The following is a 144179-nucleotide window of genomic DNA, read 5'->3' as shown; positions in this document are numbered from 1 at the left end:
CCCTGGAAAGGGGGAAACTGAAGCGGGGGAGCATTTGGCAGCGCACTGCTCCTCCCCCCCCCGGAAGCCATGAGGGAGGCGGTGTTTGGGAGGTGGCCACTGTCTGACTGTGCTAAATAACAGTTGTGTGCTCACCTTTAAACTGCCAGTGCAAACAATAAGGAAGCCACGGGAAAAAAAATTCTGCCTTTGTTTAATCTTTGTCTCTTTCCTGGGGAAGAAGATGCCTACACAATCTTACACCCTCTAGAGAAAGGATCTGAAGCACTTGGTCTTGGCAGAATTTGTGCTGCCAACTGAGTAAAATCACAGGTTCTTGAGGCAAAGGCACCACCAAACCAGTGAAGGCAGAAGAATTGACACCTGGCTGCTGAGCTGGCGCATTATCAGCATCCACGTTCTGCAAAATGAGTAGCACTGGGAAAGTGCTCCACTGAGGGAGAGCACAAGCAAAACTACCTTGGATCTCTAAAGGGATGCTTGCATGAGGAAACCCAATGAAGAGAAATAGAGAACCGAAGCCAGGGACATGGTGCAACAAGTTGTAAGCAGCACATGGGTCAAACTCATTCTTTGTTTAAATCCTTTAATGTTTTGGGCTCTACAAATTTAAAACCAGATAAATAATTTGCCTTTTCCATTCCCCCAGAGAAGATGATGGCCCATATTTTGCTCTCAATTACAGTTATGTAAATCCAAAACAACTCAACTGAAGTCAATTAAATTACTCCAGACTTACACCATAACTGAGAGCAGAATTTGGTCAATAAGGACTTAATTCATTGCACCCTGGATCTTTCCACTGACTTCAGTGTACCTGGTTCAAGCCTTAAGTCTTTGCCCGCAACAATCTTGCCACTAGTTAAAGACAAGGGATTTCTTAGCATGACCTAACTTTTGCTTTTGTCCAGTAGGCTGGCATAACTTGTCAGCTGCTCAACAGGGCTCTCCTTTATACAGGATTGGGTTCCCCTGCCCTGTCTTGTTCGTCACTTTTTACTTTGCCCTTACACATTTCTAAACTGCAGGATGAAGTCCTGATTAGAAGTAAATCTCAAACTCTCTGCATACCACCTCCCTTCCTTGCAAGTTGATAGATTTTAAAAAGGGGGTGGAGAATGGGACTGAATAAATAGAGATGATCTTAAGCATAATCCTCCTCATGCTAACGAGTTGCATGGTTGTGTTCCCCTCTTTAGTCTTGACTGATCCTACTGTACAGGAGTAACTTGGCAGCCACTCAGCAGCATTCTCGTTTAATGCAGGACCAGGTGCTCTGGTGCTATTCCACTTTATGCTTGTGCAAATCCCTTGGTTTCAGTGAGTTACAACTATGTAATCTGGACTAATGCAATGGCACAGCAGGGCCCCTGTTTTTAATCATTATGCTTTTAAGGGCAGCACTGAACACTTGTTATCTCATGATCAAGCCCCAAAAGGGTCTGAATAGAATAACTTCTACCAATTTGGCATTCAGTGAGTGTGCAGATGAAAGCTACTTACATGTCAAGTGCAGAAGGTGAAGGTGAAAAGCAACTATCAGAGTGTAAAATAAAACATAGACTTTAATTTATGACTCTACCGTTTTTAACCTTCCTGTGCATATATTTAGCTGTGGTGTAATGAGTGTAACTCCATTGTCTGGAGGAGATCTTACACCAGGGCTTTGTTCCCCACAGAATATTAAAGCAGGGATCTACTTTGCTGCTTATTCCAGTTTTATGACCATAGAAAAGACCTCGGGAGGTCATCTAGTCCACCCACTGCTCAAACCAGGACCTACACCAACTAAATCACCAGTTGGCACGTGACATTTAGTTTACAGAAAATGACCAGATTTTCTACAATCGAAACCAGGGACACAGTTGTGGTGGTATTTTTCAGGGTTGCAAAAGACTCCTCTCCACACAAAACAGCACTTAAAAGTGTGCTGTGATGGCTTCTAAAGCTGGCAGTCTTCCGGGCATATTTCTCAAAGTGGAGGGTGTCCCAGTAACTTAATGTTGTAAATGACTTTATCCTCAAACATTAAACGAGTGTCATTAACGTTCACTTAGATTAAAAGAAGAGCTTTGCTTGTGTCTACATTCACTTGACTTTTCTTCTCCCTCTAGTCACTCTTCATCACACCAAAGGCTTATTCCATGGGACTGTTTGTTTCTGCTCAAAACAGAGCAAACTCCGCTTGGTGCAGCAATGTTTCTTGAACAAACCCTTTTTTAAAATTATATAAAACTCTTCAACCTTGTGATTGATGAAATGAAAAAGTAGGACACTTCAGGCAGCCCAAAAGAAGTTCTAAGGACACTGGGACATTATATGAAGAACTAGGACTGCCCTGTTTTTTTTTTATATATAAAGTCAAGTGTACGTAGACACTATATATAATTTTAAAGTGCATAGTCTCTTTAAATTTACATTTATGAAGAATTCAGCCTAAAGAATGCAATTCTGATATCCACTTCCGTCCACATGCGTCTACTCCCAATTCTCATTTACACTAAGGCCCCTTTGTACTTCCCTGGTTGGCAGTGAAAAGTGGCCTTATAAGTGTAAACATAATTGTAATTTACACCCCCATTCAAGCCCCTTTAAACTGCTGGAGTGATGCAAGGAGACCTTAATATAAATAAGAATCAGAATTTCCATGTACCAATGGGCTGAAGTTGTCAAGATGCAGGATTCCTCTATTCTTGCCAATATTCCAGCAACATTTCTGGAGAATGTATTCTAATGCATGTATAGCTATAAGAGTTAGTGTGCCAAATATCGTAAAAAGAGACCCTTCCAAGACAAAAGTCTTTCCTTTCTTGTCTTACTGACAACACCTTTAGATTGCAACCTTCTTTCACTATGAACAAACCTAACTTACTTTTCATCCAATGGGAACTGAGGGCCCCCAGTACTTTGCACAATCAGATTCCATATTACAGGTGAGGCTTGGGACTTAGATGCTGAGGAATCATTTCAGTACTTCAGTCTAATCCTCCCTGTTGAGTAAAAGGGAGCTCCAAAGGGACCATGGGGGAGAGGCTGGAGAAAGAATCTGGCTTTTCTCTAAAGTTTCCACACAACCTGTTTTTTAATGATTTTGAACTTGGCACTGCAGCTTAGTGAACCTGAACACCATGGCATTGTGCTAGTATATAAAATGCTGGAGACTGAAACTGACTGGAGGCTACATGGGCTAATATTACTATTGTAAACTGAAGTCAGGAGGAGTGTTCAGGATAATGCCCGTGAACTTTACTGAAGTTCTCATGCTACAAGTAATATCTTTGTATAATGTCGTAAGCCTGTGTTCACCACAAACATGCTTGTCCTGGCATTCAAAGATGCCCTGTGTTCAGTTTTATATCTGCTGAACAAAATTAAGTAGATGTAAAATAACTCTGACACCTACCTTTCCTAAGCAGCTCAGCCAATATCAAAATACACTGCTGTATTTATTTTCTATTGAAGCCGATTTGCCACTAGCCATAGCATGTAAGTGTAAATTTGTAAAAAGGCTGCAGTTTAAACCAAATGTATTATCCCAGATTTATGGATTGTTTCTGATGCATTTGTATAGTGCCTAGCATATTGAGGCCCCTTCTGAACTAAGGCCTTAGGGCACCTCCAAAATATAAATTAAGAATAATAGAAAACTTGTCTTGACCATCTTCTGTAGAAGCTAAGAGACAGGCAAAGAAAATAAAACGCTTGCTAGCAGGAGACACTAATTCTATATGGACAGCAGATCTAGAAAACTTGTCTAGAGAATGAATCATAAATTGCCTAATATTTGCCTTTCATCTCAAGTGCTAAATCATCTGTATTGTATTTCCAAGTTATCTCATGCTGACCAAGTTAAATCGGTGGGAGTATTCACATGAGTATGGAGTGGAGAATAGGGCCCATAATAAAAGAGAAGAAATTTCTCTCTTTTGTGACCAATGTTCACTTTAGAACTGGTATTGTCTGAAAGCCTCAGACGAGATGCTGTCATAGTGCTTATATCTGCATGTCCCTCATGTGGATGGAAGTCTGTCCACCTGAAGGACCACTGAGTCTTCATCTTTCACACTTTAAGTTCCTCAGTGATCTAAATTAAGTACCATAAAATTACTATTGTGTTTATCTTCATTGTAAGGAAGTCAAAGAGCAGATTTTTCTTTCTGGAGCTTCGTAATGTGGTATGTGCAGTTCTGGACAACTTGTCATTTAATTATTGCAAGTGTCTGACAAATGCACAAAGAATGCTAGAAAATAACATCAAGACACATTTAAAAGTGTAATGACTGAGAAATATGTATAGGCTGGTGCTAGGAGTGTGTATTGATGAGATGTGGAATAACTTTCAATTTCCAGCTAAAATTTTTAATTTTCATGGGCTCAGTGGCAAATTTAATGATGCATAAGCTTTTCACATAAGAGGTATAGGTCAAGTGTGACATAGGTGGCTTAGTCTTTCAATAAAAATGCATTACTTACCTTAGTTCAGGTACAGTCATTGAAGAATATTTAGGTTTCTGGTAGGACTGTTAGTTATGCCTAAGTATCTGGCTGATCAGGATAGTGTGATTAGAAAATGTGGGAATTTTTTGGGGGGTAAATGTGTTCCCTTTCCTGACTGGCTTTATCTTTAGTACTTTGACTAGAACCACTGTTCGGAAGGTTGCATGTGGCACCCCTTACAAAGGATGCCCGCTTCCTTCTCCAAAGTGGTCAAAACAGTGTGGGTAGAAGTGTTGGTAGTAAACTTTCTTTTATAGACCAGGAAGAATAGATGAAAGAGACAGGAGCCTTCTGTAAAGGGGATAATCGTGGGAGCTTCCTGGTAGAGGGAAGGAAGGGGACTGATGCTGCTACCACATGGTCATCCTTGTACTTTTTCTACGGTCTTGCCTAAACGCACAAGTTGTACTACTTAACTATACCTGTTTAGCTGTACCCGTCCCATACAAGAATAAGCTCTATGGGTATAAATGTTATACAGGTATAACGGCATACATGCTCTGTTGTACCAGTATAACCACTTTTTTTTTAAACTAAAGTTAAATAGGTACAAAATTTGTGGCGACAAGGCCTAAGACTATGGGACTAGTTCTGATTACAGACTAGACCAATGTAAAAAGTGTTGTATAACATATACCTGATCAGCCAGATACTTAGGCATAACTAACAGTGCTACCAGAAACCTAAATATTCTTCAATCAATGACTGTACCTGAACTAAGGTAAGTAATGCATTTTTATTGAAAGACAAAGCCACCTATGTCACACTTGACCTATACCTCTTATGTGAAAAGTCCCTCATTCAAGAGCCTTTTCAGCTGTAACTATGGAGTAAATTCTTCTCTTTAAAAGCTTTTTTTTCCCTCCTTATCTTTCATGCATCTCCTGGCAGAAAAATAAGACCTTAAATTACAGTGAAGGCACAACTGACTTCTTCTGTTCACTGCCTTTAAAAGAGGATTGCCTAAGCATTCCACCTTTAACCACATGGTGGCAGAATTCAGGGCCTCTGACTTCCTATGCTTGTGCATCAGTGTCTCTCAGTGTAACAAGTAATGTAAGGGATCATAACACATTTGCCTCTCAGTGTAAAAAGAGAGGATAGGCATTTGTATGTTTTTTTTCCTTTGGTAAAAATCATAATTTTCCTCTTGTTCGTTTAAAAAAAAAATCCTTTCAAAAATCTGTCCTCTGATCCTTAAAGGACAATTTAATTTAACCTTGTTCGGGGAACCGGAAGCTCAGAAAGTTGGCAGCCTTAGTTGCCTTGGAGATTCTCGCCTATACCTTTATGCAGTGTTTCTTGTCACAAGAGCTAGTAGCTCTCTGTATATCTTGGTCGATCAGCATGTAGCTGGCTGCAGCATAAATCTAAATTCACCTGTCTGATGCTATACAAAAAGCATTACGGATATGTCAACACTGTTCCGTAGTGTGAATTAATGCTGACTAGCGTGGTTGTAGTTCAGGAGAGCTCAGATCAGCTAAAACATGAGAGTAGATTGTGCCCTATAAGCTGTAGGTATTGGAAACCCTCTGCGCGCACACTCCTCTTCTCCCATAAAAGAATATGGAGGAAAGGTCATCTGCCTGCTTAGCACTGTCCTCTCTCTTCCCCCTGGCCATATGGTCTTGCCTAGGGTGCTGCATGAGGGAAAGGGGCCGAGACTATGAAGAGTGAGTTGGTTGAGAGAGTCCAATTGTTTGGTTCACAGAGGGCTCAGATTGCAAGGTTATCCAAGGACTCTCTGCATTATTGTATAGAGTGTGGCGAGTGGAGTTGGGGAGTGAACTTACAGGCTCTTCTCCAGCTCAGGGGCCAGAGTAGTTGCTGCAGAACTTTTGATTCTATCCCCCCTCCTCCCAGATTTTGGCAGTGTAAGAGAATTTTCCTATCTGAGCTATTATGCAGTACCCCACAACAACATATTTGGGGGTTGTTGTTTTTTTTTTCATTTAAAACAGAGGAGATATTTACTGCTGTCCAAGAAACGATATTTTAAATCTGATTTGCAGTAACTGTCACAGCTTTAAAAAGTAGATCATGTCACCAAACCAAAGAGGAATGAACAATCTTAAGCTAAATTTGCTAAAAGATTGCCCAAGACTATACCTGTTGTTGAAAATCTGAGGCCCCATTTGAATCTGTTTTTTACATTAATTTAACTCCAATTACTTCACTTACAGCTCTGAATTATAACTGGTGGATACACTTTTTAAAATCCATCTCTGTTAGTGACTGATAAATGTGCATTTCTCTAATTATTTCTATCCTCTGACTACTTCTCACTTGGCTCAAGGAGTTCCTCACAGGTGTTGGCTGCAGGTAAAAGCTGTTTGTTCATTTTCATAAATGTCAGTCAGGACTCACCTTAGTTGCTACTGAGGTCTGGCCTACCCTACAGAGTTAGGTCCACTTAAGGCAGTTTACTACAGCCTTGCTCCTGCTGATGTAAGTGCCCTGCTACACTGACATCATAACTCCACCTCCGTGAAAGGTGTAGCACTTATGTCGGTGTAGCAGAGTCCATATATGCATTGCCTTACTTACTTCCACTGCTGGCTGTCATTCTTGTCAATTTCACAGCTCTGCTCTGCAAGAAGGGACACAGGTGGAGTTGTGAGATTGACAAGCAAGGCTGGTAGGCTCCCAACCATGAAATTGATCCTCCCACTGGGCTCACAGTGCCCCCCCGCACCCCCGCCACTATCAGTTGGGCACTGGGCTCACAGCTGGAGTCCCTGACCCCCACCCTGGGTGACCACCCTAGCTATGAGCCCAGTGCTGGGCTCAACTTCACAGCAGGGAGCCTAGCAGCCTTTTTTGTCAATTTCATAGCTTCAGCTGCTAGCCCCAGTGCCCCCAGGAGTCTGAGGCAGCAGTGAAATTGACAAGAAAAGCTGGTAGGCTCCCTGCTGTGAACCGTGCACTGGGAGCTGTGACCATGGGGAAGGTGCGGGGGCTCCAGCTGTGAGTCCGGCTACCACCCGGAGCGCTCAACTCCCTGCTCCCTGCAGAGCTAGCCAGCTGGAGCCAGGCTGGCACCAAGGCTCTTGTTTCCCCCTCAGCTAATCAGCTGGGAGCGAGACGCTGAGAGTCTAGGTGGCAGCCGGGCTCAGGGAGCTGAAAGCCCAGACTCTCAGCCTCCCCACTGCACCTCTTAAGTCAATGCAGGTGAGGACACGCACCACCAATAAAGAGTACTGCGGACATGAAAAACAACTGTATGTCAACTTAAATTAAGTCGACTTAAGTTTGTAGTGTAGACATTGTCAGACAATTACAGTTGTGTTGGATCATCTATACTGTATCATCTATATTCTGCCTTTATTATTGCTTCTGAATGTCACTCATTTATTACTAAGGATGCACTCCAAGTGCTAGGGAGCACCATAATACAATAAATTAGAGAATAACCCTTGTATTTTCAGATGATATTTTATTCCAAATTCCTTAGTGTTCTCCACCCATTTATGAACCAATATTTTTTGGTTTTCTCATTGTTACTTGAAGCTTTGCAGCAATCGGCTACCAGCTAAGACACTTACTTTCATTCATCAGGCAGGCTGTTTTCATCAGTAGTCTAATTCATTTATTGCTATATGTAACTCAAATTTATTCTTGCTTTTATTAACTGTAGATCAGCAAAGTCTCAAATATTCAAAGCTGTTGTCCTTTTAAAGATACAACTATGACAATTTCTATAAGGTAGCATAACACAAAGTACCAACTGGGGAGACTGAACAATACTGTATTTGGGACATTTTCCAGATTAAGATCCAATTTGACCTACCGCTATACCTTTTCTTCCTGTATCTGTCTGCAAAGTCCAGGTAACTTTTTCATTTGTAAGTTTTCTTTAAAATAAAAACCAAAATAGTTGAAATAGCCTTATAGTAACAAATCAGCGTGTGCAATGGAGCAATTCGTTATCTGTTGCATAGATGTTCTATGGTCTTCTGCTGGATGTAATGTCAGAAGTACTCAAGCATTATGTTGTCATTTAGTGGTTGGCCAACAAAGGGGATTTAAGCCTTAAAGGTAAACTTCAAATGTGAACTGATGATTTCCTGAGTCTGTGACTGAACAATGCCCCTGACTGTACAGAGCCAACAAGGGAGACCCATTTATAGTGTGTCAGTGGGAATTCTGCACATGGACTGAGGGCTGTGTGTGGACCTCAGCTATGGCCACAGTATAAGACCCATAGACTTTTTTCCCAAAGTTCCAGTCACTTCGAAACATTACATACTTAGAAAAAATATTAAAGGCTTCTAGTTTACTAGTCAGATTGTATTTTCCAAATAGTTGAATTAAATAGCTTTGAAAATGAATGTTTCACATTGCAAGCCTTTGACGAGGTAGGAATGAATTATTTTCAAAGTACTGAACAAGAGGAATGGGGATATTTCTTTAACAAGCATAATAAGGAAAATAGGAGTATTTAGATCCCGATCCTGCAAAGACACATGCATGTGCTTGGCTTTCAACAAGTGAGTCAACCCACTGAAGTACCTTCAGGTATGTGAGTAGTTTCATTAAAGTTAAGCATGCAAAATCTTTGATGGACTGGGGCCTTATTTAGCATGGAAGACCTTGTAAATAGCTGTTGATGAGAAGCCAGTGAGAATATACTTCTCTGCAGCTGCAATAGGGGCACAAATTATCAGCCTATGATACAAGAAAGGACAAATGTCAGATTTCATCCTAGTTACTGTTTACTGCACAATGACCATTTACTTCAGTATTACTGCAAAGATCAGTGTAGTATCTTGCAGCCCCTCACTGCGCTATATCCTCAAACAAGTCATGTATACTGTCAAAGATGTTTGTTTCAAAAAAAGAGTGGAGCATCATTTTTGTAGCAGATTCCATAAATGTCAGTGAAGATGTAAATATGTCAACCACATGTTCTTTGATTGTGACATGCCTTTGAAGCCACACTAGTCACTGCTAGTTTGACACAGCGTAAGTGGCATGCCACAAAAAGCAAATATGTACTATGCCATTATCTTCAATGACACGCACACAACATGCCAATTAATGCTGTAAACCTCACTCAGATTTAGATTCCAAAATGGAGAAGAACCCAAAAATATCAAGTAAAACTGGCAGGGTATAAAATTGGATTAGAAAAGCTAAAGATGATGATGAGAGGATTGCCTTAGAAATTAACAAACAATATGGGTATTTTTAAATGCGTTTTGGTGCTTATGATAAGTTCTGAACTGACATCTCTAGTGAATTGAAGTCTTCTGTTTAATTTCCAGGACAGCTATAGAAGAGGCAGTAGAAATTCAAGTTTCCTCACAATGCGCCACTAATGTACCTCCATTCTAACCTAGAATCAACATTTCTAATGATGATAGTATGTCTGACATAGGCAGGTCTCCATTTATAAATGGACAACTCCTGCAGACATAACCCATTCATGTCCACATACTTGCCACCTGATTGTGATATTATACGCACTGGGCTGTAACATCAATGGAAGAATCAGAGAGCACGTTGATTGCTAGAAACCTAATTCTGTAAAAATATCCATGTTTCCACATCACAAAATCTCATGGAAGAGAGGGGAACTGTATAGTCTGCTGTTTCTGCAGTCCTGCAAGGGTATTTGTAGAACGACCCAAACATTTAAATATAGAAATGGGGGTGAGTCCAAGATAAACTAGTGTTACCAAGAGCAGAATTTGGCCCAGTGTCTGTCATTGCCAGTGACATATGTACAAACATGCACAACTATTTTGATTTGATATGGGATGTGGTTGGTTGTTTTATAAGCACAGGGGTGTTTTGAATTTATTTTTGGAATCTGCTAGGAGCATTCGTGTTTCAGAGCGAGACAGTTACATTAAATCTTATTTGCATTAGACACACTACCAAGTTCCAAAATCCTGACTTAGCAACACATTGTCTGGCTTAAGAAAAAACACCTTGTCTCAGCTGTTTACCTTTCTGACAACAGTACTCAAGGGTCAAATCTCATCCATTCCTTGCCATGCTGCCATGAGGAGAAATCCAGATGATATATGAAACAGGCCAGAACATCTTTATGCCTGCTTCTGTGCTCTGAGTGTGTCCTAAGATCCTTGCAAGTCTTGGCATAGCTGATCTGCAGGCCCCACTGATTATGAATATAAAGGAGGATCTCCACTTTCAGTTTAAATAAGTTTCTACACCTTTTCCTTGCAAAGATAACGTTGAAGACATGCATTGTTATAAATCAATGTAAATGAATTGCAGTTGCCAAGAGGCTCTTGGGTGGGAATGAGGAAACAGATCAAATGCTCCTTCTTCCATGTTCCACTTACTGCTGATATTAAAAATGGATTCTTCCCCCCACCCTTCCCCATCTGATCCAGCAACAGCACTCTGGTAGATAATCTCAGCAGCTTCCTCTTTCCCAGCAGTTGGAGGTAGGGGTTGGCTTCTCACTGGGCTGGTGTTCCCCTCAATCTTGCACTACACTCCTTTGCCTGATGGATGTAATTCTCTAGCTACTAGTTGTCCATTAAAATTCCTAAGCCCTATGTGAGAGTAGATGAGGAGGAGAAGATGGGTGTGAATTGTTAGATGGAGAGAGGAGGAAAGTCATGGGGAAAGAAAAGAGAACCATGGTGTCATACAGAAATTCTGATGGGACAAGAGTGGAGAGACCTAAAATCTAGGGCAAGCGGTAGAGAACACAAGCAAGGGAGAGAGAGATGAACAAGTGTTTACGGGGAGAGAGAAGAATCAGATGCTGAGACAGCATAGGAAGACACATGCATTGATCTACTTTTTTCTTTTAAACACCATTCTCAAGCCACTCTTCATTCCTCTCTATCATTTGCTGTTGCTTCCATTTGCTCTGTGGTAGAGAGAAGAACTATTCTGCCCTCTGTGCTCAGGGTTCTTCTTAAGATTTCTTTTGGGCTCCCTCTTTTCTCACACCAGTTGGTTTCCACGTGATAGCTTCATGTGGGAGTCTATATGTTGCCATCGAGAGTACATGCCCCAAATATGTCTAGTGCTTCTTTTGAGTCAGGTGGAAATGAGCTGCTGATTGATGATTTCTCAGATCTCTTTGACATCTTTCCACCTAATTCCCAGAATCTTTCCTAGGCCCTTATTTTTGAAAGCATCTAGTTTACTAACACTAGTAGAATTCCAGCTCTCACAGCCATGTGTTAGCACTGAGATTATATTTGAATAAAAAAAGTGTTTTTGTTCTGGTGCTGTTTATCTTTGATTTCTATATGTTGTGTTCAGCGAATGCTGTGGATACTTTTCCTATCCTCGATGTTGCTTCTTTCTTGAGATCTCCCTTGGCAAATATAGAGCTGCCAAGGTAGGCAAACTGTTCTACTTCCTTGATATTTTTTCCTTCTAATGTGATGTTACTGCTTGACATCTGGGTTTCAAGGATATTTTAGCATAAATAATTGAGCCCTGCTTGGTCTGCTGTTTTTGCCAAGTTGTCAGTGTTTGTTTGTTTTTAACTTTTCTGGGGGGTGTTGCTCAGTAGCGCAATGTCACCAGCAAAGTCTGGGGATTTGCCACATATTAATGCAGTACCAGTATTTGCATTGCTAATACAATTCTTCATTATCCAGTCTGAAGCAAAGCCAAACAACAAGTGGAGTGAAACCAGAGAGGATAAGGAGGTCTAAGAAAAGCAACAGATGTCATAAGTCACATTTAAAATATCAACTTTTTTCAGAAAGTTGATTGACAATTAAATACTGTACACAATGGGAGGGGTATATGGCCTTGTGGGAGGTGACATATCCTTCTTGCCAGCATGAAAGATGCCTTAAATGGGCAGGTAGGTGAGAAGCAATTTTTCTAACCCTATAGTTTACTCTTCACAGAATCCTTAAGCTGATCATGTAAACAGTGGCTTAATAATGGTGGACATGAATGGGTTATGTCTGTAGAGGTGGGAGGAATGGAATTGTTTCACATACTAAGACTGATTCTTTATGTAAGGATTTCACAAGCCTGAAACAGAATCCTGCAGTCATTTCCATGGGGAATAAAGGCCAGCTTAGAAGTAACATGTCCTTCTGTCTTTATGCATGCCTGTGCAACTCCAGTGACTTCACCAAGGGGACAGAAGTGTAACTGAGGGTGAATTTGGCCCCATGACAGCAACGTTTTGCACTAAATGCCAATTTCTGTTTGTTCTTCTTGTATATGGATGAACATAACCATGAATACATGCACAACAGTGACCCGCTGTGGGCCCTAGGTTGCTTTAGGCAGGTTCAGGCGGGTCTAGAATTCAAAGATGGCAGAAAGACATCTTCGTCCTCACCTGGGCTAAGTCTTCTGCAAGGTGCAGCACCGAATATGGCCCATTATTCTGAATGATTGCAGATGGGGCCATTTATGAAGTCAAGGCTCACTTAGAAAACACATTCATACTAACAATATTCCTTTCAGAAACAAGAAATCAGGAGAGCATCAGTGTGAAAGTTTTAACTATTACATGTCTGTTGTGGTTCACCCTAATGACATCACAAAAAAATACTAACCTTTTCTGATTAGCCTTGCTTATACAACTCTTATTTTCATGTAAATAAACAAAGTGCATTCAACTAATATGGCAAAGCATATAAACATTCTGAGTTAGAGATTCTAATTATGGCATGCCAGCTGTGTACCTAAAAGCTACTATTTAGGGCCAAATCCTGCCTCCTGTTTCATGGTCATGCAGGGCCTCTGGCAGCAAAACTGCTGCACCTTTGTAGTACAAGAAGGAAGCAGGCTTTGGGGAAGGAGATCATGGTGCATGGACCCCTGAATGTGGTGTGGAACTCCACTTTATGGTGCTTTTCTGTGCAGTTCAGGCAAAGCAGGATGAGGCTAGAGGAACTGACCCTTTGCAGATCCTCCAGCCCTCCCCACATAATTAATTTTACCTAGTTCTTGTATAACACTTTTTTCATCCACAGGTCTGAAAGCACTTTACAAAGGAGGTCAGTATCATTATCCCCATATTACAGGTGATAAAACTGAGGCAGAGAGAAGTGATGACTTGCCCCAGGACACCCAGCAGGATAGTGATAGAGTTGGGCAACAGAATCATAGAATCATAGAATATCAGGGTTGGAAGGGACCCCAGAAGGTCATCTAGTCCAACCCCCTGCTCAAAGCAGGACCAATTCCCAGTTAAATCATCCCAGCCAGGGCTTTGTCAAGCCTGACCTTAAAAACCTCTAAGGAAGGAGATTCTACCACCTCCCTAGGTAACTCATTCCAGTGTTTCACCACCCTCTTAGTGAAAAAGTTTTTCCTAATATCCAATCTAAACCTCCCCCACTGCAACTTGAGACCATTACTCCTCGTTCTGTCATCTGCTACCATTGAGAACAGTCTAGAGCCATCCTCTTTGGAACCCCCTTTCAGGTAGTTGAAAGCAGCTATCAAATCCCCCCTCATTCTTCTCTTCTGCAGGCTAAACAATCCCAGCTCCCTCAGCCTCTCCTCATAAGTCATGTGTTCCAGTCCCCTAATCATTTTTGTTGCCCTTCGCTGGACTCTCTCCAATTTATCCACATCCTTCTTGAAATGTGGGGCCCAAAACTGGACACAGTACTCCAGATGAGGCCTCACCAATGTCGAAGAGAGGGGAACGATCACGTCCCTCGATCTGCTCGCTATGCCCCTACTTATACATCCCAAAATGCCATTGGCCTTCTTGGCAACAAGGGCACACTGCTGACTCATATCCAGCTTCTCGTCCACTGTCACCCCTAGGTCCTTTTCCGCAGAACTGCTGCCTAGCCATTCGGTCCCTAGTCTGTAGCTGTGCATTGGGTTCTTCCGTCCTAAGTGCAGGACCCTGCACTTATCCTTATTGAACCTCATCAGATTCCTTTTGGCCCAATCTTCCAATTGGTCTAGGTCCTTCTGTATCCTATCCCTCCCCTCCAGCGTATCTACCACTCCTCCCAGTTTAGTATCATCCGCAAATTTGCTGAGTGCAATCCACACCATCCTCCAGATCATTTATGAAGATATTGAATAAAACCGGCCCCAGGACTGACCCTTGGGGCACTCCACTTGATACCAGCTGCCAACTAGACATGGAGCCATTGATCACTACCCGTTGAGCCCGACAATCTAGCCAGCTTTCTACCCACCTTATAGTGCATTCATCCAGCCCATACTTCCTTAACTTGGTGACAAGAATACTATGGGAGACCGTGTCAAAAGCTTTGCTAAAGTCAAGAAATCCATGACCCCCGAGTCCTGATCCAGTGCTCTATCCAGTAGACCACACAGCTTAGAAGATAGGAGTTACATTTGGGTCATGCTGCACCCTTCAGCCTGCAAAAATGGTCATGGAGTGGCTCCCCTCAGTTGAGAGAGCCTAACATTTAGGCTCATGTGTTGAAGGGAAGTGTAATGGGTTGTGCTCACCACTGTGGCACCTCCTGCTGGTTGCTTGGGAATTAGCTCTGCCCCTCAGAAGGGCACCCTCCTCTTGTGGTGTCTCACTTTCCATCACTGCTTCTCCACCATCTCTGCTGTCTGTGGGGACCCGCATTGCTCCCGGACCTTGGTGTCATCTTCAGGGCATGGGTCCTCCGGCAGTGCCCCAACTCTGTTGTCTTCTCCAGCCTTCCGGGGCAACCGGCAATCCTTTGCCTGGCCTCTTGCCTCAGTGGCAAACTGAAGCCACTAGTCCAGCCCCTTGCTCAGGGGCAAACTGCAGTTCTTTGGCTGGCCACTTCCCTCAGCAGCCAGTAGGGCAAGAGGGGGGCCCAGGCCCCCCTGCTACTCTGGGCCCCGACCCAGGGATCCTATAGCTGTCAGCCGCTCACTGCCTCTCCTTCCCCTCTGCCACTACGTGCTTTCCCTGGGCCACTTCCCTGTAGCCCCAGCACCTACTCAGCCCCTGTATTAAGGCCACAGTCTGGGAGCCAGCCAGGCTGGAGCTCCGCTTGCTCCCCTGACTCTGCCCAATACTGCTCTGTGACAGGTACTTCTCTCTACAGGCAGCTAGTTCTTCTCCCTCACACTCTAGGAAGAGACTGCGCTCCTCTCTGCCCTACAGCTGTTCTGATAGGGCCCAGCCTGGCTGGGTTCTGCGCAGCTGCTCCAAGGGCTGCTAATAACCCTTTGCCAACCAGTGAGGGGCAGCTGCTCCATCACAGGAAGGATTTGCTTGTAAGCATACAGTAGATCTTCAAGATCCTACACAAGGATTTTGATGAACAAAGCATATTCAAATAGGGTGTGATTCTGCTTGGTGAGTATTGTGTGACTAATTGAGTATCTTGCAAAATGCAGGTGGGAAGTGGGTGGGAAGAGCAACCATCTAAGCATAGAAATTAAATTAAATTATTAACAAAAAATGTTGGGCAACTTTAAACAATACAAATCAATGACTGTAAGAACATAAAAGGAACAGGAGTACTTGTGGCACCTTAGAGACTAACAAATTTATTTGAATGGAAGCTTTCGTGAGCTACAGCTCACTTCATCGGATGCATTCAGTGGAAAAAATGCATCCAATGAAGTGAGCTGTAGCTCACGAAAGCTTATGCTCAAATAAATTTGTTAGTCTCTAAGGTGCCACAAGTACTCCTGTTCTTTTTGCGAATACAGATTAACACGGCTGCTACTCTGAAACCTGTAAGAACATATAGACTGTATAACTAAACAAACTTTGGCAGGAATGCCTCTAATTACCCATGTTCATTACCGTCTTAAAATACTTTGGGGTGGGAGTTTGGATTAGAGTAAGAGAGACGCCCTACAGAGTATTGTTTAGTAAGCAGCTGAACCATTTCAGACTGCAAGGAAGATCAAATTTTAGCTAAACCTATGACCAAAAGAAATACTTTGATTTGACAGTTTCTCAGGAGGAGCTGTATTTTAACTACAGTGGCAAAATGCGTGATCATTCAAACAAGTTAATAACACACAACCTCACAAATTGTGGGCCAAATGCTGAACTCAGTTACATGCATGTAACTTCCCTGAGGCTGCACTGGTGTAACTGGGGCAGATATTTGTCCAATTATTCAAAGTGAAGGCCTGATTCTCCATTTTCTTACACAAGTGACTACACCCAGGGCAAAATGCTACCATTCTGGTCCTGGGAGCATTACACACACTTTGATTTCACTCTGCACAGGTATAAATGATTACACAAGGTGCAAGACAATGGAAAATGAGGCCCTAAATACATACCATTTATTCTGCCCTCTTGTATAGGATCATATCTTCATCTGGTAAGTTCAGCATTACTCTGCATTGGCTTCAGTGGAGCTGTGCTGGTTTACATCAGTTGAGGATCTGGTCTAAGATCTTTCATTACCTGATCACAGAAATCTAGGCAATATGATGTACTGTTTGGCAAATAATATATTGCATTTGGGCCCAGCAAAATGTAATGAGCAAAAGAACCCCTGGGCCTGCATGGAGCCCCACAGAAGTTAACAGGGATTATACAGGTACAGCAGTTTGGGCTGTGTGGACCCAGTTGCAGGATTGGGACTTTTAATTGACACTTTAAAAAAAAAGAGCTAGAATAAAACATAATTCAGTCAAAAAGGAACATTTTGGAGAAAGTTATAAACGGATGAAAAGAAGGTTTTTAGACTAGAATGTCCATCTCAGTCTTAACTACAGGGCTCCTCATGCCAATATACTCTTAAACTGAGTGGACAAAAGCCCTTGTTTTAGTTAAGATTCCAGGATTCAGTCAAGATAGTAAAAGGAGAGTTCTTGGACTACTAGATACACAACATCAAATTTCAAATAACGTAGCCTCTAGTAACCTAGACCTAGAGAGCAACTCTGCTGTTTTGGTATGTTAACAAACTTTAATAAGTCTACAGGTCTTTTTAGACGCTGTTGTGGTCATTTGATTTCAGGGGTATTGGCCTCCTGAGAGTATCCTAGAGAAACGTGGATAAATCTCTCCGCCCACAATGACAGATGGTTCTGAGAGAGAGAACTGAAAACAAGTAAATGACACTTACAGGTATCTCTCATATCTAGGGAATGTGTCACTGGCAACTAAAAATTACACACAATCACAATATTCATGTTGTCATAATTCAAATGAGAGGGAGTTCACTTGAAAACTAAATAAAAAGGATTTTCTACAAAAACAAAAATGTGATTAGTAATATTTTGAATTCTCATTCATAGAATATTTCTTGCTTTTAATTCTTCTATCAGTGATTAAGGCCCAAACCCAGCATCCAACAAAGTCCATTTATGTCTGTGGTTAAATTTGTTGCAATAAATTTCTGGATTTTGAAATCCACAAAATAGAAAAACAAATTCCCCTGTGACTGGTTTCAGTTTTAAATATCTATACATTATAATCACTTTATACTGTTACCTTTATCTTTTTAAGTGTCCAAAACTGAGTATATACAACTATTGTCCTATAATCACCTCATTCTTAAATATAACCAGATGGTTGGAGAATCCAAGCATAAATTACAGTCCTTGTAAATCATGTTGACTTCAGAAGGAGTTCTGTGGGTCCTGCAGCTTCACTCAGACAGAATTTGGTATGTTTTATTTTTGTTTATGTAAATCCTGGCAAAGGCACCCATTGGTGGAAAGATTGCAATGGGGGAGGAATTTGAGAGGGTACAAACTAGTCTCAATCTCCTCCCTGCTGAAGGGTCCCAAGAGACTGGTGGTATCATCCAGGGAGGGGATGTGGCCAGGGCAGTGATTTACACCCCTTAGGAAGTTACCACTGACAGAGTTGCAGTGGTATCTGATTGCAATGTAAAGCGGCTTGCCCACCCTTTCACGTGAATTTCTTCTGGGTTGCAGGAGGAGTAACTTGTGCAATGAGGTGTAATTTATGCACCTGGTGCCAGCTTATGTGCAAGTGGCCCATGAGTTCAATGTGACCAGGATCTGGCCCAACGTGAGTGAGTCTGAAACGGTATTATTTAAACAAACTGATAAAAATGGACTATGGATTTTGTACTCGTATGTACTAGGTATACCAAAAAAGGCAATCCTATCAGTCTTGTATTGCCATGCTGTGTGTTCCAGCTCACAAGCCATCTCTCTGTCAAGGCTTCTTACTTTTAGAATTTTTTCTTTTCAAATTTAGAATGTGTAAATCCTGCAGTTTTTCTTAAATTTTTTACAGTAATCTGTTCAAGGATGAATAACATCACTTGATGTACTGGAGAGCTGGGGTTATTCTGTGGTTCTCAAACTGTGGGTTGGGACCCCAAAGTGGATCATGACCCCATTTTAATGGGGTCGCCAGGGCTAGTGTTAGACTTGCTGGGTCCCAGGGCCAAAGCCCAAGCCTGTGGGCTTCAGCCCTGGGTAGTAGGGATCAGGTTTCAGGCCACCTGCCTGGGGCTTTGGTCCCCCCCACCTGGGGGAAAGGGGCTCAGGCTTCGGTCCCCCCCCTTCCTGGGATCATGTAGTAGTTTTTGCTGTCAGAAGGGTGTCGCGGTGCAATGAAGTTTGAGACCCCGTGGCTTAGATTTTCAAAGGCTTCTAGGTGCCTGGTGCATGAGTGCCATTTAAACCCTTGAAAATCTACCCAGGTTAAAAAAAAAAAAAAAGTGTGTGCGGGGGAGGGGAGAGAAAGGTTGTGAACATTTTGTCAACTGTCCGTTTTTCATTGAAACTTGAAATTTCAATGATTTTTTTGTCAAAATTTAAAAATAAACCCTTGTCCAGCTCCAACTGTAGTTATTACAGGCTCCCCTCTGCTGAACAGTGCTGAGAAGAGGAAAGGGGCAGGAAAACTAGAGTGGACAGGAGACAGAAATAGCAGAAGGAAATTGAAGGCAGAAACTGTTGTATGTTCACTCCTCTGGCCAAGCATGTAGAAGTGCCTCCACAAAAAGAGTTTGTAGATAGGGCTCCACAGGAAGTCAAGTCACATGTGTATGGTCATCTTAGAGTCAGGGCCGCAGCTATGGAGGTAATAGCTGCTACTCATGGTATAGGTCATATATACATATCGACGTATTTGCAAGAGAAAAAGTCCAAGGATGTTGCATGTTGCTCAGAGTAACATGAAGTTTCGCTCTATGCATTTGGAGGGAATGGGTGTATGCAGGCAGAGGAAGGAGGATCAAGGGTGCACAGGTCTAGAATGAGACAGATTGTCATGGAAAGAGGTGACTCTAACCATCATAGTTTGGGGATAGAATTTTCTATGGATCATTAGCCTGTGACAATACAATCTAACCCTCAAGTTGGTGGCTTACTCCTGCCCACTAAAAGTGCTGATCCAGCCCCCACTTAAGCCAGTGGCAAAGCCCCCATTGATTTCAATGGGTGAAGGATTGGGCTTTTAGATAAGAATCTGTTGGGTCAATCATTAATACTCCTTCACCCATTGTGTGTTGCATTGTGAAAGGGACGCATTTGGGCATACGGTGGGGAACACCAATAAAAATAGTTACTTCATTTTATTTTTGCATCAAAAATGAAAGAAACAAGCTGGCTGCCCGAAAAGTGTTTCTTGCAGTGTTGCAGATGATTTCTCCCATTTGACTGTACACTACTTTCTCTGTTCAGAAATGAACAAGTGCCTCATTTTTACATTTGATTGAGTGGCTTGATGAAGAGAACATTTCCAGGAGTAGATGAGGAAAAGGCACCATGATTATTTTCATCTACAACAGCATTAATGACAAACAAAATGGTAAGCACAAATTAAACAGAGTGAGTGTTTTTATTCGACATGAGGGAGAATGTATCACCCTCCCTTTTTTCATCAGTGGAAAGCTGCATCTCAGGGTGAAAAACAATATTTACAAGATGCTATTTTCGTGCATTGTTTGTCAGCAATACTCCATATTCATTTTCTCTTCTCCCAATCACAATGCTACGGTTTTGAAACTGTTAGCTGGAAGAATACCACCTATCGCATTTGTGTTAGTGTTACTCAACAGCGCTCCTATCTCCTCTTCCTCCTTCATTGCCCCATTACTCATGAAAAAGCTGCCAGAAAGCTAATGAGAACATATTTCTGCACCCTGCTGACCTGCCTGTACCTGTACACTGCTTGGTTGTGATAGCATCGAGTAGCTTGATTTCTTTGGGTTTTATACTGCCACCCATAATCCTTGTATCTGAGCACCTTCTGTAACAAGAGATTTCACGCTGAATGTTCTGAGATACCTTGCAGCACCTTAAATAAAGGCTTGCAGAAAAACCTTGGAAAGGGGTTTAAATATCATAGCAATTTTTACCTTTCCCAACTGACATAATTAAGGTGGCGACAGTATCAGGGCACTTTGACTTGCATAAAACAGTAGTCAGTTTTTAAGATTAAGGCAGTAATTCAGTAGAAATTAATGATAGTTCAAAATTAGAAAATCCAACATGGAGGACCAAAATGGCAGAGACGGGAATGACAGTGGAAAGTTCTAGCAAACAAGGGTGTCAGGGGGAGGAGCTTAGAAAGATCTAGACTCTAAGATGGTGTCAGAAGGAAGAACTTAGAAAGATCTAGAATCCAAGATGGCATCAGGGAGCTTTTCCTAGCTAAAAATAGCTATGATGTCATGGGGAGACAGGAAGTACAAATATGTTAATAAAAAGGGGAGGATTTAGACAGGAAGAAGAATTATACTAATATCTAGAAGCTGTCTGACTAAAGTCAGGCTAGTACATTATGTTAATGAGCAGACCTTGAGAGAGCAACCAGTCTATAAGGCCAGCAGCCATGAGGCTTATGTGTGGGATTTTGGGGGTTTGTGAAGATCAGAAGCCTCGACAAGCAGCAAGAACAGCAGCCGGGACAACTGCAGCAGCATCCTAAGAAGAGTCTGGAAAAGCAGCAGCAGACCTCTGAGGTTGCCTTGGCAACGGCCTTCGGAACCGCTACCTGCAGCAGCAGCACTAGACTCTTCCAGAGGGCAGCAGCTTTAGAGCCCAGTAGCTACAGAAGCCTCTAAGGCAGCAGCCGCCAAGGCTTCTGAGACAAGCGTCACTGCAGCTTCCATAACAACCAAGCAACTACCTGCAGGCAGCAACCGCCATTACCACAGCGTCTGAGGTAGCAGCAGCAGCTGCAGTTGAAGATAAAGGTGGCACGTTCAGCTTGTGTAACATCTTATTGGCAGAACAGACGGCCCATCCGATGTAACAGGGAGAATTTTAGAAGAAAGAGTGTAAGTCAGATTTTCCTATGTATTACTAAGGAATGATTGAGTCTGTCTGTCAATAAAGCTGGATACCTGTGTTTTGAGTGAGATATACCCCACCCCATTCTGCGGCATACTGATCACTGCTCACAGACTGGTAATATTAAAATATAACATTTAAAAGTAATTATTGTATCCTCCAGATGTGATATGGAAATATTCCATATAATCTGTCTTTTATTTTGCTGTGCCGCTTTATTGTATAGTTCTTAAATATAATTCTATTATGTTTTGTTAAATCCTACATATCTTTGCTTGCTCTATTAAACTTTTTTTTAATTTCTGTTAAAGAAATAAGCCTTCTGTTTTCGAAGAATTTCTGCTTGTGTGTGTCAGTCCTGGAGCAGAAGGCTGTATCTGTGTCCCTCCAGGGGTTAGCAAGACTAGCTTGCTCTAGGGTTGGAGAAAAGCCCCCTGGCAATTCCTTTAGGGCGGGCCACAACCTTGTTAATCTTCTGTTAAATTAAAAGTGTTATCGTAGGCTAACACTTTCATGAAATAGCAAAGCCCCTAGTGGACTTCATGGAGTCTCTGGCCCTTCTCACTTTATGGGGACAAAATTCTGGTTGGGTTGGGGTTTTTTGTTTGTGTTTTTTGAAAGGGGTTGATAGGGGTTTGGAAACAGAAGGGATGTTTATACTATAAGCATCACTTAGGGTGGACAGGCTTTCTCACAGAGGCACACTTTGTAACATTTCCTAAAGATGGTAGAACTGGATTCTCCTGATCTCCTCTGGAAGATTGTGTCATAGCTCGATCCCCATGCCTCAGCAACTGAGAATGCTTTGTCCCTGCTCTCAAATGGTTCGTCTTGGGCTTTGTGATCTGCATTGTCTCAGCAGAGCAATGGTTCATAGATCAAAATTTAGTCTTTAATGTATCATAGAATATCAGGGTTGGCAGGGACCTCAGGAGGTCTAGTCCAACCCCCTGCTCAAAGCAGGAACAATCCCCAAATCATCCCAGCCATGGCTTTGTCAAGCCTGACCTTAAAAACTTCTAAGGAAGGAGATTCCACCACCTCCCTAGGTAACGCATTCCAGTGCTTCACCACCCTCCTAGTGAAAAAGTTTTTCCTAATATCCATCCTAAACCTCCCCCACTGTAACTTGAGACCATTACTCCTTCTGTCATCTGCTACCACTGAGAACAGTCTAGATCCATCCTCTTTGGAACCCCCTTTCAAGTAGTTTGAAAGCAGCTATCAAATTCCCCCCCCCATTCTTCTTTTCTGCAGACTAAACAACCCCAGTTCCCTCAACCTCTCCTCATAAGTCATGTGTTCCAGTCCCTTAATCATTTTTATTGCCCTCCGCTGGATGCTTTCCAATTTTTCCACATCCTTCTTGTAGTGTGGGGCCCAAAACTGGACACAGTACTCCAGGTGAGGCCTCACCAATGTCGAATAGAGGGGAACGATCACGTCCCTCGATCTGCTGGCAATGCCCCTACTTATACATCCCAAAATGCCATTGGCCTTCTTGGCAACAAGGGCACACTGTTGACTCACATCCAGCTTCTTGTCCACTGTAACCCCTAGGTCCTTTTCTGCAGAACTGCTGCCTAGCCATTCGGTCCCTAGTCTGTAGCAGTGCATGGGATTCTTCCGTCCTAAATGCAGGACTCTGCACTTGTCCTTGTTGAACCTCATCAGATTTCTTTTGGCTCAGTCCTCTAATTTGTCTAGGTCTCTCTGTATCCTATCCCTACCCTCCAGCGTATCTACCACTCCTCCCAGTTTAGTGTCATCTGCAAGCTTGCTGAGGGTGCAGTCCACACCATCCTCCAGATCATTAATGAAGATATTGATCAAAACCGGCCCCAGGACCGACCCTTGGGGCACTCTGCTTGATACCGGCTGCCAACTAGACATGGAGCCATTGATCACTTCCTGTTGAGCCCAACAATCTAGCCAGCTTTCTATCCACCTTATAGTGCTTATATAGCTCTGGCCTGATCCATTAATTGCTTTGAAAAATAAGAACCAAGCCCTTAAAATGGCATCAGAAGTGGAGAGACGGGCATGATGTGCTCACGGTGGCTCTATAGAAGATGGACAGCTTCTTCCTATACCAGCTAGAGCCTGTGCAGCATCTTAACATTCAGATACAGTGAGTTACAGTAATCCAGCCTGGAGCTGACAAATTCATATATTACTGTGGCCAGGTCTTTGCCAGGGGAAAGGGATGAAGTTTCCAGGTAAGCTAGACCTGAAAGGAGGCATTTTTGGAAACTAACCTTTCCTGCTCATCCCAGCTCTGTGAGAAGGCCTCACACAGGTTTGATGAATGGAGGTTGAAGCCTTCAGTGGCCAACGTCTTAGCTAGTTCTTTGATGTGTTTCTATTTTGTGACTACATCACTTTGGTTTTGCCTGGATTCAGCTTGAGCCAGCTTCCTTCATTCAAGAGCTGATTTCTTGGAGGCACTCTGACATGTTAGTCGAGATGGTGGCTGCATCAGTTGAGAATGAGATGTATAGTTAAGTATCAGCAGCATACTGGTGGTGGCTAAGCCTGTGGCTTCTCATGATCTCTCCCAGTGCTCTCTTGTAGATATTGAAGAGAAGTGGGGACTGTCTGGGTCCCTACAGGTGAGGGTTTTTGAAGAAAAGGAGTAGTTACCCATCACCACTATAAGTTCTGCTAGAGACGAATGAATAGAGCCACTATGTCCTCACCCATCTATTCCTGCAATGTCATATAGGTGTGTTAGTAATACCTTTTGGAATGTATTAAAGGCTGCAAAGAGGTCTGGCAGTATAAGATCTTAGTTCATGGCCATGAGGAGATTATCTTTTAGTGCCACTAGAGTTATATCTGTGTCCTGCTCTCTACCAATTGTAAGGCATCCAGGATGTTGGCTGACATTACATGTTGTGGTTACTGTTTTTTATCAATCATTGCCCAGGAAAAGGAAGTTGGAGATGGGATGGTAGAGATCTTCAGGATCAAGTTTTAGCTTATTATAGATTTAGTTTTAGCTTATTATATTGGGACTAATGCTGGTCTCCTGTGAAAAGGCTGAGTAAATGGCCCTTGCAAAGTGGCTTAGAACAAAATCTTCCATCTAAGTTAGCAAAATATATGGGGCATGCATGTAGCCACTCTGCAACCACTATTTCAGCCCATGTACTGTAACAGCACCTAAAGGCTCTGTACCTCTTCGGTGGATTTTTTTTTTTTGGCTGATTGAATCTGCATAGTCTCATGTCCCTCCAACAAACCACTCTTTGGGCCTTCCCCATTAGACTCTAATAGCAATGAAACCACTGGAGTTTGATAGAAATGACTAAAAAACACAACAGAATTGAATAGAATAGGAGGGTTTTTTTTCCCTTCTGAGCCATTGTATAGAATTCTACAGCAGGGTTAAAATTCTCAATTGAATTTGTATAGAACGGTTCAAAAATGTTTGCTGTTAAATTCTATAAGACTTTGCATAAGATTTACAACCCCTAACCTGAAGGTGTATCCTGTTCACAACCTAAGCACTCTGCTCCCAAACCTGCAGTAGACCCACACTGGTTGCACCATACTTTAGGCCCTGCATGCTTGCAGGATGTGTAGGGGAGGGAGAGAAACGATGAGAAACATTTGGTCCTTAGCCAAATAATGTTCCCCTTTATTTCTTGTGCAGCACCTTTCTACATGGCCTGAAAAGTTATTTCTTAAAAGTACTCCAGTTAAGACTAGATTTGTAATGGCATTTCACTTATACAGCTTGTGTGTTTCTGGCAGGTTTGGGTGTTTCTGTCTGAGATTTCTCTCCCCACCAAGCAGACATGATGCTACTGTATGTGATGTGTTGATCTGCTGGCTGCCTATTTTCATGCTCACATATTAAAATGGCATTGTGTCTATTCCTAAGCTGTCGAGCCAGTTTGACTAGGTTATAGATGGTAAGAGATTATTAGTTTAGACAGGCAGTCAGAACAACTCAGAAAATACGATCTCTTTCAAATGCCTAAACTTTCACATCTCATGAAAAATCTCGTGCGTGGAAAAAGCAGTGTCACCACGAGAACAACTCAGTCACAACTGAATCCCATTAAAGAAAAAGTAAAAATGATAGTCCGACACTGAATGGATTGCAATCCATCAAAGTCACCTACGATATGTGACTAAGAACAGGGCATGTGATGTTCTTTCATGATTTACAAATATATAATACCGCTCATCCATGAGGATTTCAAAAAGCTTTACCAATATATTTTACAAAATTACATATCCATCCATCTAGATATATCTGTTTAGTCATAAGTCATTTTGCCAGTCTGACTAGGTCACAGGTGGTGAGATGGATACACACACAACTCATTCCCCCCCCCCCCCCCCCACAGATGAAGTACCGCCACCTCTGAGGAAAGGTGGCACCTACTTTTATAGTGCACCATAATACCACACAACAGCATTAGAACAGGAACAGTAGAGTAACATCTCCAATTTAAATTATTGAAACTACAGGGAAAATTCAGAATCTCTTTACATGAGTTTGAAGGGCATTTGACCAGGACACCAAGGTTAATGAAAAGTGCAAAAGGGAAGTCTGTCAGTCATATCACACCAAAACCAAACGTAAGTCTCATGCAGGTTAAAGGCAAGCTCACCCTCCCCCCTCCCCCATAACAAATCCTCAAGCCCACACGTCCTTTTCCCATTGTTATTACAAATACCTGTGAGCCTGAGTATAAAAATGCACTGAGACATAAGCAAGAAGCATGTCTTTTTAGGTTTAGTGGCCCCTTTAAGAACATTGTGACTGCCAGTAGTTCAGACCTCTTCCATACTACCCACCCTGCTCATATAATCAGAAAATACTCTATAAGCCACCATGCTTCTTATTTTATAGATGTTTCATTGTCTTGATTCGTCAATGTTTCAAAACAAGGTAGTGCTGATGAATATGCCTGTAGCAAAATAGTGGCAATAATGCTAGTTAATATCAGTAAAATAAACATGCTGGAATAACTAAGATTTCAGTTTTTCATATGTTTTGGGGGGTATGTATTTGTTTGTAGAGGGGATATATTTCTATAATGCCTCCACCCTTCAACATGTAATGCTAAAAATGTATAAGGAAGCAAAACCTCAAAAACTATAGACATAACGAAAAAATGTAACCGAGAAAATGGGGCCTGGAGCTTTTACAGGCTCTGCATTTTTTTTTTCTTCTGAAACATGAATCAAAGCCCAATTAAAGGGGCATGCTGGCACCACCTCTGATGATCTTTGCAGTGTCTCTTTGATAATCTGTGTGAAAAGAATACCTTCAAAACCAGAGCATAGTGCTGTCAATGCTTATTGCCACTCTGGGAAAATTAGTTACAGAACTGAAGAATACCAAGGTGAATCTTTCCAGTATATATATGCTTGACATTGTATACTCCTTTGAGCTGAGGCACAACAGAGATATGGCAAAGATAATTAAGAGTGGTGAATAATCCCACTCATTTACTATGAAATGATATTATGTGTTATATTATGTATCCATCTGTAGGGCATATCATATCAAATGCCAGTTGCTTTTGACTTTCAGTATGATGGATGGAGAAGAATCCTGCAGAGGAACAAAACAAAAAAACTAGGTCCAGCGCAATCTTAAGAATCTCTTTCACTTTCTCACACTTTTCTTGGATCTCTCTACTTCTGTGTTGCTGCGTTTATTCTTCCATGATAGAACCCCTGTGATCTGCATTTTAAAAACAGAACCTCTTTAACCCATGATCACACCTAGACAAGAGAGAAGCTTTTTCTTCAGTCCCCTCAAAGTCACATGTGTTGACTGAAAGTTGAAATAGAAAAATAATTAAAAAGAAAAGGAGTACTTGTGGCACCTTAGAGACTAACCAATTTATTTGAGCATGAGCTTTCGTGAGCTACAGCTCACTTCATCAGATTAATAATTAAGGCATCTGTCTTGGCTGTAATGCTCTTACTTCAAAAGGGAAAGAGGGATATAAACAAAAGTTAAGATTTGACTAAGTCTTTTAGGGGATTTTACTCAAACTTATTGTCTGAACAGTCCCAAACACTGCCAGATATTAGTAACCAGAAAATATCAACCTCCCTGAGGAGGGATAGCTCAGTGGTTTGAGCATTGGCCTGCTAAACCCAGGGTTGTGAGTTCAATCCTTGAGGGGGCCATTTAGGGATCTGGGGCAAAAATTGGGGATTGGCCCTGCTTTGAGCAGGGGGTTGGACTAGATGATCTCCTGAGGTCCCCTCCAACCCTGATATTCTATGATTCCATTCCAGGTGTGGGCAGGCAGGCTCAGCAAGGCAGGATCCAAGTGTGGAGGGGCTTAGTGTGGGGGGATCCAGATGTGGGTTGAGAGGGTTCTGTATTGGGCAATCTGGGTGCGGGCAGCTCAGTGTGGGACTGGGTGTGTGGGGGATCTGGATGCACAGGGGCTTGTTGTGGACTTGTCATAAACATACAGCTAAGGGTTGCATAAAATCCCTCCTTTACCTGTAAGGGGTTAAGAAGCTCAAATAACCTGGTTGGCACCTGACCAAAAGGACCAATAAGAAAAAAAGATACTTTCAAATCTGTGCGCGGGGGGGGGGGGAGGTTTTGTTTGGGCTCTCTTTGTTGTGCTCTCTCGAGACAGAGAGAGGGACCAGGCAGGTAAAAAACCTCTCCTAAAACCCTACCTGAAATAAGCATCTAAGATTACAAAAATTGTAAGTAAAGCAAGGAAATGCGTTAGATTATCTTTTGTTTTAGCTTGTGAATTTTCACTATGACAGGAGGGAGGTTTATTCCTGTTTTTGGAACTTTGAAGTTGAGCCTAGAGGGGAATCCTCTGTGTTTTAAATCTTTTTATTACCCTGCAAAATTACCTTCCATCCTGATTTTACAGAGGTGCTTCTTTTACCTTTTTCTTTATAATAAAGTTCTTCTTTTAAGAACCTGATTGATTTTAGTGCCCTAAAGATAAATGGTCTGGTCTGTACTTTTATTAAAGGCAATTGGTTAGTATATTATTCTCAAGCCTCCCCAGGAAAGGGGGTGAAGGGTCTTAGGGGAATATTTTGGGGAAACAGGAACTCCAAGTGGCCCTTTTCCCAGGATGTTTGTCTAAATCACTTGGTGGTGGCAGCAATACCATCCAAGGACAAAGAAAGGATTTTTGCCTTGGGGAGGTTTTAACCTAAGCTGGTAGAAATAAACTTAGGGGGTCTTTCATGCGGGTCCCCACATCTGTACCCCAGAGTTGAGTGGGGAGGGAACCCTGACAGGGCTTGAGTGCAACGGTAATGGGACTCTGCAGGGGGGTCCAGGTGAAGGTAATAGAGGCTCAGCAGTGTGGGGTCTGGGTGTGGAGGGCTCAGTGGGGGGGTCCAGATGCTAGGGAGTGGGGCTCAGTGGGGTGGGGATCCAGGTGCAGCTGGTTGGGGCTCAGTGGGGTAGGGACCTGGGTGTGGGTGGCTCGTTGGATTGGTGTAGGGGGAGTGGGGCTCATCAGGAAGGGGGTTCTGAGTGCAGAGGGGTGAGGCTCGGCGGGAGAGTCTGGGTATGACGGCGTCTAGATGCATGGTGGTTCGGTGCATGGGGGAGCAGCTCCCTGTACAGGGATCCCTCCCCCTGTAGCGGAGGACCTATGGGCGCAAGAAGCAGGGGAGGGAGGGTGCGGAGTTTGCAGAGCTTCCTGCAGCTGCGGGAGAAATCTGGGAGTTGGTCTGACCTGGCTCCAGATGCTGTGCAGGGGAAGAGGAAGTCCTGTCCTCCCCGGCCCTGCCAGGACTATCAGTTGAACCTGGGGCAGGGTAGGAGCCACCAGCCGTGTCTTCCCCAGTTCCGCCCCTGCCCCACAGTGATTTACCTCTCTGCTAGCTGCCCTGGGCACCTGAAACATAGTGCTGGGAAGAGTCGCGTTACCATTCTTGTGGCTTCCCTTTGCTTCCTCATCAGAAAGTCATTTTTCTACAGGAAAGCAAAGAAATCTGTGGGGGACATAAATTCTGTGCATGTGCAATGGTGCAGATTTTCCCCAGGACTAAATACAGAAATCATTGAGAGAAAATAAAAATGGAATGGCATAATGTCATTTTTATCAACTAACCTTGCTGACTGTGATTCTAAGACATGAACATACATGAAATTGCTTTCTTCCAAAATAGGAAAATGGGTCTTTCAGACTGCTATTCAGTAAAAGGAAAGGGAAGCAGAACTAACTAGATTTTTGCTCTTCTTAAAAATGAGGGGAATATAGAATTTAAATCCCAACCTGAGGCCTTTCAAAGGCTGGTGATAATTACTGCCATAAGTAATAAACTCAAGGGTATTTTCATCTAGAAGGTTTGGTTTACTGTAACTAGATTGAACAGTGAATTCCATTCTACTTTACCATTCCATTCCATTCTAGTTACCTGTTTTAATAGTAAGTATTGATGCCTACTTTTTCAAAGTATATTTTACTTTTTAAAATATATACACACACAAACATATTTCAGACCATAGTTCAATGCACTAGCTCTTAAACAGCTGTTTGAAAAGAACTGGCTGATGACACAATACCAGCTTTCCTTGTTTCCAGCTGCTGAATCACATTAAAGAAGCTAAAATATATATTCAATGCTTTCCTAATATTACTTTTCCATGTAATCAATTGCTGTAGTTGCCACATGAATAGGAAAGGAAGTGGTCTGTGCGCTCTTGCATAGAAGAGGACGTGGATCAACAAGACAAACTTTCCTTTTAAGATGTGGTCCACACAGTGTGAACATGTCAAAACCCTTTGGCTAAGTGCCTGAGCAAGGCATGAACTCTTAATACCTAATCCTGGCTTTGCTGCTGATTCACTGTGGGACTAATTAACTTGCCTCAGTTTTAACAGGAACCTAAACCCCAGTGGCAGAAAATGTGAGGCACATGCCAGAGAAGCCAAAAGGATCAGTTCCTACCCCATAGGGCTCACAGTCTGACAAACAAGTGGTATGTATGGATCTATATCAAGAATAAGACAGCGTGGGCTGATGCCCTTTAGAAATTAAACCGTATCCTGTATTTCTCACACAATTGTTCTTTATGTCTTTGGGCCTAGGTGGCCACCACGCACCCTGCAATAGCAAGAACCTCATGATGACTCTTTGCCTATGCAAACCCTTTGGCCCCATTACAGCACACAACATAAGTAGGAGGACAAATATTATTACTGCAGCTAGAGCCCCATGTTTTCCACAAATGCAAAATAACACTAAATAAGAGATTGTATAAAATGACTTAAAACTCATCCTACAGCAGCAGTTTCTGCAGCTCCTGTGCTGTGGGACAGGGCCTGGCTTCCCATTCCGAGAATTGTGACTTGGCGCATGGGGTCACAGCATTGCTCAGGTTTGGCCCAGCCACCTCTCAGTCCCAGCTTGCTCTGCAACAACCCTGTCCCATGGCCTCCTACCCTTGGGGGCAGCACCTGCTTCCCTGCCTCTCCCAGGGTTGGATTCCCAAAAGACCTGTGTTGTAAGGGCCATCTGTAATTTTAATGAAAAATTGGCTGCCCAATACTAAATCAGTACAGGACTCCTTTTCTCCCGTATTTCAACCCGTGCACTAAGTTACAACACCATTTGTAGATGGACCGAGAGTGGACAGCCAAATTTGAGTGGCGCCAGCAGCTCTTCAGCTGGGAAGGGTAGAGGAAAGTCCCTTTCCTAAGCTCCACATATGCCGTGCCTGCCATTCTGGAGAATTTCAAGGTCTTTTACGACCTTGGTTTCAGTATCATTCTATAACTGCCACTCAGTGAAAACTCTCACCGGCCTCAGTGGAAGTTTCTCCTGAAAAGCGGGCATTGGGATTTGTCTCAGGAAGGATTTTGTTCACCTTCAAACAGCATCTGCTCTGGGGTGGAACATGTCAGCCGTTCAGCTACAATACCATATAGTGATTTAGGACAGGATGTGAACGGGAAGCTAATTATGCAATAGCAACTCCAGCAGAGGGGAGGAAGGAGCAGATTTAGGGATCCCGAATGTAATTCTGCATATTGGAATTTGGCCAGGACAGTGCGGTGAGCGTTCCAACTTGTCACGTCCAGGCTCAGTTCCTGCAGCTCTGTATCTATGGGAGGAGCCACCCACGAGAAGAAGGGTCCAGTGGGACCAGATGCAGCAGCTTGGCTGCCTTGCAATATTAGTGGGAACTTCAGACAGTCCTGGGCCTAAAGAGAAGAAAGTGAAGAGACTATATAAAAATGTCAATAGGAAGAAAAATACAGCTGGGTAAAACCTGTCAGTAGAAAGTCTGGTAAAACCTTTTGTACTTTGTGCTGCCATACATTCACTGATGAATTCATCAGGCATATAAGCAAAACTTATAGGAGAAAAACATACAAATTAAACGTCTGACAAATATTAGCAAATTCTTTGTCTCTTCAAACACTGAAAGAGACAGAATTGCAGTGTGAAATTGCAGCTGTTTACCACACAGTTAAACACAGCCTTAGCTGGAAGAGCATGGACTACGGCAATAAGCTAGCTAGCGAAATATTTTTGGGATGTCAATGTTAACAAATTGTCTTGTGGAAGAAACAAGGCAGAGCTATTAGTGACTAATGTTTCGGTCCCAAAGTCTGTGAGGGATTGTTTATGGGATTTATTACCCTCTCTACCAAAACAGCCTGTGTATTTTGCCATAGCAACTGACACCTCAAGTAAAGAGAACAGAAAGATGTTTCTGAGGAGCTTGCAATACTTTACTATATCACATGGTGTTCAGTCAAGTTGCTCAATTTTTATGAAGACTATGATGAATCTGCAAGAGGCATTCATTGTGTTATAAAGACCAGCCTAGATAAACACCAGCTTAACATTAATTGTATTACTGCATACTCTGATGATAATGCAAATATGAACTATGGTAAACTCAACTTGGTGTACCAGTTGTTATGTGCTGAAAACGATTGCATTCGGAGATGAACTTCCCCCTACACACAGCCCACAATACTTGCAAATGTGAGTGATTGGCTATCAGTTGAAACAAAAATGATTTTATTGAAAATTTACAACCATTTTTCTGTCCCCACAAAGCTCAAAGAAGAATTCAGGTTGTTTTCTTTGTTGAAATTGAATGGAAAGAAGTAGAGTGATATGTGAATAGAAGTTGGCTATCCCTTAACCCAGCAGTCAACTGACTTTTGAGAAACTGGCAAGCAATTGAAGCCAACCTCAAGTCACTAGGGGAGACTTGCCCAGTAGCCTAAAAGAAACTGTTCACCAACGATGGTGAGTATTCCTGCATTAGGGACATTTACATATGTTTTTTTCACAATTTGGCTTGTGTCTTCAACTCAGTTGAAGGAATCCAATCTATGCATTACTGATGTGTATATAGATGTGCCATGTTAAGATGAAGATGCCAAACCTACAGAGGACTGTTTTTTTTGTTTTTGTTTTTTTATTCAAAGCCAAACAACTGATGGAAAAAATACTACCACAACAAAAAGTGAAGGTAAAGCAAGACTTCGTTAAGTTTTATGACTTTGCATTTATACATTGATAATTGGTTCAGGGTCTCTTCTAACATCATAACGATGAAGGTATTGGCCTCTATAAGAAGCTTTGTTTGTCAAACCTTGAGTTGTAACAGAAGCACTCAGAACGAAGGAAATGATTACCATGGATCAGCTCTACAAGGAATTCTGCAACAATCAAGGTGCGACTGAAAGATCAGAAAATGACATTTCCAAATCTGTAAGTGAAAACTTAAAAGTGTGGGGGAAAAAATCTGAAAAACGTGTTCTAAATTGTGCCATCTGCACTTAGCACACCAGGCTAAAACACAGTTGTAGAGAGCCGATGCTCAAACCACTGAGCTATTTCTTCCTCTAATGAGGTATAAATGGTCCAACAAATGGAACAGATGCAGGATAGACTTAATTAAAAGCAAGCTCAAAATTTGCATCAAGGGCAAGTTGGCCTGCAAAGAGCTCCTTTCCAGATCCACACACCAGGGCCAGAAGGTGCTGCGCGCAGCAGCAAGTGATGGCCCTCGTCAACGTAGGCGAGTTCACCTTATAAACAGTGGGCTTGTCTCCCTCCACATTGCTACCGCGGCACAGCTGAAGTGCTTTCGTGAAGACGCTGCCACGGGCACGGGAGACCTCCTCCGCCAGCGGAGTTAATCCACCAGAGGTGGTGGCGGGATCAGCAGCAGCAGCTCTGCCATTGACGTAGCGCTCTCCACACACACGGTATAACGCTGCCCCCCAGAGGGGCGGGTTTTTCGCACCCCTGAGTGAGGTAGTTCCACCAGCCTGGGTCTGGAGTCTCGGCCTGGCCGCTATGCAAACCAGACCCCTCCCGTTCCATGGGTCACCATCCCGTCCCAACCCTTATCACCACAGCTCCGCTAACGTGGGCTGCTCGGCGGGGGCTGCGGCGCGCACCCAAGGGAAGAGAGCTGGCGACCCTTCCCCGCCAGCGCGACATGGGAAAAACCCGGCACCTCCCCCGGGCTCCGCAGGGGCCGGCTCAGCGCGGGAGCCCCACGTTCTGCCGAGCCGGGCCTGACAGCGGCTTCGCTCTCGCGTGGTGTGTTCTGAGCGGGCTGCAGCATCCCCCGGCGGGCCCCGCCCCCTGCAGCTGCTGTCACGCCGCGCGGGCAGGGCGCGTCTCCACCGTTCTTAGCCCGACGCTCCAATCGCGCGCGAGCCCGGCCAGCCCCTGACCCACCCCTCACATGTTTAATTATCCGCCGGCGCCAGCCCTTTTCTCGTCAGGTCTCGCGATATCTGGGCCGGCGGCCAGCCGGCCTGGGCGGCGCCATGTTGGCGCCTGGGTAGAGCGGGCCGGGCCCCTCCCCTTGTCGCCAGGCCCGCGGCCCGGATCCCGGAAGCGCTTTACGGCCGCGCCCAGGGCTCCTCAGCCCCCCCCCTCCCCCACCCCGCCCCCTGTTCTGAGCTCGCGCTGCCCGGAGACCAGTTTCCCACCCCCCGCCTCCGCGAGCGGACAGGGGGGACTCGCCCCCGCCGGACCCAGGAGGAGGGGGGCGTCCCGGCAGCCCCCGCCCCTCCCCCGCGGAGAGCGAGGGGGAGCCGGGCATGCTGCTGCCGCCGCCGCCCCCCCCCAGCGCACGGTAAGGGGCGGGGGTGTTCCGGGGGCGAAGGCGGGCGAGGACATCGGTGCCCCGGGGCTGGGGCTTCTGGGGGAATCGGGGGCTGGGCTGCGGTGACGGTTCCTTGTCGGCTCCCAGCCGGGGCACCCACCGCTCCTCTGACGGGCTGGGGAGGGGGGGGCGATGGGTGTGTGGTGCCTCCTCCACCCCCCCCCCCCCCCACACACACACTCTATGGACAGCAAAACTTTGGCTGTGTGTGTTTGGAGGCGGCGTGGGGGTTGCCTGGTGATGCCGCGCGGGTCTGGGACTGGGAGGTGGCGTCTTGCGTGGGGCCACAGCTATTGTCTGGCTGTTTCTGGTGTAAGTCTTTGCAGGTGGGAGAGTTGCCACCGCCTCTTTCCACTCCTCGGCATGCTGAGTCCGCAGCCTGCTGCTGTTGTGGTTTTGGCTCTGGGCATAGAAGAGGTAACAATGGCCTGGTTGTGCTCTGGCCGGACTCCTCTCTCCGGGCTAGACTTGAGCTCCTGTGTGTTGTGTTCTGTAATCAGTCACACACATCAGAGAGGCAGACAGACCCTAATTACGCCTAGTAGAGATGCTTTGCGGCTGTTTTGAAATTGCTGTTTGACAGTATGTTTATACCCCTTTAGACATGAATTATAATCCTACATCAACTTCCCCCCCGTCTCAGATTTTTTTCCCCTTTTTTGCTCTCGTTAAATATGCCCCAATAATCTTAAAGTTTTAGAATTTTAAAGTTTCAGAAACATTCTGTATGGTTTCTTTATCTCTGGAAAAGTGACATGGCCTTGATGGGTCAAGTTGAAAAGTTGTCCTTAATAAAGTAAAGCAAGACACTGTACTAATGTTTCTGTAAGTCTACGTAAAAACGTTTAGGAAGATTGTGTTCAATTATATTGTCAGTTAACATCGTTTGCTATTTATATCCTGTTTTAAACTGATGAATCATTTAAAAATGGTAGTTGCTTTTCTAATGATTACAGTAGGCTATGCAGTGAATGTTGGTTGCTGAAGCCTTGTCAGCATGATTTTCTACAATGACTTTTTTTCATTTTTCATTTTACATAAATATTAATAGGCCAAATCTCACTGCTTATTTATCAACTATCAGTAGAGAATCTTCATGTTTTTAGCTCTGGCATACAGTACTACCAAAAAAAAAAAAAAGTATGAATTGTCAGTTGGTAGACTGGTAGCCTAGAACTGGTATATATGAGCAGTTTAAGTTTTGAGTATTTTTTAAATTAAACACTCTTACAAGGCAAAACATGCCTTTTTTAAAAAGTTTCATTTTGATACTTACAGTAGAATAACATAAAAAGCTTTTTTTATTTAGTAAAATTCCTGAGATTTATGATGCTAAGCTTCTGCTCATTTTATAAAACAAGTTATAAATGTGGTAGAAAAATTGTGTTTATATTTCATGTTTTAAGTATCTATATTATAAAGTGGAACTATGGCTTTTAATTGTAAAATAAAAATTCTCCCTCTCTCCTGTTCATGTTATTTTATACTCTGCAGGTTAAGTTGTGAATTGAACTCATGATAATGAGGTTGCAGGCATGGCATACTACTATTCTGTCTGCTGTGTATTACCAAGGGATCCTTTCTGCCTTTTATAATAGTGGTGTGGCTTATAAGAAAAAATAACTATTGACTTGACTGAAGCTGTGTCGTGACTGCAGAGTGAGAATGGCCACAGTGAAATGTCACGCAGCCCCACTCAAGTGTTAGGTTATGTCTATGCTACCGTGGTAAGTCGACCTATTCTGTACAATTCCAGCTACGTGAATAAAGTAGCTGGAGTTGATGTACCTTAGGTCAAGTTACCGTGGGGTCTACACCTTGGGGAGGGGGGGGGGTTGGTGGAAGAAACACTCTTTGACTTACCTTACTCTTCTCATTCGGGGTAGAGTTCAAGGGTCGACTGGAGAGCGATCTGCTGTTAAACGGTTCTTCACTAGACCTGCTAAATCGACTGCCGGTGGATCGATCTGAGAGCGTCAGTTCCAGCTGTAGTGTAGATGTAGTCTTATTGTATTAACAGCTGAGAGTTGTTAACTGGAGCCTATGCCCCTATCAGGCCAGTCAGCTTGAGTTAATGTTTTTTTGCATGGCTGGGACTTGAGTTAGGGGAAACACTCAAGTTACAACTCAAGTTAACTCTGCAGTGAAGACAAGCCCTGAGACTATTGGTTTGCAAATAAGATGAAAAAGATGCTGAAGGAGCTCTTGAAGTAGGTGACATTGAAAAGTCTGGATAGCCTAAATTATATAGCTAAAAGTGATTTTATCAAACTGACACTTCGTCTTAGGTGTTGATAAACTTGTCCATGCTTATTGATCTAGAACAGTTTTTCCCAAACTTTGGATGCTGCTTGTTCAGGGAAAGCCCCTGGCAGGCAGGGCCGGTTTGTTTACCTGCCGTGTCGGCAGGTTCAGCCGATCGCGGCTCCCATTGGCCGCGGTTCGCCGCTCCAGGCCAATGGGGGGCCGCAGGAAGCAGCGGCTGGTACGTCCCACAGCCGACGCCGCTTCCCGCATCCCCCATTGGCCTGCAGCGGTGAACCGTGGCCAGTGGGAGCCACAATCGACGAACCTGCGCACGCGACAGGTAAACAAACCGGCCTGGCCCGCCAGGGGCTTTCCCTGAACAAGCAGTTTCCCAAGTTTGGGAAACACTGATCTAGAAAGTCTCCTAAAAAGCAGGTTTCTTAGTTTAGCTGAACTGTAACAAAACAACTTCATATTGGGATATTTTATCACAGGTGGTCTTGGCAAAGAATTTTCAGTATCCAAGAAAAGTAGCATGTTATAGTGGTAGAAGGTATTGAAGAAATTATTAATTATGACAGGTTCAGATATGTTTCGAATTCAGGCTGGTAATTTACTGGACATGATGCAGGATTTAAAGGGTGAAGTTCTGTAGCCTGTGTTATGCAGGAGGCCATATATAGGTAGTCATAATGGTCTCTTTTGGCCTAAAAATCTATCAATATTCAGTTTAAGTGTGCATAGAAAGTAATTTTATTGCCTCAGTTGTTTTTTTTTCAAGCTTAAAACACAGTTCTAATCTGAAAAGCAATTCTGTAAAAATAGCAAGTAGTGTTTTGTTTGTCTGTGATTTTATATCATATTTTCTCGGTTTACAAGTAACAGTTTTTCATAAGCAGAAACTTGTCTTGGAATCTGGCAAGATTCCTTTCTTGCTTTTGCATTATCATACTTAATAAAGATTCTGCAGGCCAAACGTTACTTTCAATATTGCCTCTGCTAACCCTGTAGCTTTAAGTGGACTTGCGTAGGATGTAACTGAGGGCCATGATTTCAAGACAGTTGCCCCAATCATGCAAAGATTTACACTAGTACTTAACTTGAAGTAGGTTGAGTAGCCCCATTATTGTCTGGCCTGCAGAAACTGTATTTCTGGTGGTGGGACACCATCCAGACACAAACCAGTCAAGGTTTTGAGTCCTGTAGTGTGGTGTTAGGGCTTGTCAATGTCACTTTATGACCCCTTTGATATGGAAACACAATAAATAATAAACATGAACTTCCTAAAGCCATTTTTACTGAGAAGTTCAGAATAAAATTGTACTTGTAACCTTTATATCTCTAAGTTGGGTAACATGTTTTAAAAAAAGTTTTTACTTTTAGAGCAACAGTTCCATAACAGCCAACAATCAAACACCAACTCAGTGTTTGCTATGATTAGATTTTTTTGAAATATAAAACTGAAAAGTTTTAGTGAATGTCCAAAACAAATGAGTGTAATACAGTTCCAAATTTAATAAAATTTGGGTATGTTAAATGTGTTGTGTACACTTTCTCATGCTGTACAGTAGTTGAGTCTAATGACCTTTTTACTTTTAGAAACATCTTTCCGACAATGTAAGATGAGCTTTAATTAATAATAAGAATCTGGAATAATTTCTTGTTGTAGTTGAACTAGGTAATGTGTCTAACTTTAATATATCAAGAAAGACATTGATTTTTGTCAAGTAATCCAATAAAACATACATACATCATGGAGAATAAAACCTGTGGAGAGGTTTCCTTTTTGTGTATCAGAGCCTCCATATTATTTTTTTCTTGAGCACCTTTTGACGTTTTCATTGGGGGTAATGACCCAAATGTAGAAAACAAAAATGTCTGCCAATTTTTGTGGTTTTGCAGTTATATTTTCTTCTCCCCCTTTGGTATGTGGAAGGCTCACAAAAACCAAATGGGCAAATTATACAGCGGAAGCAGTAAAGCTGCCTAGCACAGTGTAACCAAACTAATATTGGGTGTTTATTTTCAGCAACAAACAGTAGCAAAAAATTAGAGGTTAATAACTTTTTTTCAGTAGAGGGTGCCCTTTTAATGGCTGTGTAGTACATATCTTCTGCATGCTCCACATTTTAAAAACTATATATATTTTGTGCTATCTTGTCTGTATAAAGAATGTGGGAAATGAGGCTTTCTTGTGAAAGACTGATGATAACCATTTTGCTGAGATTGCATACAAATAGATGCAATTAATATGTGTGAGGGATTACAGCTAAATAAGGAGAGAGTTAGGCAAAATAAAAATTTCTCTTGGAGCCTGGGGCAGAAATTTATATGACTGTCAGAAGTGCTCTCTCAATTATTTTCAGAACAAGATCCTCAATAGATTCTACTGAACCTCAGATAATTTATTTAAAGCAGGTCTTGCAAAGGAGAGCAAATGCTGAAGATGCCAGCAACTGTCTGCAAATTTGTCACATACGTGTCCTAAATTGAACAAATTCTGGCCTGACATACATGCAGAAACCTCTGTGGTATTGAATGTCCTGTTCTGTCTGCTTATTCTTCATGAAATAGATATCTTGGCTGTAACCTCATTCTAGTATCAATCAATACTTAAAAGATGGGGCTCTGATGTTAACATTTTAATGCAGTGGCTCTCAATCTTTCTAGACTACTGTACCCCGTTCAGGAGTCTGATGTGTCTTGCTTACCCCCAAGTTACACCTCACTTAAAAACTACTTGCTTACAAAATCAGACATAAAAATACAAAAGTATCACAGAACACTGTTACTGAAAAATTGCTTACTTATTTTTACCATATAATTATAAAATAAATCAATTGGTATATAAATATTGTACTTGCATTTCCGTGTGTAGTATATAGAGCAGTATAAGCAAGTGATTATATGAAATTTTTAGTTTGTACTAGATTTGCTACATGTACTTCTGGTTGAGAACCACTGTTTTAATGTATGCCAGGCAATTTGATTTCAGAAGTTTGCCACTGATTCAGTTTTTTATCCCACTAAGATGAAAGCTGCAAGAAATATGCTAAAGTTGAAGAGTACGTAGATATGGTGGATAAAGAAGAACTGTATGATGCTGGTATAGGCATTATAATCTAATATTTTTGGAGCACTGAGTCTTTGATGTTTTACCTTTCTTTTTCTCTCAATCTTTTTCATTGATCCTGTCCCCTCTTGTACGTATAATCGGGGTAAAAGTAACTTAAAGGACTTACCGGTATGCCGGAGTCCTGAGTGGGGGCGTGGCCTCAACAGGAAGGGGCATGGCCTTAACCGGAAGAGGCAATTTAAAAGCCCCAGGGCTTTGGCTGGGAGCCCTGGGGCCTTTAAATCAACCTGCTGCATAGGCGGCTGGGAGCTCAGGGGTGAATTAAATGGCCCAGGGCTCCGGCCGCCGCAGAACTCCGGACATTTTAAATCCCTGCTGGAGCCCGGCTGCCAAGTTAAGGCGGGGATTTAAAGGGCCCGGTGCTCTGGCCACTGCAGGGAGCCCCTGCCCGAGCCCTGTTGCAAGAGTTCCGGTGGCGCTTTAAAGAGAGCTCCGGAGGTGATTTAAAGGGTTCGGGGCTCCCCACAGTGGCAGGAGCACTAGGACCTTTAAATCATCACCAGGGAAGCCCGTCCGGCACAACGTACTAGCTCTTGCCGGTACACTGGACTGGACCGGCTTACTTTCACCTCTGCATGTATTAGACCTGATAGATCCCACTATATATGTCTGCTCTTCAGTTTACTGAATGTTTTAATTGACTCAGATCCAATAGGTGTGCAGACTTTTTTTTTTCCAAAATTTAAAACAAGTTTTAAAAAAAGGTAGAATTAGTGCAGTAAAGTTCAATTGCTTGCAAATATAATTTGCAAAGTAAGTAGACTTTATAAAGTTGTGTCAAGTTTTACCAAATAAGTTGATCCAACAAGCTGGGATTTTTTTTATTTCCCCCTGTGAACTGTCTTACAATGACCAAGGTAACACAGTAATCATAGTTGAGTAGTTTGACAGTATAGTATAAAAATGGAAGATTGGTTGTGTGACTGAATGAGAAGATTCTTAGAGCACTTTATTAAAAACCTGAATAGTGATTGTTGTGGACTTCTTGAAGTCCACCCTAGAGATTGCTATCCATATTCTCAGTTGCTGTAGGGATTAGATGCCTGGAAAGTGGCAGTAGATCGTTGACAGGAAAGCACCAAAAAAAATCACAAACTTTTTTCTTTTTATGAATGCCGTCCAGGAAAAAACTCTTGCAGCAATTTTTTATATCCTTTCTATATTTTTTGCGCTTCCCCTCCTGTTAAAATAAACACAAGTGCTTTAATCTCCCTATCTTATTCTCCAAACGACTTTTAAGTTTTTATTCTTTCTTTGCTTTGAATATTTTGTTTCCTAGCCATTACATGTGTTTACAGGCATCTCCTAGAGGCAGAGCTTTTATCAGTCCAGATAAAATGCTGTAAAAAAACTGGCTCACTCCATTTGCTTTATTTTTTATTTACTTTTTTATAATATGTGATCTAGGAAAAAACATCAAAACTGTAAAATATGTGGATTTATGTTTTCATTATGCTAGGAAATATAAATTCCCAATAGTATGAGCATGTATTAAAAAGAACTTCTGGTCATTTCCCTTTTTTGTACAGTGGTTGTGATAAATGTGTTAGCTGAGTGGCAGACACTATTGAGTTGGTCGACTTAATGTATCCTCTCTACACACATGCACATCATACATCATTTGAAGGCTGATTGTGTCGTCTTCAAGATGAGGTGTGATGTGGAGCAGTCACATGGTGCCGTTATAGAAATAGGGATAACCAATGATACCATCAACACATTAAAATGACTACTTCGGAATATTTGCTTTCAAGACATAAAGTTGGTTTTTTGTGGCCTCAAAGCATCACAACAACTATCTGGTAAAACAAAATATGATACATTTCAGTGATACCTATACAAACTTAATAGGGCTGGTGATATTTCTAGTCCTCATCCTTATCATAACTAGGGCCCTACCAAATTTATGACCGTGAAATCTGATCTCTCCCTATTAAAATCTGTATAGTATAGGATAAAAGCACACAAAAGACCAGATTTCATGGGGACCAGTATTTCTCAAATTGGGGTTCCTGACCCGAAAGGAGTTGCAGGGGGGTCACAAAGTTATTTTAGGGGGCTTACGGTATTGCCACTCGTACTTCTGCGCCCCGCCAGCAGCAACGCAGAAGTAAGGGTGGCAATATTATACCATGCCACCCTTTACTTCTGCGCTGCTGCCTTTGGAGCTGGGCGACCAGAGGCTGCTGACTGAGGGCCCAGCTCTGTAGGCAGCAGCACAGAAGTAAGGATGTCAATACCATACTATTCCATCCTTACTTCTGCACTGGTGCTGGCAGTGGCTTCAGAGCTGGGCTCCCAGCAGGGTGGATTTGATTTAAGTCAAATTGATTTAAATCACTAGTCAGGAAGACGTGACTTAATCATGGATTTCTACATAAAAGTGCATTCTTGTTTGTTGTTATAACCTTAATACATATTCTTCATATGTATTAGATGTTGGTTTCATTTTTTAGAAGGTACACACTATATATTTTTAAGTGATTTAGTTTGAAAACTTTTCAGATTAGTTTTACAGCTATATCAGAAAATGAATGATTGTTTGGTTATTTCATTTACCAAAGGTAACTGAAGCAGATATTTGTGAAGTCATTATAAAGAAAAAAAAAAACGTAGAAGAAACACCTCTGTAAAATCAGGATGGAAGGTAATTTTACAGGGTAATAAGATTCAAAACACAGAGGATTCTTCTCTAGGCAAAACTTTAAAGTTAGAAAAAGCAGGGATAAACTTCCCTCTTAGCACAGGGAAAATTCACAAGCTAAAACAAAAGATACTCTAACACATTTCCTTGCTATTACTTACTCTTTCTGTAAGTTAAATGTATCATTCTGTAGGAGCTAGATTACTTGCTTGGTCTCTCTCTTTGTCTCAGAGAAAACACACACAAAGAGAGAAAGCAAAAACCTTCTCCCCACAGATTTGAAAGTATTTTCTTCCCTTATTGGTGCTTTTGGTCAGGTGCCAACCAGGTTATCTGAGCTTCTTAACCCTTTACAGGTAAAGGAGGGATTTTATGCTACCCTTAGCTGTAGGTTTATGACAAGGTTAATCATTAATATTTGGAGGATTTTCTTGCCATGCAGTATTAGGAGGAGAACATCACCAGACAAGCATTTAAATTGTTTTATTTAACTAAAACAACGTAATGTATTCTGGATTTTTTTTCTTCAACAGCAAACATACAAGATTTTAACAAAACAAGCATATGAATTTTTGAATTTAGTTAAACATTCAAGTTTTTTAAAATCAGGTTTGTTTTTGTTACAATAGTTACATGAAATATTTTTAAAAACCCACAAAAATTAAATCAACTACTTCAGCCAGGTCAACATGAGAAACATAAAATATTGCCTTCTGCAGCTAACTCAGTCGTTTTCACCTTCATTTTCCTGTTTGTTCATAATCTGGAAAAGAAAAACAAGCTTTCCTGCTTTTTTCAGGTCCCAAACGATTTCCCAATTTGGAATGAATTAGTCCAAAGGAAAAAAATATTCTTTCTACAGTGGCAGAAGAAGCTACTGCTGTTAAAAGTGAGATTATCACTTCAACAGTCTCTGAATCCAAGTGCTTAAGTGACTTCCACTTGTTCACTGGTGTGACTTTTTTTAAAATATCATCAGCAAACACCTATTTCTTGAATGGTTCACTCTTAGCTCTGAAGTTTATTATAGATGGCATTATGGAGGGATGATTGCTGGATGTCCATGTCATAGCCAACTCCTCTTCTTCAGCAGTTACATTTTGACCCTGGTACTGAGTATGGAAAATATTTTAAAGAAAATGAGCTAGAGATGGTGCTTGTCCCCTTCTTTTTTTTAATGCTTGTAATTTAACTCTGTCATTGCATATTTTTCTTTTTAAGATCTCACTCAGTTCCTTCCAAACTTCAACAGTGTCAGCAATAAAACAGCTATTTCCCTGCATTTTGTTCAAGGCTACAGAAGTATGCTTCAGGGTACTCAGCATGTGTTCAACATGTCTCTTAAGCCCAATGTTGAGAACTTTGGCTATAACAGTGCCATCTGTTTTTTCATGATTTTGTTCCCAAACTGTCATCAGATTAGGCCACCCCTTGATGTAGTGCTCAAAACAGTCCACTGCTGAGTTCCATCACACATCCAGTGGGAGAGTTAGCTTGTTTCCTCCCGCTTTTTTCAGAGCAGCTGCTGCAAAGTGGTTGTTACGGAAGTATTTTGCAATTTCAACAACATTAGCCTTTATTTCTGGAACACTGAAGTCTTTGGCTAGGAGGTGCATCAAATGAGCACCGCAACCGTATGTTATTAGCTTGGGACTCTTTTCACTCTCTTCTAAATAATTTCTTCTCATCTTGGATACATTTACAGCGTTGTCTGTGACCAAGATGCATACAAGACATTTGAATTTTTTTTCACAGTTTGTTATAGCTTTTACTGGTACTACTTGTAAGTATTTAGCTGTGTGCGCATTTCCTGATGTATCAATTGTTTCTGAAAGGAAGACCTTCCTTCTTCTGTTGTCACACAAGCACATATGACAGGATCATTGTGGACATTGCTCCACCCATCAAGACTCAGGTTAACAATTTCACCCTCTAGACCTTTTGCACACTGCTAAATTTCTCTTTCATACACTTTATCCAGCAATTTGCCTGCAACATCTGCTCTGTTGGGAGGATTAGTATCCTGGTCTTAATGACTGAACCATGTTAATGAAGTGTGGGTTCTCAATCATACGGAAAGTAGAGTTTATTACATAAACAAACTGAGCAATTTTTTCATCAATTACCTCTTTTTGTAATCTTCTGGTTCTTATCACAAACTTATCTCTGGTTGTTTCTGGATGATGGAGATATTTTTTTCTTTTTGCTACAAGTGATATACTATGGCCATGTGACATACATGGTATGACTGAAATGCTATCCTTGTCAGATAACTCTGAAACTATAGATCTTGAATGTGGATAGTCTTCAGAATCCTGTATGTTGATGATGGATTCTCCTGAACAAAATAAGTCAATGCAGTTATTTAATTATTATTACCTTACTGCTCATTTAGTATTACTCATTGCATTCACGGACACTCAGTACTACTTTAAAGGTGAAATTGTAAAAGGAAGATCTGCCTATTTCAGCTATTTATTTTTTATCCCAACTGCATCTAAAATGATAGTACCAAAGAGTAACAACTATATTTTTTGCTCAAACATGAGAATTCAAGAATAGTCCAGAAGGAAGATAGGCAGTCCTTAAGAAAGTAGTATGAAATAAAAAAAAAGTTTACCAACCTGAAGATCCTGCATGTTCAGACATGTCCCTTTCATCCTCTTCAACACAGCTTCCTCCTGAGAAGGAACACTTCTCATGATGTTGTTTCATTGAGGCAACCAGGCCTTGCATTTCGTTGTGGCACTGTTTGCATTTTGTATGCATGTTTGTCTTACCCACAGGTAGAGGAACTTAATTGAAATATTCCCAAACTGGGTCTCTTTTACAGCCTGCTGCCATACCTTTTCCCTTCTAGTGAGAGAATGATATAGTAGATCTCAAATCAATGAAGGCTTCACTCAGAAAGACTGCAAGACTTTGGGAATATGCTGCTCAAAACCCTTGTGACATTCCTTCCGGGCTTCTTCTCTTTGTCCAGATCTCTTCCATCCCCAACAATCTTCTATTCATTTTTGAAACTTTGTACTTTAGAGAGAGGTAAGAGATTGATTCTGTGTACACACATTTTCAGAGGGACAGTAGGGTTGAGGTCTGTTGTTTCTCACGTCTATATATTATTTATTTTAAAACATTTTTGCTGTTAACAAGCATGTTACCTCTGGAGACACAAATCCACAGTTTGAGTAAGAACTGCAAAACTAAGCATCTTGGATGGTATCTTCTAGACTGAGCACTGAGTCTCATTGGGTAGATAGAAAGATTAACCTAAATAATCTATACAGAAGCCCCTGGAACCCCATAAAATTGGGTCCCTAATCCATGAACTATTGGAACTCATTTACAAAACTTTTCTTAAACATTATATGAATATATTGTTTATACTATAGAATTAGAATTTATAATCTGTCTTCCATGATGATACATTATAACTCAGATATATCTTAATTAAAACTATCTTTAGTTAGGTTTTTTCCTCAAAAAGCGTTTTATCAAAAAAATCCAATTTAAATAAAAAAATCCAATTTACTTTAATTTTTTTTCAATATCATTGATTTTTATTCACCCTGCTCTGTTCAGAAAATGAGAACTCGTGTGGAAGGAGAATATTTGGACTTACTAAGGCTCTCCCTCCCCACTCCCCCAACTCCTGGGCTTTTTGTGTTATAGAAGTGACTTCATAACATTTTATGTCATATATCAGTACTTGGGACCCTTTGTCATATGCTGCATATGAGACCCAGCTTTTATGGCAACATCTCTCTGTGTGCATGGGAGCAGCACTGAATTATGTGGCATAGATAAGTAGTAATTCAATTTTCAGTTATACTGAAATATTAATAAAATACTTGAAGGTGGAAGTTAGTCTGGAAAGTGTATTTTACTAATCACTTGGCTATGGAAATTTGCAACTGAATATGTTAATTGTCTGATATCTTGGTGGTGGTTGCAGTATTAACAGTAAGCACGTACTGTACAAAATATTTGAGTTATAATATTTGCAGTAAGCGTGCTGAAGATAGTTTTATAGAGTATATTATTGAAAGATGTTACTGCAATTCATTACTGGTATTTAGCTAAGCTTTCTAGACATGTAATTTTAAATTTATTAACAAATGGGAAGTTGATGGAGTTATGAGAAGCATAATAGGGAAATGTTTAATTGTATACATCTTACTAAATGTTAAAATTGCAGAAAAATTAGGAAAACATTAAGCATATACTGGCTGCACACATTTGCTTCTCAGTTTTATGAAATAACTTACTGCCACGGAGCTGAATTTGATGTGGCATTCCGTGTTATAGGCAGTAGTGCTGATGGAATCCTAACCGCCTGTAGTGGATAACCTTCTGGTGGTATTTTTTTTCATCAATCAGGAAAGTAAACTTGCCTCTTCTTTGTGATGCTACTCAATAGTATTCTAAAGCTTTTCTGATGATGCTGGATTTAAGTTATTAGCTCTGTATATAACTTGTTAAAACACAAAATAAATCGGTGCTTATATGTTCAAAAGATTACCCACCTTTTGTAATCATTCCAGAATTATGCAGCATAATAATTCTTTCTTGCTTCAGTTATTTCCTCCCATTCTCTAAAATGGAAACATTTTCTGCTTCTGGCTGGAGCTCATGCAAATGACCTTGTCTCAAACAGATGCTGCAAGTGAATCAGCAGAGATGCACTCCTGGAAATATGACTTCCTAAGAAGATATTAAGGGGATTTATTCTTTATTTAAAGAGTAAGTATCTTAGATTCTTCTTCTTGTGCACTGTGTACCCCTAAAACACACTCTTATGAAGTATCCAGTAGAACACATGAACAGATTTTTGCATTTTCTGCAGTCAGGGCCTAGTGACCATAGCCACTTCCTAGAGTAGACGAGAGTAGCCTCCTTGTCCCTTGTTCCCATCTGATGTGGCAAAGATAAAGTGGGAATAGAGAAAGGAGGATCGGTGGAGCAGTGTAAAATTTTCGAAAGCAACTTATGGTATGTCTATATTGCAGTTAAACACCCGCAGCTGGCCCCTGTCAACTGACATGGCCTCACAGGGCTTGGGCTTCAGCCTGAGCCCAAATATCTACACAGCAATTTTTCAGCCCCAGAGTCTGAACCTCGTGAGTCTGAGTAGGTGACCCCGGCCAGCCATGGGTTTTTTATCCTTGCATAAACATACCCTAAGTGACTTGAGCATCTAAGTCCTATTGAAAGTCAATGGGACGTAGGCTACTAAATAATTCTCATTATTTTGAAAATGGGGCTCAGGAACTTTTGAAAAATTTACCCATGTGCTTCCCTGGCCTGGAACACTGACTGGGTGGCTTATCAAAACAAAGCCAAAACTGCACAAACCTGCTTTAGCAATCTGGGCCTACAGTACAGCTACTGTTGCCTATTCCCTATCCACAGTGGGAGAGCACCACCATATGGAGCCCCAAGGATGCATGAAATACTATTAAGGGACCTTCAGCAGACGCATGAAATACTATTAAGGGGCCTTCATCTCCACCTGTTGAAGTAGTGCACCCCAATGGCCTTCCTCCCCTTAGTGCAAGTGATAGGTCATCAGTCCATCAACTGGGATCTCTCCGTTAAGCCCTTAATTTCATATCCATGCATTTAGAAGTGGGAAATATTTCATAGCGTAAAGCTTCATTTTCTATGGGCAATCTCTCTCCAGTAGCTTGCATCCCTAAGTATGGGAACTATTTCCCCGAGCAAAAATCCTTTTTCCTCCGGTGCCTCAACAGGGGCACCTACAATCCAGACATTCTTCAAAAGGCTGGACAAGCAGGACCTAAGAAGGGAACCAAACCTTCAAGGAAAGCAAGTTCTGAGAAATCAAGGCACTTCCAGACCTCTGACTCTCAAAGGGATCTATTAGAATAGTCTCTGTTCAATCTCCCCATCTCTGTGACTCTGCATGGAAATGGGAAGTAAACTGAAGTCCTCACACAAGTGGAAACAATCTTGCAGCCCTCTGCCAAAGAATTCAGTAAGGAGCTGGATGTGTCTAGTTCAGGCACACTATCTGAGCAAGAAGCAATAAAGCACAAGAGGTATCCTGGATTTTGGTATAAAACAGGCCAAAAAAAAATCCTTCCTTCTCTTTCTTGAGTTACTCTGGTGTATAAGTGTCATAAATATAAAGGGAAGGATAACCACCTTTCTGTATACAGTGCTATAAAATCCATCCTGGCCAGAGGCAAAACCCTTTCACCTGTAAAAGGTTAAGAAGCTAAGGTAACCTAGCTGGCACCTGACCCAAATGACCAATGAGAGGACAAGATACTATCAAATCTGGAGGGGAGGTGGGGACAAAGGGTTTGTCTGTCTGTGTGATGCTTTTGCTGGGAACAGATCAGGAAGGCAGCCTCAGAACTTCTGTTAAGTTAGTAAGTAATCTAGCTAGAAATACGTTAGATTTCTTTTTGTTTAATGGCTGGTAAGGTAAGCTGTTCTGGATGGAATGTGTATATCTGTTTTAGTGTTTTTTTGTAACTTAAGGTTTTGCCTGGAGGGATTCTCTGTTTTGAATCTGATTACTCTGTAAGGTATTTAACATCCTGATTTTACAGAGCTGATTCTCTTACCTTTTCTTTAATTAAAATTCTTCTTTTAAGAACCTGATTGATTTTTTCATTGTTCTTAAGATCCAAGGGTTTTGGTCGGTGTTCACCTGTACAAATTGGTGAGGATTCTTATCAAGCCTTCCCCAGGAAAGGGGGTGTAGGGCTTGGGGGGATATTTTGGGGGAATCATAGAATATCAGGGTTGGAAGGGACCCCTGAAGGTCATCTAGTCCAACCCCCTGCTTGAAGCAGGACCAATTCCCAGTTAAATCATCCCAGCCAGGGCTTTGTCAAGCCTGACCTTAAAAACCTCTAAGGAAGGAGATTCTACCACCTCCCTAGGTAACGCATTCCAGTGTTTCACCACCCTCTTAGTGAAAAAGTTTTTCCTAATATCCAATCTAAACCTCCCCCACTGCAACTTGAGACCATTACTCCTCGTTCTGTCATCTGCTACCATTGAGAACAGTCTAGAGCCATCCTCTTTGGAACCCCCTTTTAGGTAGTTGAAAGCAGCTATCAAATCCCCCCTCATTCTTCTCTTCTGCAGGCTAAACAATCCCAGCTCCCTCAGCCTCTCCTCATAAGTCATGTGTTCTAGACCCCTAATCATTTTTGTTGCCCTTCGCTGGACTCTCTCCAATTTATCCACATCCTTCTTGTAGTGTGGGGCCCAAAACTGGACACAGTACTCCAGATGAGGCCTCACCAATGTCGAATAGAGGGGAACGATCACGTCCCTCGATCTGCTCGCTATGCCCCTACTTATACATCCCAAAATGCCATTGGCCTTCTTGGCAACAAGGGCACACTGCTGACTCATATCCAGCTTCTCGTCCACTGTCACCCCTAGGTCTTTTTCCGCAGAACTGCTGCCTAGCCATTCGGTCCCTAGTCTGTAGCGGTGCATTGGGTTCTTCCGTCCTAAGTGCAGGACCCTGCACTTATCCTTATTGAACCTCATCAGATTTCTTTTGGCCCAATCCTCCAATTTGTCTAGGTCCTTCTGTATCCTATCCCTCCCCTCCAGTGTATCTACCACTCCTCCCAGTTTAGTATCATCCGCAAATTTGCTGAGAGTGCAATCCACACCATCTTCCAGATCATTTATGAAGATATTGAACAAAACCGGCCCCAGGACCGACCCTTGGGGCACTCCACTTGATACCGGCTGCCAACTAGACATGGAGCCATTGATCACTACCCGTTGAGCCCGACAATCTAGCCAGCTTTCTACCCACCTTATAGTGCATTCATCCAGCCCATACTTCCTTAACTTGCTGACAAGAATACTGTGGGAGACCGTGTCAAAAGCTTTGCTAAAGTCAAGAAACAATACATCCACTGCTTTCCCTTCATCCACAGAACCAGTAATCTCATCAATCTAAATCTAGAGAGTCAATCTAAAGAGCCACAGTTATACCAACTCCGTCGTATGGAAGTGAAACGTGGAAGGCTGAAGAACACTTGATTGATGTTTCTGATTCTTGTCATCTTCATGAGCTATTCTGTATCAAGAACAAGCTCAGAAATGAGATAGTTGAAGTCAAATGCAGCAACCGCCTCCATCAACTGTTGTTTAGTTTCAGTGGCTTTCTTGATATGGATACATTAATAGAACAAAGGATCAACAAATTCTGAAGTGTGTATACCAATAAATGCTCCTACATGACCAGCAATTGCAAGGGTGTCAAAAGCTTTAGTGGCATGACAAGATTGCCAGTGATGGACATAAACTGAATATATAACCAGACCACCTCAAGCACCTTGCCAGAGAGTGATCCGGGTGGAGCTCAGTTTGTGAGACCATGTCCCTTTGGGATTTGTCATGATGATGGATTTCCTAATTTTTTAAAAAGTTTTATTAAAATTTACAGCATGTTGCATACAATTTAAGATATTTGCTGTAATTGTCTTTCACAGTGGAGTGTGCCAATTATTGCCAGGTTTGACGTGCACAATATAGTGCTTAACAAAAGATACAAATAAGAAAGATGGGCTTTGACAACACTGTAGTTCTGAATATGAAACTGTGACCTAAGCTAAATGACCACTTATTTACTTGTGGTCTCTCTTGGTTCTCATGCTCAGTTATTCTTAGAAGTTGTTATTGTAAACATCAGAAGGAAAAACTTTAATACATATTTGGAAAACTGCAGTCTTTTGGGCAATGACAGCACTTGGAATATAGTTACTGATTCTTGTGTTTTTGTTTTGAAAAATGTGTAGCAAATTGCTCTTCTAATCAGAGTAGATGCTTTAGAACCAGAGAAGAAATGAAGGCCCTGCTCCTGCAATCTAATTCTTCTAGGCAGATCCTGGCATCCATGCTGAGCACCACTAAAGTCAATATGGGCTCTGAGCGAGCAAGCAAGCATCTGCACACACAGGCTTTGATCCTGCAATCAAGATCCAACTGAATTTTTTTTTTCTTGTCACAGCATCCATGTGAAAAATGTTTTTACTAGGGCCGTCTAGCAATTAAAATAATGAATCCTGTTTAATTGCATGATTAAATAATAATAGAATACCATTTATTTAAATATTTTGGATGTTTTCTACATTTTCAAATATATCGATTTCAGTAACACAGAATACAAAATGTACAGTGCTCACTTTATAATTTTGATTACACATATTTGCACTGTAAAACATAAAAATAGTATTTTTCAATTCATCTAATACAAGTACTGTAGTGCAACTTTCATGATAGAGATTACACAACAGTACTTGTATTAGGTGAATTGAAAAATACTATTTCTTTTGTTTACAAATATTTGCACTCTAAAATGATCAAAATAATATAAAGTGAGCATTGTACACTTTGTACTGTGTTGTAATTGAAATCAATATATTTGAAAATATAGAAAAACATCCAAAATATTTAATACATTTCAATTGATATTTTGTTTCAGTGCAATTAATACTGTGATTAATCACGACTAATTTTTCTAATTGTGATTAATTTTTTTGAGTTTATCACGTGAGTTAACTGCAATTAGACAGCCCTAGATTTTAGATTAATTTTTCTGAGTTGAATCTTTAAAATACTTTTAAGGTTAACTTTTGCACATATCATATTGAAAAAGTAGGATATTTTCACAATAATGAAGAGCTCCCTTGATGGTGCAAGCTCCTGTACACGCGAGCTGACTTCATGGAGGCTCCATTTGATGCAGGTGGGTTTATAGGGTCAGAATTAAAATGTGTAAATGTGGGAAAACTTACAGATGATTTGGTTGTGACTTTGCATGTGGCTGTTATGAGCCTCATTTAACTCTCTTCTCACCTACCTCCTTACTTTGAGTTAGGAAAGCCTTTTCACTTTTCTAGTTAATGTTGGGAAGGCCAACAATGTTTACATTTGGTTAAATTCTGCAAGTGACTTTTTGGATTATAGTTGTTTAAAAATGACTGTGTGAACATAACACTTATTGGAAAGAAGACCGATACCTTATGGAACTCTCAAACAATACTTTGTTTCTCCAGCAGTCATTAATATTTAGATGAATTCAGTAGCTGCTTAACATACTGCTAATACTGAAGACCTATTAAAGTATTATTGCCCAGAGTGTGATACCTGCCCTCTTGTGTGGGGAAACAAAGTGCTAGCCAGGGATGAAAGGACAGTGCTTTCATGGTTCTCCAGAGTGTTTTCTTTCTGCTGTTTTAATGAAAGTCTGTAGTTGTTATGATGGCACAGAAAATCTTAAAATCGTGACATAAATTACAATGATGTCTGAGTTTGCAGAGAGTCTGAAGCAATGAACTCACCCTCTTCTATTATCACTTAACAGGGATAATACTTTAAATGCCAACATTAGTAAATATTTTGCTGCTCATCAAAACATGAAGAATGAGAGAGTCATAGTATGTGTATCTATACCAGTGTTGGCCAAAGTGAGAGTGGGTAGCGAAATGGGGGAGTAGTTATTAAAAATCAATGTTTTAACATGGTATCACTGCGGAAGATAAATATGGCTGTTTGTCAAGTGGTCAGGGACTGGGTGTTTTTTAACTGGGGGGAGAATTTTACCTGAAACAGTGGCCTTTCACAGGCAACCAAATCCAGACAGACAGCATCTCAGCCCCCTCATTTGGGCATGAAAGCTCATGAACCATGCCAACAAAAATAAACAAATCTAAACGGTCATGTGACACCCTGCGTGCCCCGGTATGTTTTCTCAAGCGAGGGGGTGGCCAGTGCTGCAAGGCTCAGTGCCACCTAAAGATCACATGGCCTCAAGGGCTTCCTTCTCCCTGGAGTGAAGAAAAAAAGTAGGATTCAGATCTGTTTCATGCAGACATTAGGAGGGTTTGGTCCTCCTTGGCATCAGCACTCGGAAAAATCAGTTACCTGTTACAATGAGAAACTTTAGGGAAAGCTGAGACTATTCAGAGTCATTGGAGTATTGCTTTACAATCCCAACTCCTGCCAGACATAGTAGAAAGAAATAAAGGTTATATGGCAAGTTGAAGCAGTTCATGAGGTACAGCAGGAGAAAATACCTCTTAGCAAGTGGTAGTTAGAACAAGTGCAGGTTCAGTATAGAATTTCTGTTGCCTCAGCGCTATCTGAGGGTTTCCTAACAAGCTCTATCTGGAGATAGACCCCCTGATTCGTGCCAGTTTGGGAAGAAAAAGGCTACCTTTGTTTTTGCTCAAATCAGGTAACTGGACATTGTCCGGAGGGGGTACCCAAAAGAGCCATGCAAGGATTTCAGGAACAGTTTTTTGTTCCGTTCCAAGTTTCAGCAACCCAGGGAAAGGCCACAATGTTAATGTTCTCATCCCTTGTGTACTTCAGATTGGAGCAATGCAATCCACTTCCCATCCTATTTCTACCCTCAGAGAATCAGGGAAAAGCTGAGCAAGGCCCTATGTGAAACCTCTAAAGTCCCTAGTAGCGGTTTGTCTTCAAAGCATTCCTATTTTAACACTTTCAGACCATTCTTATGTTTGCAAGTGAACAGGAGCCTTTTTCCATTCCTAGTTTCAATCCTTACCATTTGATCTTGGCTGTCATTCAAGGGGGTCTCTCCAGTATCATGGTAGCAATAATATTGGCTTTAGGAGAGAAGAAAATTCATTTCTCTCCCCAGACAATTTTTCAGTTCAAGGTTTCTGTACAGCGAGAAAGCTTGAAGCAAAGACACAATGATCTGGAATATCTTGAATTCACGACAAACACAGATATAGTACCAAGAAACCCAGGCATAGGCCTGGGCTGACGAAGAATACTATCAAATACAAGGTCTCCTGTCAGAAGAATGTTAACAAGAGATGTCACAAAAACAAAAATCAAATTCTTATTAGAGCCTATTTAAAATTTTGATCTTATACACAAGCATGCTTCAGTGATAGTTCATATGATACCTATCCAGTAAATCTGGGTATTTCCTCCCTATCTCATCCAGTGGCAGGGATCTAGCTGGGGTTCTGTATTCTCTACTCCCACAGCTAGTGAATGAAGAAAATCATTTTTCTTTTAAGGGGTCTTTCTAATTCAGTTCAGGTACCAGAAAGAGAGAACACAGTATCCACCTGCTGGGACACAGTGATTCATTGAGGTCTCAGGGCTCTCTGCTCCTTCTTCAGTCATAATAGACAATATTTCTGATGGCGTTTTCATAATACCTGGGAAGTCTGTGATAAGACCTCAACTTGAAATTTTGTCTAGTATAGAACAAAACTTCAACCTCTGTCAACATGCACTGCCCACTGAGGAAGAGATGAACACCAAGATTTAAATGGCGGAAGTCATATTAACAGAGTGGCTGCTGCACCCAGAAATGTCATCATAATCCAATTTGGTGGGCTGTTGACGGAACTCTTTGAATCTGGAAATCCTAAATCAAGTGCTCTGAGATCTCACTATGTGTAAGGAACTCGGATATGAGGTGGTGAACGACATCTTGCAAAACTGGGAGAGATCTCTGTCGTCTTTCCTTTTCCACCCCTCTGCAGAATAATACAAAGAGCAGCAGCGAGAGTGTTCATGTCTTTCTTGCTGAAGAGACTTTGGCTCTCAGGTATGATTAACCTAGCAAATTAACATATTGCAAGACCTGTCCTCCATCTGGGAGCAGACAGGTTTTAAAATGAATACTTGGAGGAAGAGATTTTTTTTGCTTTATGGACCCCAGTGGAGAAGTACAGATAAAATTTATTCTGTGGGCTGGTGCAAAGTCCATAGTATAACTTCCGTAGAGTTCTCCTAGGAAGGCTCTATTGTGGATTTATAAGTGTCCAAGCAAAAAGGTTAAGTCTGTGTAGCATAATGTTCTCAACATGTTCAAGAAGGGGAAGTTTTGTACATATCCCAACATTAAATTCTTCCTTAGTGCATAAACCTTGAAAAAGACATAGGGTATGACCTTGGAACCTCATTCTGTTCCTTACAGCACTACCGAGATAAAATGCATTATACTTCCTATCCATTAGAGAAGGCCTCCATATGGCTATTACCTTCTATCAGATTAGGTTTTTATTTGAAGTTGGGAACTTTATCTAATGAGACCCAAATATTGTACTTTTAATTCAGACAGATAATCTTTTCAACTGTCACCAACGTTCCTTCCCAAGAAGTATTCCTTCTTTGGTTAAGCATCAAAGTCTAGTCCTTGAGATCACTGAAAGTCTCAGGGCAGAGTAGTCATGTCTTCTGTATTGAGATTTGCTAGATAGTTCACCAGATTTTGCACATAGGATGACCAATGTCAGCCAATTCCCTTTTACTTCTGGAAGAAGTCTTCTCCACTCCTGAGCAGGAGTAGATAATTGTATGTACTATACCTTGTTTTGGATGTCCATATTTACATGATGATCCTGCCTTCTGCCCTGGAGGCACACTGCTATGCAAATCCTGTTGCAACAGATCTGTGGACTTTAGCATGAAGAATAGGAAAACTTATCCATGCTTATGTAGAAATTTCCTTTTTCAGGTAGCAAGGCTCAGAGATCTGGCCCACTCAGGAGACAAATGGATCATCCAGAATAGAAATAGAAATTGATATCCAAGGATTAAGGTTTATTGTCAATAGGTGGAATTTATCATGCTCTGCAGTAAGAGAAATTTTTGTATCCTTCCCCACCCCTGAGTATATTTAACACAATCTGTAATTTCGGAAAGTAGATTTGAATTATCCTGGCTATGGAAGTTGTCTCAAGTAGAAGGAACTTAAGGAGGTGGTGCAGTCTTCCGTTGCCAGTGCCTGACGGAGCTGGTTTTGCTCCAGGGCTGCAATCCTATTGTAGTGGATCTGTGGATCCTATTATTCTAAAAAAAAATATTTTTTTAGATAATTTTGGATACCTTTCCCTATTATATTAAGCTTACACTTGGGGCAAAATATTTTAAAATCCGGCCATCTATGCAGTTGCAGGTTCCGAATCTTTCTGCAATTGCATATCTAACTTGCACACATAAGTAACTAAAATTGACCATACAAATTCAAGGAATTAAATTCACATTTTAAGTATATAAAAGGGTGTAGGCACTCTTAAAATATTGATTGTACTATGATGGAGAAGAGGGAAAAAAGAATAAAGCTAAGGAGAAGACATTTAATTTTTAACTATCCATTAATAATGGAATGTTTAACGTATATTTTTTTAAATAAAGAATTAATATTGTATGGTGGAAATATACTTGTTTTAGGAAATGAAGTGTAACTGTTATTGACTGGTTCCTGTATTGAATCAGTCTACTTCGGTCTGTGTGTGTGTGTGTATATATATATAGTGTTCAAAAAGCATTTTATATGTCCTCCAAAAACTCAGAGGAATGAATGATGGTGAGCCATCAAAACTTTAGATGTCTTTAGCTCTCAAACATTCACTAAGTGTTTTATTTAAGTGACTGTGTTCTTTATTAATAAAACTAACATTTTACAAACTAGCCCCACTTGCACATCTAATTAGTCATTGATTCTTTTACTTAGGTGTTGGCAAAACTGTTGCATTTTCTGACAGATGCTTCAATACATCAAAACTAAAAAGTCAACCTTTCGTGAGATGACTCTATAATAACAATCACTGTAACTTTGTAAGTATATTCTAGTTTGTAAACCCAAGAGTTAAACAAATTACAAAAAATTGGAAGTATGTTATATAGAAAATGTGAAATTCAAAGTCTTGATTCTTTAAAATCCCCATTAGTCTCATTGTATGGAATTGAAGTGTGTACGACCACAAAAAATTGATATTTTCACAACACAGTGCAGAGTTGTTACCATTGTATCATGATAATTAACAAAGTGTATCCTTAATTGTTTAAATTCTGTTTGCTATCTATCTAATACAACATAGTGATGGCAACTGCAGATGTTAAAAGGCAAATCTGGTTTTCATATTGTATTCAAATCTACATTGAAAAAGTTAAAGTTGCAAAGTCAAGCACTTAGAAATTAAGACATGGCTTCAAGCACTTAGCCATTGACAGCCCAGGAAAAAACAATAAGAAACCATCAAAGCAAATGGGAAGAGCTTGAAAATGAAAAGAAAACCACAGTATTCAAAAACTAAGAAAGGAGGGATCATTTCACCCCTTTCCCCCCTCTCCCCCCACACCCTTTGAATATCTATAGTGACTAAAGGAAAGAAATATACAAACGTTACTCCTGGGGGAATTTTGTGCCAAAAAAATAAAAATTCTGTTCACAATATTTTAAAATTTTGCGAAATTCTGAAAATTTTATTTGTCAAAATAACAGTATATAACCATGCCATTTTTTCAATTATTTTGGTAATTTATTTAAAAATACCTGTCAGCAAATATGTCTAATGATAGACCCACACAAAAATCCCCCCAGGAGTAGAGGTAAACAACCCAGTTCCTGCTTCTCTGCCCCCTCCCCTCCACTCCCAGAGCCCAGCTGTGGGACCCCTCCCCCTGCCAAGACACTCTCACCCTCTATGCCCCAGAGGCCAGGGATTCAGAGGGAGAAGCACTCTGATGCTGGGTCCTGGGCTTGCATGGAGTTTACTGTATGCTGCCACTTCCTTCCTTCAGGGAATGCCAGGAACTGCAGCTGATGGGAACCCTCCAGTTCCCCCTCTCTCTCCTTCCCGCTGGCATTGTCTCCTATTTATGAGCTGTGCTCTGCCAGGTCCACCGGCCCCTAGTTGCGGCCAACATCTCTGCAGCCCATGTTGTGGGGGTGGGGGGGTAGAGGAAATTCTGTGTAAGGTGACCAGATGACAAGAACAAAATATTGGAGGGGGCAGCCACAGGCTCTTCCAGGGCCGGCTCTAGGTTTTTTGCCACCCCAAGCAAAAAAAAAAAGCCAGTGCTGCTGAAGCAAAATATCAGGACAAATGCCGTACATCGGTCAGGACGTGGGACAAACAACCAAATATCGTGACAGTCCCGATTTTATCGGGATGTCTGGTCACCCTATTCTGTGTACGCAACATTAATTTTTGCAAAATTCTGAATTGCTCAGTGGCACAGAATTCCCCCAGGAGTAAAATCTTTTAAAATGGAAAAGGTTTGAACTGAAGAACATCCAGAACTTGGGGTATAGTCTTGAGGCAGGATCGCTGCTACAGCCAAGGGGGTATGCTGAGAAACTGTTTTAAGTCAGTGGGGAACCCATATTAGATAAAATCCCTCTTCTAAAATGATCATGTAAAGTCTGAGGTTGCATTTTTGTTTGTTTTCTGTGTAAGCTTACGTTCCACTTACTATTTCATCTTTGAATATGTGATTTCTCTATTAAATAAGCTTTTTTGTTTGTTTTCATCCCAAGCAGATCTCTGGTGTGTAAACTTTGTGGATTTTATGTTCAAAAGTGATATGATAACTGGGGGGCTAGTTTCAGGACTTTGGGAGTGATGAACAAGAGGAGAATAGTCCAAGTGTCTGTTAATTAAGAACTTGGAGAGGATGAATTTGGGGAGACCTGGAACTTGAATCAGTGTTGATGTCAGCCTGCAAAGTTTGATGAGAACCAGGATGAGGCCTTATTCTTGTAGGCTGGTGATTGGTGTCAGGACCCAAAGTTACAGTAGGGCAGGCAGTGAGAGACTGCCTTCCTGGTCTGGGTGGACCCTAAAACTTCAAGTTCTATCCTATTTTTCTCATAGCACCTATGCCTTATTCAGCACAAAGGATGGACTGTACTCAGGGAATTAATGGAGGTTGCATATTGAAGGAAACTGTTGTCATGAAGACTGTGGCCTCATTTGTTGCAGTTAAATGCCATGCTAGAGAATTAGATTCTGTCCCTGCCTCTGCGACAGAGTTCTTGTGTGTGAAGCTAAGCAAGCCACTTAAACCAAAATGTTTTCAGTTTGCCACTAAGTCCATATTTCTCATTTTCTGGGTGCCCAACCTGAGACATCTGGTATCAGATCTGCAGAAATGCTGAGTGCTCGTGATTGCAACTGAAGCCAACTGAAACTGTGCTTTGAACATGTGTGCTTGTATCAGGGAATCCACTTCCCATGTGCCTGGGGTTACTCTACAGGCAGGCTGCCTCAGTTTCCTCAAGGGGCTGCTTATACTGTTACACACCCAGTCCAAAGGTAATTCAAAACATTCCCTTCCTGGTGTCCAGTTTATGTAGTCCTTACATAGTCTGGCTCTCCTGGCCTCACCCCCCATTTCAGTGTCTTTCCCCTTAGGTAGGGAGTCCTCAGCCCCCTTCCCAGAGCTGGGTTCCAATTTAGCTGCCGCTCCCAGGGTTTATCTGGCTGGAGCTCAGCCTTCTGGCTCTGACTTCCAAATTCCCCTGGAGGAGTCTTTCTCACTCCCTGCAGTTTCCTGTTCTCCCCACCCCTTCTCTGCAGCTTTCTGCTGCTCTTACAATGGAATCACTTGATCTTTCAGGTGTGCCTCTTCAGTAATCCGGGTTGCTAGCTGCAGGCCTTTCAGTTGTCAAGAGGAAAGCCATGCGGCTAGTGCTATACATATTCTAAGTACTCTGAAAATCAGTCCTGTGGTATGTGAAGTTAGGTACGCAAAATCAGTGGATGCTTTTTATCTTAATCTCTGTTCCTTAGTTTCCCAATATGTAAAATGGAGATCTCACCACCAGTTACAACTGGGTGTTGTGAAGCTAAATTCTTTAATGTTTCTTTAATGATACTGTGGTCAGAGTACCATAGAAACATAGAAATTAATATATTTGTATTCGGTGCAGGGTTTGAGGATATGTGTGTGTGGTAAATAAGGTATACGGCCACACAGTGAATAGAGGATAAAATTATACATTGAATAACTACCCATTCATTGAATAATGCAGGGGTCCTGGGGGGGAAAAGTATGTGATCAGGTGATAGTCTGTATCATAATGCATGTACAAGAGTCAAATAAAAATTGCATAGCCCTAATTTTGGCATTTGCTATCTTTTAAGTGCTTACTTTACAACCTTAATGTTCTTCTAACATGTTTTTATATAATTTCTGAATTAAAAAAACTTTAAAACCCTCCACAGAAATTCTGTGATGTGGAACCACATTGACCCCAGCTTAGGTCGTCTTCAGGGTTTGGGCCTTTACATCCACAGCATAGACCTCTACCACTTTGAGCTAATTGAATAACTGGTAACATTAATAGGCTGTTGTTCTATATGTGGACAAGCTGTTAGAGAGGGGTGTGACACATTTTGGGTTACACAGCTTTTCGTCATAGCAGACGAATGTAGAGACTCCGATTCAGTTCTAGGTTCTGGAAAGGAATGTGCTCTAGTGGTTAGATTCTTCTGTTCCTTGTGCTCCTCTCTAGTTCCCTTCTTCTCCACATCTTATGCCCTGATCCCTCCCCACTTTCCTCAGCACTCCATATTCCAGTGTGGTTGCTTCTTCCTTCTCTTCTGTGCTGCCTTGGTGCCAGCAAGCAGAGGCACTGAAAGGAGAGGAGATGGTCTCCCAGCTCTTAATGCCTGTGCCCGGTACTACAGAAACCAGAAGGAGCAATTGCAGGGAAACTCCTGCTCATCATTTGCATTGCTAGTATGGAGCATGCTCAGTCACTCTGTGGGAATGACATATGTGCAGTCCAGTTGGCACAAAGCAGCTCTAAGGGAATGGAGCATGCTGATTGCAAATGAGATCTTCAGAGAGTTTAGCTTCCAAACTCTGGTAAGCCTCTAATGAGTGTGTGCAAGCTGTGATTGATTGACTTATTTTAGAGACTCTTAATTTGGTGAAATTTAGGTGAACATTCATGGGGACTACAGAAGGTGCAGCTCTAACACCAGGGTGACACTCCCTCCCCACCCCAACCAAATTTCAAGCCCTTGATCCAAAGCCTGGAGGCAATAGTTTCTCAGTGAAACAATTGGTTTTTTAACACAAGCAAAACTTATTTTTTCCCTAATCTTGTTCCTGTATATGGCTGTTTTTTTTGTTTTTTGTTTTTTTTTTAAGGTGAAACTTACCCCCCAAAAAGTGAAGTTGACTAAGGCATACATCCAGCATGGAAAATTCTAGCATAATAATTTGGCAAAAGGATAAGTATCTGAAAATAGGGTCTTATAACAAAGTGTTGGGCAGCCTTACTATTGAGGATGCTGCCTGAACTGTGTTATAAATTTCCTTAGGGATATGTCCATTCTCCCACTTGTATTCATATTCTAAACTGAAATGCGTATCAATTAACAGCTCCTCTAGCACAGATCTGTTGATATCTTCAAGTATTTGATTGCCTCCTTAATAAAAATGTGCTGATTGATGTTTTACTTAGTAGTGTTGAGATCCCTTCATATTTAATGATTGTCATCTATACTATAGTGCTCCTTTGTACCTGCAATTTTAATTAAATAGAAATATATTAAGCTATATAGAAATACTCAGTGCAGTCAGAGTATTGACCTGCTAATTCTACTCTTGGTTTTTAGATTTCGTTTTTAATTGCTTCTGGACTGAAATATTGCCAAGTTTCAATCCAGAGTTGTTATATATGGCAGAGATTATATATAAACTTTTGATAAGTTATAATGGAAAGGCTTGATGTGTCTTTTGCTATAAGACGACTTCTAAGGATGCTATAAGTAACATTTGTTTATAAAATACAGAAAAATTGCCATTCTCTCAATGAAAGGATTTTCATAGTATCCATTTCAGAAGTAGGAGACTCTTAATCTGTCCACTTACTGCTGTTGCTTTTAGTGTTTTCTTTGTGATGAGCTACACAAATAACTCCAGAGGAAATAAGTTGGTCTCTGGGCTCTGAAATGCTATGCTTTGCTGGTGCCATGGAACAAGTAGAGTCTTCTGCATCTATAAGAGGGCAGGCAAAGCCAACACATTAATTTAGGTTAAACTTCCAGTAGTGGGGGGAAATGAAACTTTATAGGTTTTAAATAAAAACAATTATAATAAACCTATAAATAATAGGTTTTTACAAGTTCTCCTTCACCATAGTATCTGAGCATCTTAAGATAGTAAGCAGTTCTGCTAATAGAGGTAGTACTGACTGCATATATTATTTGTCAAAATAACACAATATAATCATGCCAGTTTTAATTATTTTGGTAATTTATTTCAAAATACCTGTCAAGAAGTATGTCTAATAATACAGACAACAAAAAAGATTCAGGAAATGTTGTATGACAAATAGATTCCTTATTAGGCATATTAATACAGAACTTTGAGTAGTAATTCATTAAAAGTACAATACAGAAATGTATTTCCCTAACCCCTCAGAAGCAGTGCAAAGCCTTGGGGGAGTCAGGGTAACTGAGGAGCTGAGGGAGACGGAAGTCATTGCTGGGAAGGAGCCTGGGAGTGAACCTGGAGGGTTGTTGTGTGTGGGTGGGAGAAGTATGGAACAATTTTTGGGGAGGGGAGGGATTGTTAGGGAGTTGGGAAGCCTACCCTTGCAGACCCTGGCAGATGACCCCTAGCATCTCCCAGTCAGTCAGGCACATCTGCCCCCGTCCCCACGTGCCCTAGCACCCCCACTCAGCCACTCCTCCTTTCCCTGTGTCCCAGCACCCCCACTCAGTCACCCCTCCTCTCCTTGTCCCCATGTGTCCCTGCACCCCCAGTCTGTGACACCCCACCCAGCAGCCCCATGTACCCCACTCTCTTTTCACTCCATCCCACATAACCCGTTGCCACAGCACTTGGCCCTGCAGGCTGGGTGTTGTGAGGAATGCAGCCTCTGCTCTCTCCCTATCGGCTGCTGGCTGACTGCAGCCAGTGAGTCGGCTGCCTGTGTTCTGGTGTCACAGTAGCCCCTGGTGGGTGGAAGGTGTAACTGTAGAGCATCTCTCGCAGAATATATTTTCTGTGGAGAATAAAAAAAATCCATGGGACACATGAATTCTGCGTGTGCACAATGGTGCAGAATTCCCTCAGGAGTAATACACCATCTCTGCTTGTGTAATTTGGGGGACTGAATCCCCAGAAGTAAAAGTAGGTGCCTCCACCACTTGACCTAAACAGCCAGGTATCTTAGCATGGAAGTAACAGCAGAGTCATGAACCTTATAGCTGTATGATCTACGCTGTGTTACTGTGGATTACAGAAGTACCCAATTTGAAACATTTCATCTGAAAGACTATAGGCAAAATGAAAGAGTTGCTTCTGTTCTATTATGGACTTAGGTTCTGTATTCTCTACTCCTAGCACCATCTGACGTGACATTGTGCAAGTTCCCTTACCTTACTGGAAAATTAGTGCATAGTCCCCTTCCCCATCGCTTCATGAAACCATTGTTCATTATCTGCCCCCTTCCCAAGGGATGAAACCATGGCTCATTTTAAGAGTCGTTAAGAACAAAAACAGTAACAGTTGCCTGTGGAAGAGCTGAGACTAGAACTCATGTTCTATGGGATTGCAGTTCAGTACATCTTCTGCTAAACTGCATAGCATTGTAAACTTTCCTGTTCTGTTCTCCAGTAATGTGACAGGTGAAATCTGCATCACGGTGAGATTGCATATAACGGGCCAAAATTGTGGTGTTCCTGAAAGCTGGCAAAGCTGACAGTGTGCCTGGTTAACTTCGGGGTTCTTTTTTCCAGCCACATCATATATTACATGAATTGCTTACTCAATAGCTATAGGTTGTGTGTACCAGCAAGTAAGCCAGTTCGCACCGGATTGCCATACAACTTTCTGGCTTCTGGCATTTGGTTTATATGGTAGTACGGGAATCGGCAACCTTTAGCATGCGGCCTGTTAGGGAAATCCTCTGGCAGGCTGGGCCAGTATACTTACCTGCGGCGTCCACAAGTTTAGCCGATCGCAGCTCCCCTGGCCGCGGTTTGCCATTCCAGGTCAATGGGGGCTGCGGGAAGTGGCGCGGGCCGAGGAATGTGTCTTCCCGCAGCCCCCATTGGCCTGGAACAGCAAACCACAGCCAGTGGGAGCTGCAATTGGCCGGACCTGCAGACGCTGCAGATAAATAAACCAGCCCGGCTTGCCACTGGGTTTCCATGACGGGCCACGTGCCAAAGGTTGCCAATCTCTGTGGTAGTATATTGTTGCTGGGGAGTCCTTTATTCCTTCGCTGTCTGGTTGATGTAGAAATTTATCCTAGCTTGCATCTTTTTTGAGGCCCTGCAGAAATCTTCTGACAGCAACAACACATGGTCTTTCTGAACCCAAATGGATTATCTGGGCTGTTAAATTGCAATGAAGCTTATTTTTTATTATAAATTTGGTCCCACAGCATAGAGGTGGGGATCGCTCTTTGCCTGGTGGGAGATCATAGGTGCTCAGAGAAACATTCATTAGTAACAAAGGGAAAATGTTGTTAGTATCTTACTTATTTAGTAGATTTGAAATGATTAACTTTAAAATGCCATTGTCTAAAGGCCTTGCTTGATGCAAGGCTAGTATTGGTGATTTTAAACCTCCTTCTGTTACTTCAAAAAAGTGAAATAAAAAAATACAGTTGACTTTTTAAAATGGCTATCTTTGAGGGGGACAGACATATGCCATGGTCATGATTCTTATCAGGGGATAAAAGGTCCATAGAAAGGAGTATCAGTTTTGAAGCTGATATTATATTGTTAGTGAAATGCTCCCAACTTTTTTCCCTTAACATCCCAGTATATTGGGCAACCTGAGTATGCATCTGTTCCTAGCACTTCTTAGGTCATGCTTGTCCAGGCACAATCTGTGTGTAGCAAATTCCCTTTGATAGCTTCAGAGGATTTTAATATTCTGTGGCAGAAGAGGAAGAACAATAAAAGAAGATATTTGTGGATCCCATTTAGATCTTGATGGATCATGAGGATGACATTGTCCGCTCTCCTGGTCTGGTGGCCATAAATGAAAGGAACAGAGAGGCCTGGGAAGAGATTGGAAAAAAAGGAAGATGCAGGAAAAGATGGATGCCTCTTAGAGGATGTGGAATCAATAGTTTAAGGCAATGACTCTTGTGGTGCGAATAAACAACTTGCTCCCAGGCCACAGATGGGGACCCCACACTGCTCCAGCCCCATCTCCCATCAATGTCATAATGAGTTCAGTGGCAGTGAGTCATTTCCTTCTTCTAAAATGAAGGACCCTACCTGTCTCAGAAGTGCAGCCCTGCTTTCTATGAGTATTGTGAGGACAACAAGAATTATCCCCGAACGTGATCTCAGCTGTAAGTAAACAACATGTTTGTGCTTTAAACATTCTTTTCCATTTCCAACATGGGCTCTGTTTTGAAAAACTTGTTTATCAGTGTTTCATGAAGAAAAACAACCTTATTTTGTAGTATGATTTGTCTGCATAGAATCCATGAAAACACTTTTCAGTCATCATCCTTTTATTACATACAGCAGTCATTAAATAACAGCCGATTAATCTATAAAAAGATAAAAGGAATAAAAGATCATGTAGCGTAAGCACAGAAACATGGAGATCTGTGTCCTCTTTGCACTCTACTACTGCAGTGTCGGTATGAAAAAAATAATGGCACGTGGCATCCCTCATCATGCATACCGTACAGTGTGTCCAACAATTGTAGTAATTTGCCTAGGATAATAGGCAATATCCCATTTTGTGGTGTTGGTTGTGCATTTTTCCATCTGCTCACAAATGTTATGGAGGATTTAGCTAAGACTAGAGACATATGTCAGGTCAATATAATTTTGCTTCAATAGGCATCTACATAGACCCTCAGGATGCACTCAAACACCTTTCTGACACTAGAGAGGTAGTAGTTTAATTGCTAATTGTTAGCATCTCATAATCGTAGTATTGCAAGGCAACAGAATGTAAGCTAAGGTCCCCAAGGCATTTAGCACAGAAATATCACATTTCTTGGTTTTACTGCATCAGTGGCACCCTTATCTACTCTTTCCTGCTCATTGTCTAATTATTTCATATTCTGGTATCCTGAATCATGACAGGTGAGCAAGTGAAGCACCTTCTGTGATCCACCACAGCATTATTTTATGGTTGTAGAGCTCTGCAGATTGAGAGGGGAAATGAACAAAGAATTGGGACATGAATTCCATTAGTAGCCCCAGCATACTTTAAGAAGTCTTCACATCATTCACGGCCCTCAATGACTTGATTGGCATTGCTAACTTTAATGATGAATCAGTAACATTTACTTTGTTGCAGTACTATTTCTCTCATTGTCTTTCCCATGCCAAAGCTTTCAAGTGGTAGTCTGCATTCTTGGCTAGTCTCCAAAGTGCTATGACAACTCATGTCCAGAAGGACAGTCTTCCTCATCTGAGTGAATTTCAATTGTAAGGTAGTTGCTAATGCCACACATACAGTCAAAAGTGATTAGTTGCGTTTTGGGGTCTCGACCAGTTGCACTTGGTTTAGATCATTACTGTATTTTCCCAGCAGTGGGCTGAGCTCTGTTTTGCCGGAAGTCTGCTTTCTTTGTGATTTAGTTTGGCATTTTAAATGGACACAATTCTGTGTGTTCCTCTACCTTGTTTTCAGGTTACAATTGAGACTGTTCTTTATAGTGTAACTCTCTGCCCAGTCTGCTTCCAAGCTGTTAAGCAGCAAACTCCAGAATCCGGAGGATGTAGCAACCTGCAGTGCTAGGAATGTCTCCACAACAACTGGTCACTGTGATCATTGAGGCAGGAGATGGAGTTGTGTAAGCCATCCTTTAATCCTAGATGGATAATTTAGGGCAGGTTGGGGACTCTTGGAAAAGAAATACTCATATGCCTTGACATATGGCATTGCTTCCCAGAATACACTTAATAACCATGGTTAGGTGGCGTGGTAGGTATGACAGAAAAGCTGCTACATGTGTACACATGAAACCACATTGTTTGTATCCAGTTGCTGGAGTCTCAAGATGTTCCAGTCGGCAAACACTTTTATAGATACATTTCCATAAGTTTGTCGTTGCCTTCACCTTTTGGTAGGGAGGGTAAAGAGACTTATCTGGCATGAGTTTTGGAGAAAACGAAATTTTGTTACGGTTACACTGAATGTAATCATTAAATAGAGTGGTTAAATAAATAAAAATGTCACATACAAAACTTCTTTATATTTTTCCCATTGTCAATGGAGCCAGATCACTTAAACTACTTAAATAGTCAACCTAATTAATAGTGGCACTCCAGGCAAGTTTGAAGTTGAGCCAGTCTTGGTTCCAGAGCCTGTTCAAAGGATTAGAGTGTGAGATTACATGATTGCATCTGCAGCCAGGTCACATGCCAGTCATGTTTACAAGGCTATAATTGGGTGCAGATGACTACTGAATAGATAGTAGACATGACTGGGATGAAATGTTAAAGACCCCCCCCCTTTTTTTTTTTGCCTAGTTAATCCTTGATGAAAGAGAATTTAACTTGAGCTATGTTCAGATTTCATGGAGTGGAATGAGGTTGTCACCTAGGTGTCGTACTTATTTATAAAAGCTTTAATGTCCTGGCAACCTTTCCTTCCCGGTCACTTATTTCTACAATCACTGTAAAATGTGTAGTAGTAACTGTCTTTACAAGGTTGCTGGAGTATTGAGGAGCGTGAGGGGAAATGATACATCTTGCCTAGGAGTATAGACTAGACATTTGACCAAGAACTTACTCATTTTTGGGCTCTGCTCTGTTAGGCAACAAACCAAAAATAGTAATATACTTGTATTTAAATTCATTGCTTTCTAATTCTGTCTTCTGAGCTAGTTTCCTTCTTGTCTTTTGATGTTTTGTTGTTGGCATACAGTTTATGGTGGGTAGTCTTTTTTTTTTTTTAGAAGTATGTAACCAAAGCAGCAAGGGAGCTGAGAGAGTTTTATGGGTATGCTATTACTTATGTGGAATCACCTACGGTGATCAGCCTAATCTTTTAAAGCAGAACTTTCCTGGAGCAGAGCATGATTTGGGCAGTGGCGAAACTTAGGGGAGGAGTTGAACAGCTTCTTTCCCTTCAACTCCCATCTCTTCCCAACAGCCACACCTCTGGCTCAGCTGTCAGGCAGTATTCCCTCATCTCCTCACCCCTAACACCTGGCTTCAAAACAGATCCCAGCCAGCAGAACCTTTCCTCCCCATTCACCAGCCTTCATATAAAAACAGCCAGCTTCAGCCCCGCGCCGCTCCTGGCTGCGGTAGGGGGGGGCCACCGACTTCAGCCCTATGCCGCTCCTGGCTTCGGTGCTGGAACTCGGGGCACTTGGTTTCAGTTACGGGGTCCCCCCCCGAAAGAGCTCGCGGACCCCCAGTTGGGAACTGCTGGTTTACACTGTAACAAGCAAACTTCCTAGTGCAATAGAATATTTTCCCATTTATTTACCCTAGTAAATCAAACCTCTGAACAACCCACTTCTTTGCCAGTAGGCAGTTTCTGGGAATCCTGTGTTTTGTAATGCCTAAATCAGTGGTTCTCAGACTTTTGTACCGGTGACCCCTTTCACATAGCAAGCCTCTGTGTGCAACCCCTCTTATAAATTAAAAACACTTTTTTACATATTTAACACTACTATAAATGCTGGAGGCAAAGCATGGTTTGGGGTGGAAGCTGACCACTCACGTCCCCCCTTGTAATAACCTTGTGACCCCGAGGGATTCCGACCCCCAGTTTGAGAACCCCTGGCTTAAATAGTAGTATCGTTTCAGATTGCTTGTTGAATCTGACCTCTTAACTGATCTGTAAAAGTGATTAGATATTGCTTGGAAAAAACTTACACTTAAAGCAGCCTTTTCTGAAGACTTCCTATGCTACATAGACTACAAGAAATATGCTTAGATTATGTGTGCTAAGATTAAATGTCTAGGCTTCATCTTTAAGATCACTGTTTTTACTCTTCAGCTTCACTGGAATACCAGAGAACTGATTATGTATGGTGTTTCTGAGAAAAGAATGTACAGTGTTCTACTGGGTGACTTGGTTGAGAATACATTATTTTAGGACTTTACCTGCATTCTTAGAGGATTCATAAATCAAAGCAATATCATATAACATATGAATTTCTTTATTGCTAATTTAAGTTAAGATCTGTAAGCTTAATGGGCATTACAGATGGCAAGGTGGTCATTGTCATATGTCAGTCAGAATTTGTTATCGGGATGAAATTATTGCTTTTTTTAGGGCTGTTGATTAATCACGATTAACTCAAAAAAAATTAATCGTGATTAATTGCACTGTTAAACAATAGAATGCCAGTTGAAATTTATTAAATATTTTTGGATATTTTTCTACATTTTCAAATATATTGATTTATTCTACAACACAGAATACAAAGTATACCATGTTCACTTTATATTATTATTTTTTATTACAAACATTTGCACTGTAAAAATGATAAACAAAAGAAATCGTATTTTTCAATTCACCGGCCGCCACTTCCTGCAGCTCCCATTGGCTGGGAACGGCAAACCGCGGCTACCAGGAGCTGCGGGCGGCTGTTCCTGTGAACAGTTGATGTAAACAAACTGTCTCGCGGCTCACTAGCGGATTACCCCGACAGGCCGTGTACGGCCTGCGGGCCACAGGTTGCCCACCATTGGGTTAAGTTCAGGTCTACACTACCACTTACTTTGGTATAACTTACATTGCTCAGGAGTATGAATAAGGCGATGTCTACACTAGCACTTTTGTCGGTATAAGTTACATTACTTAAGGGTGTGGAAAAAAACCTCTTCTCTGAGACACACAGGTTGCACTGAGGAAAGCACCGGTGTGGACAATGCTATGTTGGTGGAAGAGCTTCTCCTGTCGACATAGCTACTGCCTCTCATGGGGGTGGATTTATTATGCTGATGAGAGCTCTCTCCCGTCAGCATAGAGCATCTTCACCAGATGCGCTACAGCGGCACAGCTGCACCAAGGTAGCACTTCTAGTAGACTAGCTCTTACAAAATCAAGGGGGAACTCTCCCTGTGAAGAATTAAGTTGCAGAATGTGGAAACCCAGGGCATAGTAGATCAGTGAAAGGATTAACTTAATGTATTTGTTGCTGGTGGTTGGATTCTGTTTTGAGTCATGGGAGTGGGCTTGTAAATGGTGGTATTTATACAGTTTTCACAATGCAATCCGTTAGATGTCAGTGCTGCAGTTTCCTATTGAAATCGTATGGAAAGAGCTGATTAGCAAAAACCAGTAAAGTGCGGAGCTAAGGGACTAAAAAACTGGTCTCCAGCCCTGGGATCTTACTTCAGCCTGGTAGTTAAATTTAGCTCAGAAGCTTGCTCCAGTCTTGCTCCAGCATTTTAATCATGGGTGTTCATTTTAGTTTAGGAGTGAAGTCCAGGTTAGAAACTTGGTTTCAGCTAAGAACTCATCCTTAAATATAGGGTTTCAGTCAGAAGACTCCTTGTCTTTTAATGGTGGATTTTATTAAGGGATGTTTATTTTATGACTGTTACTGTAACTTTAAGTTAATTTAACATACCTTTTTATAGGATCTCAAATTGTTACTTACTTTGATATTTAAAATGGATTCCAGATTATTTTCAATATATATTTGAGTCAATGAGCTGCATTTTCTACACTATAATAGTGGAGTGACGCTCTTTACTAAATGCTGAGCACTGTGCTAGCTGCTGCTTCAGTGAAGAGAATGTGATCTAGAGTCTGCCTTAGCCTCCTTTCAGCTTTAGAGAATTGGATATGATTTCACATCAGTAGTTACAAGGGCCATTTTAAAAAAAACCCCAACCTATAATCATTTTTGTTTGATTTCTGGGGAAAAAACACACACAGTTGCTTTCTTTATATATCATTCTGAAGTATTTACAAGAAATTAAGATATATTGGGAAAGTTTTTTTTATTTGAGAAGTTTAGAAATTTTTCTGTAAATAAAAACTTGTGCAATTCTAAAAAGTTGAAGGGAGATATGACGAGAGCATCAAGGTTATGGTGCTTATTAGGAAACAAGTTATAGAATTATCTAGAAACACAGAGGGAAAGGGGAATGTGGAGCCCACTAATTAGGCAGAGATGGGTGAGTACTGGGTTAAGTGATCTCTTTTTGATTGAGAGTGGGGGGTTGGTGGCAGAGCGCTCGGTTTGTTGGAACCTAGAAAATTCTGGAGGTAACCAGGGCATTTGAGAACATGCTTATTGAATAAAACTGGTTGGGTTTTTCAGTCTTCAAAGTGTTGAAGTCACTGGTATTTGCTATTCCATTCTAATGTAGGACATTTGAAAGCTGCTAATTAATATAAATGTATTTAATTACCTAAGGTAATTACGTAAGACAATACATTTTTTTTTCTGACTCCACAAGTCTAAAGGGGTAGGAAAAAAGCAACTGGATGAACTGAAGTGCAAAGTAAATATGGTCAGGGTTGAAAAAAATACTCCTCTGAAGAGTACAGAAAATAATTGTGTTGGATTCTTCATGATCTAATGTGCCACTGAATAAAACTTATTGAAAGGAAGAACAGACTCGTGATAAGTTAGATCCATCATTAAAATGTAGGTGCAGTGATCATTTAAGTCTTTGTTCTAGGCCTCTGAGCAGTTTTTAAACTGCTAGAGGACAAAGACATGAACTTGAGAGAAAGAGTTGCAGCTTTCTTTTATGCTAATATTGACTTTGATGTAGCACAAGATGAGCAGTTTTTAAAAATGACCAAAGCACTTCGCTCTTGATGCATTCTTTTCAGGTATGCTGTTAGAAGAAATGGAGAAAATCAAAGGAAGAACAAAAAGAATTGTATTAGATACTAGGGCAAGAAGATTGGTTGAACATGAGAAATGACCAGATATTGGTTACAAGTATCATCTGTAAAGGGAAGAATAAAATCCCACTTAATGCTATTAATTTTACATCTGAAAAGAAAGCAGAACACCAGCCAAATTGCAAAAGATGATGTCTAGGAATGCTGAGAAAAGCACAGGAAGGAGGTCTGTGCCATTTTTTCATGTGATGAAATTAAAGTGGAAGTAGAGGAAAACATCTGAAGTTCAGTCATTCTAAGCTTCTCATATGTGAGCATATAGCACATTTTTACATAACTGCTCCACAGAAAGGCTGTAAATTTACAAAAGCAGTTAAAGGAGGCTTTGGAGGGATTTACTAGCTAGAGACTGACATTGCTGACTCAGTCTCCAAACCTGATTTCCACACTAAAAATAAATTAACGGAACACGTAAGGACAAATTGGAAATTATTTAAGAAGGTGTGGGATTTTTATCTAGGTATCATGACTGATCCAGACACACAGGTTGAACCCATATCAGGAAGAAGGCTGAAATATTGCTCATGGAACATAATCCTAATTGTATGCCTTTTAGGATTTAAAATTGAAGATCCAGATACCCACCCTACATTTGTTTGTAGATTAAGTTCTCACAATTCATTACTTCAAAATGGTGAAAAATTGGCTGTCCAGCCAGCTCATCATCAAGCAAGCATAATTTGAACAGCATTCAGATTGATATGGTTGCAATCTCATAATAGGTTAGGTAATGAAAAAACAAATGAATTGATAAAAATGAATGACTATTGTAGATCAGATACAAAGGAGAGAGATCTTAATGGCTAGTAGCTTGTTGACTTGATTGTGATCTCGTTTTACTTATAGAATTGCTATTTCTTTTTGGACAATATCTCATCTTTCCACAAGATATCATTTTTTTGGCAGAAGGACTACTATATAGCTCTGGATTAATTGAATCAGATTTTACATGCTTAAACATACGTTTTCATTTCTACTCCATTGATCTCAATCTTCTCAGTCATTATTAAAATATTTTCCATTCCTCAACATCAGGCATTTAGGCTTTCCTTTGTGCATTTTCTTTGTTGTTCAGGTAGGGGATTAGTATTTGGTACTTTTCTGTATGATTCAGATTTGTGTTTTTTCAGGAAGAATAAAGAACTTGGAACAGTGGAATAAATATCACCCAAAATTTGCAGATCCATCGCATGCTGCTGCCAGTCATTGATCTGTAAACAGGGTTAACTGAGTTGTGAGCTGGCAGACTTTGAGATATGGAAACATACAAACAATTAAGGATTAACATTGCAGCAGTGTGTTGTGTATAAAAGACGGTTGGAATAGTTAGCTATTTCCATATACAAATAAATATGATCTATTCTGTTTTAACATCATTTATAGCAGTAATCCTAGTTCTAACATACCTAGATTGTTTAAGTCAGCGTTTTGCAAATGTACATCTGGTACATCTTGAATGTGCCTACATCTTGCATTTAATGCAATGGAGAGCAGAAAAAATTATGGAAAGGGGTAGCTTATTTAACTTCCAAATAAGTTTCAATATGCAACTGAAATCAATGTCATTTTTGCTCTGTAAAGATACTATATAAAAATAGCAACATCTTAGACATCAGATTTTCTCCCTGTATGTATTGAGTTATATCTGTTTACTTCATCGTAAAAATGCACATTTACCACTTTTATTCCGTTTTAGTCCTGCAGAGCCAACACAGCTAAGAGATGTTGAGCGGAATTCTCCTTCTTTTTGTGCACTGTCAGAATTTGGTTGGGGTTTTCAAAGGAGTTTTTGATACCTTGGGGTTCAGCCCAGACCAAAAAGGGTTTGTGTCACTGTCTGCCCTGCAATTCTGGGTGCCTTCAGTGCTGTGCTGCTGTGACTGACAACCCTGACACCAGCAGCCAACCTACAAGCGTGCAGGTCACCCTCTGGCTTCCATGACTCAGTTGGTTTTGTTGCAGTGTAACCCCAACACTTGCCACCCACACACACAGAGTCCTGAACTTCCCCAAAACTGTCTGCCTTGCACTGTTCCGCCCTCTCCCTGAACACTTACAGAACCTTAAGTTCATTGTTCCTTTAAAGAGACGATATGCTGCAGCTCATTAATTTAATTAGACTGTGACAAACACTCTTATTTCATTCACGGCATTGAATTGGTTTAATTTATTTTAAAAATAAAACAAGTTTATTAAATAGTCATAGGTTTAAATGATACCAAGTACAATGAGTCAAAAGATAAAAATAAGTACATACAAACATTTACAAAGATAAAAATAAGTACATACAAACAAGTAAAAATACATTTCTGAGATTAAAACTTAATTTCAGCAAGTTACAATCTTTGTCTAAGAAGATTTCTCACTTGTATTCAGTTCCCAGAGACCTCAGCCGCCTCGGATGAAGGATACAATGTTCTGTGATTCCAAGAGCCCTGGCCCTTTGACTCCCACAAGGCTTTTTGTTTCTGCTTATATCTCCCAAAGTTCACTGACCCTGTTACAAGAGGCAGGAAGGATTCCTGCTGTTTTTCCCTTCCTGTTGACCTCCCATCTTCCTGCTGATTCATATGCAAATGGAGCATCTATTGTTTTGATTCCCTGCTGCCTTAATTTACATTGAAGGCAGGGAGAGAGCTACCTTTTCTCCTGTCTAGGAGAGAACCTGCTTTTCCCTGTTTGGTCACAGACTTTAAAGCATAATATCAGTGACTATCCACAATTCCTTATATATAGTGCTCTATGAAATCTGCTTTTGTTTTTTTTATCAAAATTGTTTGACACATTGACAGCAATTAAGTATCCTTACTATAAATACATAAAAATGTTCAGAATTGGATTGCAACGGGGAAAACTGATTTTAACAACAAAAAAACCCTATAATTTAAACAAAACATCCTGCAGATATACAGTATATGGTAAAAGTAACATTTTAAATCACTTGTTAAAGTAGCACTCAGTAATATGACCAAACTGACATTGCTGAACAGTAACACAAGAATTTAACAGATGTCTCTTACAGTGACAATATTACTGAATTCATATTTGAATAATTAAATAAAAAAATGCACAAAACACAATTCATCCTTGCAGCAGTCGTTGCCATTTTATCTTAAACTCAGTAACTTTCGAGCTTCCTAAATGCTGAAGGAATGCTTAAATTAATTTCAAATTTGATTAAATAATGTCAAGCTAACAAATCAGCATTTTATTGCTGAGTACTGTAACTTTTTGATGTCTCTGCTAACAGAGTAAATTTAGCATACCTGGCAGCACCTTCAAGAAACATTTGGTATCAATTGATTACAGAAACTTTACAGAACATATCTGATGCATAAACTTTTATGTTTAAATCATCTTTCTAGATTTCAGATAATTTCCCTCTATCTTACAGAGGGGTTTTAATTTCACTGTTTTATGACAGTGGAACCCTAGCACTGTATTAACATGTGGGGAGGGAGGAATTTAATGGAAACACAAAGCTTGATTGCAGTGAGTTCCTCTTTTCTGAGAGTCGCCCTACTCTTTTTCCCGTATGGTAAGTGGTGGTTGTCGTATAGAGCTAATTGGAGATCAGATCTGGAGACTTTTAGAGGATCCCTTCCCAACTAGCTACTGCCCATCAATGAGCACTCTCTTGACCTTTGAAGAAAGTGGTTCAGACAATGTTCTCTCTACTTTTTTGAAGTCAAAAGGGTATAGAGTTACTGTGGCATTACCACTGTGGACAGAGCTGAACTCTGTATCCAGCAACTGAGCTGTGTACAGTGCCTTTATGGCAGACTGTATTGCTTACATCATATCATGATGATTTTAAAGACATTTCACCTCTTCAGATTGTCCTATTGATCCCAACGAGTAGTATGGAATGTGAGTGGTAGCGTTCACTAATAGTATGCATCAAATGTGGCAGGAGAACAAACCTTTGACCTGATGTTTCTGCTTTAATGGATATTAATTTCAGTGACAGAACGCTCCAAATAATGAAGTATCTTATCTTGACAGTGGTTAGAGACTAAAAGAAAGGGGAAAAAAATAGTGTAGGAAAGGCCCTAGAGAACAGAGTTCTTGGGGTGAGGTAAAGAGTGAGAGGCCAGAGCTTCGTATCATACAAAAAGGAATTAGCCATTTATATGGATGAGAAGAATATCCAAAATTAAATATTAAAAAATAAACAAAATAGACACCAAGATTTTGGAAAGAGTTTAAACAGTTAAGCTTCAGGGGCACAAACCAACCTCTTTACCTATTGGCGTTTAGGAAGAAGCTTTCTTTGGGGGCTGGTTGTGGGCACTGTCACGTACAGGATAGCAGACTTAATGGATCCCTCATCTGATTCTGTATGTTCCTACAGAAGAGTTTGCATATTAGTGTCAAACTTAGTTTTTGAACTAGTGTAAACATGGCTTTTTAAACAGTTCAGTTTAATTCAGTTTTAACACAACTGACCAACTCTGTGCAAAGTTTAACCATATTTAACAACTGCATTTAAATGTTGCTTAAACACAGTTGAATTGGGTTGTATGGCTGTTTGGCTGCTAGTCTGTTTCTGCCCTGAGAGTATCAGAAAATTGTCCCACTTTTGCTCTAGGACTGATGGAAGTGATAGTGCAATCAGTCACAGCTGTTTTTACTATTTCGTCTACTGTTTGCCTAGATGAGATAGTGGTAAAATGTCTGTCAGGTCAACACTAGTGATCACTGGATGTCTTCATTGTTGGCCAGACTGGGTTAAAAAGTTCTAGCATAAGTTTCTAACTGGACTAAAGCACAGTTTTAAACCTGTTTTTAAACATAGTTTAGTTACCTATACAGAGCCCAGTGAACAGTGTTATAACTCAGTTTGAACACAGCTAGGTTTAAACCCTGCCGAGGAAATATGGTTCTATATTGAGGATAACTCTTCACAGACAGGGCTGTTGGCCATTGACCATTCAATATGGACCAGGACAAGCTTGTCTAAACAAAATGTGGATAGGCCAGAATATATGTTAAATCTCAGTTTAAACAGTTTGACATTGTCCACTCAAACATTTTATACCAAGTTAACTGATGCAATTTTAATTAAATTTGTGTTAAAGCATTACAGTTGTCACAGTTCCTTTCTCTGTGGTTGGTTTGATGTGTTAGTTTCTGTAGGATTATGAAGGGCACATCTGTTCATGAAAAGATCTTTATGCCTTTTCATAATTTTTTTTATTCAGGTCGGGGTACATTGCCAAAAGTGGCAGTTTCCACATAAAGTAGTCATAAGAATATAAGAATGCCCATACTGGGTCAGACCAGTGGTCCATCTAGCCCAGTATTCTGTCTTGCAACAGTGGCTGTCGCCAGATGCCTCAGATGGAATGAACAGAACAGGCTAATTTATTGAATGATCCATCTCCTTGTCATCCAGTCCCAGCTGCTGGCTATCAGATTTAGGGACACCCAGAGCATGGGGTTGTGCCCCTGACCATCTTGGCTAATAGCCATTGATGGACCTATCCTCAATGGGGTTTTCTATTCCTTTTTTGAAACCAGCTGCATTTTTGGCCTTCTCAGCATCACCGGGCAATGAGTTCCACAGTCTGTGCTGTGTGAAGAAGTACTTCCTTATGTTTGCTTTAAATCTGCTGCCTAGTAATTTCATTGGGTGACCCCTGGTTCTTGTGTTATATGAAGGGATAAATAATACTTCCTTATTCACTGTCTCCACACCTTTGATTAGACATGTTAATAAAATTAGACCAAATGTTACAGCCATATAATGCAACCAGGAAGACCATTGCATGGTACAAGAAACTAGCTGTTGTCAAGACCATTCAGAGTGCTTGGGAAGAATCTGTTACCTCGGCACATAGCATTTCTGAAATGCATTTAAATGCATTTTTTTGAAATGCATATTTTTTATGTAGTACAAATACAAGTCATAAAATAGAATAGTCTGTTTTTCTGCCCAGTTCAGCTAAGCTTTTCACTGTGGAATGACACTGACGTTTGTGTGGCAGTGTTTCACAGAACAAGTTTTTAAGTGCTCATATTCTGCTGAAAAGTTCATGCTTCAAAATTAGATGTACCAATACAGTGAGCATCAAACCTTTGGAGAGAATACTATTGCTACCACTGAAGTAATTATTTTATAAACACATGTACTTTATAGCTGCCAAAAATATCCTGATGTGCAATATAAAGTGTAATATTCAATTTATAGTCTCTTGCTTAAGTGGCTATATTGAAATATTGAAATTTTGGGGGGTATGGGGAGAAGCTTAATTCAGTCTTGAGAATCCTTTGGTGAGGTGGGTAGCAAAGGCTCATGCAATTTACTTTCAATTAAGATTCCTATCTAGGTGTTTTTTAACATTCTTAATGCCATGCTTACAGTGTCAAGGCTAAAAGTGTGAAAAAATTATCTATAAATCTGGAAAAAAATCTACAAATCACATGCAAGATTCTGTCCACCCTAAAGTATGATAGTCTCATAATGAAGTCTGGAAACGTTCAGAAGAATTTGTTGTGCTGGATAGTGCATAATCTTACTCTGAGCAAAGAATTAAGTCAGCAACCCAGGCTATAGAACACCCTTGTCTCCTTTCCACATCTGGCAGATGAGAATAATATTAACTCCCTCACAAGAAGGTTTTGAGGGTTAGTTAATGTTTGTAAAGTATGTTGAAATGTAGCTATAGTAAGTACTTAATATTACTAGTTACTTTCTGGCCAGAATTGTAGAAGGCATCCTTGGCTTGGTATTTTGACTTCAGCTACAGTATTTCAGGCTAGTATTGTGTTGATTAGTCAAAATGGGTAAACCTTGTTTACTCAAGATGCATGTGTCCTTTGTACACTTTTATTCTGGTTCAAATACTACTTGTTATAATACTACTAGATAAAAGAATCCTGACACGAAAGTAGACACTTTTCTCTCTGCCTTTAAATATGAAGGTGATAAATGTTTTATGAATACCCAAGATAAATACTTACTGTAATCCTAAAATCACTTTGCATGTTCTTGGTCACTCTTCTTTCCCCAGAGATATCTTGGATGCTCACATGACTTGAAGGCTTGAAAATATTCTTTTCCTACTGAAAAAAGAAAAGGACTTGTGGCACCTTAGAGACTAACACCTATTTCTATTTTGAAAATATTTTATTTTTTTAACATAATGGAATAGAAGCAGACATGGCTTTGTTTCCTGGTGTGCAAGATTAGATAATGTTGGCTAATTGCTTGAGTCAGCAAGAATTATTTTCCTATATAGGTCACAAAAATGGTGCCTGTATTTTTTTTTTCTTTCTAATTAGTAGATGATATGAGAAGGAAAGAGATTAAATCCAGAGAACATTGCTCTGTATTTTGAGCAGTTTTAAGGTAGGGTACATATTATGCCTGAACTACTGAAGTGTCTAAACAGATACTTTATTAGAAAGGCTTGTAGACTTGAGCTACAAAATCTGTTATCTGATGTCTTCAGCTGTTGTCTAATTTTAGTTAGTGGTATACATTTAAAGGTGGTGGTGTTTGTGCACTGCGGGAGTTGGAGATCTAATTATTAGCTAAAATACATAATTTAAAATACTACTGGTAATTGTACCACCTGGACTTCTATTCTGTCACTGTTAGCACATAGCTCTATTATTAAAATAATGAATGAACCCTTGTATAGTTCATCATATCCTCAAACACCACAAACTTTTAACTATTCAAAATGTCTTTGAGAAGTAAATTAATATTAATCCCATTTTTATCAACGGGGAAACTGAGGGAGTCTAATGCACATCTGGGATTAGAAATTCATGACTCAGTTTCTGTGTTTATTCCATGCCCCTTTCAATCTGTGAATCTAAAAAACAGTTCAGGTTGTCTATACGCAAACTTCATTTGGTGGAGGGAGAATGTAGTTAGCTTCACTTTTACTTTGGATGAATTAGGATGTATTTTAATAAATATGATGATCGTTGTCTGTTTTTCCCAATAGAAAATGCCTGAAGCATCAGAAGATCATATCCACTGGAAGGCTTATTGACTTCCATTCTTGAGAATCCCAGAACAACATCAGTCTGGCATGGCGCAGGGTAGTCAGCAACTTGATGTGCAGGTACTCCATGACCTCCGGCAACGTTTCCCTGAGATTCCAGAAGGGGTGGTGTCTCAGTGTATGCTCCAGGTATGCTGCAGCAGAATACAGTAGCATAGTAACAGTTACCGTACATTTATTGTTGTAGCATAAAAAGGAACCCCCTTGTAATAGACTGATTAGAAATCAGTTCAATTTCATAGTTGTCTTCTGGGGATTTTTAAGTTTCTAAAAGGTAACAGGAACTTGGAGAACAGCAAACTTTTTGAGTTTACATTCTATTGAAATATTTATTTATTTATTTGTTTATTTTTTGGGTAAAAGAAAGTGGATATTCCCTGTGGCTGAGCAGAAAGACACTATTCAAGTTTCTGTCATCTCAGGATGTGAGAGTGGAAAACTCCTTTTTTCTCTTCTGCCATTCAATGTAGGCAGGTGTTGCACTCATACCTGAATTGAAACTGTGGGTTACTGGATTTTTCACAAGACCAGATTTTTTATTAGCAGTAAGGCCCTTGCCATTTTTCTTAAAGAAACTGTCTCTGTCTTTGAGTAATGCCCCTATGGGTGCTCCACTGTAGGGGTGCTTGTGTCCCTGTGCTGCTGGTTGGAAAACTTTGATATCAGTGTCTGGCTCTCTCCCTTTGTGCCCCACCATAAGGTTAACCAGTATGTGCAGGCTAAACCCCCACAGTTCCTTCTCAACTGCCTCTGGCTAGAGTCGGAGCCATCAGCAGTCCATTTGAGATCGTTAACGTCTTCCTTTTCTTTAGCATTTTTAGTAGCTAGTTCGTCTTTTTCAGTCTTAGTTGTAGTTTTTCTTTATCTTCTAAAAAAGAAAAACTTTTAATTCCCCCCCCCTTTTTTGTTGGGGATCCCTTCCCTCAACAGGGTATGCCCAACTCACCAGGCTTCAAGAAGTGCCTCTTCTTGCAAAGAGGCCATCCCTGTGGCAGATGAACACTCTTGATGCGTATGCTGCTTCAGGGAAGGCTACATGCTGCAGAATTGTGGTCTCTGTCAACAACTTAAACCCACGTCTTGAAAGGACAGGGAAATCAAACAGAAGATAATGTCTGATGGAGGCAGCCCTCCAGTCTTCTTTGGATCTGTGCCAGGAGTCGCCCAGAATGCATGAGTCTTCTCTGCAGCCCTCGACATCTAGGGACTATGGGTCGAAGAAATCAGCCATGGACCCCTCTCGTAAGACATCTAAAGAGAGAGCTGTGAGCCCTGAGCTAGCCATAAAAGATCTCTGGCATGCTTTGTATTGTCAGTACTGTTGACACCAAGGCCATCCAAGCATGGTACCCATAGCTTACGAGGGTCTAGAGCAGCAGGTATTGATGCGCCTAAAGACCTGATGGGCATAGACTCTGAGCCAATGGTACCAATACACAAAAACAGGAGCAGGGAGCACATGGTTAAGAAGATCCTGCTGGTATGCTCTGTACCGTTGGCACTGTCAATGGTGAGCCATCCAGCACTGGTGAGATCCCTGACTGCAGGAGTTCTGGCACTCAAGAGAGTTCAGCGTATCTGATATACCAGAGTCTCCCCTTCTTGGCACTGGAGCTTCGGTATCAAGTCTTCTCCAAGCACGTGAGTCTTTTCCGGTACCTTGCCAGGCACCTCTACTTTCTAGTCATCCTCCTTCTATACTTCCTATGAAGCCTGTTCCCTCAGGGAACTGATGGGCAAGATCCCATATGAGAATAACATGAGGGGAAAAGGAGTCCAGGAGAGCTGGCTGTATTTTAAAGAACCCTTATTGAGGTTTCAGGGACAAACCATCCCGATGTGTAGAAAGAAAAGCCAAGCTGGTCGCCTGCCATATTTACTAAACAGTGAAATCCTTGCTGATCTTAAATACAAAAAAGAAGCTTACAAGAAGTGGAAGATTGGACAAATGACCAGGGATGAGTATAAAAATATTGCTCGGGCATGCAGGAGTGAAATCAGGAAGGCCAAATCACACCTGGAGTTGCAGCTAGCAAGAGATGTTAAGAGTAACAAGAAGGGTTTCTTCAGGTATGTTAGCAACAAGAAGAAAGTCAAGGGAAGTGTGGGCCCCTTACTGAATGAGGGAGGCAACCTAGTGACAGAGGATGTGGAAAAAGCTAATGTACTCAATGCTTTTTTTGCCTCTGTCTTCACGAACAAGGTCAGCTCCCAGACTACTGCACTGGGCACCACAGCTTGGGGAGGAGGTGACCAGCCCTCTGTGGAGAAAGTGGTGGTTCGGGACTATTTAGAAAAGTTGGACGTGCACAAATCCATGGGGCCGGATGCGCTGCATCCGAGAGTGCTAAAGGAGTTGGTGGATGTGATTGCAGAGCCGTTGGCCATTATCTTAGAAAACTCATGGCGATCAGGGGAAGTCCCGGATAACTGGAAAAAGGCTAATGTAGTGCCCATCTTTTAAAAAAGGGAAGGAGGAGGATCCTGGGAACTACACGCCAGTCAGCCTCACCTCAGTCCCTGGAAAAATCATGGAGCAGGTCTTCAAGGAATCAATTCTGAAGCACTTAGAGGAGAGAAAAGTGATCAGGAACAGTCAGCATGGAGTCACCAAGGTCTAGTCATGCCTGACTAATCTAATTGTCTTCTATGACGAGAACCCGTTCTGTGGATGAAGGGAAAGCAGTGGACGTGTTGTTCCTTGACTTTAGCAAAGCTTTTGTCACTGTCTTCCCACAGTATTCTTGCCAGCAAGCTAAAGAAGTATGGGCTGGATGAATGGACTATAAGGTGGATAGAAAGCTGCCTAGGTTGTCAGGCTCAATGGTGGTGATCAATGGCTCCATGTCTAGTTGGCAGCTGGTATCAAGCGGTATGCCCCAAGGGTCGGTCCTGGGGCCGGTTTTATTCAATATCTTCATTAATGATCTGGAGGATGGCATGGATTGCACCCTCAGCAAGTTTGCAGATGACACAGTGGTAGATACACTGGAAGGTAGGGATAGGATACAGAAAGACCTAGACAAATTAGAGGATTGGGCCAAAAGAAATCTGATGAGGTTCAACAAGGACAAGTGCAGAGTCCTGCACTTAGGATAGAAGAAACCCATGCACCGCTACAGACTAGGGACTGAATGACTAGGCAGCAGTTCTGCAGAAAAGGACCTAGGGGTTACAGTGGATGAGAAGCTGGATATGAGTCAACAGTGTGCCCTTGTTGCCAAGAGAGCTAACGGTATTTTGGGCTGGATAAGTAGGAGCATTGCCAGCAGATCGAGGGACATGATCGTTCCCCTCTATTTGACATTGGGGAGGCCTCACCTGGAGTACTGTGTCCAGTTTTGGGCCCCACACTGCAAGAATGATGTGGAAAAACTGGAAAGTGTCCAGCGGAGGGCAACAAAAATGATTAGGGGACTGGAACACATGACTTATGAGGAGAGGCTGAGGGAACTGGGATTGTTTAGTCTGCAGAAGAGAAGAATAAGGAGGGATTTGATAGCTGCTTTCAGCTACCTGAAAGGGGGTTCCAAAGAGGATGGATCTAGACTGTTCTCAGTGGTAGCGGATGACAGAACAAGGAGTAATGGTCTCAAGTTGCAGTGGGGGAGATTTAGGTTGGATATTAGGAAAAACTTTTTCACTGGGAGGGTGGTGAAACACTGAAATGCATTACCTAGGGAGGTGGTGGAATCTGCTTCCTCAGAAGTTTTTAAGGTCAGGCTTGACAAAGCCATGGCTGGGATGATTTAATTGGGGATCGGTCCTGCTTTGAGCAGGGGGTTGGACTAGAAGACCTCCTGAGGTCCCTTCCAACCCTGATATTCTATGATTCGGGGCTCCTCAGGCATACCATCAGCCCCTGTACAGCCAATCATGGGCACCACCAGGCTCTATCCCACTGCTCCAATAGCCCTACTGGGATTCCTGGGCATCATATCAACCACACACTTCTTGGGTTTCCAGCTTACATCCGTGAGCCCCCGAGATGTTCTCCTTCGGTCACTGAACCTCCAGCGAAGATTGTGGAGGAAGAAGAGGGAGGATTCAAAGAGGAGGTTACATCGAAAACCAACATAGCTTCCTTCTCTCTAGATGAGGCAGTCATGCCCCCGCCACAATGCTTAGCCAATGATTTCCAGCTTTTCCAGGACTTGGCTAAAGTGCAGCAGACATGCTGCAGATACACCTAGGGGAGGTAAAAGATACTCACCACAAACTCCTTGACATCCTACTCTTCCTCGTCCTCCAGAATAGCCCTCCCCATCAGTGAGGCTCTCCTGGACCCCACAAAAACTATATGGCAAACTGCAGCATCGGTGATGCCTATGTGTAAATGGGCTGATAAAAATCTCCCTGCTATGGAGACAGAACCCCTTTTTTCCCCACCCTCGCCCTAACTCCATTGTTGTGGATGCCGTAAACTCCCGGGGTTGCCAGCACCAAATGAGATCTGTCCCCTATGATAGGGATTGGAAACACCTTGACCTCTTCAGGAGAAAGGCCTACTCCTCTGACACTTTGCAGTTTCAAATGCAAATTATCAAGCATTAACAGCAAATGTTAATTATTAACTGTGTTAATTATTCCAAGCTCAGCACCTTTATTGATCAGATCCTAGAGTCAGAGTGTGACCAGTTCTGAGCTGTCATCCAGGAAGGGCAACTATTAGCCAAACCAACACTCTGGTCAGCCCTCGATATAGCTGATACAGCGGCCCAGTCCATCTTCACTATAGTGGTTATGTGAAATGCGTTGTGATTACGCCTCTCTGGGTTCCCTAAAGAGGTGCAGACAACCATTGAAGACCTTCCCTTTGAAGGCACCAAGTTGTTTGCTGAAAAGACTGACACATACCTCTACACCCTTAAAGATTCCAAGGCTATTCTCCGGTCATTTAGGGATCTATATACTTGGACAAAAAAGAAAATTTAGTCTGCAGCCCCAGCATAAATCCCACACCTGCCAATACCCAACTCAAAGCTTCTACAAACCTCAGAGAAAGAAATCTAGATTCTTCAGGTGCAAACCATCGAGCCCACAGTCTTCCACAGCACAACCAGCCACCTCAAAACAGCAGTTTTGACGTGTTGGTTGAGGTGTCAACAGACCACTCCCTTTAAGCGCTGCAGCTGACCAACCTATACTGCCCATTTGCCTACCGCCTTGCCACATTCCGGAGCACCTAGGAATGTATAACATCAGATGGATGGAAATCATTCACAATGGGTACTCCATCCAACTTTACCTCTCCTGCCCCAACACCCTTTTCCATCCCTCTTCAAGGACCCTTCTCATGAGAGTTTACTACAACAAGAAATAGATCTCTTCCTCCGATTAGGAGCCATAGAATCAGTACCCCAGCATCTATGAGGCAAAGATTTTTGCTCTTGCTATTTCCTGATACCCAAGAAGAATGACAGTTGGAGACCCATGCTAGACCTCAGAGCACTCAACAGGTTTGTCAAGGCTCAAAAATTCAAGATGGTTACTCTGGTAATAATTATTCCAGCATTGGAACAGGGAGACTGATTTGCAGCAATTGACCTTCAGAACACCTATTTCCATATTTCAATCCTACCATCCCACAGACAGTTCCTCAGATTTACCATAGGATAAGACCACTGTCAGTACAGAATACTCTCCTTTGGGCTATCATTGGCTCTGAGAGTATTCTCCGAGGTTCAATCAGGAGTGGCTGCTAACCTACATTCCCAGGGGGATCATGATCTACCCCTATTTGACCTGTTGTCTCCTCAGAGCCCACTCCTTTAATGAGGCCCGCCGGGTTACCAAGACTGTAATAGATTGTTCATGGAACTGGGTCTTCAGATCAGCGTCCAAAGATCAACCTTCACCCCTGTACAGCACCTGTCTTTCATAGGGGCTGACCTGGACTCGTTACAGGCCAAAGCGCTTGTGCCTCAGCACAGGTTCCTTTCCTGGACCACGCTCCTAAAGAGAGTATGAAACAGCCCTCAAATATCAGCCAGACACTGCTTCCAATTCCTCGTACATATGGCAGCATGTGCAGCAGTTATACCTCATGCCAGGCTTCATATGTGGTGCCTGAAAATGTAGTTCAGCTCAGTCTACAGACCAAATAGAGACAGACTAGACACATCTGTGTCACTGTGCACCAAGGTCAAAAACTCCCTGGTTCAGTGGAAAAATTCAGCAGAAGTTTACAACAGGATTCCCTTTTTGTAAACTTCCCCATCGTTACTTCTCACCTCCGACTCATCCCTCCTAGAATGGGGTGCACATCTAAAAAACCTTACAACACAAGGCAAATGGTCATCCATGGAGATGTCCCTCCACGTTAAACTCAGGGCAGTCAGAAATGCCTGCGTCCATTTCCTCCTGCTGATCAAGAGAACGCACGCTAGAGTCTTAACAGACAACACAGAATGTGTGTATTACATATGCTGACAGGGAGGAACAAGGTTGCCCTCCCTTTGTGCAGAAGCGGTAAAGCTATGGAACTGGTGCATTTCCCACAACATCACACTATTCGTGCCTACCTTCTGGGAACACAAAACTCAATAGCAGACCATCTCAGTCGCAAGTTCCACACGACCACGAATGGTACCCAGCAGTACTTCATGACCTTTTCAAGCAGTGTGGGGACACTGGCCACAGACCTGTTCACCACTTGCCTGAACAAGAAATGTCCACAATACTGTTCCAGAGCAGGGATGGGGAAGCACTCCTTCCGTGGTACAAGGACCTTCTGTATGCCTTTTTCCATTGGCTCTACTGTCAAAAATCCTAGTAAAAATAACAAGGAGTACACCTCATACTGACTGCTCCCACTTGGGCGAGATGGACTTGGTATCCTTACCTGTCACAACCGAGCCAAGGCTGGGGGCAGGGTTGGAGCAGAGCTGGGGCTGGAACAGGACTGGGTGGCACTCCCTCCCCCCCACGAGGGCTGACTTGGGCCCCACTGCACCCCTCCAAACATTCTTAGGAGGATGCGTCCCACAGTTTGGGAATCTCTGTGCTAGTGAGAGCCAAAGATGGTGGCTTTGATATGCCTGCTTCTTTCCTTGGAAGCAGTGCCTCCACTCACCTGTTTCTCCTTGCTCTTCACCCCCTACCGCCTGACCTAGGACAGTATATAGGGACAAGGAAAGTAGCAGGTGGGGGTAGTTACTGCTGAAGGCATACCAGAGGTAACTTTTTACCTGAACTTTTTACCTGAATATCCCCTCCTTTTTTCTTTGAGAGGAGGGTTGGGTTCTATGTAGTAGGCTAAACATTTTCCTTTGGAGTTGCCCCTTTTGTCTGCCACCTGGATGGTCAGAATGGCTTTCGTACTTCCCCTTTGCCAAGTCAAATTGCAGTCTTTTCCCCAAGCAGTGCCATTAAGGAGGAATCAAAATGGGGACACAGCTTAACCGTAGAAGTGCTCCAGCAATTTCATTACTGCTGAAACGAATGCATACAGTATCTCCACCCTTTATAGTTCTTAGCTGCTTTCAGATAAGAAGTGCAGGATGTTCTTGTAATACAGAACTTCGTTTACTCTGACATAGTCATTTCTTCCATACTGGTAAGTAGATGATCTCTTGGATGAACCAGTTGAACTATCCGATGTCTGTAATTTGACAAAGCTAAAGGACCCCTGTGTCTCCGAAGTACAGTATCCAGACATACTCTGGACATCTGAATACAGGGTTCTTTTTAACATATTGTATTCCAACATTTTATTTTGTAGTCTTTGAAGTATATAAAAGGCTTCCATGTCCACACTAGGAGCATTTTACCAGTATGGGAATATCGGTATGCAAAGCACTCTAGGTATAGGTGCAGGTAATCTGGTAATGCTGCTCTTTGTACTGGTATAGCAAAACCACTCTGTGTGATTGAAATAAGCTATGCTAGTAAAAACACAGCTGATGTAACTATGCCTACCCTGGGACTTCTGCCTACACAGTTGTATCAGTCAGGGATCGCACGTCTTCACAGCCCTGACCAACATAGTTGTGCCAGCATAAGTCCCTAATGTAGACCTGGCCCAAGGCTATGCAATATGTCAATTAAAAAGGCAGATGAACCAATAGTCATTGGCTGACCTGTCATCACACCACATATTCCAAATACTTAAAACTATATAAGTCTTGGATACACCAATAATATGGGGTATTTCTAGACAGGTGATAGTGTGTTCCATGGAATGTCTCCTAGCTGCTGTCTTTCCCCCTCGTGTCTGTCACATTATGTGACCTGAGGGCGCCGTGGACTCTACTGCGTTCTGCTTAGGTAACAGGTGGCTGTCTGGCAGCAGTTAGCTGTGCTCTCTGGTGTCTGATGCTGCTCTGTTGCATCTGTAATTATGGGGCTGGAACACGGGGACCCTGCTTTAATGCTGTACTACCTGCCACTTACGACAGCTCCGTTATCCAGCAAAATACAGACATGGAAATTGGTGTTAAAAGAATGGTGCATGGTGTGATGTGTCAGAGCCAAAGATGTGAACAGGGCTGGACTTCACAGGGCCAAAGATGAGAGAGAAGGAGATCTTTAGCTGAGAATATGCTGTACATCCTTCTTATTCTGGTTACTGAGGTCATCCGAAATATAGTGCTAGAATAAAGATGACTTTGCCTACACCATTCGCAGATCACCTAAGTAGGAGAGCTATTTGTAACTCATAAGTCTATTGATAGAATATATATATTTATCGTAAGACAGTAAGCATCAGAGACTACAGTGATGGCTGTTAATCAAAAATGTGAAACTCCTTACTAATTAGAATTGATTCCTCAGTGCTGGAACCCTTCAAAAATGTAGCATCAGTGGCAGAGGAGATCTTGATGAATCTATACATTTACTTTTTTCCTGATAACTGTGTTTTATTTTTGACCTATTGAGATCTATGGTATGCTGTAGAAAATACCAATCTTGGGATCAATTTTTATAAAATGTATATGGTCAGAAATTGTCAAATGTGACTAAAGGCAATCAGGTACAGATTAGATTAGGGTTTAGATTCAAGGCTGAACCACAGTTTTTGTTTGGATTTTGTTCTAAAAATGTGGAAAAAAATCTGTAAGATTTCTGTGAAAAATAGTAGAAATCACAACATTTCCACATCTTGAGTGACCTTCTGATGGCCAAGATAGCGTTAGAACAGCTGTTGTAAGAATTTGGCCATAACTGAAGTGGGGAAAAAAGCCCCTTTTTGTTTTTGACTCAGAACCAAAACTTTACGTAGCTTTAGGTCCAGGGTGTGCAGTCCAAACTACACCCCTCCTTAAATTTGAAGGGGTTTGGATTCTTCATTCCTCTGAGGGCTGCACAAGCTTTTTCAGCGTGCTTTTTTATTTATTTTAAAGAAAATGTAATAGTTGAAGATGCAGTGTCAGAATATAAGGAGTCTTGGAAAATGGCTATTAATTTCCAAACATTTTAAAGGTTCTAAATTATGTATTTATCAGTTGGCTAATATCAGATTTATTGTATTTTTAACTTTTCCTTGCTTTTAAGTGCTTGGGTTTTATAAACTATGTCATAGGGTAAGTACACTGTTTTAGCATCCTTAATTGTATTTAAAAGCGCCTTTTTTTCTAGTTTGACAGCCAAACCAGTAAGAGTTAATAATTTGGGCAAAATATTTCAGATTTCATTTTTTAAATTTGACACAGAATATTGGTAGTTTATCTTTAAAAAACATTCTTCACAAAGGACAGATTTCAATCTGCATTACTGATAAAATATTAGTATGCACCATTTTCAGACTATTTGTAAGTAGTTTTTAAACTCTGTTTAGAAAATACTTCCAAGTCTCTGTATATTGTATTAAACATCTCAGTCCTGGTGAGTATTTGTGGCTGTTTACTACATTGAAACTATTTTCTAGAAAGAGGAAGGTGATCAAAAGAGTAAATCGAAGTGAATTAGGCTAAGGGATAAAGGACAGAAATCAGGGGAGGCCAGTTGCAAGGAAAGTTAGACAGAATACATTCAAACTGTGAACACACTTTTAAAATTAAATTTTTAACACTGGGGTTTATTTTAAATTACAGCTAATGGGAAGAACAAACCAAAGTTAAACAAGATGCATATTAGGATTGCAAATTCAGTAATCATGGAGACTGGATGGCTGTAATATGCTAATCCTCTTTGAAATATTGTTTTGAACACTTCAGTTTCAAGCTGTGAAATAGTTCTAATTTGTAGTATTTTCTCATTTGAAATAATGTTAAATATATGTACATCCTTTTCTAAAGAAACAGAAACATTTCAGGAATGAATGCCAAAGCTATAACCATTACCAAATTCTATTTCCCTTAACTTGGACTTGCTAGATTTTATGTGGGTCACTCAGTAGCTTATGTTATCATAAGATTTCACTGTAAGTAACATGAGCCACATACTTCTTATATAGCATGGTCTAACAGGGATTATCTTTAATTTATTTCGGGAGTCATAGGTATGCCAGCTACTGTGAAGTGTTATCCCTAAAATGTGTTCAAGCTAAGCTTAATTGGAACTTCAGTTGAATATACTGATTGGAGTTACTAATGTAATTTGAAGATAATTGGTGTCAATTCTTACTTCTAGAACAACAACAACCTTGAAGCATGTTGTCGAGTCCTTGCGCAGGAGAGCAACAAATACTTATATATGGAGTACCATAGCCCTGATGACAGCAGAATGAACAGGAATCGCCTTTTGCACATTAACCTGGGTATTCATCCCCCTTCCAGCTACCATGCAGGGGAAGGAGCTCAACTTAATGGTGGTCGTACACTGGTACATAGCTCAAGTGATGGACATATTGATCCACAATGCACAGCGGGTAAACAGCTGATCTGCTTAGTTCAAGAACCACACTCTGCTCCAGCTGTTGTGGCAGCTTCTTCTAATTACAATCCATTTTTCATGAATGACCAGACTAGAAATGCAGCTACTCCTCCTCCGCAACCACCTCAACAGCCATCTTCCATGCCACCAGGAATGAACACATCTGCTATGCAAGGCCCTCATCCTCCTACATATATGCACATACCTCGGTACAATACAAATCCTATTACTGTTACATTATCACAAAACCTCCCCTCTGGACAAACAGTACCCAGAGCTTTACAAATTCTTCCACAGATTCCAAGCAATCTTTATGGGACTCCTGGTTCTATATATATTAGGCAGACGTCTCAAAGTTCTTCAGGACGACAGACTCCTCAGAATGCACAGTGGCATTCTTCTCCACAAGGCCCAGTTCCACATTATACTCCACGCCCGCTACCTGTTTATCCACATCAACAGAACTACCAACCTTCACAGTATTCTCCTAAACAGCCCCAGATTCCTCAGCCAACTTATCAATCACCACCTGCATCTCAGTGTCCTTCTCCTTTTGGCTCTCCTCAGCATCAGGTACAGCCTACCCAATTAGGTCATCAGAGTTCACATGTGTTTATGCCTCCTAGTCCTTCAACTGTTCCACCCCATCCATATCAACAATCGCCCCAGAGTTATCAAAAACAGGGTGGTCACTCAGTATCTTATCTCCCTTATGGTGGACCTAGCTTATCCAAAGGTTCTATGAACAAGATAGAAATTACAGTTGAGCCACCACAAAGACCTGGGACTGCAATGAATAGAAGTCCTTCACCAATAAATAATCAACCATCTCAACGAAACCAGCACCCGCTGTATGCAGCCACTACTCCACCTTCAGGCTCTCCTTCTAGAGGTATGTCAGGTCAACCAAAACCACCATTTAATGTTAATCCATTATATATTACCTACACACAACCAACTGGACCTACAGGTGCACTAACGCAGTCTCCCCGGGTAATGGTATCTCAGCCAAACTCAACAGTGTTTAAAATCACAGTAGGTCGAGTGCAGACTGAGAATCTTTTAAATTTAGTGGACCAAGAGGAACGTTCTGCAGCACCAGAACCTATTCAGCCCATTTCAGTAATACCAGGATCTGGAGGCGAAAAAGGAATCCATAAATACCAGAGGAGTTCCAGTTCTGGATCAGATGACTACGCTTATACTCAAGGTAAATTTCTTGAACTGCCTACTGCAATTTTAAAAAGCAAATTAAACTGCATTTTACAGTCCAGGACTCTACTAGCTGTGTCTCAAGAGACACTGAACCTATTCAGAAGAACATAGATAACTTTCGGCCTGTGTGATCCAAGAGATTTTGATGTACTAGAAGTTCTTAAAATGTAACATGGAAAATATGAATTGATGAGATTGTTGTCAAATTCTAATGATTTCTTATAAATGGCCATACAAACCATCTTGTTCCATAAGAGAACAAGACAACATTTGAAGAAACTGAAAAGTTGTATATTTTAAAACTAACAAAGGCAAACACTTTTCTGTATAGTTCATTTACAAAGTTGTGTTGAAATTTGAGGCAAATATTTAAATGCGGATTAGATAATTTTCATAGACTCATAGAAATGTGGGGCTGGAAGGGACCTCAAGAGGCAATCAAGTCCAGCACCCTGCACTGAGGCAGGACCAAGAAACGTAGTTTATCTCAGACAGGTGTTTGTCTAACCTATTCTTTAAAATCTCCAATGATGGGGATTCCACAACTTCCCTTGCAAGCCAGAGTTTAAATACCTGTATAATTAAGTTTTTTTCTTAGTATCTAACCTAAATCTCCCTTGCTGCAGATTAAGCCCATTACTTCTTGTCCTTTGAATAAAATACATTTGAATAACTTATAACAGATGTATTTATTTGTTTAATAAGCAAAATTATTCTCATAGCTACACAAAACCAACAACATTGTACCAAGACAAAACCAACAAGCCAGCAAGGGTAATAAACAAAAAGGAGGAAAGGAAAGAGAAGTCAGGGGATAAAATATTAAGATTGCACAGTAAGACGAATCCACATCTTGATTAAATGTAGAATAATTTAGTTACTTTAAACTTTTAAAAAACTTTAATTTATCATAACTGACATGGCAGAAATGGTTTTTCAGCAGGATTTGGATGCAAAGAGGAAGGTTGTTTTTCTATGGATAGGGGCAACAAATACTTTGAGAGAGCCCTAATATCAAATACCAAGTAACTACAGCTTAAGTAAAAGAGAATTGTGTGGAAACTCTACCCAAACATTTGAGCAGAAAAGTGCTTTCTTCAGAGTTTCCTCTTGTTTTTTCCTACCCCCCCCCCCCCCGGATGTTCTGGTTTAACTTGGATTTTAACTTGAAGAGTGGTCAGTTTGGATGAGCTATTACCAGCAGGAGAGTGAGTTTGTGTGTGTATGGGGGTGGGGGGGATGTGAGAACCTGGATTTATGCAGGAAATAGCCCAGCTTGATTGTCATGCACATTGTGTAAAGAGTTGTCACTTTGGATGGGCTATCACCAGCAGGAGAGTGAATTTGTGTGGGGGGGTGGAGGGTGAGAAAACCTGGATTTGTGCTGGAAATCACTTTAGATAAGCTATTACCAGCAGGACAGTGGGGTGGGAATAGGTATTGTTTCATATTCTCTGTGTATATATAAAGCCTGCTGCAGTTTCCACGATATGCATCTGAGGAAGTGAGCTGTAGCTCACGAAAGCTTATGCTCTAATAAATTGGTTAGTCTCTAAGGTGCCACAAGTCCTCCTTTTCTTTTTGCGAATACAGACTAACACGGCTGTTACTCTGAAACCATTCTTCAGAGTTGCAGCTTTTGAAAACTGATTGATATACTCGAACTCACTTGCACAGAGAGAGTTTAGTCTGCAAGCATTCAAGCCAGTCAGCTTTAATTGTCATAATGCTAATTAGCAGCAATTATTCAAACCGTCTACTTCATACTTTACTTAGATTTCTAATGAGATTAGTTTATCTGCCTTTCCTCTCTCCTCCTCCTATCCTTTCTTTTCACTTCATTTTATTCCTATTTCACATTATTTCACCTCTCTAACTCTGCCCTGCAGTATTTGGCCCTCATTTCCACTGTCGCCTCTGAGCTATCTTTAACCTCTTAACATGGAATTGCTCTGTACCAGATGGTTTCCATTCCGTGCACACAACATCCCCTGCTGATTCCTGGACTGAAAGCAGGCAGGAGTAAACTTTGTGAACGGTAGAGATCAGTAGGAGTGAGGTGGAGCCAGTTAGTATTTACTCTAGGCAGCGTTGCCAACCTGGCCCTATCTGCCGGGGCCATACAGTCTCTCATGGCGTGCAGTTCCAAACAACCTTTAATAACTGGCAGAGTAACTATTGTTCCATAAATTAACTCAATTGTACAGGAAAAATATAACTGATTTCATGTGACTAAGACAAAAAATGGGTTCTGGATTGCAAAATTACTTGCTAAATAAGGTTTTATTTGCTGTTCAGTTTTTTTGCACTGTGGTTTTTTCCCCCTAGATACTATTTTCTTTTTCTTCTTTTTTTTTTTTTTTTGGGGGGGGGGAATTAGTTTCCTTCATTTGGACAGTTGAGTTTCTTAGGTTTGTATGGTCTTTGGGGCAGAGAACTGTATCTTCCTATATGTTGGGGCTTCAATAGTGACTGTGTGTGCTACTGCAATATAAATATCAACAGCAATAATATTTAGCCTCTGCAAACTTACATTACACACTTATGTAGCACAACTGAGATTTAAAGAGGAATATACTTAAAATCTTCGGATTTTGCTAATTTAAGAAACAAATTAATGTGTATGACTTTTCTATCAGTCTCTACCATGGTGAAAAAGTTACAGAAATATATACATCACTACTGATTTTCTTTAGTGTGATATATTATATTGCATGATGCTATATCCTAATAAGATGCAGCACATATGAGAGGGCATTGTATATGTCAGGTATAAACTGGATGATGAATGAATATATAAAGCCAGGAATTGGTGAGCCATGTATCATTACTGTTGTGAATTTTTTAAAATTAATACTGTAATTATGATCTTTCAAACTCTTCTCTTAACTGACACACACTGTTTTTATGAAAGGTTGTTGCTGGTTTTGTTGTTTTAATGTTATTTAATAAGATATCCTGTTTTCAATCCCTGTATTGCTACTGGCTTCTGAAATGTGAGGGTCCATACAAAATCCAAGTTTAGAATTTCTGCTTCAGGTAGAAAAGTGTCAGCCAATAAAAATACCGTATTTTTATGCTCCTGGCTCTTCCTCTCTGTTTTCTACCCTGCCTCAGTAAGATCTGTCATGTCTGCACTTAGCTCCATCTGTGGAGTTTTTTCCTTTCTTCCAATTAGTATATAATTGTATTTTTCATACAGTGTTTTGTTTAACATTTTTAATTTCTCTTTGCACTGAATGGAGATCAGGAAGGAGAGACACTGCAGGTGCTTTGCATGTAATAGCACTTTGCAAGCTTCAGTAGTGTGTCCTTGTGCGTTCCTTTTTTCTGTTTATTTCACAGTAGAAACATAGGAATAACCTGCTGGCAAACCCATTACTTGGACAGTCTACCCATCTGCATACCAGCAGCAAATCTCTTCCCTTTGCCTTCCCCGGTCAATTGCCATTGTCAAGAAGGATCTTTCCTCTTCAGTTGAGCATCAGTAAAAACAAGTAGATCAGAAAGTGGTAAACCTCAGACCAGTGACCTGTATTTACTCCTATTTGACATCAAAGTAAAAATATTGAGGAAAATCCTGCCTAGTCTGTCAGAGAAAATTGAATATTTATTCCTAGCTAGTAGGATTATCTTTACCTGCTCAGCAACTGCCTCAGGAACCCATGACAACAGAAGTCTTGTAGCTTGAGACTGAACATGACAAATTTCATCCCAAAGGCATACATTTTTGAGGAAGTTATTAACGACTGAAAGAGATTTAGGAGGAATGGCTCAACTTTAACTACAGAGTTAAAGGTCCTGAAGGTCTTTACGATTCTTGTAACTAATTTATGTCTATCTTCCTTTAATAAGGGATTCTCCTTGCTCCTTAGTTTTGCCTGTGAACATGAGTGAATTTATAATACTGGAAATTAAACCTTCTACTGTTCCAAAGGGCAAAAGCAATTTTTAAAAACTTTGTTGTATAGTCTCTAATAGAACTGCAAAAATCAATACAGGCTTGGCTCTTGCTAATATGTGAGGTCTTCTGAGAATCAGATGACATTATTAAACAGCAGCTGTGAGGTCATGTTCTGGTGTGGTCTTTCAGACTCTAATTCTTGCCTCTGGTATTTATTCTTGACAGTGCAGTGGTAGTATGATTAGGTTGCTGTTTCATCCTGAGAAGATGTCTCCTTGTACAGGTGCCTTTGTATTTTTCAGTGGAGAAAGACCAAATACAAAAAAAGAAGCAGTGACCAAAATGGTAATATGAACTTCAAATTACTGTCTAAAGCCATTATTTTTATTCTGGAAGAATTTACTGTCCTAAACTATAGTTCAGTTGGCATGAAGCATCTTTACACTGATATGTGGCTGCATGTTTATACTCACCTATTATTTTGGAAAGGTCACTTGTGTATATTACACACAAAGTAAGAGTTCTGTTTTTTAATTAAGTGCATTATATTGACTGTTTATTCCCTATACTGCTCTAGCCTTGCTATTACATCAGCGAGCAAGGATGGAGAGATTAGCAAAAGAACTGAAGCTTGAGAAAGAGGAACTTGAGCGGCTGAAAACTGAAGTCAATAGCATGGAACACAATCTTATGCAGAGGCGACTTAGAAGAGTAAGCTGTACAACCTCAATCCCAACAGTAAGAAATCTGTATTTGTAAACATCAGGTTTTTTTTAAGCTCCCTTGTTCAGTTATTGTTCATGCAAGCAGCTTACAAAGTACAGTATGTAGTAAGATGTTTTGGAGATTAAACTCTTTGAATTGGCAAGTGATTTTTGCTCTTTGCTATGTGATTTGTCTGCAAGATCAGTTCTTCCTTTGAATAAACAGATATTTGGTACTTTAAGAAACACGTATGGGCTACACTTTCAGAAACTTTGTTCTGCATACAGTGAAACCTATATGTGTTTGCTTTTCTGTACCCCAGAATGACGACTGCTTTCAAATATACTGGATTTGTGCTGGAAATGGCCCAACTTGATTATCATACACATTGTAAGGAGAGTGATCACTTTAGATAAGCTATTACCAGCAGGAGAGTGGGATGGGGGGAGAGAAAACCTTTTGTAGTGGTAAACACCCATTTTTTCATGCTTTGTGTGTATAAAAAGATCTTGTGTACTCTCCACAGTATGCATCCGATGAAGTGAGCTGTAGCTCATGAAAGCTTAGGTTCAAATAAATTGGTTCGTCTCTAAGGTGCCACAAGTACTCCTTTTCTTTTTTTAAATATACTGTGAGTGCCCAGGAGATTAATGAGGAAGTCTAGTTTTTATACCTAAGACTTGGCATGCACAGTTTGGTTATGCATGTAGGACAGAGATTTTTGAAAAGGAGCTTCAGTATGCCAGGCTGCTGTCACTGCTTGGAATATATCTGTACCTCTTAGACCTCCCCCTTCTTACCCTCTGGTGTGGAAGCTCTGAGGGCACCTAGGGATTCACTTGGCTGGTCACACCTGGATATTCTCAAGTGTGTTAATGGGAGTTACTCTCCTCAGTTTAGCTGTACTCATTGTTAATTCCTGCTGTTAGTAATTAGTATGGACATGGTATGGTATGGTTTCTGGTATGGACAGGTCCATATGTATCACTTTCATTAATATATGCAAATGTCAGAAATGGATCAGTTGATCCCTTACTTCCCACTATCCATTCTATGCAGCACTGTACAGTTGAGAAATGTTGGGCTAAAAGTTTTGGTGTAACGCATGTAATCTTGAGGTAGGAAGGAAATGTAACTTCTGATCTGCAGCTGCTAATATTAATACAAACTAGAGGTTAGATGCTGCTTTCAGTTTAGAAGGATAAAAATCTGGAGTAACTATACCCAGGGTTTTTGGAACCCAAAGCAGTGGTAACTTTACTGTGTATTTTTTTAGGTGGTATTAGGAATAAATTAATGTGGGTTTATCTTTTTTGTTTGATAAATGATTGATACAAGCAAGAGTGCTTTTATTTAAAACTATTTTTTATTAGATTTTAAGTTCAGATACATACATATGCTGTTGCAGTAGGTTTAGAGCATTTTAAAACATTTATATTTACCTGAAGTTAAGAAATGGCTTTGAAGGATTAGCTTTAGGGGGTCCCCTCTTTTGTTTGACTGCCGGAGATGCCAGATTCTTGTCCAAAGAAAACTTCTTTGGACTGCTCCAAAGCAAACTTTTTCACCGATTTTTTTTTTACAGCCAACTTTAAACAAAACACAAATTTATAGTGACTTTCAGTGGGTCACCATAATAACCCCTAATTTTAGCAAACCTACTTATTTTTTATTATTAAAACATTTTTAGTTATAACAATAACATTTATATGTCAATGGTGTTAGAGGCACTTAAGACCAAGAATGGCTGTCCAAATAATACATTTATTATTTATTTTATATTTATTATTTTGATCGCAAAACTGCAAACATGCCATTATTTGGCCTTGCTTCTTAGGGCCTAAGATTTTCCTAACTATGTGATGTTAGGTTTTCAGCTGGCAGTGGCTGAACATACAAAATTGCTGACTGCAGTACTGTCAAATTCTGGGGTTCATACAGGAATGTCAAATTCTGGGGTAACAACTGCATTGATTTTTTAGGAGTTAGACCAGTTCAACTGACGACAAAATTTGGTCATTGACCTTTCAAAGATTCTCAGGGCAATATGCATCTGGCCTAAGGGATAGGAGTACTTTAACTGCCATCATAGATTTTGTAACTTGATCATTTTAAAAGTCGAGCACAATTTGCTTTCTGGTAAATATTAAAACTAATTTGTATACATTTATTTATCACCAAAATACCTAATGGAGAACTCATTTTAAAAATATCTTTTAAACATTTCCCTTGAAATCATGTCATTCGCTATGGATTTTTTTCAGCTGCACTTACTCATCATTGGCAACCCTGCCCCGGTCACATTATTAATAGGAACTGTTAACATATGAGACATATATAATAATTGTTATATCTACATTAGAGTTGATGCTGACTTTCCTACAATTGCTATTTTGGGTCCTTTCTTACTAGCCTGAGGAAATGACCAGATTGAGAAGCCTGAATAGACAGCTCCAGATAAATGTTGACTGTACTCTGAAAGAAGTTGACCTCCTTCAGTCTAGAGGTATAGACTTGATTTTTTTTTTCTTTTTTGTAAAACATAAGTTTTTTAATGTGGTGTGTGTTTAAATGTGAGTAGATCTTTGGCTTTTTCTTTTCCTTTTTTTATCAAAACTGGGTTTTACTGATATCAAATCATTACTTCAGAATGAAAGACACAACCTGTCTTTTTTTCTTTGTCAGTTATAAGCTGGTTGGATAGTGTGGTTTTTGTTAATAAAATTCTCAATAAAAGTGTGCCCAAATTAAATTAAGTAATTACTTGTAAATAGCAATTTGAAAGGACTTTGTGAAGATAGTTGAATCGAAAAATGGACATACCTTGATAATGGTTCCATACTCAAGTTCTTTAGTTCATGATATATTCATTGTTGCTGCAAATGTATCTCTTTGCTGTGACTTATTGTGACACTAAATAAATTGTAGTAAATAAATTGCTACGTGTGCGCCTGCTGTGTCACATCTGCCACTTCCAAACTGGGAGCACACTTGCCACATCTGTATTTTGAAGACACATGGAGCAGCCTTACAAGATAAAAAAGACCATAGTGACTATACAAATACAAATAATTCTAATTAAAAGATACTTTCAAAAACACTGAAGGAAATTTGTGGTAAATGTATTACAAAAATCAGTTTAAATTGTAAATCTCTGGGGCCTTCACCTAGAAGCTCTGTCCTGAAAAAGAAATTGCATTTTAAGTTATCTATGAAACAATCCAACACACTGAAATAAACTTTGTTGTCCAAATAGAAGCTGCCCTATGAAAAGAAAGCAAAACTGGAGCTATGCAGAGAAAACCTCTTATCCAGTAAAAGCTGAAATAGAACATAACATGAAATAAACATAGAGGAAAGCTTTCAGATGACTAGAACAAAACACTTGTGTCATGAGCAAATAAACTACCTCTCGAATGTCTAAACACTGGTAACGATACCCGAATGACTTAGCATCAGTTCATTTAAAAGAAATAGAACATGACTCAGATTTCACTAAGAGCTTGATCCTGCAAGTTGCTGAGTAGTTCCTGGATTGCTGAGTTGCTCCCTAGGGAGCTGAAAGTGCTCAACTCATAGCAGGAGGTTTTATACAACACCACTGGAATTCATCCAGCCCATCTGCCAGAGATGAAATTTGGGAAGGATATCAGGAGCTCCAGTGGCAATTCTTACAGAAAATGGCATGAGATCCTGGATGTCCATGCAGAGCAAACAGAATCTTAGCGCCCCCCCCCCCCCTTTTTTAAACGTTTATCTGGATGTTTCAAACCTGATCCATAGAAACACGCAAAAAAAAAAGGCTAGAAGAATATGGAATGAGAATGTCCTCTAGCAAAGGACACAACTTGCAAAACTTTCAGAGCAAACTGAAAAACGAATTCTCACAGCATGCAGACAACTCATTCTCTGTGGGGACCATTTTATAAATGAGCATATTTAAAATAAATTGCATATCAGAACACCAACACTGAAATGGGATTGACAGGTGTCAAATTCACAATTAGGCATATACACAATCACTGCTAACCACAAAATTAAACCTGTGTGCCAGGTCCAGCTGAGAATATAGGAAATGTAAAAGACCAGTGAAACTTCACAGGATAAATGAAAATGAAGAACAGAAACACCCTGGGATTCATACCCAGAAGGGTATGACCAGAGAGAACTGTTCAGAAATGAGTGCTACTCTTCACTTAAACCCAAACTGATTTTCATCTGCTTTTCTAACCAACAATCAGGAAGCAGCTCCTGTTCACAACCCTTTCTCTCCTGCATCTGCAGTTACAGTAGGTTTGCAGTACGTTCCTCTGCCAGTTTATTAAGAGCTCCACCTTTTGAAATGTGACACAGAAGAGGAAGAGACACAGTGTAACTAATCTGGAGCAAGTAAACTGAAAATTTAGGAGAGCAGCTGAAATATCAGAGGAAAAATTAAAACACTACAGAGGAGAGTTCTTTATACAACACTGAAAGTTGAACTTCAAGAGAAGATGTTTTTAGAAGCAGTTTGGAGCAGCTGCTATTAATTTCTTTATTTTCAAAAAAAAGTTAATGTTAGAACTTTAGTATGGCATCCTTAACAAAACAGTACCATTTTTAGGCACAATTATTTTGATTCCATTTCCATATGGTCAAGGAGATCTCAATTTAGGTATATAGTTCCTTAAACAATTGGCATCCTCATAGGAAATAAGATGGGTGGGGTGAAGCGTTATCTCCTTTTTCTCTTAGGCATTATTTGGCTTATTTAAACCTTTATTAGTTATCATTGCAGTCTGTGGAATACTGAAGCTTTTATTGATCAACTTAGTTCTGAAGAGTGGCAGAATTTCAGGGAGATGTGGCAAGTCTGCTAGTTTCTTCAGTGTAGTAGTATGCCTGCCCAGTAAATGCTGCAATGGGATAATATGGTATGAGTCAGAAAGATATGAAAGATACAATAAGCTGTAAACATGCTTCATGTAAAAAGGGACTTGTTGTGCATATGCTCTCTAATATCCTTGCTTAGTATTGTTTATATTTCTGTTCCTCTTACCAGGTAACTTTGATCCGAAAGCCATGAGCAACTTTTATGATAATATAGAACCTGGTCCTGTTGTGCCACCAAAACCATGTAAAAAAGGTGAGTCGCTAAATGAGGGCCAAGAAAACCATTCGTATATCTCATTGTTATTTAGTAGTTCTCACACTGAGAAGGAGATTTTCCATGAGTTGCAGTAAGTGTTAAAGCAATTCTTTTTATACAGTCAGTAGTAGCCGGAAACATTCTACTTGTGGTGTTTATACATTTTTACAAGCTGTGCAGCTAAGACACTTAAACAGATCTATGTTGATACAGCAACAATAACACTGGCACTGAAAGCTATTTTCTATCAATATGTTTAAAATTAATATTCTGATCATATGTTTATATATAATACTGCTCATTAATAGAAAAGAAACTGAAAGTACATAAGATTTTACTGTTGGTTTCAGATTAACTTGAACTTCCAATTAACACATTTTTTAAAATAAATAATTTGGGTTAACTCCTATTTAGATTAGGATGCCTCAGTCTTCCCGTAACGTTCATTACTGGGATTTTTATAAACATAACTGCAGTGGTAGGCATACATAAATTAAATCAGTAATACAGATTCATAATTTGAATTGGTATTTTGTGTTTTTCTCATTAACATTGTCTGCTCAATGGTCACCACAGAATTACAGAGAGTAAATTTCATAATATTAATAATATTTCAGAGTAGTAGGAGTCCCACAGGTGCTGTGGTCCATATGTTGTAGGCTGTTCCCCCAAAACTGAAAACTTTGCAATGGCTAACCTAGTCAGTATTATTTGCTCTGTGCTGTTCACACTTCACTTCTTTTGTCCTGTGGATAGTATGATTGCAGAATACTATGGTGGTTAGCAGAAGAAAGATGATCCTGTGGTTGAGGCGCAGAATTGAGATCTGGGAGATTTGGATTCAATTCATATTTTTGTCACAGACTCCCAGTGACCGCAAGTCGTTTAGACCCAGGTTTTCAAAGGTATTTTGGTGTTGCTGTGCTCAGCATTGCAATGCCTAATTGATTAAGGAGACTATCTCTGTTTCAAAAGTGATTGAGACACTTAGGAGCCTAAATCCAATTGAATGCTTATTTAACATCATAAGTACAGATTTAGGAGCCTAACTTTAAGCCTTTAACTTAGTCCTGTTTAAAAGAGGACTGAATTAACCCAAATTTAGGTATGTTTTAGTTTGCGCTCGCAGTGTCCACACCAGGGAGTTACTGCTCAGCATGCTAGGGTGGGTGAAAAATCAAGACACTTATTTAAGAGCCTAAATATAGATTTAGGAGCCTGTTTAGGTATTTACATTTGAACTGTGGCCTTTGTAGACAAACCCTAAATTGTCTTATGGCTTTAAACAGGAGTAAAACAGTGGGGAAGGGAGTGAGGGAAAACAAAGTAGAGAATGGGCAGGAGTCAGGATATGGCAGAGAGTTGGATAAATTTACCACAGGTACACCTAAACTTTGCTTTTTTTTACCCTGATGCCTTGCAGGAAAACAGCACAAAGCAATTATTCCACAAGGCGTAGTGTTTCAAAAGATAGTGTGTGACAATGAAATGAAATGAGAGCAATGGATATTGATCAGTGCTTGCTTTTCTATCCTCCCTTCTCTCGGGATGTATTGACTAGAAAAGTAGAGTGCATAGAAACTGAAGCTGGATTAAGCTCCTGAAATTATAGTAATGTTAAAACTGTTTTTTTGGACAAGGGCATATCTCTTAATGGACTGTACCTGTCAGGCCATTATCAGACAAAGTATACAGGTTAAATAGGTAGTTAGCAGAGTGTGGTGCCAGAAATCAGTTCTTTGGTCAGGGGTCTGATGGAATGTGTACAATATCTAAAGTAAATTAGTTTGTGCTGTGTGGTAAAAATGGTACATCAAATACTGTATACAGTAAGTGACTAGTACTTTGTTTGTAGCACTTTGACAATGCTGTGCAATTTAAAAAACTGACAATCAATTTGTAGTTCATTAAACTTTTCAGACTTTGATAGGCTTGGGCCATATTTACATCCTTCTAAGTATGTATTTTACTACTGTTCTAGAAAGTGCCAACATAAGGGTAAAATTCAGGTTAAGTAATTTGTAAGAAATTCAAAGACATGACAGTGAAGCAGTTAACAAGTAACCTGGGCCAAAATACTAATTGTCTGAAAAATGGATAAGATCTGAGATTAAGAAAAATGAAACCTGAGAATTCGTTTCTCCAGTATGTCTTGACAACATGACATGTTTTAGATTTTTGCAGAAAAAGGTGAAATATAAAGGTTTGATTTCTAAGTATATTTGACCTAGGGCACAGATCAGTTTTAAACACATATATTTAATAAATGTTGAGGGTATTTTATGAGCAACTGCTGACACTCAGCTACTTGACACCAGTGTGAGTTGGGTCATGCCCCAGTTCAGGGCGTTGCTGGAAGGGGAGCAAAGGAATATCTTCAAAACTCTATCACCAGACTGAAAGAAGGTTGGAATGATTGCCCAACCTCAAAAGTTTTCCTTTTCAGGATACTGTTGAATCACATTTGCAAGAAATGCCTTTTATCCTTGACTTTCATAAGAGACATTTCTTGAAGAGCAGACTGCTCTTGAACCAAATCCAGGTATTTTCCTAAATAAATTCCCAGGGGAATATACCCTCCCTCAGATCTTCCCACAAACTCCTCTCTCTCTCTCTCTCTCTCTCTCTCTCTCTCGTTCCTCTATGAACATTTTTTTAGCAAAATATATTGTACATGTTTGTCTGCTTGTCAGGGTGTTGCCTTCTTTCTTTATCTTGTTTAGGAACACAGACTCGTCAGTTCCTTCCCTATAACTTCATAGATGCTAGTTCCATGGAATTTATCACTGACTAAAGCAGGGATGGGCAAACTTTTTGGCCTGAGGGCCACATCTGGGTATGGAAATTATATGGCGGGCCATGAATGCCCGGTGGGGGAGGGGGACTCTATGGGATGTAGCGTGGGGGGACTCTCTAAGGGATGTTACCAAGGTGGGGGGAGGGAGGACTCGGGGGTGTGGGGTGAAGGGGGGGGGTTCTACAGGGGCAGTACCGGAACACCTGGGGGCGCTGCTGGCAGTGACACCAAGGTGGCCATACCAGGTACCCTAGCTGAGACAGGTGCAGCCCCTGGGCGGTTTCGAGGCTCTCAAAGGTGGGGCCGTAGAAGACCGGGAGGGGATTGGGTGCACGGCCGTGTGGGGAAAGGGCAGCCATGTAAGGGCGGGGTTCTGATCCTGGAAACAGTGCGGTGACGTCACGCCTGCGCAGTGTGGCTCTGCGTGCTAAAGATGGTTCTCATCTAGCGAATTGAGAGTCGGGGGCTGGGGAGCGCTGGGCAGGCAGAGCAGGGCAAGCCCCCGACCCCGCTCCCTGGCGGGAGCTCGAGGGCTGGATAAAGACGTCTGATGGGCCGGAAGCGGGCTGCAGGCTGTAGTTTGCCCACCCCTGGACTAAAGGAAGGGGTAGGAAAGGTGTGTGGCATTTATCTTCCTCTGAGGCATTCTACACTGTCAACTTTTAGATGCAGGAAAGTGAATTAGACTATTTGTTGGGGGGGGTTTGTGGTAAATCTCTTGTTATGAATTACTGATAGCCTTTAATAACAAATATGGAAAGAAGACTTTTGGAAGAAGTCACTAGGGTAAAACAATTAATATGTAAATTGGGTGCTGTGTGAAAGTATAGGCTTTTATTAAATTCTGGTTGATGGTAAGAATAATCTAATTGGAAAAGGAGTCATGCCTCAAAGAACAAATATAAAGCTTTTGGAAGTTTGAGTTTTTGATCAAATGAAAAACTAAAAATAATTATCCGGCTTCTGAAGTTAGTATCTCTTTGTAATATTATGAAACACGCAGGATGCAGGTAGTTTAAATAGGTAAAAGGACAACAGAAGGAAGAACCATCAAATTCTTCTTCCTAAATGGAAGTTTTGTAGGCACTACTAGTGGCATATTTGTACAAACCAAAGCAAAATATGTTGTATTACGTGCAATTCTAGTATACTGATTTACTGGCAACCACAGGGCAAGAGTGCATTGCAATGGACCTGCATGATGTCAAGATTCTTGCTGTCAGCCCACTGCAGACTAGTTTTGGGTCTGAATGCCTGGCACTTAGCATGGAGTCTTCAAACCTACTTTCTCTTAGAAAATTCCCTTCCTTTGATACATGTACAGACTCATACATGAGTAGCATTTACATGGGCCTTGGGGTGAATTCATGTCGTTCCCTGCTAAAAACCATTAGCTTTGGACTGCCTTCTCAGTAGGTAATACATAATGTATGTATTTTGTACATTCTGAATTTCAAATCCTAATCCAGTTGTACAGTGCCATTTAGATGTCTGTAAAACACAGCTGAAAACTACTAGCTAGCAGATGAAATCTACTTAATCTACTCTAAATATTTACTAAAATTGCATGGTATGCTTTCTTATGAAGGTTTTGTTTGAAAAATAACATTATTTTTTCTTTAGAGCATCAAACCAGCTCCAAACAGACTCCACAGACTCAGCCAAGAGATGAAGACTTTGAAGGGGCTCCATGGAATTGTGATAGCTGCACCTTTCTGAACCACCCAGCGCTAAACCGCTGTGAGCAGTGTGAAATGCCACATTACACCTGAATCTGGAAAGGGTCTGCATTAGGTTGAAAACAGGTTCTTGAGCCCACAGCCATAGGAGAAGGAAACATGGGGAACCTTTCAGTCCATCTGCCAGGCCTTTGCCAGTCAACTATTTTCAGATTACAAGGGGGGAGGAAAAGATGTGAAACTGTTTCCACTTGTACTGCCCTAAAGAATAAATTTGGGGGGCGGGGAGGGAAATATTCTTTTCTTATGCCATTGCAGTGAGCAAAGCAGAAAGGATAGCCAAAACCAGAAAAGGATTCACTCTTTGAAGAATGTATACAGGAAAACAGATAATTGCTGCAGTTTAATCCTGTGGCTACAGTTACTGCGTAGTGGCTCTTAATTTTTAAATATAGAACTTTTAGTAATGATGTGAAATATTACAGTTATCCTGACAAACTGAAGCCATTGCTGACCTACCTGGTCCCAGCTAGCTGGAAAACAAAGGCTCCCTGTGCTTCTGGATTGTAAACTACTGAAAAAGAAGACAGGAAAATGCAACTGTAAATTTTACAACATATAGAAAACAGAGAGAAGGGTATTTGTAATCGCTGCTTTTTTTCAGGGTGATTTAAGTCTACACAAAAATTTGCTGTTTTGAGATTGACTTCTGGTGCAAAAATGAGGTACTGTATGAGCCTTACAAAAAGTAGAATCGGAGGTGATTCTACAATCCCTTTTGCTTGTAGAGTGCTCACCAAGCAGTGTCAACACTGGTAATTAACTAAGAACTAATTCTACCATATAACTGGTGAAAAGAGTGCTGCATGCTTTTATTTGGTCCTTGTGTGGTAAAGCTAAAAGTAAACTATGCTTTTATAAATAACGTTCTCCTAAGACTGCCCTGTAGCAGAACAGTGAATGTATGCCAAATGCCAGAACTATTCCAAATTCTGTTTGGAAGATTTGAGCTCAGCCATGATTATGTATGAGAAGTGTTTGCACCCTGTTACTTAAGCCTTTTCTGCTTCCAATTTTGTGAAGAATTCTTGATGTTTACAGCACAGAAGGTACTTTGTGCCCCAATCCTGATTTAGCTGAAAAAGAATTAATCAATGTTAGCTCTTCAATAAAGGTTTATTTGCACATTGTTAATAAATCAGCCTGTATAAAATAGCAGATGGCAGATCTGGAAAAGTTGCGTGCTGCATTTTTTAATTTTGGTCAGGAAATGTTTGCAATACAGTGAAGAATACAAAACACTTGCAAACTAAAAACCATGCAGGTACTTTTATGCATATAATGTATTGTATTATATTAAATGATCAGTTTTGTTTAAATGCTTCAGTTTGCTGTACTAAAGCAGTCATTATTTGTGAAATCAGAACTTCTGGATTTGGGCAGCTGAATGATTATGATGTGAAATTGTGAGACTGATTTAGGATGTTTTTCATATCGGTAAGAAGCTGGTACCATGCAATTGAATTTTTACACTGTAACTTTGTTGTGTGAAATCTAACGTTTTCACGGCATTTGAAAGGGAGAGTTTTTGTTGTTTTTGCCTGTATTGCCTTTCTGGTGTCTTCCCTCCATGCAGTTTAAAAAGATAGTAGCAAAAATTGCTATCTTGTGATTCAGATCAGGAACTACCTTTTATCTGGTATGATATTGAAATATGTTCCTTCAATCGTAAAATCTTCAGCATAACCTAAAATCTATTTAATAAGTCTGCTTGAGATCAATTGAAGTGTGCATCATTAATAAGCAAAATGAAGTCAAAGGCATCAGAGCTGAGATTTCTTTTTAAGTTGATGATGATTTTGCACTGTATGATGAGGAGCTCGTATCTGAAAGAAAACAAAAATCCCCGCTGTCCAGATGAAGTTAAAAATAAGAGTAAATTTTTGTAATTCTGTTTTGTATAACTGGATAGTGTGGCAAAACTGAAGGGACAGTGTGGAAAACAGATGAGCTGAAGTATTTTACCGAAAACATTTTTCTTCCTTGAAAGATTAGCAACATCATTATCTGATGTATATTCAGGTATTCAATACAATACCAATTCTGTCATAGTTCTTCAGTGATGATGCCTTTTCTTTCGTATGATTTCAATTTTCAATCCTATTTATGTTGACTTTTTAACAGCTTTAGTTTCTGCTGGAATAGCAAAAATAACTAAAATGACAGTCATCAGATGAGAGTAACAGTAGCATGCTGGAGAACAGTTGTGCCACTTTGTTTTAAGACAGTGTAGATGCTGTTTATTAAAAAAAAAAAATGCATGCAACTCGTTAATTCCGTGAGCTCTAATAATCCAAAATGCATGGTTTCTGGTGTTACAAAGACATTCTAGTCTTAGTTATAGCTGTCACCGGCTAGCAGAAGACAGAAAAGAGGCAACCTGTGAGGAGATGCTGTTGGGAGGGTGAGAGAGAGTGCCATCAAATGGGCAAGTTGATTTTAAGAGCAAAGCTGAGTTTTATTTGAGCTTTTTACAGTTCATTTGTTGTTTGTACAAGAAGTATTGAAAATTTTAAATTAATGAACAAACATTAGCAGTAAAAGAACGATATATGCTACTTGAATCTTTCGTTTGTTAGAACATAAGTTATATTTAAATATTAGATCCATTCATTTTGCTTTTGGAAGCAGGCAACACCTTTCACACTCCAGCTGAAATGTAGACTATGCCAAAAAAGGTTTCTTTGTGTAATATTTATTTAATGCACACAAAACCGTAATGTCAGCTGGCATATAAAATGCACTGTATTGTATAAAACTTTTGATTGTATAGGTATGTGGATGGCAGGATGCTAATGCCGTTGTGTTGTTAATGCACTACTTATTTTTAATAACAAGCTTTCCCTCAACCATCCTATTAGACTAGATCGGTTGGTAACTTGGACTTTAGGTATTCAAAAGGATTTCACGATTCATCTAAATTAACTTTTATAAAACCTTATTTTATATTTATCATCTATTAGTATCAATTATCCATTCCTACAACCAGTTTTTTAAAAAGTTTTAGTCAGAGTGGGACTTGTGAACAATATTTCAGGGTATAGCAAACCAAAAGAAATCCTAAACTTGGCTATGCTTCAAATTTGATGTAATTATCAACCTTGCTTGTTTGGGAGGAAGAAGGGCAAGTAGGGGCTAAGAAGAAAATACTTTGTAAAATATAGTCTAAGGTCAGATTGAGTTGTGCATTTGTGTGTCTGTGGTATGTGTGTTTTCCCTTAAGATGGGAGGTGTGATGAGAAGGTGTAATAATTTTTAAAGAGCTGGGCTCAGTCTTAGTACTTCCTAATCATGTGCTACTAAATCATGTTTTCTTTAAAAATATATTATTGCTTGCTTTCAGTTACTGTATCTATCCCAGTTATACTCTCATTTCAATTTTTCCATGGCAACACATGTTGACATTAAGATTGATTGTAAAATCCTTTGAAACTGAATTCAGAAATATTTAAGAGCTGAAATTGGGACAAAACAAAATGGGGAAAAAATAAAGAATATGAGACTATCAAATAAGTTAAAAATGAAATTGTCATCTTGATCCTTTTTAATATTCATTGGTGTACCCAGGAATGTGAAAATGGCTTTCATAGTTCAAGGTAGACTCAGAGATACTTAACTGCTTCTCTGAGACTGTAAAATTTACATGCTGTGATACTACTGTGACTCTCCACCCCATAAAGAGAGAAGACATGCACGCAAACAAAGCGTCTTGTAGTCAAGATTGCTTCTTGTGTTCTGCACCTATTTTATTTTCTTTCCAAATGTTAACATAATTATTTAAAGTTGGCCATGATTGAAACTTGCTATATTTTTTAGTTTGGGGCATTCTCATTGCTTGTCTATAAATATTAATACAGGTAGGTTTTTCTTGACTTGTTTGAATAATAAGAGGTCATTGGAGTTAATGCAATATTATAATTTTGGATTTTCAAGACCTTAAAGAATTTTTTAAAACTCTGTTCTTGAAATTTATTTATTTATGGTGGCACCGATGTATCTAATCCATATTTCCTGCTGTGTGAAACCCTGTTAAATTTTTTCATTAAAACAGCAAGACTAGATCTTGTTAAATCCTGTAAATACGATGTCTCTAGATTTTAGATGTATATGCTGTGAATGAGATTATTACCAAGAGATAAAATTGTACAAAAGCATTAAGAGGCTATGCATGTGTGGTACCTCCAGAAAGTGCATACTCGGAAAGTTGCAGATTTCTGCAAAAATAAATTAATAAACTAAGAAAACATCACATCCTGCATTTGTTCTCATGTGTAGTAGAAGACATTTCCAAAATACCAAATTTTCTTGCTTTGACAACTAAACATGTTTCTGTGTTAAAGTGTAGCATTCTCCATAAACCCATAACTATATCAAACTTTCATTTGTGTCCTTGTAAATCAATATATTTGCCTCTGAACTGTTCTGTGTTGGAATTGGTCCCCAAACTTGCAGGTGGGTTTATGGGGCAGACCTTTGAGGTGTGTGGTGTCCCACTGAAGTCAAAGGTGGTTTGTGCAGATCAGATTGCAGGATTGGGACTGTGCACAAATGATGTTCACAAAGTGTTTTGATCTCTCTTCCTTTCAGCAGCAAGCCAGAGAACATTCTGATTCCAGAAGATGCTGTTGTTAATGGCAGTTGAACATATATTGTAGATTTCCACAAACTCCACCCCCCCCCACCCCACCAAGTTCTTGAGGAAAAGTATATGATGGTGTAGAATTTTTGTCATTTTTCCCTAAGAATGACAGGTGTGACTGTTGAATCACTGCAAAGGTACTTTCCTTAGCGCAGTATCTTTCTTCAAACTATAAAGTTTATTAAATTGATTTGTCATGTGATCTGGTAGGTATTATAAGAATTAATCTTTTCAGCTGATCCTTTTAACCCTTCTATATGAAATATGGTGGTAGGTAGGTACTAATTGTTGCTTCTCAGGTTAAGTGTATCGAGGCTGGACAACTGATTTCATCTAATTTATATGAAAATCAGTCTCAAATTGTGGCTTGTTGATGTTTGTTGAATTCTAAATAAAAGGTTTCCATACTTTGAGGACTATTCAAGCTCCATGAGCAGGATTTTCAGAAGTGCTCAGAGTTGGCCTAACTGTTCTCCCATTGAACTCATTGGGAGTTTAACCATTTACTTCAGTAGGAACAGTCAAGCTAACTAATCCCAAGCTAACTTTGGATCCCCAATTTAACCTAGCTCAAAACTCTAGTTTGGGACTATTGCCTAAAATGTAAGCCATTATGTTGTAACTGAGCAAGGATGGGTCCTCCTGGTGCTGCCAATGCCAGTGAAGAGAGCAGTACTTTCCACTGTGGGAGCAACATGAATGTTTTTATAGTTTCTTGGGTTCTTGTTTTGTAGCAAATGAAGAAATGTTTGAGCTTCTAAAAATCCAGTGTAGCATAACTGGGGCGGAGAGGTGTGGGGGATAACCTACTATGAGGGAAGGGATTGCCTTACATAATATCAACACACAAACTTGGTTGCTTTAGCGTTAAGGTTGCTCAAGTGTGGTTTGTGTTACAGCAATCAATAAAAATCAAGGAAATCATCAAATTAGGCTACATTAACAACTAGGATAACCTCAGTGTACAGGTCTTCCCCACTTTCAAACACAGTGCCCACACGCAGACTCTTTAGCTGCATGACAAACTTATATTTACTTTCCACATATGCAGCACACACATTCACGTCCTCTAATTCATACTCGCTGTACAAGCTTAGCTATGGGTTCACAGTTAAGTTTGTGTTTGTGGGCTGCATCCTTGTCTAGTATGTGAGGAGCTGCTGATTAGCTAGGTTGTGGAGAAGAACTGATGGAGCACTTGGACCATTGCTAGTCTGTCTGGAAAACACTAACATTCCTCTGCTTTCTCCTTCACTCATCCTCTGGATGCTGCCTCAGGAGCTTTGCTCACGCCCTATACCATCATCGTTGGTCCCCCATACCTTGAGTCCTTTTCCCCCCTCCCATATCCCTGATCGGTCCCCCATAACTCCATTGTAGGCTGTCTCACTCTTCCCTGCATGCTTTACTCCCCCATCTACAATCACTAAAAAGATGACCTCTTACAAGGAGCCTGACCTATAGAATGTGGCATTGACAAAACTTCCCACATTCATCAAGTTTTGTCAAAGGAAGCCAGCTCTGGTCAGGTAAACTTTGCTCCCACATAGCCTACAAATCAAACATTAATATCCTTACTGCAGCTGCAGTGTTTGTTGTGGCAAGGTGGAAGAAACAAGATAAGTTTTAACACTTTGCTTTCAACAGAATGTGAATAGATGAAGCATCAGCTTAGCATGTGAGCTAGAAAATCAGCACCAAATAGAAATTGAAGTACTGAATGTGAAGTATGGAATGAGATATGAATTTGTTCCACGCTACAAACGCTTCTAATTACTTAGCAATGGCACACCCAACGTTGCACTAATTTAACTAAAGGTGCAGTTTTAAAACTAATTTATTTAAAATGGTACAACTTGGTCTTGTTACTAGGGAAATGTACCAGAATTACTATACTGGTATAATTATACCGCCATGATTACTTCTATAACACCTCATGTCAACACTCTTAGAATAACTGTACTTTTTTTGGTTTGCATCCACACAAACAATTATAATGGTTAAACTAGGTTGGTAAATATCCTGGTGTAGACTAGACCTTTATGTGTGAGACATTTACATTGATTTAAATCTGGTTTACTCTGGTTTAGCTTTGATGCTAAAATAATATAAACAAGATTTAAACTGATATGATTGTCCATGGTGGGATTTTTACTGGCTTCAGTACATTGTTTTTTAAACCAAACCTTTAGTTAAACAAATGCTGGTTTTGTGTGTTGACAAGCCCTTAATTTCTCAAAATTAAAAAACAAGTATCTTTTCCTGAAAGCATTTATTGTATCTGTTCATTGTTATGCTACTTTAAGAGCACACTTCATGCTGATAAACGTGAACAAATAGTTGATTTTTTTTTAATTTGAACATTAAAATAATAATGAAGTTAGTGGCAAATATCTGCAGTTGTTAAAATGTTGCAAAGGTTGATTTTTGGTTTTGTGTGTGTCCTGTACTTTGAGATAACTATGGTTTGTCTATATTAAAAATTTTTTACTGGATTAACTAAATTAATTTTTAAATTGGTGTAGTTAAACCAGTGCAAACCTCTAGATGCATTTAAAGTGGCTTATCCCTTATTTCAATTGATTTAGCTTAAACCAATTTAAGTGAGGGTCATCCTGGTTTAAATTAAGCTACATTACAGGTTTGAACCAGTTTAATTAACTCAAATTTTCTAATGTAGATCAGGTCTTAAATTATATACAGAGGCAAAAAGCAAGCTATTTCCATAAAACATTCCTATCAGTGAAACACTTCAGATTTTCAGTTGCATGAATCTTTTTCTTCTGGTATATTATAGATGTGCTGTGTGAAGTTTTATAGGAACAGGTGTTTGTTTTAACAAGTAATTCCTTCTTTAGAAGGTTTGCTAAATTGCTGATTATGCTATGTTGTTGTCAGGTAAGTAAATTCCAATCAAGTCATTAAAGAGTCTCCCTTCAGGAATGACAATACGTCATGTTTATTTTACAAAAAGGTCTACAAAGGTTCCAGAAAACATTTTAAAATAAACATTTCTAATAAAATGTGTAGGAAATACATCGATAGACTTTTGGCAAATGCACTGTGTATAGCAATATAATTTCTGTGCAGATAGTCAAAGGGCATAGCATTCCAGTAACTTGCTGTAAAAGTCCATAGGCTCATTTGAGAGGGTATTTTTTGTTATAGGTTGTCCTGGATTCATTATTCCCATGCCATAATGATCTTGCTGAAGTTCACAAATACTCCTTTGTTAGGTTTGCTAGGGGGGAAAAACCCATACAAAACATTCAGTTAATGTTCACAAAAGGTCTATCTTAAGGCTCATGTAAAAAACCCCACAGTAGTGAAGAACAAAATGCGGCTTTCCTCCCTCTCTCCAAATAAAGCACATGTATTTTAATTACATAAAGTGAAAATTTTTCATTTATGCAAATCAGTATAGCAAAATCTGGTTTGTCTAATAGAATAAAATTCTGCTTTTGGATCTGAAAGATCTGGATTCCAAACTTTTGTTACTTCTAAATATGCAATATTTCAACTGATACCAAGATTTGCAGAACTGACAGTAGGACTTTGCCCTAAACCAAAGTTGAAACCAGTTTTTTCACCTTTGATTGAACTCAGTCTGCTGATTTGGCATAATGTTGTGTTTGTTATGAACTTGGAAGACCATTATGGCTTGACACCCCTTTTTTCTGGTCTTGTCTCGGAAATGCTAAATGATTGGTAAGTGCACCAACTATTACCTTACAAGCAGGGACAGGTGGCCAGACCATGCATTACAATTTTTATCCTGAATAAATTTGAAAATTTATTCATTTTACTTCAAAGCTAGATGACCTGTCAGTGAAAATGGGCTCATTGTCTCTCAAGAATCATACTGTTCTTGGGGGAGAAAACCACAGAACAATGTGATTTTTTTTTCCTGTTTACAAAAACCTCAGAATTTTGAGGTTTCAAAATTTTCTCACACTAACAAGACTACAAAAGAAGGACTGAAGCCTAAACAAGGGACAGCAATAGTCAAACAAGGAGAAATGAGAACAAAAGTGGATTTCATGTGTTTTGGATGCCATACGTATTTCGGTCTGTATAGTGGTTTATACTAACTAGACAATGGCATGCTTTAGGTTTGGGGGCAGTTCCTGCTTGTCAAAGGAGATGTTAACAATCTCTCAGAGTAGAGGTCCCATCTATTCTCACTGACGATCCAGGACAGCCAGGAGTCTTGTGTCCCTGATTACCATTAATGCTTCCCATCACTGTTAGTTGTGTAACTGGGATACCTGGGGTGACTCTGTACCTGGTCCTGCTCTCTGCTTATTATTCTGGTGGCCCTGAAGAAGTTCCCACAAATGCACTCTCTCTCTGTTGGTTCTTAGGGCTAATCGAAATCCAGTTTATAAAGTGATTTAGGGTCAGGAAAACTTTGAGGAGTGACTGCTGCCTCAAGGACAGAAGAAGAGATGTTTGCTTTGCTTTCTAAGTAGTGGCCAACTTCACTTTTAAAAATGTTATATACTGTTGATGAAGGGCATTTGGGTGTGTTCCGTCACAGGAGATGATGCGGCTTAACTGTTACAGGAATGGTTGCTGTTCAAGAAAAATGTAAGAACAATCTATAATAGTCATCTCTTGTGCTTCTTAATTATCAAAGAAACTTTTGTCTTGGAAACCGATAACTTATCTGGGGATTTTTGTCTGATCATTGGAGATGGAATCTTGTTACACAGACATATTAAGTCGTCCATATTTTGGTTTCTGTTTTCCACTTTTTTGAGTCATCATTTCTAAAGCTGCAGTAACTGGTTAATCCAGCATATACTATACTTGTTAAAATATGGTTGTATTGTAATTCAGTGTATTATGCAAAATGGAAACTTTGCTAGCTAAGCAATTTGTTTAATGGGTGACTATTCACTGCGGTGGAACCCTCCTACTCTTAGTTAATTGGTAAAAATCTAGGATACTTTTATTAAAATTGCTTGTTTTGAGAAACATGACAGTAACTTGCTGACTCCATAATAATTCTGTAGACCAGGGGTTGGCAACCTTTCCGAAGTGGTGTGCCGAGTCTTCATTTATTCACTTTAATTTAAGGTTTCGCGTGCCAGTAATACATTTTAACGTTTTTAGAAGGTCTCTCTCTAGAAGTCTAAAATATATAAATAAACTATTGTCGTATGTAAAGTAAACAAGGTTTTCAAAATGTTTAAGAAGTTTCATTTTAAAATTAAATTAAAATGCTGATCTTATGCCGCCGGCCCACTCAGCCCCCTGCCAGCCTGGGGTTCCATTCACCTAGGCCGGCAGCAGGCTGAGCGGGCCCTGCGGCTGGGACCCCGGCTGGCAAGGGGCCGGCGGCCAGGACCCCAGACCAGCAGTGGGTTCAGCCTGCTGCCACTCAGCCTGCTGCCGGTCTGGGGTTCTGTCCGCCGGCTCCTGCCAGCCAGGGTCCCAGCTGTTGGACCTGCTCAGCCCGCTGCCGGTCTGGGATCCCGGCCCTGCCCACATAGAGTGGGTACCTACCTTCTCCCTGGTTCTAGCCCAGTCTCTTCCTCTCTCTCTGCACTGAGCTGAGGGTGGGAGTGCACTGAGCACAGGGCTGGGGGTGAAGGAGCAGGTTGGGGTGTAGGGTCTGGCCAGGAGCTAGAATGAGGGAGGGGGCTCAGAGTTGGGGCAGGAGGTTTGGGTGTGGAGTGCTTACCTGGGCAGCTCCCATTCAGTGCAAGGGTGCAGGTGGGAATGGGGGATGGTGGTGCAGGAGCTCCCGTTTGGTGCTCAGGGTGGGGGTGAGAATGTGGGCGGCGGTGCAAGAGTCAGGGCATGGGGGGCTGGGTATGTGTAGGGGGTGCAGGAGTCAGGGCAGGGAACTGGAGGCATGTGAGGGGGGTGCAGGAGTTGGCATGGGGGGGCTGGAGTCAGGGCTGGGGTCATGGGGGGATGCAGGGGTCAGGGCAGGAGGCTGGGGTGTGAGGGTGGTGCAGGGGTTAGGGCAGGAGGCTGGGGGTGTGGGCTGGGGTCATGGGGCGCTCCCTGCCCAAAGCGGCTCACGGCAGGGGGCTGGAGGGGATATGCCCTGATTCCACCCCCGTTTCCCACCTCTCCTCGTCTCCTCCCTGGAGCAGCTCCTGCGCTGTGGCTCTGCCTCTCCCTGGCAAGGGCCATCAGCAGATGGGTGGCAGGGAGGGAAAGGAGGAGGGGCAGGAACCCAGCATGCTGGGGGAAGAGGGGGGGTGGGGGGGGAGCTTGCCTGCCCTGCAGCAGCAGCTGGCAGGACCAAGCTTCTTCACCCTGCCCCCATGGGGGGCGGAGAAGAGCAGGAAAGGCAGGATTTTTAATGGCACATTGCTGCCTGCCGGGGTCCCAGCCTGGGTTTGGCAGAGGGCTGAGCGGGGCCGGTCTGGCCAGGAGCGTGCCATTAAAAATCGGCTTGCGTGCCGTCTTTGGCACACATGCCATAGGTTGTTGACCCCCTGCTGTAGACCATTCAGAAAAGAGGTAAATGGTACAGACAAGAACTGTCACTTCTGGTGCACCAACATCTGCCAGACAAAATAAAATCTGCATTGCTTATTTGGTATAACTGAAATGAAAGTTATAGTAGAACAGGATCAATGGTTTTAAAAATACATTTGCTTTGTTATACATATTTTTGATTTAATAAAACCTAAGCTATTTATCAGCAGATATACTGTGACAAATATATTAAATAATTCCTAATATTTATAGAACCATAAATTACATATTTTTCTGGGGAATAGTAAAGGCTTTTTTGTTTAAAGTAACTATAGGATTAATCTTACCAGAAATAGTATCGTGTTCCCTGAAATGTTCCATCATGTTTTCCCTCTTCGCTGCCCTCCAGTTCTACGCCAAGATACACGTCCTCTCTCCCAAGCAGGTGCCCCAAGTACTTGATAGTTCCTTTACTGATTTTCCCTGCTGGACGGGAGAATTTCACCACATTTCCAACTGTCAAGTCTGTAACACTTCTTGGTGCAAATGGTCGTCTTGGTAACAGCACCTTACCCACAGGAGTCCTGGTGTAAAAAGAAAAAAATTAAAAGCAAAACCTTTTTCTAAAAGAGTGAAACTAATTTTAAATTCTGAAGAACTCAGTTTGCTGGCTTCTGTTCAGAGTACCAAATAACTTTGTGTTTGTGATCCACTTGGATAAATGCCCTGTGAATTCCAGTTAGAATTCTTACATTTCTTAAAACTTCATTCTCAATTGCCAATCCACAAAGATTTCTAGGGGGAGGGAGGGTTGTTCTGCCCTACCACAGCACAGAGGCAGCTCAGGTAGATTTGTTTTGTATTTTTCTCCTGTTACATTCTTTCACTAGAAAGGGATAGGAATGCATAAGCAGACCCACTGCACTTCTTGATCACTGCTTGCTGCAACATTGCTTGCCTGCATAGTTACTAACCATAGCAAAAATATAATTTGCATCTCCACTGGGAATGAGTTGGGGAAAGCCCATTACTTGGGACTTACTAACAATGAATCCAACAAAGTGCTAGAAGTGTATTATATGGAGTAATCCTGTTTGGTCAGGGAATGGAATAGGTGACCTAGTAAATCTTTTGTCACTAATTGTTAGGCCTCTCAATTCTTTCACTTCGCTCCCTTTCTCCTTTTGGTGCCTGCTGGACCAATTGCAGTGTCAAGAATTTACCTTACTCGTGAGACTGTGGCTTAACCCAGCTCACTAAACTCATGGGAGCACCATGCCTTAAAACAGATCACCCAGAATTGTGAACCAAATAGAAATGGCCCTGTGGAAGGCACCATGACACATAAAAGGATCAAAGGAGAGTTAAGCATTGTGAAAGTTAGGGAATTGGGAAGGGGGAAGACCTCTGAAGGCTGTGCAGATGTGGTGATGAGTGATTTTGCCATCTGGCAAAATTTAAGGCTAGCAGAGTCACTCCCATCCTAAGTTAACACTTTTGACTTCACCTGCCTTCTCCTTAGGCAGCAGGAGCCTAGCAAGGCATTCCAGATGAGAGGACCTGAACTAAGCATATTATGGTGGATGTGTACACCAAAATGTCCTGGATGAGTGGATCAGAAGCCTAATGTGTCCTGTCACCATCCTGAAATATTCATGTATGTTCCTCCCTTCGGCATATTCCCCATTTCCCTCATCTCCAAGGGGCCAAAGTTTCAGACCCCTCCATTTCTTAATAAAGCATCAGCCTAAGTATTTCTCGTTGTGCCTGATAAAAACTTAGTGTGCAAACAAACTGGGGAACAGCTTTGGAGTCTGGTTTACACCAAAGCAGAGGATTAACAAATCCCTTAGCACACTTTATTGGACAAGATTCTGAACTAACTGTTCGTAGTTCAAGAATTCTCTAAAACTAGGATTGAGGCCTCATTCCCAAATTCAGAATCTCTGGAGAAAAGTGGAGTAGTGAGAAACCATGACTGAGGGGAAGAGAGAATGTGTAAAAGGTCATAAGGTCAGAGATAAAGAACCAATACAGTTCTTCAAACTCAAAGTGCATGCATCTATTCCAGTCCTGACAGATTTGGATTCCTGTGCAGGTCTGAATTCCCTTTATATATGTTAAGTAAAAGAATGGAAGAGGCCTTTAGCTGAGATTGTGATTTATCAACTGCTTTGACTTTGTTACACACAGACAAACCTTACTCAGCCTCGAGCAAAGAAATCGACAGCTTGCACAAAGCTAAATCTACTGACTGCAAAAAGATTTTTCTTTCTAGGTCCTTCAAAAACGTATTGGCGTTTAAAGCAGGCAGTTCACACCATGAAGAAACTTATACCAGCCCTGAAAACCCAAATGATCATAGTGTAATGTGGTATCTGCACAGCCAGTGTCTTACATGTCTGCAGGAAGGGACCAAAAGACACCAGTCTAGATGAGAAGCAATAATCAGAATACACTATGCTGTACATCTTTATCAGCCTGAGTGAGGGAGCTGCTGACCTGAGCAGAACAGATGTGGCTCCCAGGAGAGGTGTCAGTTTTGTGATTAATTTCTTATTTTTGTGACTGGGGCTATTCAAAGAGTTGGATCTCTCCACGAAGCCCAACAGAGAGTCTCCTTTATTACTCATGACACTCCAGAAATTTAATGACTGACGCCTTCTCTGTGTTATGGGCTGGGCTCGGATGAATGCCTGCCGCCTTTCACTGCATGCCAGAGTGCAGAGGCAGTGCTGGGTAATAGCTCTGTCCCCTGTTTAGTCTGTCAGGTCTGGAGTTATAATCCTGGTTCTGCCACTGACTTTGTGTGACCTTGGGCAAGTCCACAAGTTTCTGTTTTCTCCTCTGAAATGGAGGTGATTACTCTTCCTATCAAGGGGGTGTTATGAGGACTTGGGCCTGATCCTGCACCATCTAAGTCAATGGGAGCTTTGTCATAGACTTAAGTGGGCAAAGGATTGGACCAATAGTGCATGTTTGAACAGCTTGTAAAATCTGATGTACCCTGTAAGTGCCACCTAGGGTATAAATAATACACTGAGGAGTGCCAGCAAACTGGATATTGTACTCAGGGAATAGGTACTCCATGGGCCACCTGAACCGTAACAGGCTAAAATGATCTGCATGGCACAAGGTGAAGAAAACTGACCCTACAAAAGCTTTCCTGGGCAAAGTCCTCGGATGTTTTTTCTAGCAGCAGTTCACAAGGGCTGCAAGCCTGAGCCAACACTGAAGATGGAATTCTTGTTACATAGGGCTGGCAACGTTTTTTTTTTTTTTTTTGGCCATCATTCAGTACAAATGCCAGAGGCAGGATTTACATTCACTGATGCATGAATACCGACAACACAGCAGAACTGGCTCCTCCTTTGGGGCTGTATCAGAGAAGACCAGTTTTAAATTGTGCCAGGGTCTTCATAGGAACCCTGCTAAAGGAAACTGTGAGGCTACACATCCCTTAGCCAGGCTGCTTCCTCAGCCAGTGCTGGCCCCAGCTAGCTCCCCAATGGGCATTCTGTCCAGTTCTGCTATTGCAAAATGAGATGGCTATGGAACTCTTGCAGGGATGTGTGGCCGCTCTGTGATCCCTGGACCAACAGGAGCTAACTCTCATCTCCTAAGAGCTACTGATAGCTTTGTATCCGACATCAGAACTCTAGCTGCACAAGTTCTTTGGTTCTGTAGGTGCTACTCTTTTTCAGCCCCTCCAAGCTTCATGCCTAAAATGACAGACTTCCTGAGTGAATGGTCCTGGGCCGATTGCTCATGGATAGGAAATTAATATTCTGGAGTTCCGAATGGGAAGCTTGCTGATTTAAGAGGCTGTAAGATGGAGGGGAAGGTGGAAATGATTAGTGGCTTGTGTGTTTTGCTCCCTATAAATTTGGAAGCATTTGTACTCAATCATGCCAATTCCATCCATGTACAAACGTTTGCCCCCAAATATACAGCCATTTAATTGGCAATGGGCTAAAGTCACTGGCCTAAGATTCAGCTGAAGTCGACAAGTATCATGAACACTGCTTATTTTTCTCTAACAGTAATAACTCGTCAAATATTACCTTAATTTTGTGCTGTTTACAAGATCGCCAATACCTTGTTCGTCCTACCAGACTGAATAAGCATGAAAATGGTACTACCCTCTTGCCCTTTGAGGTGGTCCTCAGAGAACAAGGAGTGTGTGCACTGGCACAGTGATACAAGTCAGCATTCCCTGGCATAGCCGGTGCCATCCTGGTTTTGGTCTATAGTACTTCGCTGACGTTGGCAGCCAACCCGGCACCCGTCCTAATCACTAAATTAAATTAGGCTGAGTGGTTTTTCTATATTTTAAAACCAAAAGTATATCTAAAAATGTCTCATAAAGAATTGTTAGATAACACGATCTATTATGAGGCCATGACTTCAATCCCAGCCCTGATTGGTAGTAACCAAATATATCATCGTCTGATTCTTTATTCCTGGCCTATGTGAAATAACTGTTCCGTTCCTAATGAACAGCTGTCCACCTCACAACAAGAACAAGAAAAAGGACCCCCTTTGTCCCATATCCTCCGTCCAATGACTGAATGGCCCTGGATACTCTTCCTCTTGGTCAAGGCTAAGTCACGCTGGCTGTTGTGAAACCAGCAATACTCTTTAGTTAAACAAGAACATTTTGATGTATGATAAGGGCACAGCACACAAAGCAAGTGAGATACAATTTAGTTTTTTCTTTGTTTGAAAAACCTAAGTTATAAACATTGAGGGGGTCCTATCTTAGAAGGAGGGCAGAGGAGCAAATTTGCAGAAACACCTTGTGGATGAGAATCAAGATGATACTGATGGGTGTGAAGAAACATCTACTGTAAGGGGATGCCTATCTTATAAGTGAGCTTCATATTTGGATTCCCCACTACCCCTGGGTTCCACAGTAGCCGAGGGTCTTTTCACCTACAGTTAGCTTGGAAGTTGTGACATTTCCTGTCAGAGGTGGACCTCACTGCATTGATCCAAGCTTTTGCCGCCGACTGATGCTCTGCCATACAGCAGTGGTTCCTTATACAGGGTTGCCCATTTGAGAACTTTAGTAAGTGGGTGCGTGCTTCCTTTAAAGGGCTTCTAGCATGGTATGTTTTACACAGGTCCTTTGTAGTCTTGTACTAGTTATAGTTTCCAGAAGCAATTCATAGTGTTGGTTTTGATCTACCAAAGCCCTACAGTTTTGAGTGATGGCTGCTTCTTTCCTCATGCTCCACCACAGTGATTGAAATTAACTTGTCTGTTGAGAAACTAGAAGCAGCGTGTGTTGAACCCTTGAATCCACTTCACCCACTGGTTTGACAAGGCCACAAAGTGTGGCCCGTCAGGGAATTCTGGACGGCATATCATTACCATTGCAGCTGGATCTTTGCTTGAGGACAGTGACTTGAAGATTTTAACTGACGTTTTAACAATGGCTGTTGTACACGGGAGGCCACTGGCATGTGTGTCAGGAGACTAAGTGCTTTTAACAATATAGTGACTTACGAAAGTGGTGATACAAGCAGCCCCTCAACCTCACACAACATTCCGAATTCCTCAGGAAGTGAGGGCAAGGGTGGGAAGCTAAGCAGATTTACACACACTTCTTTTCACAGAAAATTAAATTGAGAGGGAGACTTTAATTCTACCAGTCCCTGAACAGCTGAAATGTTTCTGGATATGCTCATCAGCATCTCTATGTTAAGGTTTTATACTACAGCCCATCGCCAAAGCTGCTGAGCATTTTCTGGGAAAGCAGATTAGCACTAGCTGAGTCTGTAGTAGACTTCATGAAGTCTCTGCCTTTCCACATAATAGAAAGCTCTGCTTGGGTAGGGTTTATTTTAGAATAGATTTTTAATCGGATTAGAAACCTTTAAAATGTCTAGCAAAACTGTCTTGCCTTAATCACAATTAATTATTTAACTTAATGCTTAATTCTAAATTACCTGCTCATGGCATGTTTACTGCAGGTATTCGTTGCAGAGAGTCTGCCTGTTACATCTGCATCATGCTGTAGAGAGTTCCGATGACGTGTCCTATTGTGCTGGCTGATTGCAGACACATCATCATCACATGGTTCTGGGATCTCCTCACATGCACCATCTTGAAAGCAGCAATAAAATCAGCATGGTCAGAGGGTGCACTGAAGTTGTACATAGTTCATGGATTTTCTAAACCGAAGACTAGAAAGGTATCCTCAGAAATTTTTACCAAACTTGGTTACAAACGGCAACTTAGCCTTATCTGTCTGGAAGTAATACATTGATGCATCAACAGAATGGCTCATAATGATAGATGAAGTTCTTCAATACCAGTCCCTGGTTCAATTCCGCTTAGGGCAAAAGTGGTTATCAGCTGACCCATGTGAACTTAACTGCGGACACAATTCAATTTCTAATGGTCATATGTTTGATTTGTCTAAATAAACTAAATATCCTATCATCAAAAGTGGCAGAGTTACAGGTAGTCTCAAAGGTGGGTCCAAAGACTAACTGGCCATGAACTGGAACTGTGCGCATACACAGAGAGTAGTCCGTTTCTGGCTTCAAGACTAAGCCTGATATGTTTATGGAATGGATGATATGATGGGATAGCCTAATTTTGGCAATTCATTGATCTTCAACTACTAGTGGTAGATATGCCCAATGGCCTGTGATGGGATGTTAGATGGGGTGGGATCTGAGTTACTACAGAGAATTCTTTCCTGTGTGTCTGGCTGTTGAGTCTTGCCCACATGCTCAGGGTTTAGCTAATCGCCATATTTGGGGTCAGGAAGGAATTTTCCTCCCAGGCAGATTGGCAGAGGCCCTGGGGGGTTTTCGCCTTTTCTCTGCATTGTGGGGCACGGGTCACTCCCTGGAGGATTCTCTTCACTTTGAAGTCTTTAAACCACGATTTGAGGACTTCAATAGCTCAGACATAGGTTAGGGGTTTGTTACAGGAGTGGGTGGGTGAGATTCTGTGGCCTGTGTTGTGCAGGAGGTCAGACTAGACTATCATAATGGTGCCTTCTAACCTTAAAGTCTATGATTCTAGCACCTTGCTGAAGTACTTCAAGACAGTGCAGGGAACTTGAATAGCCACTGCTCCTGTCTACTAGTGATATAGATTCAGCAGATTCAGACTCCCGAACCCAAGAGCCAGCGCATTTCACAAGCCCTAACTTTGCATAATTAAAAGAAAAAAGAAGCTAGTGATCTATGAATTTGGAAATTCCAGATGACACTTTAAAGCTAAGTAATCTCTAACAGCAGGTGTGCAATCCCTATTAATCACAGATTCTTTCTTACCTAACAGCTCATCTCCCAGGGATCAATGCATGTAGGGGAACGTCTGTGTGTTAGTTTTCCAGGAAGGATAAGCCACTGCACCCACCCTCCCCCTTGAAGGCTTGGGGGAAGGGCAGGGACTGAGCTCCACAACCATGAGGAAGTTGATCAAAAAAATAAATCAATCTGGGGCTGTGCTGCCAAGGAGCCACCAAACCAGGGCTGGTGCAGGGTTGCAAAACTTCCATGCAGATGGGAACGGCCTCCTGCGGCACCCCACTGTGATCTACAAGATCCCAAGCCATGTATGGTCTCTGGCCTCTTCTATGGGTAGACAAAGATGGTATGTCTAAGAGGGTCCTCACAGGGTGAGACCCCTCTTGTGGGTTTTTCTTAGGGAAAATAGAACTAAAATAAATACAATACTTACAAGAGTTAAATGATTAGAATTTACTTTAAAAGCTTCCTTGATATTATTTGTACAACACACTTCCATATCTAAAGTACTTTCAGGGTACCTATCAGTGCAGTATCTGAACCCCAGGGCCTACTGTATATATCAGAGAACATGTTTGACTGCTATTGTGAATATTCAGCTTTTTCAAAAAGAAGTACTATTGTAATCCCAGCTGAGAAGCAGTGATCATTCTGATACAAATATTTCCCAAAAGTATGAATAAAGGTCAGTCACAATGCTTTGTTTGAATATTTATACAACAGTAGATTGCATGTGAAAATATGGCAAGATTATTTAACCACCAGCAGGGTTCTGACCACAGAATTAACTCTTCCGTTCAGGTAGAATATATACTGATATAAAAGGTATTGGAAATAAAAATTCTATGTAATGCAATAGAAAAAAGCATCAATTGACCTGGAGAGAGTTTTAATGAACAACTCTAATCAGTATGTAGTTAAAACAATGTACCTTTTGAGTTTCTCTTAGATTCTTTCTTTAAGCCTGTATCATGGTATCCAGTGATCAGAATCTCCGTAGACTCGCTGTTCATAGACACTGAGGAGGCATTGCTTTTAGAACGTTCTTGTTGCCTTTCTAAAGAAAGAAAAAGGTTTGCTCATATCAACTTCACCAGCTCTTGATATTACTGCAAAGATGCAATTACTGTTTTGAGCAGTAAAAATTCACTACGGGTTCATAGTCTTGTATTATTATGTTGTTTGTAATGGTGTAGCACCTAGCAGCCACCATCATGGATGGTGGAGCAGATCTTAGTTTTAAACAGAAAGCGGAATTTGATACCACATTAAGAAAAGCAAAGCTAAGCTTATTATGACGAACCTGAGGCTTAATAGTAAAATTACTATTCTATTTATTAATAAAGGAATATACTAGCTAAGCAATTTGTTTAAAAGGCTATTTTTTCCATTCTCTGACACAGTTACACATCATTTTTGCCTATAAATGTGATTTTATTATTTATTTACATTTGAACACTCTAATGCAGAAAGCAGTAAACAATAAAAAAACATCATCCTTAAACTCATGTCATAAATCACTTGTATATCAAAGTTTTCTAAACTGGTGTACAGGACTATGGATCTTAAGCAATATTTCAGCTATCAGGAACAGCACATAAAAGTGATGAAGGTAAGAAGACAAAAGAGAAGTTCTTTCTTATCACCTCTTATAGACCAAGGCATCTCAGAAGCACTGGTTATGGATCATTTAACCTTAACTGCAGTGTGGCTGGCTTAAAAATGTAGGCGTTAGGCTACATCAGTGGTTCTCAAACTTTTGTACTGGGGACCCCTTTCACAGAGCAAGCCTCTGAGTGTGACCCCCCCCATAAATTAAAATAACTTTTTAATATATTTAATACCATTATAAATGCTGGATGCAAAGCTGGGTTTGGGGTGGAGGCTGACAGCTTGCGACCCCCCCCCATGTAATGACCTCGTGACCCCCTATTTGAGAACCCCTGGACTTTGTGGTGTTAAATTAAAAAATGGGGGAAACTTAGTGCTTATGCAGCTGGTAAGGAAAACACTAATAGTAGTAAAGTTCTTCATCAGAAAGATAAAATGATAGCCACTCTATCTGGATCCTTTATGTTGGATCCTCATTTAACTTGTTCACACCATAGCCCTGTAATGAGCTGTGCATAAGGAGCCCGCACAGAGCTCATTGCATGTGCGTGTTAATCCAGTAAGACTTCAATTGGCAAGTTTTTGGAAATACAGCTAAGAATCCCAGTATCACACCTTTATTACTGAAGCACAAGCCACTGAAGGCCCATTTTTAAATTTGAATCCCAGCATGGCAATTTCCGAACTCAACATCACTTACCATCACACGCACGGGGGCTGAAAACTTCGAGTACAGACACCATTCTGCTGCTGGGAATGCCATTCATCTCATCTGTTTGTAAACCTTCTTTCCTGCTAAGAGCAAAGATATGGGAAGACACTACCACTGATTGTTTATTGCTCTTTAAAGAACATGAGGGATCATGACCATGATCATTAGGTTTATTTTTGGGGGGAGGAGGTATACAACTCATATCAAAACAAAGATTTCCAAAGCTGGTGAAAGCAGATGGGAGCTTGGAGAGAATTATACCATCTTATCAGAATTGCTCAAATCTTAGCACATCATATCCAAAACAGAGTCTGACATACTGGTTGGTTAAAACAGATTTTTGACAAGAAGGTACAATTTATCACATTCTGTGGGTGGGAAACTGAATAAGATACATCTATTATGTATTTCCACTACTTGTTTAGGTAGTAAAAACTCTGCCTATAGAATTGCTCAGCATAGATGGGCATTGAGTACAAAAACAAAATACAAAGGGGGCTTGTAAAGGCTGGAGTGCAACTTGCTGTTCTGGTAAGAGGGGAGTAAAGTGTTGATTATGGTAATACCATTATTTTACACTTCATGCAGCTTTTTCCATGATGTCCAGTTTGACTCATTTCTTCTTAATGTGTACTGCTGGCTTATAGTGTCATTCCCTGGCTAGCGTAAGGTTAATAGAAAAAGATTACATGCATTTCTCCCATGACTTACCCATATTGCGATGATAGACTTCTAGTCTGAGAGTCTTTCTTGCAAAGATCAGTCCAAGGAATTAATGTTGTGGTCTGGCCTAAAAAAGGGTAGTTGAATGCAGAGTTTATTTTTTTGCCTACTGTCTATTGATATGTCTATTGTCAAATTACCTGCCTTTCACTTCTCAGTTTTTCTCAGGGTAGTTTTTAGAGATTCAAAAAGCGCTGGCGAAAGATGGCAATTTTTACATTAACAAGACCATTTTTCAAATAAAACTGAAATGAAAAAATAAATAGGCTGATTTCTGAACATTCAAGTTTAAACTTTGTAAAGGAAGGAGGTTTTGATCTTTGAAGGATTTGAAACACCTCTAATTGCTAAAAATCTATCTAAATTCCCACCATTTTCACTCAGGTGCACTGTGCTGATTTGGTTGTTTGCTTTGTCTTGTTCCTTCCTTTTATCCCTTCAATATAAGCCTTGCTCTTCCTGTTGCTCTCCATCCTTCATTTCCTTCTTCCAACCTTTTCCTTGGCCTTCATTTGCCAATGGGGCTTCAGCCCTGTACTTAAGGATATGTTTAAGGCTTTTGCTGAATCAGGGCTTTCAATGCAACAAATATGTGGACTCTTTGGAATGTGTGCATGCTGCAATGCTCAGTAGCTGTTCTCTTATGAATAAGGGCTCCAGTAGCTCAAATGTGTCCCCTCAGTAAATGACAGAAGGGATACAATTCATCTTTAAAAAAAAGTGTATCTAATTCATTTATAACTTTTTAGTGCTTTCTAATGAGCATTTGAACCAGCTTCTATATGCACAGAATGGTGCCATTGCTTTGTCTATTCATTCTTCCATAGCTGTGTCCTTCATTCTCCCATCCCAATGACTTTTCAAGCAGGACCATTGATTGGTCCTGCTTTGCCCTTTTTACACGTACAAGTTTTCCAGTTGGTTTCAATCAGTCTCTCATTTGTCAAAGATCATTCAGACTGGGGCTCAAAACTTTGCTAAAGGGGAACTGTCGCTTCGAAAAGGTGGAATGTTTAAAATGAGAGCAGCAGAAAGTTAACCGAGTAAGATTTAGGGACCATTCTATAGGCCCGAAACCTGTCTTGAGAGAGCCTGTTGGCTATCCTGAGCCCTTGGGGTTGAGTGTACATAATAGAATTCAAACTGTGAATAACATCCATCCTGTAAAGGCATGCTTGCCCAGTTTCAAGTGTGATCGGCATGGCACAGAGTTCCAATCATAACAAGAAAAATTGTTCTGAAGTGTACAGCCCTGGTTGTAAATTGTGTACTTATGCAAGGCACCACATTCATGGTACAATATATGGAAGAAGAGTAATGACTGAAATTGAAACAAATTGACTAGTTGGTTTTTCCAGTAAAAGCTGGAGTCTTAGAAATAAAACAAGTGTGCATTACGTTTCACCAAGACACTCTTTTATAGCTCTTGTTCTTATTAGAGCCTGGGGTAAGATGGTGTACTTCACGGTGGCAGAAAATACAGAACCGAGTTTAGAACACCCTGCTCTGTATTTTACTTCCAAAATGATGGGATATCACATGCTGTAGAGGGGAGCTACATGTTTTTCATGAAGTATTTTATTTAAACTCTAACCATTTCAAGTAGAACCATTAAAATGTTTTAAATGCCGTGCATCAGTGTCATGCATTTCATTGCTTGTCTTTTCCTAGGCCTCTAAAGAGCCTGAGAAATAAACTGTAAAATGACATTTTTGGGCTGCCTGCTTTACCCTTCTTTCTGGCTGTTGCCATCTGCGCTAGCCATTCGTATTCCCTCTTAACATCCCATAGCTCTTCTTTCAGTCTGTGGTTTTCCTCATTTAGTTGGTGACAGAGTTCTCTCAACCTCCTGGACTCGCGTCTTATTTGAAAAATCTCTTCATGCAGGTCCTGCTCGTAGGTTGCTAGTGGAGCGTGTCTCTTGCTCACCCTGTTCATCTTTAAAATAAAAAAGGCATGACATTATTTCATTGCCTATAGCATTTAGATAATGCCTGGAGAGTAGCTGCGGAGAGATTTTACATTTTGGAGAGAGAAATTTGTGTGTGTGTGTGTGTGTGTGTGTGAGAGAGAGAGAGAGAGATTGAGATTATATAAAGTACAGACATAAGAAAGCAGAAGCTAACTTCTTAAATGTGCTTTTGAAGTCAAATACATCTTCTCTGAGCTCTTGTAATGCTCATTTAAATACAGATCTGAGTTAAAATAATGCATAGAATTGCTTTGAATTCTACCTGCATGCTTTCCACAGCAAGAATAATTGCTTGGGAAGTTGCAGTAGTATAGGAAAGCCTATAAGATAAAAAAACGGGAGAAATATAATAACAACAATGATGCTAATAGAGTAATAGCAGGGCATTATGCAAAATATGGTTAAGCCATTTAAGCGCAGGCTGTGACTCTAATAATCTATCAGCCAAGGAGTGAAATGTACATGTGTTCATGAGCCATACAGATCACCAAGTGTATCATGAAATCCCCATACTACGTTGCCTACCTTTAAAACTGAAAGCAAATTTTATTATAGCCATAAAAGCAGTGTGTGTAGATGCTTCCCAGTAGCTTTCGGTGCTGTTCTTTAAAACTGGAATTGAAATAACCATATTGCCCTTTCCTCAATTGCTCATAAATACTACTAAAAACAAGTTTGTTTTATTAAAGAAGCTACTTTGTCAACATTGAGACATTACTTTCAGTTAGGGGCCCAATCCTAGAAACCTTACGCACAGGGACAATCCCATGCGAGGAAGGAATTGACTTCAGTTGGACTGCTCTCGGGAGTAAGGACTTGACGGATCAGGGCCTAATTACTGTACGTGAAGCAGATCACTTTTGTTTTGTTCAATGAGATGGAGCTTGATGTCCTGTTGTAAAGACTAGAGGTACTGTATAAAAAACAGCAAGTTGGTAAAAACGCAGTGCAAAGCCAGCATGGTGGGAGTGGGAGGAAAGAGAATGCACAGGCCTGAGTCTGTTTGATAAACCAGATATTCTCCTTGGTTCATTTTGCTATAATACAAGACAGCCGTTTACATTCATTGTGTTGCTTTTTTTGGCCAACCAAACGGAGACTTGTATGCATTTTAATGCGTAAAATGTAAATGACTCTTGTGAGAAGGGACAGACCTGTGAGACTGAGTCCCCTTACAGCTCTGCTCATTTCCCCCCCCTCCTTCCCCTTTCCAGAAGGTCACACACTGGGCTGGCTGTGGCTTTCTCCTGAGTTTGCCAGTAACACGCTGTCCATCAGCCAGAAGGGAAAGCTGGAGAAACTCAAGGCCTCCAAATTCAAATTCCCCTCGGCTTTATGTTCGCATTGTACTACAGAGCTAGCACAGCCAGTGCAAGTTCTTCTTACACCTCCCCATTCTCCACATACCAACTGGGGTGGGGTGAGCTTGGGGTTTCTGCCCTGCAGCAGGGTGATGGGGCTAAGGGCTTCTGCCAGAGATAACTGGTACCTGCTGAGAGTGGGGGGGGGCACAATTTAAAGGTTCCCCCCCCAACAGCTTGAGTTATGCCCCCCAAGCCCAAACTTTACGCTCTTTACCCTCAGTGGCCCCTCCCTGCAGCTCTCAGGTGTTTGCTGCTGCCTCTCCCCACAGCTGTAGCTCCCAGGTTGCCAGCTTCAGAAGCTGCCATGCACGGCGGAGGCCCGGCAGCAGCATGTGACCAAGTGGGCCAGCAAACTCTGCAAAGATGGGGGGGGCGGAACATGACCCTAGGTGCCCCCCCATGTCGCCTCAGGCTTCTGCCTAGCAGGATGGGGAGTCTCGGGGCTTCAGTAGGAGCAGAGCTAAAGCCCTGACCCCCAGAAGGTATTAGCTGTGGGGCAGAAGACCCCCATCCCCACAGGGCAGAAGCCCCAAGACCTCCCTCCCCACAAGGCAGGCGCGTCCCGGCTCTCGAACTTCTGAAGATTATCGTATGTGGCTCAGAGCCACCCCTGAGCTAGGTTTTCTCTGGCCTGGGAGATTCCTTACCATTTCCTCGAGAAGAAGATTTTCTTCTTTGCATTCTTTTATCTTCTGCAGATATTCAGATTTTAATTGAGCCATTTCATTTTTCAATTGTGAAATCTCTTCGTCTGCATTTGCCAGCTCCAGAACAGCAGCCTCTCTGGCCCCCAGAAGATCACCAACCTGATCCTTAAGACTTGCTGTAAAACAAACGTATCAGCGTGTGTGACTTGGATATGTCAAAAGGGAAACATACCTTGCATTCGTTCTTTGACAATGCACTCCTAAGGAGAAAGAGCTGTGGGCTAGTGCTCCGAGCATCTAATTAGGAATTGGGAACTCCTAAGTCTTAACTCTGACACCAAATCCAGCTAAAATGTAGCTGCATCTCTGGCAAAGGGATTAGAGGTTAGTGGGTCTCAAACTGTAGGTCGGGCCCCCAAAGTGGGTCATGACCCCATTTTAATGGGGTCACCAGGGCTGTCATTAGACTTGCCCAGGACTGAAGCCGAAGCCCAAAGACTTCAGCCCTGAGCGGTGGGGCTCAGGTTACAACCCCCTGCATCTGGGACTTCAGCGTTGGCGCTTCTATCTCTCTCTCTCTCACACACACTCACACCCCGGGGCGGCGGAGCTTGGGCTCAGGCTTTGGTTTCTTTTCTCAGGGTCATGTACTAATTTTTGTTATCAAAAGGAGGTTGCGGTGCAATGAAGTTTGAGAAACGCTTAATGTTTAGCAAGTGCTGAATCTTATGATTAATAAATACTGAACAACCATAAAGTGTCTTTCCAATGCAATATAGATGGAATGAAAGACAACATGAAGCTGAATACGGAGAAGTTTTTTTGAGGCCCGATCCTGTGTACGCTCCTCTCGGTGCTTAATTTCTGGCACATGAGCAGTCCCATTGAGGTCAATGGAACTATTAATGTGCCTAGAGTTTAGTAAGTCTGTGTTTAGGGGATCAGGGTCTTAGTTAGTAAGAAGTTCTATTGATTAAAATTGCCCATTCCCATGTGGAATTGCTACCCTATTTTTGCTCATATGATTCCTTATTTGTGTATTAGAGGAGAGACATAATGAAAAGAAAGCTCAAGGGAAAAAAATCCATTAAGTTTCTAAATAGTCATTTTTTGTTTGTACAGTTATTTTACAAATATTGGATCAGCTTGTTAGTGGAGGGCAAAGTGGAGTACCAGGAATAAATGATCAATGTGATAAGCTAAGAGTTTTGATGTGTGGCTCCCTTTAATGTTAGTAAGAGTTGCAACTAAATTCCATGACTCACGTTACTCCACCCATAGCATTTAATATGGCAATATAAAGCAAAATACATGGTTTAGTGAATAGGACACTAGACTGGGACTCAGAAGACCTGAGTTCACGTACAAGCCACAGGCTCCTTGTATGGCTTTGCATAAACTATAAACTGGGGAAAATGTTTTGTTACACCATGAAGAGAGTTATGAGGGGGAATGCCGTCCAATGATTGTGTGGTACAATGGTGATGAGGTCTGAGTAAGTTCTCAGATAGTACTTGGATAAAGAACTACATATATTTTCTGTACGTGTATGCCTAGACCAGTGGTCCTCAAACTTTTGTACTGGTGACCCCTTTCACACAGCAAGCCTCTGAGTGCAACCCCCCCCCCCTTATAAACTTAAAAACCTTGTTTATGTTTAACACTATTGTAAATGATGGAGGTGAAGCGGGGTTTGAGGGTGGAGGCTAATAGCTCATGACCCACCCCCCCACATGATAACCTCGTGCCCTCTGGCAACCCCCCACCCCTCACATGACCCCCAGTGTGAGAACCCCCGGCCTAGACCCTGCACTGAGATCTACTAGCAGGAAGTTTTGTGCATGTGGGGAGTGGCACTGCAGCAGTGCCCAGTGCCGGATTGGACCCCAGAGTGCAAAAAGAAATGTGTTTTAAAAATATATTAACATGACAGTCATGAGGTCTGTCAGAAACCAAGAATAACCTCTTAATTTTTCACCTGGCCTCTGGACATCAGCCAGTCTTTACAAGCCCTTACCTAATATAGCGGAGTACCATGATTTCCTAGAAGCAGTTTTGTAATGCAACATGACCTGTCAATTTGTTGACATTTTAAAAGCCTACAAAATGGAGACTGTTTCAAAGTGTAACATCTAAAAACAGAGGCTGATTTTTCTCCCTCTTCATGTGACTTCTCTTTTGTTAATGTTTTTATAGAAGTTTTCACCTGAGGTAAATATAAAGGTGCAGTAACTCTGATATAGGTGGCCAGAGAACTTGCTTACAGTACCAGAGATTTTGTGTTAGCCAGCATATGAACCTTAAGAAGATATGAGAATTTAATGGAAATGTTTAGTTTAATATTTTCATTTAACAGACAGAACAAGGAGAGATTAATTTTAAAATGCTCTCAGGAACCACGATTCATGACTTCAGAACAAACCCCAACAAGGAAGTAACAAGCTCTTATTTTCTACAGCTTGGTTGAATTTGTTTTTCAAAAATGCCCTAAAGCTCTTTGGATTATGCAGAGGAAAAGCTCAGGAACTCCAGGAAGAGCCTGGCAAATCTGAGCTGCACAGACCAGGGAAACAGTGCGGGAGGGAGGGCGTGGCAGAAGGGATATGGAGTACAGAAATGCCACCATTGTGTCCTTCAGATTCTACGCTGCTCCAGGGTTGAACAAGCCCTTGTGGTAAGTCAGAGCAGTGCCTGAACATCCTGTCCTGGGCTGTAGCATGGCCTAGAATCCCACAGCATCATGGAAGCCTGCCACCAGCACACCCCCTACACGAGGGTTTACAAGAGATGAGGAAAATGACACAGGGTTGTTTATGATTTTGTGCCCAAGCTCATACAGAAAGTTTGCAAAGGAGCCAGAAACTGAACATATGTCTCCAGTCCACATGTCCATCTTTCCTATTAACTTGTTCCATATCATTAATAATCTCTCTATTACCTAGGTTACAGGTACAGTGGGGATCCTCCCTTTTCCTTAGCATTATTGTGCCTAGTTTTAGACTCTATAGAGATTATCCTTCCCCACATTGTCCCTGGACCAAGAACTGTGCAGGGAGAGCCCCCTTCTACGGACACAAGGGCTCATAAAAACCTTATCTCCTCCCTCCAAAGTCCTCCAACCAACACTCCACCCAAAACGTGAGGGAGAAAGAAAGGGAAACACAGCAACAATAAATCATGGAACTACATGACACTTCCCAATCATCCCTTCGTTAACTCTGCTTATATGTCATAGCCCTTTCCTCCCAAATCCTTTGTCTGCTCTTTGGAACATGGATCATTTCTTAATCTGAATCACAAGGCCCTGATCTCAGTTGGGGACCTAGGTGCTACCATAATACAAATAATAATCCTAGTTTGTTCAGATCAACCTTAAATGTTCTTGTTTTTTTTTTAGTCTTGCTAAAACTCTTTAGTGATATTTTATACCCATATGTCATTTAGCAAATTCTACCTGAGCTCCTTGTTTTAAGCTACAGTGGAACCCAGAGTTATGAACATCTTGGGAATGGAGGTTGTTCGTACTTTGAACAATATGTTATGGTCCTTTCAAAGGTTTCCAACTGAACATTGACTTAATACAGCTTTAAAACTTTACTATGCAGAAGAAAAATGCTGCTTTCCGTTTATTTTTTAGTAGTTTACATTTAACACATTACTGTCCTGTATTTGCGCTTTTTTTTTGTTTGTTTTTGGTCTCAGATGCTGCCTGATTGTGTACTTCTGGGTTCAAATGAGGTGTGTGGTTAACTGGTCAGTTTGTAACTCTGAGGTTCTACTGTAGCTTCCAATTGCTGGGTGAAAGATGTGCTAATTTGTGAATGTGTCCGACAAAGAAAAGGAACAACAGACCCAGATAAATGACATTGCTTCATACCAATTTGCTGCTGTAGTACTAAAGGTGAGCTGTGGTCCAAGCTGAGGTGACTGGGAGTTGTCATCTTTTCCTTAAAACTCCTTGCCTCCTGATAATGAAATCCATTTGTTTAGCATTAATAGCATTTATTACCAAGGAAATGTTAACAGCTTTCCGGAGTTTTCTTCCTTTTATTACTTGCTTTAGTTTTCTCTTCATTCTTACTATTACACATACGTTTACTCTTCACTCCCTAGTTTTCTCCTTCATTCTTATGCTCCTTAGTAAATAAAAATGTGAAGCTGCCCTGAGTTTCAGGATTGCAGCGCATCTTCTGTTCTGACCATGCATCTGCAGCAGCTCAACAGTTCAAAACTATTTTTATCTCCTTTCCAGCCATTGCCATCTGTCTAGTGAAGAGCCCAGATTATCTGTTTCCGAAGCATTTCATTTCTGTGGCCCAGATTTGCTACAGCCCCTTTTAAAGGAACTCCTTGCTGGTGTTAGCTGCATGGCTGCACATTGTGATCCTGAGTACCACCAATTTATAACCGGTTTTTCGGTTGAAGTTGGTTATTTGTTCACATAAGCGAAACAGAGAGGCAAGGAAATGGGATGAAAAAAATGAATTAATTGTATGTTGGGGCGTTTAGAGTAGCTTTTGTTATTGCGGCTGCTTTAAATGTTACTTCACAATATACTGCAGCTAAATGAATAATTTTGATTTTATTCAAGGACTGATCCTTATATCAACTTAACTGAATGTACTTCAAATAACATTTTTTTCACTTTGCCTGCTTGATGTTATGCACAGCATTACTGTTACTGAGTGCATTAAATTGTCATTAAAGGGGGTTATGTCAGTTGTTTTTCCAGGTATCACTCAATCAAAACCCTTTGTCAATGGGTAATATACACCAAGGACAAATTCTCAGTTTCAACAGCAGGTGGGCCAAAATAAACATGTCTCCTCAGCTCTGAAGGATGTATGTCTGTGATCACGTTAATGTATAATGGCATGTCTACTTTGAAACAGGGAAGGAGGAGGGGTATTAGAGAAGCAGGCATTGTGTGTGCCAATAAGTTGTGCACAGAGTGCCAATAAGTTGTGCAACAGAGTGTGCATTGATTGGGTGATGGCACAGTTACAAGTATACTGCAAGACAGGAGACCACAAACTGATGGCCTTCAATGGTCCAGAAAGTGCACTTTGGCCCTGATTTGCATCATAGTAGTCAATGGGAGTCTTCCCAGTGACTTCAATGGGAGTCGAAAGAATTTGCCCACTGGTATCCTTGCTAAAAGACCTTTATTTGTGAGGTGAAGCGGGTGTGTGCAATGTATCCTTCCCATGGAAACACAGCTCATGGTAAAAGACTGGTTTTCTCCATTTTGAATCTATTTATTGTTAACTTAGTTTTTTATAACATTTGTCTTTTTATTTTTTTCTTCTGAAGTTCTCTGGACTCTTTGGGTCCCTCTTTTCTGCTGTTACCCAGCAGCAGTTTCTGATTCAAATGCCTCCTTCAACTCACCACGTCATTTCACAAATATGAAACTGGAGATATTGAAGAATTCCTAATTTTGTAATTTCTCTTTTTTATGACAGAGTTGACCGTGACCAGTGGGCCACAACCTGCTGGCAGCCAGGCATCTGAACTCCAGGAGTAGACAACAACTTAACACTGTCCTCCAATCCAGGCCTTTCTTCACCCCCATCTAGATGCTGCTTTGCTCCTCAGCCCCCTCAACTGTCTGTTTTGAGCACAGACAGGGAAGAGGATAAGGAGAGAATTTTTTTTAAAATTTTTTTAGCTTATTAAGCATGATGGATGTAGGGTTTTTTAAAATGTCTTTGTGCTGGTGAGATCTCAGTGGGACACAACTCGGAACTGGTGTAATAAGTTGCTGACCACATCCAAAGGGCCCAACTAGACAATTAGAACATGACTTTGGACAATCAGTCTCCCCAGCCAGAGTGAGTGAGTAACGACTTGGGGGTTTAATGTTCAGTGTCTGTGGATCAACGTGAGGTGCAACTGGGATTTTCTGTCTGAATGCACCCCCTGGTAGTAGGTGCACACTGCTCATAGGTTATGGGGGATGCTGTAGTACTAGAGGTTTTTTGTTTAACCGAGGATTGAAAGCTTCTCTCTCTTTTCAAAGGACTTATGTGGGACATTCCATGCTCAAGTTGCATTCATTTGCAGTGACTGAACGAATCAGGTAACTGAAAGTTCAAAGGGTCTATTCTAGTAACTTTTGCATGCCGGTCTTTCATCTGCATGTGCAATTGTTAAACTTGTGTGTGCAATTATACACCCTGCTTGTTAGAAAAAAAAATCATAATATTGAATCAAATTTGCCCACTGAACATGTAGCATCCAGTGGAAAGCTATCAAACTAAAGTATATGCAATGCAACAGTACCAAATCTAAAATTAACTGCCCTGCTATTGAGACAAAAATGGTTTTATTTTCAATTGTACAAATATATAACCCCTCCCATATACACATGGACACATCCTTGAGTTTTGCAACCCTCTGTTTACTTGTGACTATTCTGGGGGTAGCAAAGTGGAGAGAAAGGACTAGTAACAACAAATCTCCAATTATATTATTATTGTTTTTTGGGTATCTTCAAAAGAGGAACAAGGGAACAAATATCTGGAATCATCAGTAGTTTATAAAGATTTGTTCCCAACTCTTACAATTTCTAAGGTCATATTGGGTTCTCCCCAGACATAATATTAAATATAGTTGAACTGTACTGGTCACAAAAGACCGAGTCAAAGGATTATGTGGGTAACAAAGAATTGCATGTGCAATATCAATACGTTTATTTCATATCTTTCGCATGTTGAAAGGGATCCTGAGCACAGATAATTATCTGCATGTATTCAGAGGTTTCACTTCTATGCAATATTGGCAGGTGACTCTAATTTCCCAGACATTTAGCAGCAGAAGTGTAAAGTGCAGCAAGATCAGGACACTACATCAACTAGCGTTACTGGTATCAAACTAAAGAAATATGCCCTCTGTTCTACTTGTCTCTCTCATTTTTTAAAGTGCTGTTTATTTAAAAAAAATTATATATATCAATCATCCTATATTTTCTTCTTTGACAGGGTTACTGTGCTAGTAGGTGGAGGGAAAAGCAGTAGAGGTGATATATATTGATTTTTAGGAAGACAGCTGACACAGTACCACATGACTTTCTCATAGGCAAACTAGGGAAATTCAGTCTAGATTAAATTACTATAAGGATGGATGCACAACTAGTTCAAAGACCATACTCAAAGTTATCAATGGCTCACTCTCAAACTGGGAGGGTGAATGTAGTGGGGATCTCATAGGGGTCAGGCCTGGGTCCGGTCCTATTCAATATTTTCAAAATTGGAGAATGAAGTGGAAAGTATGCTTATAAAATTTGCTGATGACACCAACCATAGGAGGAATTGCAAGCACTCTGGAGGATAAGATTAGAATTCAAAATGACTTTGATAAATTAGAGAATTGGTATGAAATCAACTAGATGAAATTCAATGAAGTGCAATGTACTTCATTTAGGAAGGAAAAATCAAATGTACAACTGCAAAATGGAGAGAAACTGGCTAGATGGTAGTACTGCTGAAAAAGTTCTGGAGTAATAGTGGATCACAAACTGAATGAGAGTCCACAATGTGGTGCAGTTGCGAAAAAGGCTGATATCATTCTGAGGTGTAGTAACAGAACAGTCCTATGTAAGACACTGGAGGTAATTGTCCTGCTCTACTCAGCACTGGTGAGGCCTCTGTTGGAGTAGTGTGTGCAGTTCTAGGTGCCACACTTAAGGAAAGATGTTGACAAATAGGAGAGAGTTTAGCCCTGGTCTACACTGCGGGGGGTGGGAGGGGGAGATCAATCTAAGTTACGCAACTTCAGCTATGTGAATAACGTAGCTGAAGTCGACATACTTAGACCTACTCACTGAGGTGAGTCGACTGCTGGCACTCCCCCGTTGACTCTGCCTGCACCTCTCGCGGCAGTGGAGTACAGGAGTCGACGGGAGAGCGCTCAGGGGTCGATTTATCGCATCTAGACTAGATGTAATAAATCGACCCCCACTGGATCGATCGCTGCCTGCCAATCCAGCGGGTAGTATAGACATACCCTTAGAGGAGAGCAACAAAAATGAAAACAGTTTTAGAAAACATGATGAGTAAAGGTTTAAAAAAAAAAAAAAGAGGGCATGTTTAGTCTTGAGAAAAGAAGACTGAGGGTGATCTGATAACAGTCTACAGATATGTTAAGGGCTGTTTGAAAAGGACTGTGATCAATTGTTCTCCATGTCTACTGAAGGTAGGAAAAGAAGTAATGATCTTAATCTGCAGCAAGGGAGATTTAGGTTAGACATTAGGGAAAACTTTCTAACTATAAGGGTAGTTAGCTCTGGAATAGGCTTCCAAGGGGGAATTGTGGAATCCCCATCACTGGAGGTTTATAAGAACAGGTTGGACAAACACCTGTCATCGGCGGTCTAGGTTTAGTTTCTCCTGCTTCAGCACAGGGAGCTGGACTTATTGACTTTTTGAGGTCCCTTCCCACCCTACATTTCTCCAATTCAGTGATTCTAAAACAAACCTTGCATGAACACATCATTCTCTTTTCAGGACTTCACAGCTATTTTTACCAGAATGAGGCATCACACACTTGAGATACAGAAAAGTCACAGTAAAAAATGAGTAAAATCCTCTTTACCTCCTTTTTGAAGCTTTCATTTTCTGCAGAAAGCAGGCCCCATTTCTCCAACTGCTGCTGGTTTTCAATCTGCACTTTCTTCATGAGCTGATTAATTTCCTCTGCTCTCTCAGCCAGGGATTGCAGCAGATGCACGGATATATCCTGAGATTCTTCTGTCTCTGTTGCCTAGTATTTAAAGTATAACAAAGGGTATTTTAGTTATTAACAGTCTGCTGTTGGCAGCAAAGTGAGAGCTCTAAAGCAGCTGAGACCACAGATACAATGAACGAGTTCACATATTAAATTATATATTAAAAATATACCATGTAGCTGAAATAGAAGAACCATTTACCATTAGACCCAGTTAAATATGGTATTTTAAATGTCAGGCAAACAATTTGTCAGGCAAATAGCTTGTTACCTCTATAATATATACATCATAATTTGTGGATGGTTATGTATTTGAATGAACACCTAAACCAGAAGTATAATTTTAGAACATTTATATCCTTATGATACGGCTTACATTTTCTTTTTCAGTCACCTATATCTGTATAGGGTAAACTTTTAAAGTTGAATAAACAGTTACACAAGCAGAGAGCCATTAAAATTAGATCTCATCAAAGACTAAATTATAAATATTGATAAAAGACTCAACAGATAGAAGTGGGATCTTGGAGCAACACAGTGCATTCAAGATGAGAAAAGGAACTGGTCAAATGAAATTTCTGCAGTCGTTTAAGCTTTGTTGAGCCAAAAATGTCCCTGAAGGTAATGACTGTTAAGCAGATCAAATTATAAATGTATTTTTCTGGCAGATAATCAGTATTCAGGGTATGTAAATACTATATGCTGCAAAAACATCTTCTAGGCATCAGCATATAATCACACAAACATCATACCACGTCAGACTCTCAGTAGCAAGTGGAATGATTTATCTGGTTTTTACACACACAAGGCTTATTTTAGACAAGCTGCCATCAAGAAGGTCCCTTTCTTTAATTGTTTTGTGCACAAAGGCTGTATTTCAGGTTTTTTGTTTTAAATCCCTGTCCAAACTTAACAGCTGTTTCTTTCATTTTACCTTCATTGTCTTTAGTTAGTCACTCTGTGCTCATGCATCCCAAATTCAGCATCCCCAAAGCTCCTTGTGCGAGGGCATTGCCTTCCATTTACATCCATGTCACCCTTTGTGTTAGGCTTTAAACAATACAGAGCACAAGAGATGAGGCTCCAGCCAGCAAGACTGCTGGAGCAGCTGCAGTTGTGGCCTGCCATTCAAAATGTCAGTCAATATCAGGGGGATCAGAGGGTCTGAACACTTGCTTCGTGCAAAATCTGATCAGCTCAGAACATCACTTCAATGCACAGAGAAGGGGCAGGACTCATTAAACTGTGAAAGCCACTTTTAATTTTGACCAGCTCCAACATTTATAATTCTAACTTGTGTACTATCCAGCTATTTAAAAGGACACTGTGCAGGGTAATTGTCAGCCTACAGCATAGGAGAATTTCTGCCCACATTGTTTGGGATGATAGGAAATCCAGCCTATTGTGAAAGGTTCAGTATTGTCTGAAACAGCAACATTTGGTGCTTGGCAAATTTACTCTATTAATATACAGTATGTCTCTGGGTTGTATGTGCTCTCCACTGGTTTTCTTTTGAGTTAATTGTACACAGGTAATTACAATACCTGCCATCACTTTCAATTAGGGCTGTTGATTAATGCAGTTAACTCACGCGATTAACTTAAAAAAATTAATCACGATTAAAAAAATTATTGAGATTAATCACAGTTTTAATCACATTCTTTAACAATAGAATACCAATTGAAATGTATTAAATATTTTTGGATGTTTTTCTAAATTTTCAAATATATGGATTTCAATTACAACACAGAATATACAATGTACACTGCTCACTTTATCGTTTTTATTACAAATATTTGCATTGTAAAAGTGATAAACAAAAGAAACAGTATTTTTCAATTCACCTCATACAAGTACTGTAATGCAGTCTCTTTATTGTGAAAGTGCAAATTATAAATGTAGATTTTTTTTGTTACATAACTGCACTCAAAAACAAAACAATTCAAAACTTTAGAGCCTACAAGTCCACTCAGTTCTACTTCTTGTTCAGCCACTCACTAAGACAAACAAGTTTCTTTATATTTACAGGAAATAATGCTGCCCTCTTCTTACTTACAATGTCACCACAAAGTGAGAACAGGAGTTCGCACGAGACTTTTGTAGACCGCATTGCTAGGTATTTATGTGCCAGATATGCTAAACATTCATATGCTCCTTCATGCTTTGGCCACCATTCCAGAGGACATGCTTCCATATTAATGATGCTTGTTTAAAATAAATAAATAAAGTGTTAATTAAATTTGTGACTGAACTCCTTGGGGGAGAATTGTATGTCTCCTGCTCTGTTTTACCCTCATTCTGCCATATATTTCATGTTATAGCAGTCTTGGATGATGAATCAGCACATGTTGCTCATTTTAAGAACACTTTTGCTGCAGATTTGACAAAACGCAAAGAAGGTACCAATGTGAGATTTCTAAAGATAGCTACAGTACTCGACCCAAGATTTAAGAATCTGAAGTGCCTTCCAAAATCTGAGAGGGATGAGGTGGGGAGCATGACTTTTCAGAAGTCTTAAAAGGGCAACACTCCGATGCGGAAGCTACAGAACCCGAACTACCAAAAAAGAAAATCAACCTTCGGCTGGTGGCATCTGACTCAGATGATGAAAATGAACATGCGTTGATCCACACTGCTTTGGATTGTTATCGAGCAGAGCCCATCGTTAACGTGGAGGCATATCCTCTGGAATGGTGGTTGAAGCATGAAGGGACATATGAATCTTTAGCGCATCTGGCACGTAAATAATCACGATGAATTTTTTTAATCACTTGACAGCCTTACTCTCAATAAATCTTTAACTTGAAATTTAGGGGCCTGATTCTCACGTACACTGAGGCTTGAAGTAGCCTTGAATGTAAATAAAGCACATCTGAAGACCCCTTTGCACTGCCAGACGAATGTAAAGGAATCTTAGTGTAAATGAGAAAATCAGGCCCCGCATTTCTTTTCCACTGTTGCATCTTTTTGTTTAGTAAACTATCTTTTTCCTGCCAGAGTGAAGCTGAAGGTAACTCTTTTTGTTCCTTTTTTCATGTACTAATAACTATAACGAAGCTGGTTGTCAATGGTATTGTACCCCTTGATAACAGTATTGTTTTAAAATCTACCAGTTACCACATGCTAACAAGCATTGCTAAAAATAGTCAAGTAAAAAATAGATTGACGTTGCTTTGTTTTGGTACGATCAGCGTCGGTTTAATTTTCTCCCTGAGCCCAACTTTGCACAGGTGGTGGATGATGAGGCAGGCAGTAGGACTTGGCAGATTAGAAGCCCTGATTCCTACTTTGATCTCCGAACAAGAAGACATGCTGC

At 40.8% G+C, this 144179-nt stretch overlaps 2 protein-coding genes across 6 annotated transcripts; one reads left to right on the top strand and one right to left on the bottom strand.

The window, feature by feature from the left end:
• The first annotated feature begins 34437 nt into the window (after nucleotides 1-34437).
• TAB3 (TGF-beta activated kinase 1 (MAP3K7) binding protein 3) lies at nucleotides 34438-111002 on the top strand. Of its 5 annotated transcripts, XM_073357812.2 has the most exons (9): nucleotides 34441-34741; nucleotides 47456-47541; nucleotides 57317-57420; nucleotides 80391-80579; nucleotides 91023-92475; nucleotides 96962-97122; nucleotides 99502-99595; nucleotides 102131-102214; nucleotides 106638-111002. In XM_073357812.2, exons 4-9 carry the CDS (start codon nucleotides 80478-80480, stop codon nucleotides 106784-106786), a joined length of 2043 nt encoding a protein of 680 aa, XP_073213913.1. In that variant the 5' UTR covers nucleotides 34441-34741; nucleotides 47456-47541; nucleotides 57317-57420; nucleotides 80391-80477; the 3' UTR covers nucleotides 106787-111002. The 5 variants fall into 5 exon arrangements, with proteins under 5 accessions (XP_073213930.1, XP_073213938.1, XP_073213913.1 ...); XM_073357821.2 differs by lacking the exon at nucleotides 57317-57420; XM_073357829.2 differs by lacking the exons at nucleotides 47456-47541; nucleotides 57317-57420 and having other exon boundaries at nucleotides 34438-34741; nucleotides 96962-97095.
• A 3326-nt stretch (nucleotides 111003-114328) lies between these two features.
• LOC140905182 (uncharacterized) lies at nucleotides 114329-127485 on the bottom strand. The gene is made up of 5 exons (XM_073328017.2): nucleotides 127419-127485; nucleotides 126039-126164; nucleotides 123788-123944; nucleotides 118181-118417; nucleotides 114329-114633 (listed from the first exon to the last, which is right to left on the bottom strand). Exons 1-5 carry the CDS (start codon nucleotides 127483-127485, stop codon nucleotides 114576-114578), a joined length of 645 nt encoding a protein of 214 aa, XP_073184118.2. The 3' UTR covers nucleotides 114329-114575.
• Between the last annotated feature and the right edge of the window lie 16694 nt (nucleotides 127486-144179).

This window comes from Lepidochelys kempii, chromosome 1 (assembly GCF_965140285.1).
Source record: "Lepidochelys kempii isolate rLepKem1 chromosome 1, rLepKem1.hap1, whole genome shotgun sequence".
NCBI lineage: Eukaryota > Metazoa > Chordata > Testudines > Cheloniidae > Lepidochelys > Lepidochelys kempii.
This window is presented reverse-complemented; position numbering and strand designations above follow the sequence as displayed.

Bases quoted from the DNA above. Each gene is read 5' to 3' on its own strand.
- TAB3 (XM_073357805.2), top strand. From the start codon at position 80,478: ATGGCGCAGGGTAGTCAGCAACTTGATGTGCAGGTACTCCATGACCTC. The intron at 80,580-91,022 runs GTATGCTGCAGC...TCTTACTTCTAG, and splicing joins TGTCTCAGTGTATGCTCCAG to AACAACAACAACCTTGAAGC. The intron at 92,476-96,961 runs GTAAATTTCTTG...ATACTGCTCTAG, and splicing joins TGACTACGCTTATACTCAAG to CCTTGCTATTACATCAGCGA.
- LOC140905182 (XM_073328017.2), bottom strand. From the start codon at position 127,485: ATGAATGGCATTCCCAGCAGCAGAATGGTGTCTGTACTCGAAGTTTTC. The intron at 118,418-123,787 runs GTAATTTAGAAT...TTTTTACACCAG, and splicing joins AGTAAACATGCCATGAGCAG to GACTCCTGTGGGTAAGGTGC. The intron at 114,634-118,180 runs GTAAGATTAATC...TTTCCCCCCTAG, and splicing joins GGAACACGATACTATTTCTG to CAAACCTAACAAAGGAGTAT.